General features: G+C 38.7%; 2 protein-coding genes across 2 annotated transcripts; one reads left to right on the forward strand and one right to left on the reverse strand.

The window, feature by feature from the left end:
- Positions 1-53033: 53033 nt before the first annotated feature.
- On the reverse strand, positions 53034-67723 carry GASK1B (golgi associated kinase 1B; the record flags this gene model as incomplete). The annotated part of the gene is made up of 4 exons (XM_081999065.1): positions 53034-53241; positions 53537-53763; positions 60502-60716; positions 66727-67723. 4 exons carry the CDS (start codon positions 67721-67723, stop codon positions 53034-53036), a joined length of 1647 nt encoding a protein of 548 aa, XP_081855191.1.
- A 9072-nt stretch (positions 67724-76795) lies between these two features.
- Positions 76796-88938, forward strand: TMEM144 (transmembrane protein 144; the record flags this gene model as incomplete). Its single annotated transcript, XM_081999680.1, has 11 exons — positions 76796-76934; positions 78095-78217; positions 78614-78713; positions 79246-79326; positions 81246-81327; positions 82509-82582; positions 83494-83612; positions 84940-85059; positions 85536-85633; positions 87664-87717; positions 88855-88938. 11 exons carry the CDS (start codon positions 76796-76798, stop codon positions 88936-88938), a joined length of 1074 nt encoding a protein of 357 aa, XP_081855806.1.
- Between the last annotated feature and the right edge of the window lie 55241 nt (positions 88939-144179).

Below are 144179 nucleotides of genomic sequence, written 5' to 3' on the forward strand. Positions count from 1 at the left end.
TGTGTCTTCCTGTTCTTATATATGTTCTTGGTCACTTATTTTTCAACTGCTGATTTCCAAAATCAAAAATTGATGTTAATTTTGACAACTGACTTCACTACTGTGCAGTGCCATTGGTTTCTTTCCCTCTTTGCCTCTCTGTTTTCTTGAACTCTAGTGCTTGCAGTGCCATGGGTTAGTTAAGTACTGAGGTGTTTGCTGCTTGCTTGTTCCCTCACTGGGATCCCACAGTACAACACAAATTAAAATGAATTCTAATGCATCATCAGTGTCATTTATTATTTTCCCTTCTTATATCTGCTCTTGAAGCTTTTCAGCTCTCTGCCCTGGAAGTTTCTAACTATCTGTAAATAAGGCTGGTAGCCTAGCAACATTGAGTGAATGAGTTTCCCTTGCTGAATAATGCTGGGCATAATCAAATCAGCTTGTTATGCTATCTGCAGCATTAACACTAGGAGACAATTGCGAATATTTCATGTACACTGGCATTTTGAAAAGGGAAGTTTTTTCAGCTCCTTCAAAAGCAGTCTGTACCCACAAAGTGAAGTAGAAATACTCATTTAGTAGCAAATAAACCAGCTCCAGAAGCAGGTACAATGATCAAACTGAATTAATTAACCTGATCCCTCAAGGAGACTAAAGAGAAGGCAAACACAGTATCTGAGCATTGGTACTTACCAGCCCAGATAATCGGAGAGTTTGGACCTACCTTAGGTATCTGACAGAGGGAACTGCCTTGTGCTGCAGACATGACATTCTCCCAGGCAGGAAATGAGCCGGTGTCATAAATTGAGCAAATGTCTACAAAAAATAGTCCATAGCACCATCTATAATCCTCAGGACTTTCTTGCTCTAAAGAGGAGACTTGCACTGTCAAACTGCATTTACTGCAACATATTTCAGGGGTGGAAGCAAGGCATAGCCTTCTCCCTACCCTGTCATGCTTACATGCATGTGAGGAGCTTCACCATTCTGAAGGATGCACTACCTGCTCTTTCCGTGTTATGAAGCATTAGGTTATTCAATCTAGTATGAAGACGCATGGCATAGCCCCTGCACAGTTAAACAAGTTAGAGCATGAAGAGCTTATTAATTTTAAATCAAAATTATGTCAGAATAAATTCTTCAGTTTGTAGCATGCTGTACAGACTTGCAGTCTTCTTGAAAACTGTATTTTGTGTGAGTAGAACTTTACATTTTCCAGCTGTTATGTCTCCACTTCAGAACACAGAAATCTTTGTTCTGCATTTTTTAATTGACCTTTTTAATCTAAACAAGTTTGGGCAATGAATGAATGGTTCCAGCATAATGTTATCACAAGACAGAGTTGGTGATGCCAAGCACAAAAATAGCTCTAGCTTTTTCTCCCTCATCTCACATCACTGATTAGCACAGAGATTAGTAGATAGACAGCAAGAGATCTATTTTTACTTAGATTTTAACAGGTTGTGTACATTTTTTTAATTGCCTGGGAAGATACCTAATTCTATAAGAAAAGTAACCAAGTGTTAGAACCAGAGAAACTAAACCCCATTAGGATGAGGTTCCAATAGAGAATTAATTTGGGTATTTTTGAATGCTTTACTTCTACTGATAAACAACTTCATGCAGCTTAAAATACAAAGCTTTAATTCGCATTGATATAAATATTACTGAATCAAAATAACCATTTCACTTTCTTTTCATGTTCAGTTCTGCCTAACTAGCTTATCGCTGAAACCTGGCACAGAATGTGATTTACAGCCACAGCAAGAGCTTGGTTTGGTCTTTGCCACAAGCTTAAGGCACATCTAATTCTGCTTTCCTAACTTGGTACACAGCCCAGCATGGATGGGACTGAATTGTAGGCTTGCAAGACAAACGCATTTTTTTCCTGATACCTTGTTCCAGGCTCTGGGAGCTAACACTGTCTGCTCTAAGTAATTGTATTTGCCATCCTTTTTTCTCACAAGGTGGTGAAGCTTTCTGCTCAGTAAAATCACTGCTTGCCACCCTGAGACAGAGACCTAGGAATCAGTGATGTGCATGCCCTGAGGTTGTTGCAACCTGGGAGGTAAAATCTGATCTTGCTACTTTGGATGAAATTGGAGTTTGGGAGCAATTTCACAGAAACCGTAGGAGATCTATCTGCCTCTGTCTTCCATTAGCATTGCAACCTGTTTTGCACCACAGTCTCACTCTCTCAATGATTACTCCTCTTGCTGCCAGCCTTCCCTTCCCTTTTAACTGGTGAGAGACCTCAAAGCAGAGTTACCGGGGAGGGCTGCAGCTAGGCATCTCCTGAACAAACAGGAAAGTTCTTACCCTGAGAAAACCGATAGCAAAGAGAAAAGTGTGTGTGAGGGGAGGTGCACAAAGGAAATGCCTTGAGATGTAGCTGGAGGATTAGGAATGGAAGGTGAGATACAGAGTGGGAGATGAAGGGACAGAACTGTAATGGGAGAAGAAAAAGATGTAATGAGACTTACAGAGCAATAACATGGAAAGTGACAGGATAGCAATATATTAAAATGTCTGAGTGGAAGATAATTGACAACTGGAGTTGAAAAGGAATGTAAATGCTCTGAGTGGGAAGAAAAGCAAAAGTAAGGAGCTGTGTTTTCAAAAATGTTCTGACTCTGTAAAAGTAGGAACGCCATCACACCTACACACTGTCTCTGATTTGCTTTTGAGATTCACGGGAAGAATTTCTCTTAAAATAATGTTAAATATCCCCTTAATCACCCCTTTCCCCATTTTCACTACAGAGAAGCTTTTTTTCCTGTTTCTTTGCTGCTTTCTTAATCAGTGGAGAGCCATCAGTTCTAAATGAAATACTCTTCCCTTAAATGCAGAGAGATGGACCTGCTCATAAAGAGCTAAAAGACTTGGCTGGAGAAGGAAGAAAAAAGTAGTGTGGCACCTGATCCTGTTTTTTAGGAAAACATTATTGAGCTAAAGAATGACCTAATTGAGGTTTATATTGTGGACAGACTGAATAACACTGAAATTGCAAAACTGAGACCCCTTCCCCTGTCTACCTGGCTCTATTTTGGGTGGGCAGGGTTAGCTGCTTATTTTGTTCATTAAAATATAAAATATACTGTAATACATGAAAAAATCATACACTCGAGGAAAATGAGTTTACTTAAAGGAAATGTTAAGCACATATCTGAGGCTACAGAGCCTGCCCTATATAGAGGTTTGAGACTTTTGCAGGGCTATATAAAGCTGTAACACTTTCATCTGAAGGGGGACTGAGTGTGCCAGATGAGTAATGAATGATTTGTGCTTTGCTGTCTTCTAATCCCCCCAGCCCCTCCTCATATGTGCAAACATTTATTATTTTCTGGAATGTCCTTTTGAAGCATGTTTCTCCTTTAATACTGCAGTGCCCTCCAGTGCTCAGAGAAAATGCTTTGGCTTCCATTATCAGGAATCCAAAATTCAGACACCATTTTATACCTTATCATGAGACTGAACTCTCCATGATATTTCAGATTAAATTTTTATTTGGTTTCCAAAGCATAAAGGCATTACAGCTATACCTAGCTACCTTTTCCCAGTGCCCTCGCTCACCCTGATCCAGCCAGAGGAACTACCCTCAGAAAGCTGCCTTCTGGTTAGAAACCTGCCCCAGAAGCTGCAGGACACCAGTCGGGGGGGTCTCCGAATCCACCTGTGCCACAGTGGCAAAACAAGGCTGTGGCATTGCCTGCTGAGTGAGTCTAGCTGTCTCTGTAACCTGGGGCATATGCCTGCTGCAGGGCTGTGACCCCCAGCTTGCAATGGATTTTCTTTCCCAGAGCATCTCTTTTGATGCTTGAAATACTTTCTGCAATAAACAAGCTGCCTGAGGTGAACGATAATCACCTGAGTTGTATCCCAAAAGTGGTTAAAATGCTCCCCTAACAAAAGTACTAGCAGTGGCGTATGGACTGTAATTCAAAGATTGTGTTCAGAGTAGCAAAGTTTTCCTAAAGTCTTGAGGTTGCAGGTTATTTTAATGTAAAATCCTGGTTAAGGATGAGTGAGAAAGGCATGGAGCAAGTCTGTTTCCTTTGTGAGTTAAGTTTTTGCCATTTTATATCTCTAGTGCAGAAGTTTAATAAATTCTACCTAAAACATAGCAAGTGCTTGTCTAAATACAAGTGAACCTGTGAGTCCAGAACAGCTCAAAACAAACAGCTGCTTAGATTTAAAAAGTTCAGGGTGGGATTTTCAACAGACTAAAGGAATTCAATTTCAGGCTTCCATCAAATTATAGTAAGAGCTGCTCACAAAGAAGTATATTCTGCTAAATTATGTTTAATGGGGAGAATCATTTCAGCACTCTCATCTATGTATTTTCCAGTCAAGAAAGCACCTTTTTAGTTAGAGAAGTTGCAAGGTGAACTAAGTTATGTAAATAGTCCAGAGAGCAATGTCCCTCCCACATTTTTCATTCTCTTCCAGATGTGAAGCATCTGACCGACCACCACAAAGCTGGCAACCTTCTGGTCAATCCAAACATTTGTAGACCAAATATGTAGCATTCTGGTAAGTGAGACCAGTCAGATAAGGAAAAGAGGCTTGGGAGGGGACTGTGTGCAGAGAAAGAAGTATATATAAGGACATAATTAGAAGAAAGAAGGTCAGAAATGAAATTGACTACTGGTACTCATGGGAGAGATATAGGAAGGGTAAGGGAGCCCATCAAATGCCTTGCATTTTGAAATTAGGATCTTCATTCTCCCTCTACCTTTTCGATTCACAATAGCATTTGGTAATATTATGACCAAGTAATGTAATAGCATAGCCTTTCAGGGAAAGATTTAAAAATTAGTTTTCTGTCTGTAAATGATGAACCACAGAGAATGAAAGCAAAAATGTGAAGTTGAGTATTGATAACTAGTGGTTTGGAATTGACAGACTATTATTTCCTCAGCTTTTAAGTGTGAATCTCATCCTAGGAAGAAGTACCTGTGCTTTCAAGGCCCTCTGCAGCAGACTTGCTAACTACACTAGCAGAGATCCAAATATAAAGGGGCATGTTGCTGTTCACAGCTGATTAGGAGCAGATGCTTGAGAATTGTCATGGACTGTATTTAGCTAGTAGTTATGCTAGACAGGCTCTCAAAACTTGTGCTTCATCTTTTTTTTGTTTATAAATCAAGAAAAGCTGTAGAATCTGACCTCAAACAGGAGCATCTGGATCTGCCCGCTGTCTCCAAAATATTATCCTCACCTGAAAATGTGTCCTCAGCACCTGTGCTGGGCATTTGTGCTAGGGCTGGGTATCATGATTCTGTGTACAGAGATGCCTAATTTTGACAGAATTGATGGAATTTTACAGAACATGCTCTGGCTATAGTTTTAAAGTACTGTAACTCATGTGGCTTTGCCTGCACATACTCTGTGAAGCAGCAAGGCTCCTGACCAATGTAAAGCAAAGCCTGCTCTAATCCAAACCTGCAAGGACAAGTTTAGATATACAGCACTCCAAGCCCTCGTTCAAAGTTGTTGGTGAGGCACAAATAGAAGTTGCACAGGTTTCAGTAGGAAAGGGTGCTGCCAAAATGCAATGTTTTTTCAAATGAGTGTGAATATTTTGTAGCGTATTGTATAGATAAATTCCACAGTCAGTCAGAGCTGTCCTAATGCAAGGGTACTCTCTTAGAATTTGAGATTAATTCTGAGGTTAAACTGGCAAGCTAAAGGGGGCAATAAAGCTTCAGAAGTGTACATGAAGCATGTGCAAGCCTTAGAAGTGCTTCTTAAACAGAGATTAGGCTACAACGATATTTGCGGATACAGCTTTTGATACTTAACCATCTTAAGCAAACCGTAAAAGGCAATGCATAAACTGTTAACTGTTCATTTGAAGTATACAGTCCTCTTTTCCATAAAAAAAACTTATAATTTGCAAATTAATGTAAATTAATGTGATTTGTATTTTTGCAGGTGTTATTACTCTAAAACAGCTTTGACTTACAAAAATAGAGATCCATAATATGAACAGTTAATCTCTAATTTTAAATCTACATTAACATGCTCTAGGTAAGAACAGACATTAATTGCATTAATAATGCAATGTAACAGTGCTGTGATTTAGCCCCAGCCGGCAACTAAGCACCACGCAGCTGCTCACTCACTCCACCTCCTCCAGTGGGATGGGGGAGAGAATTGGAAAAAACTTGTGGGTTGAGATAAAAACAGTTTAATAGGACAGCAAGAGAGAAGGAAACAACAATAACAATAATAATACCGACAAAGGAATGCACAAGAACAAGTGGTGTCCAATAGAGCAATTGCTCACCACCTGTTGATTGATAGCCTGTCCCCAGGCAGTGATTTCTGCCCCCCACTAACTCCAGTTTATGTACTAGGCATGACATTTTATGGTATGGAATATCCCTTTGGCCAGCCTGGATCAGCTGTCCTGGCTGTGTCCCCTCCCAGCTCCCCATGCACCCCCAGCCTGCTTGCTGGCAGGCCAGTATGAGAAGGTGGACTGTCCTTGACTACTTAGCAACAACTAAAAACATCAGCATGTTATCAACATTTTCTCATCCCAAATCCAAAACACAGCCTCACGCTAGCTTCTGTGAAGAAAACCAGCTCTATCCTGGCAGAAACCAGGACAAACGGTGATCACTGGATTTAGGACAAATTACTTCTATTCAGCAAGGCTGCTTTTATTGCTCAGTCTGCCCTAGCTGTGTTGGTCTAATATGGCAGATACCACAGTTTTCATGGCTCTGGCCCTGTTTCTTCTATGTAAAATATTGAGTGCACATCTTACTACACCATCAAAGAAAAGTTGTTTTATACCAGCATTTATTGATGACTGGCCTTTGTTGAAGAGCTATGCTGAAGTGGTAGCACACATTAGCCATAGCCCTCCAGTGTTAATGTCACAGATAGGCAGTTTGGTACAGTTATTTTTCCTTTTACAAGTTTACTTTTCAAGTACTTTATGTCCCAGAATGATCCTTGAAGGATCAGTTCTGATTTATGTATGTTATAATCGCATTTGTACATGGGCAGCATGTTGCAGACAGATTGAATATTTATGAAGTGAGCACAAGAATCTAAACCAAGATTATTTTAGTGATTCTTCAGAAAACCTGCTTGCCATAATAATCTCATTATCAATCATTTTATTAAGTAACAAAAATACTTTACACAAAGATTCTTAGCCCAAGTATTTCACACTTTTGCACTGTTGATATGGATGATGTCTATTGCTACATTTATAAAAGAGTTTTCAGATTAGATTTAACAGTTGATATAGCAAGAGTTTTATATTAAACTCAAGACTCTGGAAGGATTTAGGAATTCTAATTTTGTTTTAAAAAGTGGACTTATAACTTATGTCCATAGAATCTGGTCTTGCAGCGTAGCAGGAAAGCTGTTACTGAATTGTTACTGCTGCAGTAACTAAAATTATATTAATTGGACTAGTTTGTGAAAAGATATTCAAATGAGGTCATTTGAGGTCAGATGTGAATGAGGTCAAATTACCTAAAAATGAGGTCAGATATTTCTTTCACCTAACAAAAAACAATTTTTTGTATCATTTCACTAAATGTCTCTTCTGCATTCTTTGGAGTAGGAACCTAGGACAACAACTTGTCCAGAGGTTAAAAGTGTTCTTTTCCACATATTTGACAGTTTTTCCTCTCCAAAAATGACTGTTTATACATATCAACATGGACGAGAGGAAATGGCCTCAAGTTGCGCCAGGGGAGGTTTCGATTGGATATTAGGGAAAATTTCTTCACTGAGAGGGTGGTCAAGCATTGGAACAGGCTGCCCAGGGAGGTGATGGAGTCACCATCTCTGGAAGCGTTCAAAAAAATGTGTGGATGTAGTGCTTCAAGACATGGTTTAGGGGACACAGTGGCACTGGATTAATGGTTGGACTTGATGATCTTGAAGGTCCTTTCCAACCTTAGCGATTCTGTGATTCAGAAAAGACTTGATAGCTGCCAGATACTGAATTGACTACACAGAGAAAACTGTCAGGCATCTTCCATTCCCCCAAATCTCCTTGGTGTGACTGGGTAGCTCCTGTCCCATCAGCAGAGATGGCACCCTGCAGTCCAGAATCAGAGATGAGGCCAAATTTTCCCCACAGTTACTGCACTTATTTTTTTCTCAAGTCTACTGTGGTGCTGGGCAGCAGGGATGGAAGAGGAAAGCTCTGTGCTGCTTCACACTGCAATGGGAGGGAAATTCTTGCTTCAGTGCACAGCGACAAATGAGATGAGAATGAACAATGGGAAAAATTAACAGCAAGGGATAGAAGGAAGAGATTTGAAGTCTGTCAGGCTAAATGGAAGCCTTTGACAGAGAGAAATCAGGAGAAGGGACCAGAAAGGGGATGAGAGTTGACAGCACACCTTTTGGCCTGGGTGCTGAACATGCCTGTAGTAGAGGAGGCAGTGAGTTACGTTGGCTTTGCAAACGCTAGCCCCCAGATCAGAACTGATGTGAATACACAACTCAAATGAGTTCAGAATCACTATTTCCCTCGTTTGCCTTGAGTACTACAAAAGCTACATGCTTACATACAGATCTTAATACATCTGATTTCCCCTTGTTGACAGACTCCTGTGTCATTCCATGTACTGATGGATGCTTGACTCTGAAGCTGATAATACTTTGACAGTTGTCTATTAGCCCTTATTACAATGTTGCATTTCCCCAAAGTCAGTATAAAAGAAAATATTTCTGGAGGTTATAAACTGTTTTAAAGGATGTGTTCTTAAGTGGTGCAGAGGACAAACTAATGAATATATGTGCCATTAATAGCAATGAAGCTATCTGCTTATACTCTTAGGAAATAGAGGAAGATACTGCTATTGCGCAATTTGCAGGTTATTAATGTTCTTCAGGTGATGTATTATCTGTAGGCTAAATGCCAGCTGTACCTCAAGTTTTATGATCAAAATAACAATCATAGGTGAAGTTGAAACTTAATATTTTGTGACAAGACAGTCTCTGAAATCTCAATTTAGCTGGTAGACAGTATTTTTAGGTGTTTGCTTATTTGCATGTCCCCAAATTTGGGGATGCTCCCAGATGGCACATAATTTAGGAGGTTTTTCCAATAACTATATTAAAAAGTAAAATTAAAAAGAACCGTACATTCTCATATCCCTTTTCAGCCAACATGAAATGGTATTTCTCGTTACTGTGCTGAAACAAACCCAGACTCATTAGCAGGACCTTACAATTACCACTTTCAAAGGACCTTCCATGCTGATTCTACACCAGGCAAGCCCTTGAATTTATATAAATCATCATTTAGTTTGTCTTCCTCTGCAGTGTCAGCTGCAGAATAGTGTACTGATACCTACTCTATCTTCTGAAATAATTTGTCAACGAAGATGGACTTTTTTTTTGAAGGTTGGAAAAAACAATAAAGACACTAGATGGCAGCAAAATCTTAAAACTGAGCTGTGTCTGCAGTCTGGCCCACGTCTAATTGATGTAGGTAGCTTTCCAGCTGTGAAATGCCTCTTGGGACTTCTTCCATGGTTCAGCTGTTAAAAGACTGTCTTGCCAAAAAGCCGGTGTTTTCTCAAGCTTCTGAAATACAATTTAAAGTCGGAGCTTTGCTGGTACTGCTTTCTAGATAAAAATCAGAAATTATTATTTTTCATGATCCCACCCCTTCTCTCCCCCACATATCTATATTTAATTTTGTATTCATCATATATAATTGAGTAGGACTGAGTTCAAATGTTGTCTTTACAAAGGCTTAGATGTAAACAGATGTGGTAACCTTGGCTACTTGCCCTGTTGCAGTTTAGCAGTATTGTATTCAGTATCAGCTCACACCGCTTGGTATCATCGCACTTATTTAACACTATTTTCCCTACTGCAGCAGCTTTAGGCTTACTGAGTAAATATGTCCATTTTTTACGAGTGTCTTATCTGTCACTGCAGTTTCCCTGAAAATGATGTCTACTTCTTTATTAAAATACTCCTATTCAAGCTAACAAATACTACTTAAGCTGCTGTATTGGGAGTTAACCATGGACTTCCTACAGATTCTGGGAAGCCAGATGTTTCCTAAAGATTTGGTTTTCCTTTATTAGGAAAAAATGGATAATATAGGTTTTGTATGCCCCTTTGTAAAATGTTCTTTCACTGAACTGATTCATTAGGCAAACTTTTCAAGGGCTATTTTTGTATACATTCAGCTGTAAACTGGGGATGTGCAAGGTATAGGACTAAGCCTTTGCAGGCTTTGAGATGTTTGAAAACTCTCTATTTGCGTGCTTCATGAGGATGGATTTTGTGCATTAGTGTACAGGCAGATGTTGAAGCAGCACTGAAAGATCATGTAAACTCCATAGTTCCACAGAAAGCTTTTAAATCTGTACATAGTCACTTTAAATGTGGAACACAGATCCCCCTGCAGCCTACTGCATCACTGTACCGCTCGAGGTGTATGCAGGGAAGAGCTCAGGCCCAGATGTCAACCATGATGACAGGCAAATCCAAGGAAGTATCAATTTTTGCCAGGCTTGTGTGTCTGGATGATTTTTACTTCATCAGAGCCATATGTTGAGTGACTTCTCTCCACGTAAAAGTTGAGACCTTTTAGCTTAGTTACAAAGTCTGAAGGAAGTGCAGGCCTATGAAGGAGGAAAGAGTATACAGTAAGAGTAATGCTTGAGCCAGGAGGTTAGGTGTGAGCCCAATGGCTTGTTTTCCTGCTCTGCAGCAATATCATCCATGTCTCTGACAGCTGAGACTTCACCTTTTCATTGTTCAGCCCAATTCATGGTCAGAACCTTTTCTTCCATTCAGTTTTATTTCCCAAATTTATTTTCCAGCCTTCCAGTCACAAGACTTTTTTTCATTTTTTTTTAATCTGTTCCTTAGCACAGCTCTCTTGGGTTAAACTCCCCCTGCTTCCAGTTTTTTGAACTGCTGTTGCTCTAAAAACATGAAGCATTTCCCATCATTTTTCCTTCCTCCTCACTGGAGTCTTATTCATCTTGAAAATCTTCCCTTTGCCATAAAAAAAAGAGTATTACATGAAAAGGGGGAGGGTGTTTTAAAAGAAGTCTAGCTAAATTATTTTTTGTTCAAGTAAAATTACTGAAAACGCTAACCTCCAAAGAAACTAGGTAATGCTTCGTGTTATGGCTTTATCCTAGGCCTTGGGAATAGCTCCTACCAAGGAGCATAATGTCAAACATTTAACAAATGCCTGAACAGTTACTTTGGCTCTAAATTCAGAGGCAGTATCAATCAATGTAGCATACAACTTTTCAGCTCTTTCCTACAAGGCCATTTCTGGAATTGCTGCTGTTCTGAAAGAAATACTAGTCAGCTGCAGCAAATTAAAAAATATTTTGTCAGGCCATGCAATTAAGTGTGGTTTTTATTATCCTGTAAATATTTATAAAGCAGCAACCATTAGTATACTGTATGCTTTCTCTTATCACTGCAGCTCTGTGTTACACTGTACCAATGCAGCTTCAGGAAGCATTTTATTAGGAGGCATTGAAGTCATTGTTAGGTTTAAATATGTAACTATTTATATAAATTAAGAAATAACTCTTGACATGGCTTGTTTATTAACCATTACAAATGCACTTAGGATCTCTGAAAGGAAGACTCTTTTTTGTGTTCACTATTACCAACCACAGAAAGATGTTTACTTCTTCCCTAATCCTCTGATCTTAAAAAAAAAAAAAGGAAAAAATTTTAAAAAGACAACCTTGATTTTATCAGAAAATGTAGTGGAAGGTTGGAAACTGTTTGCCAAGTTAAGCTTGTTCCCTTAGAAGGAAATGCAGTTTTGGGAACAAATAGCATTCCAGTCTTTTCCCCAGTGGGCATTATGCCATTGTACTTGCAGACATTGTGTCATGGAAATGTGCAAGAAGGCCTGAAACAGCTAAGAAATGCATTGCCTGGTTATATATTTATTTTCTACTACTTAAAAGCTACTGTCTACTCTTATTCAACAATAGAAAAGGACAACTGAGGCTTATGTATTACGTGTTTTTCTGCTCTATTGACTTAATGAAAAGCCAAAACTTACATAATTCTGAAATAGTTAATGAATGCAAAATTTGTTCCTATTGAAATATTTTAATACGGGTAAGAGCATTTTTAAGCAAGCAATTCTGTAAGCGATCCCCATGCTGGTCAGAGTTAAACTTTTCAGTGTGAACCAGGAACACATTCAAAATTAAAACCAAAACCTTTTTGCTATAATTTTTATGAAAATATTATTCCTTAGTGAAAATTTTAAAGAGATTTTTCCTTTAGAACTCCCTGCTTTTACACCAGTTTTTAAAATACACTTGAGAAAATAGCAGATGCTCATCTTTTCTGACTTTCAAAGTAACTGTCTTATTAGTGAGGTACTCTTGTAATTAGAAGGGGTTTTAGAGTTATTAATGTTCTTAAATGAATCTTTCTTAGGAAATTACTTTTATTATAGGAAGTGTGATTTCTTCTTGGAAACCTTTGTTTTATTCCTTGATACTATCCAGTAAAAAAATGGTTTAAATCCACATGAGTGTTTTGACAACCTATTGTTTTCTTGGGTAACAGTTTTTAATAAAACACAAGCTCCTTTATAGTTCTCTTTCAGCAAGAGTCAGAAAAACATCAGTTTAAGTTAGAATTTCTTTTTTCCAACATAATGCAGATTATTTCTCAGCAGTGAACTTGTTCTTGTGCTTTCTCCAGCCTACTGCTGTTTGCTTTTTTTGGGGGGAACAAATTTCCATTTAAGTAGGATAATCCTAACTGCAGTATCCTCTCTGCCATCCTGTTGACAATGCGATATAGTTGAGATAAGACCAAGGGATGAATGAAAACCTGTACTGGTTCATAGATAACTTCCATAACGCTCAGTTGTCCGTGACACCTTCAGCATCATCATTGTTTTCCAAGACTTGAAAGCCTACATCAGGAAGAAATTACGCTCTCAAGTGCCCTTGAAACCTTAGGTTCATTCATTGGTACCGATGGGGTACTGACCACTCATAGCACAGTGGTATTTCTTTGGAGAATGAAGAGGGTAGTGTGGCGAATTGTATGCTACAGTTTGCTCCCAGGGCAGCTGTGACAATTCATCCAACAAAGGAGATTCCAATAATATGTTGGAGAACTCTGAGGCTATTTTTTTGCAGCCCCAAGAAAGGATGATCTGTGAAGTGGTTTTGACCATTAAATTCCTACAGATCACATCACATATTGCATTAAAGCTGAACTTTGTTATCTATGCATTCTGTATGGTGAATCAATAATGCAATGTATGATGACATAAATGTGCATACAGAAGTACAAAGCTTTAGCAAGTATTTGATCCTTTTCAAGCAGGACTTCCTACTGGTTATTGGAAAAGATTAAAGCACCAGCAGGAAGTCCCTGTACCTTCTCCACTCCAAAATATGCATAGAGTATTCTACTGATAAGATGCACTTTAATTTATTTCATAATTATGCTATCAACATCCCTGCACATTTTTCCTATTAACCCCCATTTAAATGTAGATACAAGCTAGCCAATTCTTTAAAGTTTTGCCAAGAGCAAAACAAGAATAGATGAAAGCTGACAAAATCCAATGGTTAAAGTTTACATTTTCAGTGCCCTGCTTTATGTGGCATTCAGAACCTTTGCATGCTGAAGGGGAAAAAGTGACACTGGTGGACACTTCAATTGTTAGTACTATTTTTGTGCTTAACTCTAGTATGAACTGCAATTATAGCAGAATTTCCTTAGAAGGGATGTGAATGATGACCATGATGTTTCCTTTTCCTTAAGCTTGATATTCTCTTCAGTATAACGGTATTTTTTGTATATGTTAAGGACACAATATTTTTAACTATTAGAGAAGTTCAGCATTTTTCCTCTGTTCAGCCCACAGACTTCAATTACATGAAAGAAATTGTGCTCTAAGTGTCACCGCAGGAGTCTTTGCTTTTTTAATAATTACTGTTTATTGGATAAGTGTTTTTACCCACAATTTCTTTTTTTATGACAAGCAATTCTCATTCCTGCTTAGTAGCTTGGTAAAGAAAAAATGTAGTTCAATTCACACTGCTCTAATTCCATACAGCAGTTTCAAGATTAAGTTCCCGGTGATAACCTGTAAAGCAGGTATGACTGCACAAGTTATTGAAGTGACAATTACTGAAAAAGTCTTGCAATGGTCATAAGAAAAATATTTTTATCTTCTTTAGCAATATTTCTTAGTCCTGAAGCCTGGCTTCTAATAGCCGAATTCAGCTGATAAATATGGATATAAAAATGATCAAAGATGTTAATCAATTTTTCGGAGGAAAAAAATGTTATGATATCTGAGTCTCCTTCAGCTTCTGTTCCCAGTAAAAAAACCTGGGTGAGAGAGCTCAAGGAACAGTCCTGCTTACTAAGGTTTTGTAACGGAATTCTTTTATTCTGGTAATTTATACATTCGCTAGCACCCACAAATTTCAAGGTGCATATTCCTTACCCAAAATGGCTTGTGTTTAGTTTAAAAAACAAATCTCACCTGAAGTTCTTATCTGTGCTAGCGAGTAGCAAATAGGAAAAACAAATGCAAGTGATTGAAAATTCCTTTGCTCTCAGAGGAAAGGAAATTAATGTAAATTGGTGAATTACCACCAAAAATACAAATTAAATTCATGTGAATAAAACAACACCCCTACTGCAGATCCAGAACACCTCTTCTGATGGCTGTTCAGAGGCTATTAATTTCTGTACTGTCTGCACATCTGAAGAGTAAAGAACAGAAGCATTTATCGAGCCACTAAACCAATCTAAATTGCCATATTTAGTTTGTAAATTGCCTTCAGTGTGTGAGGGTTTGTGACACTGCTCATTGTGGCCACCACTGAGTACAAGGTATCGTCACCACCACACCAGAATACCCTTTTTAGGAGGTCATTCTGTGTTTCCATGAGTAAATTATTACTTCCAGATTTGTCTTCCCAGTCATTGCTCACAGTCAATGAGTAAGTTGTGAGACAACATCTGTCATTCAGCGACTGAACATCAATGGTCTTGGGGTCTTGCAAAACTAAACCTTCTCTTCCTTATGTATGCCTAAAGGGGCTACATCAGCCCATGGAGCTGAGATCCGAAAGCTGTACCCTATATTAACGGTGTGCCACACCCTGGGAACTGGCTGACAGAAAAATAGTGAGTTGTTGGTGGCCATTTAAATGTATGTGTCTCTGGGGGGCAGAGTTACAGATTCAGCTCAACAAGATGCATACGTCAAATACAAAAAAAATGCTTTCTTGATCCATACATTTTTACCATTTCATTCTTGGTATAGTTTTTTCCAGAACAGGACCATGTCCAAATAGTTTGTCCCTTTTTGCAAAATCATTGCTTTTGTGAATTCATTGGACAAGAAACTTATCCATCAAAATATAAATACTCCAAAATCCAAAATTCTCCAGCCTTGTGACTTCCCATAGCTTTGGGAAAGCAGAGCAGTCAGGAAGGCCATGACAACTAATTGCCCTAGGCAGATGCTGATTTTGCTCCTGCAAATACCTCAGGTAGATCCACTGCAGTGTTCGCACAGCATCACAGTTTCCCCATCCCTCTCCTCACAGATGCCTTAGTAGGCTTTAAGGAGGAGTCTAAAGGCAACTGTAATATAATTAATAAGTATCAGTATTACCCTACTATTTACTAACAGCTTGCATGCAAGTTTGACATGTTTAAACTCCTATATAATGTAGCCCATTATCATTTGTTTTTCAGGCAGTGTTCTGACTCGACAAAGCAGTATTATGAAAGCTTCATAAGCACACTGATGGAACAATGCGTCTATTTCAAGGCAGGTGAGCTTTTAAGATAAAATTCATAAGAAGGGTTATTTTTGTTTATGAATTTTCATTACTTATCTGTCAAAATTGATTAATATTATAGATGTCCATTCTGTATTTAGTATTTCCTGGTCTTTTGCATTTTCTTCTCTGGTCAGTCCATCAGTAGTTCTTTCTATTAGTTAAATGATGAATTACATCTAATAAGGAAGATGGTTACTCAGCAACTCAGACTCCTGCTGAGCCTGACAATGGTACATGAAGGAAATTTCTTGAAGCTTTTATGTGCTAGCTGAAGGGGGAAAAAATACATATTATTTTAAATAGTCCTGTCATGAGCATCTAAAAATAACAATGAGATTTCTAAACAAAAGATGACTTTTTTCCTTTCCCAAAATGGGTAAATTCTTAAGCAGGTCTGAGGGTGGCAGTGAAGGGGACAAAGGAGTGAATAAAACTAGTTCAATTTAGTATTACATTTCTACCTTTTCTTTCACAGGTGTCTATTTCTATAGTCTGAACTGCTTTCAGAGTATTTTCCCAGTGTCTATTAAATGAACAGTGATCATTAAACAAGTAGTAATGAAATAGAAACACCAGGGCTTCAATTGTGTGTGTGCGTGCACATGTGTACTTGGCCCTGATTTTTGTATGGATGTTCGTACCAGGGCATGCATCTTGCCTTCTTTGTGTCTTGCCAGCAACACAAGAGTAGGAAATACCAAAACAGTCTTCATAAATAGGGCAGTTGTTTGTGTACCACAAATGGTCCCAATTCATTTACCAGCAGACTGGGTATGCCTCAAAAAAATCCTTGGGAGATGTACTTAGTTACAGGTTTCATAACATCATCTTCCTGATAATTTTCCAAGCAGATCTGGTGGTCTAGAACTGATATAATACCATTCTGTAGTAACACCACTTTGATCGAAGTCCTGACTAAACACAGACCTGACATTGGCTGCTTGCCTAACTTCTGCCAGCTTCCCTGACATACTGCTGAAGAATCTAACCTCCCTAGCTTCCTATGAAGATATATGATAAAGCTTCCTTCTTATCTATTTTGCAAACATTGCAGAACATAAATGTAAGATTAATTGCTCTTTCACTCTAATAATGGAAACCATGTGACTTGTCTTTTATTAAAGTTAATAGTTTTTTAATAAGTTAAGTATATTCTTATGTTCATGATCCAGAAACTGTTGTTTCTATCATCAAAATGTTAAAAATAAGTTGGATTCATTAACTGTTTTCACTGGAATGATTCCTATTGTGAAAAACTGTAATGGAAAGAATTCTACAAATGCTCAGTATCTGTATTAAAAATCAATATAATCATAGTCCCTGTATTCTAAGACTCTCTGAGTTGGGAAATTTTATTTCATAACCTATAATATCTTTTTGCTGTATTATTCAACATGGGCAATTCAAAATGGAACACATTATTGGTAATTATTAGTACAGGTAGTAATTGTCATTTTCCATTCATTAGTAAACAAATTGGTGTTCAAGAGCTAACGTTTGAGAGTTCATATAATGTGATGTTGTATTCTTCCTACATTTGCCAAATGTTCCTACTGTAGCTTCACTGATGTCTTCAGAGCAGTAGATGATTCCCTTCTCTACTGTGCAGTCAGGCAGCTGAGAAACATTTTGATTAAAGACACCAGTGGCCACAAAGCAAAACATCTTTATTTGCCAATTTTTGTTTCTTCAGCTGAGAGATAAGATAGTATATTACTGCCGTTACATAAATCTCAATCTCAACCAAGATGTATCAAGTCATTTATGGAATCTTGGGAAATAAAAACATGTATTTTATTGTCATATCAAGATAAATTACCTGTAGATTACACTAGTATGCTTTGATTACTTCAGAGGCCACCTTGTCATTTTCTCTTATTTTCACATTGCTCTTGAAAGAATGCCTTAAACTTTTATTTTTAAACAGTTTTATAAAAATAATTTCTACTATCTATATCTTTTGAATGGTGTTTTGTGTTGGCTCTATACTGTCAACAACTAGAGAGCTTCCACATAAATCATAAATATGAGTAGCAATTATTATTTATTCGTTGGTGAAAAGTGAGTTCACTCTTTTCTGGAAAGCATCTCTGTCTTCCAGTCAAAGGTTGCACTTGGACTGGTGGTGGACATGTTCACAGTCCAAGACAGCTTATTCTGAGACACTGCCTTGTGAAAATATTTATTTTGGAATCAATATATGAATTTTAAAATCACCTTTAGATACCAAAAGCTACTAAACATTGAGAGAGAGTAAAGTTCACTGCATACTTTATAGGTAGACTGAAGATATTGAAGAAGTAAGTGTCTGTGGTGGCTGCTGACACTTTCGAACCATGCCTGAAGAAGCATAGTATTATTTGCTTTTAAAGTTTCAACATACATACTTGACCTCTGTAGTTTGCTTGTAGGATTTGTGTTGGAATGAGTAGATAGTTTAGGGAAATGAAACAGCCTGCAGTAAATGCTCAGATTCACTCAGACACATGCCTGGGAGAGCTGGTACCTTAGTCCTTCCTTGTGATCTGTGCTGTGCCTACATTCTTCAGCCTTTAAATAGGGTGCTAACATTATATTTGTGGGGGCAATCTCTACCACCAGTTGACTGGTTTGGGATTTCTTTGGTAGAAGTTTTGCATAGCATATAAACTGCTGAGCCTGGATAAATGCATCCAGGTAATACCCGTACCTTGAACTTTCCACGCCTGGAAAAAAAAAAAGGACTGCTAGCAATGTTTGAAGCCTACTCTGTAGGCCATACTCCCAGAATTGTTATAATGAAACACACCAGTATCACTATTAGGCCAGAATTTGTTATAATTAACTTTTCCAAATGTTTCCCTCTTTGTCCATCATTTCCTTAACAGACCTATAGATCAAAGGTAAGTGGTCAATGTGTTTTTTAGAAGCCAGTTTCAAGCAAGGAGTTCTCATTTTAGTACTATCTCAGTAAGTCAGTACTATTTCAGGATAAATAGACTGTTACAAGGTAGAGTTATTGTTTGTGAATCCTACAACAGGTCATGGCTTAAGCAAAAATTTCATGGCTTCATCCTTCTGCTCAATTATGGGACGAGTGAATGAAATGCAGTTCTTTTAGAAAGAGATGATTTCTGTAATGCTCATTGACTGGATTGATGAAAGAAACAGGAAGAATGAAATTCTCATTTTTAGACAAGTTTGGTTTCTCAAAGTGATTTGAGAACATAGCAATGTCATTTATGGACACTATTGTGGAACCCCTGTAGTGCTGACAGTAGTCTGACTAGATATACTATCTGATGCCTTGCAGAAGGGCCAGACTTTTTTTCACAGGCCAGGTTACATCCTCCAGAATGGCTCAAAGCAAAAACAAGAATTGAAGACTTCCTGTACCCTCAGTATCCCTCATCAAAGCTTGCTGAATGCCCAACTCTTTCTGGCAGCCTCAACAGGCTTTCGAGCAGGTCTTCATGGAACAACTTGTGTTTGCACCTTGGTTTCATTGGAGAGCATTGATTTAATTCCTTGCTGCCTGATGACACTGGTGTCAGTGCCTTAGAAATTGCTGCTACTTAGTGTGACAGTGTGATGCTACAGCAAAATGTCTGGTGTCACTCATACAGTTTGCAGCACTGCAGGCTATAGTAAGACAGAACCGGATTTCAGGAAGAGCTAATGTTTTAAGAGCTTAAGAATTTCAGTCTGGCTTAGTAGTTTCTGCTTCTCTTCAGTAAGCACAGCTAGCTCCTGGGAAGGATGGCCACAAGAACTGATAAGATAAAAAGGGCCCATAAGTACCCCTTGAACTGGAATAAAGAGGGAGTTTTTGCATAGCTACCTTTATTTCAGGTCAAGATGGTCACAAAAACTCTTCTCTAAGTAGCACACAAACTAAGCACTGTAATAACCAACTTTTCAATCTGTATGTTTTCTATAAGCTCAGGTATATATTTCATGTTGTTGGTAAATTTGTTTTCTGCTTTATAAAACTAAAAGGTAGAAGCAGATGACAGCACATTACCAATGTCAGAAAGACTCCTCTGTCAATTCTGTAGTATTGTATCATTATTATCCCTCCCTCTTGTTTAAAATTTTTCTATCAAGTAATTGAGCACCTTAAAAAAAAGATCTGAAAGCCACAAACACAAGGCGCCACTGTAGATTTTTGTATGGATCAATGCAGAGGTAGTGACCCTGAATTTTGAAAATGTACATCTACTGAATGAAAAGGCATTATATGTGTGTTTGAGAGATCTGAGAATGCTCATTTTTTTTCCATCTTCAATGATTTATGAAACTTCTTACTCATAACAGATGTGCCCAGCCACACACAGGAAAAGTTTGACTTGTCAAAAGCATTTGTATTTTGAACTTTTCTAATGCTCGATACTTTTGCATACAGAATGTGGCCTCTGTATGAAGAGTTGCTCATATTTTTCTTTTAAATACAGTTTTGACTGGAGTTGTCAACACTACAAACCATTATACATTTTGGTAGAACACAAGAACAGCAAAAGAATTACTGGATTTGATGCAGACATTTCAAAGAAAAAAAACTCTATTTGGAGAGGGGACTCAGGGGTGAAGTTACAAGTATTACATTGTTTTCTGTTTTGCCCTGCTGACCCAGTTGCAGCCTTCACCCTTTGACATTTACCAAATGGTTGCTAAACTAACCAAATATCTAAAAGGCTTCCAACTGGGACATCTTCAGAAGATCACCACTGATACAAATGATAAAGATACATTTGGGGAACATCACTCAAAGTTGAACTTATTCACTGACTGGAACTTCAAAAATATCAAATCAGGGAACTAATGTTTCTGGCTTGTTATGTTTGCTCAGCTGAAGAGCCCTGTATTTCATATACTTAATTTAACCCTTAAATTGAGGAATTAGCTAGGTTTGTAATTGTATGTTTGTATCTGCAAAAGTCTTACAAACCAGGAGAGTGTAAGAAATACAAAGCTCTGTGCATTTACACATCAAGGAGGACTGGCATGGAACTGGCCTAAGGCATCCCTCTAGCAAGTTTACTCAGCATGACTGTAAGTGTTTTTCAGTCCTAAAACATTACCTGCAATAAGGGTGGCAGGGTCAGAGAAGTATATATATTTTATATGATGTCATCTTTTCAGAATTATTCAATATAGTTGCATAGCTGATTGGTCTCTTTCTATTGAGTACTTATCCCAAACCAGACCTCAGCCAGCATAGTTAGCCACACTCATAGCTAGCAATTATTGTCAAATGCTGCAAATTTCTTTTCTGTGTTTTTCCTCAAATCAGCTGTTTCAAGGTCGACATACAAAGAGCCAAAAACTGATGTACATGTTAACTAAATGTTCAAACAGAAGTAAATCTTGAAGGTGAAGTCACAAAAGCCTTAGTCTTGTGTTAAGGACCAGCAGCAACACATAGCAGCGATTAGACCAGTCCTGTACTGCACAAGTCCTGAACCGCAGGGCATTTTACCCAGGCAGAAATCCTTCCAGCTATCATAGAGTCCTTGCAATTGCACATGGATGTACAGACCATTAGAAAAGAATCTCCCATGCTCAGCATCTTGCTTGGGGGAGAACAGGAGGTCCATAGGCAGATCTATAAAGTTACATTAGCAAGGATTTGGGGAAGCAGTGACAGAAAGCAACAGGTAACATGTCACAGACATAATCCCCAGAAGGTACAGGACCCCAAATTATTGTTCGTTTTGAGAGAAGAACACTGAGTTATTCTTTTTAATGAATTCCAGAGTGAAACCTGACTTACTGATGCGATACCTCCATTTTTATGGATGGCAAAATGAACTGTAGGCCACACAGTTTGTGCAAGGTTTGCTTGGGCAAGTTGGGAAAGCAAAAACCTATATGAGACCTTCAGGCTTTTCCCATAAGATCAACTGAGAGTTAAAGGCAATGATCCCTGTGCGTGTTGTTCTACAAATTTTAGAATAGCCCTGGTTTTCTTTTTTTAAACAAGCTGTCTTGCGAAGCCTTTAGTTGTTTACTACTGAGATACGGTTTCAGTGCAGGGTAATCACATGAATTTCCAAGGAGATCTCCAACAACATTGGCAGTAACTACCTGTGTTAGAAATGTTAAATGAATGTCTTTTTGCTCTGTTGCTTTTGTCCCAAGAACTGTTCCAAGTCTGTAAGATCGATTAGCAGAGGATTGTGCCTCCTGTCTTCACAGAAAAGTATTTTTAAACATCTTTTTTCTAGAGGTTACATTTCCTAATGTGCCAAAAATTCTATTTCCAGCCACAGGGCAGCGCTTCCTTTGTCAGTCAAGTGTTAACTAAAATCTACTAATGAAGTAAGACAATAGAAGTGCAGCACCATTTTATTGCTATCCAACTCCCATTGACAGAGTTACATCTATTGCTTCAGGACATTTCACTCAAGCCTGGGGGCCCAATGGCACAGGTTTACTAGAGACCCTCAAGAGTTCCAGGCCGACTTGCACACTGTGCATATAAATATAATACAGCCTAGGGGGCTATTTTAGACTGGGTATTGGAGCAAGTCATAAAGAATTAAACTGAAACTGAGCCAGTGTGTCATGAACATGAATACAGTGCTGTGTCTGACATGAAGCATAACCATTGCAGAAGTTCGTACACATTAGTTTTCTGTGTTTATTGCAGCTTAGTGTATAGTCCCATGACACAAGAAGGGAAAAATGCATACCATGACTACATCAGACTTTCATTTAAACATCAGTTGACTATCATAAAGAAATTAATGTTGGAGGAATGGCATTTTAGAGCATGAACAAGTCACTGGCATAGAAGGTGAGTATCTAAGAATCCTGCTCAGAGAACTTTTAGAAATAAAGATATGCTAGAAGCAACAAGAAGAAAGGAACATAAAAATGCAAAAGAGATTCTACTAAAAATTTTCATGGCAGTGACTGAACCAAAGTTCTAAGAAAAAGATACTGTGGACTATAATGGTATGGTTAAGGTAGTAGGTAGGGGATTTTTCAATACACAACAAAAGATTTTCATACTAATTCTAACAGTGAACATAAACTGAATATTGTCCACCATTTTTACGTGGCATTATAGTACCCTATCTCTTATACCATTTATTCTTTAGACACAGGGTCCCTGACAACCAAACGAAGGCAACAAAAGCAGACTAGAAACACATTTCTTCTCTCTCTGCCTCCTTGGCAGATAATAAAAATAGATCCAAGAATTTAGCACCATTCAGACAAATATTAAACTAATTAAAAAAAAACAACAATGAGACAATCTGATGGGCACATTCATAGGAATAGGAACATTGAAGTGAGATCAGTGGACAGATAATGTTTGTCTTAGATCTGTATTTTGAAGGTGAATCTTGGATACAAGTTTGAAAACTTTCATTTTCACCCAGCACAGATCTGAAAGTGACATTAATATTAAATTGCACAACATATTTCAGGTGTTTATTTATTTAGTCTATGTTAGAACTGTCTCTTCTAGCCTTCTTTTGTGATACATCCTTATGTGACTATCGGGGCGAAAGGTCCACTCCTTATCTTTACCTCTGTCAAAGACAGCTGCTTTTAACCTTCATGAGTGGACATGTATGTGCTGACAAATCCTACACCAAATTGTCCACCACTTAAATACTGAACCTGTGACATTATGAAAATGACTACAGTTAATTCAATGAAATTATTTCTAATTTATATGAGCCAGAGACAAGAATTCAGTGTCTTGATTTCATTGTCTCTTTCCTGACTTGATATATCTTTAATTACAGAAACCCAAACAAAATGAAAGTAATCCTATGTCCTAGTTGTCATAGAAGCCTCGATCCTCCTTGTCTAGGTGGAAGTGATCTTAAAAATCATCACGGTATAGTAAACCAAGCAATGTAGCACATGTAGGAAATGAAATGCACGAACAAGAACATAGAAAAGAAAGTAAGTTTTATTTAGCCAGTTTTCTGCAGCTGGGCATTGCACTTTGCAAGATGGAGAGAGAGAAGGATGAGAAACAGTGAGTTTATGTTAACTCCCAGGCTCACTTGAACAGATGTAACTCTAAAACTGTCTTGCTGAATTCAGTACAGATTCAACAGATATTAGGCAAATATCCCTACTTCTCCCTCCATCTTCATTTTCTTACAGTTGTGATACTCTAAAGTGTGCTTTGTGCACAGATCATTCCTTTCACATGCTGCAAGCAGTGCAATGCTTCTATAAATATTATTCTTGTGATTTTAGCCTGATAAAGGCCAATGGAGAGTGACATCCAATCTCCCTCTGAAAGCATCATAAATTTTTATCTCATACACTCAATTCTGTTCCTTCCAATCAAAATCTAGAAGAGAAAAGGTTTTTCTCAGCTTGAAATTGGCACTCCCTAGTCATTCCTTAAAAATGGCATCATTTTGCTTTTTTTCCTGCAGGTTAGCCTGAGGTTACGTCAGGATGATAACAGAAATGGCTAAGCGTCTTTTATAAAGCAAATAAGAAAAATAGGAAGCATACGGCAAGAGTCGATCTAAATAAGAAACCACTAATAAGTGCATATAAAGTCACTGGCTCCTCACTTGACCTGCTCTAAAAATATTTACTAACATTAAAAGCTATTTCCACTTTTGTAAAGGGACGGTTCAGGGTAACAAAAATAACTTGCTATTCATAGCAGCAGAGCCAGGGAAGTAGCTACTTTGTTTAGTTACATGCTGAACTGAGTGGGGGAGAAACTCCTTCTCACAAAATAGAGAAGGGGTACTAAATCCCCTAATATTTTGGATAACCCTGTTAGCTCTATTTTCCCCCATCCCTCCAGTCTGTCTTTACAGGCAGGTATAGACTTTGAGGTAACAGGTGGTTCTTCTCACTTTCTCCTGGGACTTCTCTGCCTGGAGCTGTTCCTACTGCAGCCAGGGCTGTCTGGCAGGCAGAATCCCATTTCTAGCATCTACCATTCAGCCCAACACCAGATCCTTCAGTTCAACCCAAGTGTTATATCTTCAGAATGGTCATATCTGAAGTGCAAGGTATTTTGGATATCTGAAACTGAACAAAGGTAACTTACGTGTCAACCTTAACTTGGGCTTTAAGCATAAGAGCCAGCTTTGAGATGAGATTTAGAATCCATGTTAGCTGATGGCGATTGAAGCTTTTGGTGTCCATTAGGTCTTCCGAGCTCAGATTTTGCTTTTGCACAGTAATAAACATTTTGTTTAAGAAAAGCTTATTGTCTTCATGCTCCCCATTTCTATGTTTGATTAAAATTTCCAACTTCTTTCTCACCAAAAAAATGAGAGTTCAAAATGAGAGTTGAATCTTTCCTGCCAATTCAGAGTACTTAGTCTGGTCCTGCAGCCAGCAGAGTAAACCACCAGACACGCTGCTATACTTCAGTATAGACTGTTCTGCCTCTAAGAAAGGTTGTAATACAGTGAGAGGTCAGTAAACAGACACAACTGGAAGACTTTATAACCTTTCTCAATCAAATGCAAGATTTGATAGTTTAATGCAGTTGAATTTCAAAATGCCTTTTACAGCATTTGATAGCACATGATTTACTTGAAAGATTATCCTTTGTCCAATGTTTACAGCAGGAAATTTAAAAAGAGGTATTTAGAAAATGGAATTCTAATTTGCAGTCAGCTGGTGAATTCAGCAAATACTAGTCTTTTCCATGAAAAGACTAATCCAGAATTAGAAGGGAAATAGACATACTGACCTCACAGTGTCTCATTTCTATGTATGCTAGAAGACTGCAGCAAGCTCTTAGTTAAGAGCTTTGAAAAACCACTGCTAAACACAAATGCTTCTATTGTAATACTCCAGCTATTTTAATTACAGCAAACTAACAAAGCTTTTGTGTTTTCTATGCAACCACCCAGTTCATAGTTTGAGAAGACCACATTTCAGTTCTGGAAAAGATCGCTTGATATCAGGATTTTTGAAATTGTTCTGAAGTTATGAAGATTCCTTGTGATTTCTGCACATTTACAAAGTTTATTATGAAATCCTGTATCTTCATAGTTGTAAGGAGTTAACAGTATTTGAGCACTTGCTCTTAAAAAATTATAAATCACTCTTAATATAGTCTCAAATGCATCTTTGTAATAATTAGCATATAATGTTTCCTTCTGGGTGTGGATATGAAGCTGAGCCAGCTTTCCACTTTTTTTAGGTTTTAATGTCCAGTTATGACTGAACTCATAACCTATATTTAGCGTTCTAATTTAAGAAGTCAGATTTTTGAAACATTGAAAAATACAGAAACTTTTAAATTCAAGGGAACAAATGAAAGAAGGATCAGTGGGAGCTGTAGAGTGCTTAGAGAAAAGGAGAGAGAAGCCATGTAGTTAGGTGTCTGAAAAGAATTTAGAAGACTAATTTAAGCCCCTTTATTTTTTTGAGTTTATTTTAGGCCCCTCCACTTTTAAAAAAGTTTGTCTTCATAATCATGATAAAAAAAAATCATCCACAATATTTTCCAAATATCGAGTCTTACAGCAAGAATCTATTTCATAAAGTAAATTCTATTTTAAGATTTTTTTTTTCCCAAACTGCTTTCAATGTTGATGAGTAATATTTACTGCTTTTTTAAACTTCTTGTTGTTGTCTTAAATGAGTTTTTGCAATACATTTCCACTAGCCATTGTACTTCTAAGGCAATGGACTTTAAACTGCTTAAAGAACCACCACAGACAGTTATGAAAACCTACCTAGCAAGAAGATGAACTAGATTGAGGTACTTTTGCATGTAGTATGGTAAACCATGAGCAAATAGATTGCAGCTCTGTTTTACATGGTAATTTTTCTCTTAATGAGTAGGATTTATTTTAGGTATGTGTTATTCAGAACCTAGAGACTTATAAATCCAAATATCTTAAAACTGTAGTGACAGAAAAAAACATTGAGATATCTTTCCTCTATAGAGAGTAAATAAAAACCACATTTCTAACTCTGCAGCTTCCTAATATCGCAAGGGACTTTTTCTTCATTAGCACTGCCATTAATTTTCCAGCAGCTGTAGTAGGATAGGTAAAATGCTCATTTCTCTTCAAAACCTCTTCACTGCTAGGGAAGCATTCTCAGATGGCCACTTTTTTGAACCTCTAGTAAATGATTAGTCATGACAAGTAGCCCTTTAATCAGAAGCAAATTTTAACAATGACACCACTTAGCTCTTGTGTGTCACTTCTCTCCTTTCACCTCTTCCTGCAGCTACTAGTATTCCCATAGTTTTCTTCAGCATACGCAAGAGACGCGTCATTATTTTCTGTTCTTTAGTCCCCAGTAGTCTTTGGGAAAGGCTCTCATTTGCATTGCATGGGTATAAAACAAATCATCAGCAGACAGGCAGGTGTATCATCAGCAGCCACCTACATCTACAGGTTGAAATTTATACTCCTATATGAATTGTGCAATGGTTTAAGGCCTAAAGAGTATTCTTTTGACCATTCTTACTGACAAGGAAAAGTTTGTATTCTAACTTCTCAGACCTTTCAAGGAATCACAGAAAAATTCTTTCATTAGATGAATTTGAAGTTGCTACAATGATTTTTTCTTCAATCCAAGAGACATGTGCAACAAATAAATGAATGAACTTATAGAAAAAAAGTGAAATTTTCCTGTTTCTTTTAAGGCTGTTCCTTCAATATAAGATAGATAATTCATATCAGAAAGAGTGAAAAAATATCCATCAGCCATAGACCACACATGCAAAATCTGAAACACAGATTCTGAGCTGGTACACAGAAATACAGCATATGTTTATCAAACTAAGTCTTATAATGATAATCCCTTAAAAACTTCTTTGGAAGACAGCTACATTTTCCAACCAGCTGTTCTAAGAAATTCGAGAGAGTTACTATAATTTCAGAAGTTTTTCAAAATATATTCTGTTTAAAAACTGCCTTACTGATCCATAAAATTTACCCACCTAATGTAATCCCACAACTTCACTTGCCTGTACTTGATCCTTACGGAAAAAGCATAGAAACCAGTTATATCTCAACAAACTTGGTATACCGTTCTGTTTTCCAAATGCCAGTGATTTACAGGCTTCTTGAGTGAGAGTCAACATCCAGACCACAGTTTCCCAAAGAGCCCAACCTACATGAGTGCATCTAACCCTTCAGCTGCCTGTGTTTACTAACTGGGCACAGAAGAGGGTAAGATAGAGGACAATGAAAGGGAAGGGGAGTGCAGTAAAGGACTACTTTACAGTGAGACAGAGCTGAAGCTGGCAGGAGCTGCTGGAGAGACACAGGAGCACTTCACTGATGTGAGAACCGGGAGATATGTAAAGTCTTGTTAGGCTTTAGCCTTTGGCATCTTGACTTCACAGCTGGCGTATCTCCTGCACACGTGGGGTGGGTGGCAACCAGAAAGGAACTACCAAAGGCCGCTGAATCAAGGGCTGCTATAAACTCACAAACAGCAGGATTTAGGGCTCCCTGCTGAGGTGCACAAAGGCCAGATGGAAGCATGAGGAAGCAAAATCCTAAAGAAATAGGATGCAGCCTCTAGTTAATCACCAACCCCTCATGTTACATTTTATCACCGGATTCTGACCCACTACTTGTCGTTTTCAGGGCTGTGGCATCTTCTAAGACAGTCTTATTTTCAGCCCTGTAAACCTTTAAAAATGTTGTCCTTTCCAGTGTCACAAGTAAGCCCAGTCAGTGAATAATAGCACTGTTGTATCTGAGTCAACTGATCTAATTGTTGCTCCTGTCTTAGCAGGGATTTCAGACATGAAGTCTTACACAAAGCATCACCTTTTTAGTATGAGAAAACATGGTGCTAAAATTTCACATGATGTTTTCAGCTCAGGCTGAAATGTTGCTGTTTTAAGATTGGTCACATATCTGCAATTCACTTAACTCTTGTGTGTTCCTGTCCTCCTCATCCTAATCACTGTTTTTATAATTTACGTTGCTGTTTTCCCTCAGAATTAAAACACATCCAACTCTATGGTCAGTACATCTATGTGATGTCTCTACAACTAGCTTTTCTTTTAGATGTGCACATACCTTGAAGTAATCCTGAAACATGAAATAATTGACAAACATTGATGTGTAAAATCCCCTATGTTCTTATTATACAATCATAGCAGTAAGAGATGAAATATGTACATAGTTCATCCATTGTCTCAGTGACAGATTTAGATCCGCTTTAGGAGAATTTAGGGTTTGCTGTTTGCTCACATAACCCGCAGCAGTTGCAGAAATGGTGCCCATAGCTTCAGCAGCATCTGTAGTCCCTCCTGGCTCTGTGCCTGACCGTGATCTTGTTCAGGAAGAAAAATAGTGCCTATTTTTCCCTCCTCTGCTGTACAATCTAGAAGTAAGATCTCATACTGCAATATGAACTCAATGTCCACCAAATGGAATTGCTGCCCTCTGTGCTTCTCTACCCAAATTCTTGCTCTAAACACAAGTTTCCCGCCTGGGGATCCTGTGCTGGAAGAAGATGGGGGGTGGTGTTGGGCAGGTGTGCCACAGGGATGCCACCCGCCTCCACCCTGACACGCATGTCATGGGACCCGAGAGCTGGGTCCGAGCTCGCTGCTCTGGTGGAGCCCAGAAATAATGTGAATTAGCTCCCAGGCACAGGCTTGGCACTCGGCGGAGCCCGTGCTGGCTCCTGCCTCAGCGCTGGTTGGGCAGTGGCAGGACCTGGGACCTGGGACTGGTTTCTATCACGTGCCAAGCTAATGTGGTAGGTGTGCCGCGCTACGAGAGACACTGACTTTCACTGTTGGGTATGTTCTGTTATTATTTACTCCACAACCACCACTGGTCCCTTCCTATTGTTCCTAATTACATCCTTATGAACATGCAGGTTCACCATCCCACAGAGTTCATAGGCTATGACCACTTACCCCATCCTCACTATGCTGCTCTAGGCTTTTTTTTTTCTTTTTTCTTTCTCTTTCTTCACACCCTACCCCTCCACTTAGCTTTTCTGCTTTTTCCTGAAACCTTTCCAGTTTATCAATGTCTTCCCTCTGCTGATGTAAGCACCTCAGAAAAGATTTGCAACTATCTTTTCTAGCAGCCATAGTGTTCTGCAAACTCAGTTTGACTCTGGTGTTCTCCCTCATATTTACACTTTTTTCTTCACTTCTCATTAACATAATTCTTTTCTCTCTATATATATAGATAAGAACTATTATTATCCTATATAGATAATAAACTCCTCTCTCCTCCAGATATTTGACTTCAAAAATTCATAACTTTTACAAATACATCAGCATACTTTTTTCCACATATTAACAATATTTTCTGTTGATGCTTGTTAGTCTTAGATTCTTTGTGCATTTTCCTTCTTCATTGCTGTTTTCATTGCTTTCAATAATTATTTACATTTTAATTAATTAGTTTTAATTTATATCTTATTTTAGATCAATGATTACAAAATCCATTACATTTGAGAATTACCGAATAGAAACATCTGGGAAGAATATAAAGAACATAAAAATTAGCTCCTCATTTGTCTTACAATTTCAAAAGGGGAAAACTGAGGAAGGAATTCTTAAAACAAGGACTTTAAGAACAGGAATACCTGTCACTTTAAATGTATTATCTCTGGATTTGTTCTTGAGATGTTTAAAATTAGTAAAAAATTCCCAAAAGATTAAACAATACAATTATCAGTCTTTTCCTATGCCCTAGTAGCAACTAATGAGCTGTTTTTTCAGATAGTCAGAACTCTTATTCTAAACCCGTAGCAGAAAATGGAGGTGAATGTTCCAGGTGAGCAGCTAGAAAGGGAACGAAATTCACAAAAAGATACTTTTTTTTCCTTGGGAGCAGCACTGCTCCATGTATCAGCAGTAGGAAATAAGGAATTGAGTAGAATGAGTATCGTAGAGATATTTATTGTTTCCCATGGTCCAAAAGGACACTCAAATATGGAGAACCGATATTGAGACATCCCACCTACTCAGCACTGCACCATTTATACTACAAAAATTATTCTATGCTGAAGTGAGCACATTGTGAACAACTGTAAGTCACTGGAGGCTTTAATAAGTGTTGACACATTTATTTTAATTAGAAAACAATGAATAACCTGGCTATCCCAGCAGAATTTTTCATGCCTTGCATCTATCCATAGAGGTGGAAAAGTTAAAATATAACATTTGATCTTTTCTGTGTGGGAAATTTTTTTCTGTATACGTGATGATATGACTTTATGTCAAAAATTAAAGCAAGAAAACCATGTGGCTTGTGGCTTTAACTGCCATATTTTGTTTTGGCTTACCCTATGTCTTTTTAAGAGGAGTTTTAGTATGCACAGCTGTGCACCTTGGCTCCAGTGGTAATTATACTAGTATAACAAACGCTCTCTTGCAGGCAAAACCTTGGTTTTCCTAGATCTGGTGCATGGGGAACAGCTATGGCTTCAGGAACATCCTGAAACAGCCACCACAATAAATCTTGCATAAACAGCATTTTAAACTATCTGCTGGGACATACTAAATTACCACTTGAACGACGCATTGTGATCATTCCAATCAAACCAAAATAAAGTAATTGAGTGAATAGCATTGGTGTGATGGCCTTCCAATTTTGCAGTTGTACAATTCTTACAGGCACCAAAAGATTTGTGCCTGCTTGGATGAGCAATGAAAAAGAAGAAACCGTTCTCTCCATTTTCTCTGGCAAATAAATGCCTCTGTGTTACTCTTGCTATGCATTTGATATACATCCTTTGCCTTATCCAGGCTTTTCAATGTATTATACATATTTCACTAAACCAGCCACTGCTCTACTGCTTTTAAAGTTTCAGCATAAAGAAAACGTTAATCATCAGTCTTAACTTTCCTGTATTTTTTTCTTCCCTGTGAGCAATTCATTACAGTATGTCTGATTATTAGGAACAAGGAACAAACATTTCCCCTCTGTTGAAGAACAGGAAACAATGTTTGGAGAACAATCAAGTCAATTCTCCATGGAAAAAAAAATGTAGCAACAGGGGAGAGGCTTGACCTTTTTCCAATTAAAAAAAAAAAAAAAGGAAATCCATTTTCATCTGAAGATGAAGAAATCAGCTTATGTGTTCACCCAATCTGACCTCTTTTCTGAAGATGTATTTCATTGTAAAGTATATTTAAATATCAAGTATAACCATGAAAGGCACCAAAACACTAGGAGTTTTAGACGAAGTCTTTTGCTTTCATCTTGTGAAATTCTTCTTTGAATCTGCCTGCCATTGTAAATTACGTTTTCAGCTGAACATGAAAAAATGCACAAGATACAAAGAGCGGCCGTTGGAGCACACACGAGCACGCACTGCCACCTGCTCACAGCTGTAGTTTACGGGGGGAGTTAGCCTGGGAAATAACATCAGCAAAGGCAAAGCGACTGCTCTGACCACAGTCCAGCTGGCGTCTTATAAACATCAACAGTTCTCTTCTCCAGTTGGAGTTTTTAATTTTGCTCTGTTTTTTTTCCAGTGTTTATTAAAGATCGGGCCGGGGTGGGGCGGGGAAGGTAAGACAAATATCTATGGCGGTGGCACACACACTGATTCCCATAATATGACACAGTTTGAAGTCATACAGGTATGTATGCCCCTTCTCACCTGTCTCATCCAACTGCATTTCATACTCCAGATTTCTGTTTTGTTGCATAGTTCTTCCCTTTGGACTAATAATTAATTCCTCAGTGTGGGGCAGTATGTAATTTTGTTGCCACAGCAGCTAAGGAGTCACAATATGGTTCCCCGTTTGGCCCAAAGGGAGGAAGTAATTGATGCCAATTTTTAACTGATGAACAATACTTCCCTGTGTGTCAGCTCAGACATGTGGTTTGTGCATCTGGGAGCTAAACACAAGGTTTAAATGTTCCCACTCACACCCCACACAGCAGAAATTTGATGGAAATTCTTCCCCTCGCTGTGCTGTACAACAGCTGCACTGACCGTCTCAATACTGCCATTAAAATCCCTGGGCCGGGGCTCCCTCTCTGGCCCCACAACAAGTGCCACGAGAACACCGACGTCTCAATACATCACATTTCAGAAGAAAATGCAAATTTACCAGTCATACGGAGCAACGATGTTGCCAGAGCTTACTGTTTCAGTATTAGTTTTGCCCTTTTGGGTGGTGTTTCCCAGCTTGCTGACCATCAACGGAATCTCAGGGAAGTGAGACTTTTTTTTCCTCTCTTTTTAAAGTGTACTTCTAGATATTTTGGCTAGGAAAAAAAAAAGGCATTTTTGATTTGATTTCATTTGAAAAAATGAAACATACACAGTTGTTGGGGCACAGGAAACAGGAGACTGCAGGAAAGAAGATAATGTTTATTTGTCATATTTCTGAATTCATTATTTTTCATCTGAACTCATTTCCAGGGACGAAGTCATGGTTTTTAGACACCTGAGTCCAGCATTACTGAAATAGCAAATGCTCCTTGCAATCCCTCTGCATGTTTAAAGCTGACACATTTCCACCACCGAACTCCCAGCCTTCATGCTCGCTTGACAGGAGCAGCATCGCCATTCTGACCTTACCGTGTCCAAAACCAAGACATGAAGAAAGGGCAGCAAGAAGATCAGAACTGCTTACTCTAAGGGGAGAAAGACACGTTGCAAAGGCAAATGCAATGAGTGGTGCCTGCCAGGCACAAATTCCTACTCAGAGCTCACAGGAGGATGAGGAAACAATGTTCTTTAGAAGGCTGCACACTTCAAAATTTCTGTGAACTGATAACCCGTGAAACTCATTGCCATTAGACTCTAAGAGCTTAAAACACATCAAGAAAAAGATTAGATGCATATGGGCAAATTCAAACGCTGACATGCACAAGGACACAAAGAAGCTGGGAAGAATGTGACCTGGCGAGCAGGAGGGTATGAAGCAGAACCTGCAGTATATAAAGGTTATGGGTTTTTTCCCCCAGAAAATAATGCTCCATTGGTTCTTGCCAAAGCAGCCAGCCGCCATCTGACATCAGGCTGAGAGCTTCACGATTAATATGTGTAGAATAACCTTTCTGGCACATTTCTTTAAAATTACTGGTCACACTGTAGCTGTGTTTCAGATTTTCCTCTCTCTAGAACCAGATAGTCTGTCAAATGCATTCAGCAAATAATATGTTTACTGAATTTCATTATGTATTAGGAAGCTATTATTCAAAGGAATGTTTTCAATGGTTCATTCAGCTCTGGTCAAGGCTCTGCTATATGGGCTGCTGTTGACTGAATTTGCAAATCCTCCTACATATGCAGCAAAATACCAAGGCATCACAAGAACAAGTTAACTTTATAAATCTCAATCACCTTTTCCCTTTGCTTGAAACAATGCTGCTATTGTCTTATTTGCAAAATTCCTCTTGGGATATAATGGTCTTTAATCACAACAAATCACTGTAATACCACAGAGATCTTAACTTTTACAGTGTGTTTGCAAAATTTAGCAATTAAGCTTGCAAGGTACTTATCAAAATGTTTTTCATCTCAGAAATCTGTTGTCTGGGGGCTGCTTTATAAAACATAAGGAGCAAATTCTGTCAGTAGTTGTCTCACATTGAGTACAGAGCAAAAGACTGGTAACTATGTCTTAGAGATATAGCTATACATTTACCATAAACTTTGGGAATATTCTAGCAAGTTATAATTAGTATTCATTAATCACAAAGATGGATTAATTTCTCTTTTTCGCATTCCATCCAAGTTTTAATGCATATTATGGACTGCATTCCACACACTTTGTGGGTCTTTTCTATTTTAACTCCTTCCATTTTTTCAGTTAGTGTTAAAAAAGAAAACACAAGTTGGCAATTGTACACTCCTTCACAGCTCTGTGGTCATACTGAAAAAATTACAGATAACTCAAAAAGTTAACTTCCATTTCCACTGGCGCTGGAAAAGTGTTTCTAAATTAGCCTTACAGAAAAAAATCACTGTCATTCTGTTTTATCCTGTGAATATTTACTGCTGGGTGTGCAACCCCTTCCATCCGGTAGAATACTGAATCCACTGACCCAAGCTTTTTTTTTTGCAACACTGGGCCCTGTTCTTTCTGTACCTCCTGCTAAGTGTCAAATATATTTTGCCTTTTTGTAGAGTACAAAATTAGTGCTATGTACGGGCCTGTAAAAGGGACAACCCTCAGTCAAAACAACAGCAAAATGCTGGTGACACCATTTCAAGTCTGGCAATGAGCCTAACACCACGGGCTAGTCAGAGCCTGTGGATTTTGGCACCAACACGTGATGGAATTTCTCATAGGAATATGCCATAAAAGTTCTTGAAAGCGCAGACAATGTTTGCATTTGGTGTGTTAGGGAATTGAAGACTCCTAGTAAGATCCAGAAAGAAAGCTGCTACGGTCACAACCTTTGCTAGTACTATTCCGAAAGCGTGTTTCAGGACTCCAGGCATGATCTGAGAGCTTGTACAGAGCTCTTAGCTGTGGGTGGAAGACAGAAGGCTGTATCCTACAGAAGCTGCACAGAATTGCAAAGATGAATTTGACAGCAAAGTTGCAGGGCTGAGTGGCAAGCCAGCTACTGATGTCCACAGTGTCAAAGGAGCTGTCTGCGAGGATTTGAGGAAAAAGATTAAAATCTCCATTGAACTTTAGCTGCTGGCAAGAAATCCATTAGATGGTATCAGGCAGAGGCCAGTCAAAACAAACTGGAGACTTGGTATTTCAACCCAGTTTAAGAAATACAGACAATGAGGAACTGTGTGCAACAATGATGAACTTTCAAATTCTTTTTATAGTTTGTCTTGAATTTTACCCAGAAGCACACTATCTTGGTGTGAAAAGTGGCATGCAAAAGTAAAAAATTCATACATTTCTGCATTTTCAAAGAACATGAAAGGATACTGAATTAATATATATTTGGTGCAAATTCCTAATCAAGAATGGCCCATCTCTATAAGGATTAAACATACATTATGATTAGTAAACATGTATTATGATTAGTAAACATGTATTATGATTTTCCTTAGCCTGCTGCTTGATTCCTTCAGACATCTAGTATATTTAAATCATTATGCTCTTTACTATTTACTCAGTGTCATGAGTGAAAATCCTTCTATAGCAAGAGCATGACTTCACCTTGGAAGTCTTTTAATTACAGCTTTTTCCAGTATTTTTCTAGCTTTTCCTGGTGTTCCTCAGTTTAGCTTTACTTCAGTCCCACATCCCAGCCCTGTAGTGCCAGGGCATGGGAGGAAAACCACTTTCTACAGGGCGGCTGGAGAGGAAGTGGTGATGGAGACAATAAGGCTCAACTAAAAGGCTAGGAGGGAAAACACAGCTTTGCCTTAAAAAAAATTGCACATCCAATTTGCTTTAAAGGAATTGCATCTCCAATCCATAGGCAGCCATGACTGCAAAACACCAGCTGCTGTACCTCCTCTTGCCCCAATGCACACACCCTTCAGCTTCCCCTCCGCTTCTCCCCAATGAGCCTTAGCACCCCTCCATTTCACTGTCATCTCCCAACAGAAACTTACATATTTTCATGTTCTCCCTCCCTAAACTACCTTCCACCAGAGAAAATTTGACCTTGCCTGAGCTATACTGTACATATGCTGCATTGTATATATGCTGTGCCTGGCCTTGCACTTGCCTTGTGAGTATGTGGACTTGCCTGGTGGTGACCACACTGTTGGCTGAACCTGGTTTCAGTGGACCTGCTCCATCCCTCCCGGCTAGGGACGGGGGGCCAGCTCTCTCGCCCCTAGGGTCAGCCTCAGCTGCCAGCTTGCCTCTGCTCCCGCAGGCCCCTGAGATAAATGGCTGGGGACAATCTAGTCCTCCTGTGTTCCTCTGCACCGCTCTCCCCGTTCTTAGGAAAGCAATTCTTTCTCTATGGCTAGTGCTGGGGACCTGCCTTTCAATGCGAGGCATTCAGCCGAGTTGTGCTGAGATATTCTTAATCTTGCTCTTATCTTTTCTGCTTGGTTCCAGTTCTGAGCTAACTCTATGACAAGCAACCCAGCCTAGATAAACAATCCCATACCTTATCCTCACCCTAAAAGAGACACTTGTTTCCCAGTTCCTGTGTGGCTGGATAGCTACACAGATGGTGTGAACATCCTTCTGCATTAAGATTTTTGCTCTGGCATTGTTTGTCTCACAACTGAACGCTCACTGTCCCACGATGTCTCCTTCATTTTACACCAAATTGTTCAGCAGATTTACAAAGCCTTGCATTCAGTGTCTCCTTCACTTTCCAGAAGAGCAAGAGGTTCAGGAGAAGATTTACTGATCGCTTTGCCAAATTGAGCACAAGTTTTCAAGGAGATGCTTTATGGTATTCATTTTCCAGTGGCTGACTTGACTCACCATGCTTCATTAAGACAGCCTTGTGTACTAAGCAAGCCTCAGAAATGGAAAATTGTGTCTTACGGTAATTTAGACACCAGCACTGCCCCCCCCCCCAAGATTAATTCCTATAGGATATGTGCTGGCACAGTTCCAAGCAGCTGGGCTTACACAAAGCAGCCTTTTATTCTTTAATAGATTCTGGTGAAGTTTTATCCCTATCAATAAAAATTGCCTGTATTATCTGAAAATAGAAGCAATTGATCTTTCCCTGACCTGATCTGGAGGAAACATAAAAAAGCTCATTTTGTTAGGAAACCTAATTAATTTACACTCTCAAAGGTCATCACAAAAACTTTGTTGAAAAGTATTTGGGAAAGCAAAGGAGGCCTCAAAAATGCTGTTACTTGCCATCCATCGCGTGGCTGTCACCCAATACTGATTCCCAGAGAGTACAGTGAAAGTTTTCTATGTGCAACAATTGCACAATAGTATGCAAAACAGACACAGGATTTCCTAATATTCTCCAGTTCCATGCTGGAGAACTACTAAAAACAATTATTTGCGTGGTTTTCTGGGATGCGAGGCTAGGTTCGCAGCATCAACACATTGCTTTTGCAAATGTTAAAACAGAAGCATGGCTGCTGTGTGCCCTAAATAGAGATGTTCATCCTGCATGAGAGTTTTATTCTACACTGAAGATTATTTTTAGAAACAATCTCCCTGCGTTGAATAGTCAGAAGACATTTAAGGATTTATTTAATTTTCATTTAATGTTTTTGTCCTGTTTTTTGTTTTCACTGAGGTCAGCTTGAAAGTGTTTATGAAGCTAGCTTGGAAAGCTCAAACAGTGAGTTCTGCATGGCTGAAGTATAGAAAAATAAACAAAACTCACCCTACTACTATAGGTTATTTCTCTGTCCTTTTTGATTTTTTCCCTGTTTTTTTTTGTTGTTGTGGGTCTTCTTTCCCTTTCCTCTTTTCTTTTCTTTTCTTTTCTTTTCTTTTCTTTTCTTTTCTTTTCTTTTCTTTTCTTTTCTTTTCTTTTCTTTTCTTTTCTTTTCTTTTCTTTTCTTTTCTTTTCTTTTCTTTTCTCTTCTCTTCTCTTCTCTTCTCTTCTTTTCTCTTCTTTTCTCTTCTTTTCTTTTTTCTTTTCTTTTCTTTTCTTTTCTTTTCTTTTCTTTTCTTTTCTTTTCTTTTCTTTTCTTTTCTTTTCTTTTCTTTTCTTTTCTTTTCTTTTCTTTTCTTTTCTTTTCTTTTCTTTTCTTTTCTTTTCTTTTCTTTTCTTTTCTCTTCTTTTCTCTTCTTTTCTCTTCTTTTCTCTTCTTTTCTCTTCTTTTCTCTTCTTTTCTCTTCTTTTCTTTTTTCTTTTCTTTTCTTTTCTTTTCTTTTCTTTTCTCTTTTCTTTTCTTTTCTCTTCTTTTCTTTTCTTTTCTTTTCTTTTCTTTTCTTTTCTTTTCTTTTCTTTTCTTTTCTTTTCTTTTCTTTTCTTTTCTTTTCTTTTCTTTTCTTTTCTTTTCTTTTCTTTTCTTTTCTTTTCTTTTCTTTTCTTTTTTCTTTTCTTCTCTTTTCTTCCCTTTTCTTTTCTTTTCTTTTCTTTTCTTTTCTTTTCTTTTCTTTTCTTTTCTTTTCTTTTCTTTTCTTTTCTTTTCTTTTCTTTTCTTTTCTTTTCTTTTCTTCTAAAGCAATCTTCAAAGTATTGCTCTATTTTGGATTTTACCCCTCTCTTTTGAGCAATTAATTTTGAAGTATGTCTATCAAACAACTGACTATTAAGGACATCACTAATTTTATCCTCAAGATTATATGTATTTCAAACCCCTACCAGCTCTCTCTTTGTTTGTTGAAAATGTGATCAAATCAGGATTAAGGAATTGAGAAGAAGGGGCTAAGGAAACATTTGATCAGAATGTAGAAAGAATATATATGATGTATGGCCCCCTTTAATGTACTAAGAATCTTGATATTTGAGCAAAGCAATTTACAGAAATAAATGATAACTTTTAAGAACCTGTTTGATAACTTGGAAAAAATAGACAAGTTTTCAGGCACAGAACTCCAGTCAATCATAATTCAGTGGTGCTTTGCAATTTTTAATGTATTTGTTCTTCTCACAGGTCAGTACATCAGGCAAGAGTCACCATTTTACCAGCTGTGAATCTAAGTATATAGACAAATAATTAAAGGTATTGCCATCCAAATGACAGAAATAAGAATTAGGCACTTAAATACAGTTACAAATCTGTGCTTTAGCTATTTGCATAGAGACATACACGGCACCTGAAGTGGAAGAGAGATCCGAACACTTGTACATGAACTGAACACCCATTCCCACAATCCCACAATACAATCAGGTCTTTCTGCCAATGTTTTGTATAAACATGCAATTATCTTTTTTAACTACTTGCATCCTACTTTTGGACAGAAACAAAATGCTATGGAATAGTAATTGTGTAAAAACTGAAACTAGACTTCAGGCAAGCTCTACATGCAAAGTCAATCCTAATTTGAATGCTTCCAAGTTAAGGAGTGATTCCAAAACTCAAATAAAAAACATCTGACTACATGTAATTTTTACAGTGCTCTGGTTTTTCAGTCCATCATATTTCATAAATGTACTTCAACGTACTGAAATGTTTTGGATGTGTGAGAAATTTTATACATTTGAAGTTCTGAACTGTATCAAAGCTCCAGGAAACAGGCCTATTTAAAAGGAGATACTTCTGTGTAGCTGTAGATAAACCATCTGACAGACAAAATGCCTACAACTCTGATGTTGGGCCTTAACACTGGTATTTCTAACTCCTGAAACGCACTTTTGTCTGCTCTCAGAGCTACAATAAAAAATAATCACTGTAAGAAAGCAGCTGCCCGAAGAGATATAGAAGAAACTCACAGAAAAGCAGGAGATGAAAGGGAAATTGTTAACAAGAGCCAGTGGAAGCACACAGGACTTCATTAATAGCCTTCTGGTCCCTTGGGGGCTTTGCTTCGCAACCCAACACCCCCACCCAAGAAAACCAGCTGGCAAGTGCCACCGATTCCAGAACTTGGCTCCAAATCAGAACGGCCTAATTAAAGAGTAATGATCTTTGTCAAGAACTAATAACTTCTTCACATCTCTCAGAGAATGAATCAAAACCTTTTCATATTTTTTCAAGTAAATTAAAGCTGTCTAATTGGATTGGAGCTTCAGGAATTGCAGGTATTCACCTGCACATCCTGTGATAATAGTTTTAAAGCTGATTTGAAGCTGTGTTGTCATACATGGGGCCATTGTCAGCACCCACGGATTGGCTTTCAAAGCTGTTATCAGATCCTACGTCAGCCATACCTCATAGAATTTTAGGAAATAGTTTGCAATAGTAATATGAGGTTTGTGTGAAATTTTGTAATTAGAGTTTTAAAAAAATATATCACCCTCACAAAGTGAGAAGTCAAAGGGAATCCAACAGTTTCAGTGTGCCATGCTTTTACTAAAATATACCTAAAACGGTAAGTAGTTAATGCCCATTTTAAGAACTGTTTGATTGCATCGTTTTGTAACTTTATTTGATGCACACCTTAGACTATGTCTTCAATGAAAGCAAAATCAAGAAAACTACAAATGAGCCCAGAAAAAGGTATTATGAGGCAGCAGTGTCAGAGTCAATGCTCACTTCTGCCCTTTGCTACGTTTTTTTCTGTTGTGCCAGGCAGAAATAACTCTCATCTTATGATTAAAAGAAGTTCTGCTCTCAGGATTCATTGCAATGCTTACACACCCATTGTCAGTGTAGATTTTGTAAAAAACAGGAAGACAGCTTTTTTTGGAAATGGAACTTTTTAGATCCATTTTGACCACCCTGAAAAATGTTAAATGTTCCGTTTCCCAACATCTGTGTGTTGTAAGAAAACTCACCCACAGAAAGCTGAGCTTTATCCAGGATAAGTGCATAGTTTCTAAATCTGTTTCATTATCTGTTTCATTCGTTCATCTTTATCATTATTATATTTAGACTCAGTTTGCTGCATTATTTTAAACTTCTTTGGTTTTTTGCTTTGATTGTCTATTTGAGCAAATCTCTTAATGATGGTACTCTACGTTGGAAATCAGAGATCTAACACACCATGCTGGGAAGCACAGATTAGCATGACTCTCGAGTGAGCATGTATCATCTTATCACGAGCCTGAGCCAACGGTTACCATATTCCCTGGGACTGATGCCATTAAGTCTTCAGGGAATGTTCTACCAGAGTTAAAATGAGGAATGACCTTTAGATAAAATGGCAGCATCCAAACAGTTTAGACATCCTGTTTTAGCTGGAAATATATTCTGAGCTGAAATTATTTTAGGATCTTTTTTTTTTTTTTCCTGACACGAGTATTCTGCTATATTTGATCCATATTACTTTGTACCTCAAAACTGCAGCATTATGTAAAATGTAGCATGTACAGTTTAGCAGCTTTCAAGCTGATTATGAAATCTGAACAAGTAGAGAGCTTTCCTCGGAGAAAAATTCATGATATTACATATTTGTATTAATTCATAGGTGCATGATTTGCCAGAAAGCACTAATGTCCTGCCTCATGATCACATTAGCAATTTCTAATCTATCATATCCTTCTACACAGATGGCTGTTAGATTGGTTTAAATGAAAAACAACTTTGAATTGTATTTGCAAAAATGTGTGAATACTTGGATTCTTCGTTAAATGAAAAGTATTGTTAATGTCACACGAACTTCATGTGTGAATAAGAGTCTAAAGTGTTCATTTGCTTATGTTCTCGCAAAACCCTTAGAGAGCATTCACAGGATGTCTCCGCAGGGTAGATTTTGTATCTGGGATTAATGGAAAGATGTGTCACATCATGTCCAGTCTAGCAATTCACCATTATCTACTGTGCTTCTGAAAAGTTATTACTTATTTTAGCAAGTATAGAATATATTTTGGGACCATTAAACATGCTGAAGAACCTTATGCTAAAACTGTAAAGAATTCTCTACTAGAAAACCACCAGCGTAAACGAGAATCCAAAGCCCATTAGGAACATATGAAGAGCTAATGTCGATTATTCAAAGTTTCCATTTTTGTGAAATCATGCTCAGGGGTGTATTTAAACATTGTTAGTATTTAGGGAGGAGCTGGGTACACCGAGAGAACCGAGATACAACCTCACATTACCTAATCTTCCACTACCTATCTTCTTTCCAAATTATATTGCCAGCCCCTTCTTTCCCACTTTCCCATTTTCCACTTCTAACGAGTGACTCATTTGAGAGACGTGCCACAAGACGCAGCACACTGACTGGGCAATCTCCTAACTTAGCCAGAAGGAAGTGCTGAAAGCTGGATGTCTACATGTGTGCTGGAGGTAATCACCTATTTCCATTGAGAATTAACAGCTGCAAGCTTGGCCAAAATGGTCCTTTTCCAAAGGATCCTAATGGTTAGAGCACCCTTGTGAATTGAAAAGTACCTGGAATGAAATCCTCCACAGTTAAATAGTATTTGAGTGTAGGTAACCCAACCCTCTGCAGAGGAAAGAACCAGTGCAATTGTGAAGGAACCATTACAATGGATATTTCTGAATTGCTTCTGTTGAACTCATTCCAACTGGCACTCAGAAAATTCACTAGAAAACTTTGCAGGTCAGAGCGGATCTCTGAAATGCAGAGGAATCAAGCTCTGGTCTCTACTATGTGCATCATCCCTACGAAAAAAAGACATACTAGTTCCATGGGGCTTTAAGCACAACTCAGTATGAAGACCAAAGGCTTAGGTTTACAGAAATTTCTGTAATTTTTTCTCCCCTTAAAAATATCAAAGTCACATAATACATGCTTCACTTCAGTCCAGAATGCTTGAATGGACCTTGGCGATATCCCTCTGTAAAGAGAGAAAGGGGAAACCAAGATTGGGAATAAGATATGTAATTGCAGAAACTTCCCTGGAACTGGAGGTTCAGGTTGGAGCCTTACAGGACACAGCCTTTGCTCCCATTAATGCCAGTACAGACTTTGTTATGGACTTGAAACATATGCAAGAGTGGGGCAAAATCTAGCAAAACTAACCGTAAGCTGTGTTGCAACACAATCCTATTGTGGCTGCGAGACCTGAGGCTGCTCGAGTGGCCCCCAGGGATGGACTCTCAGGGAGAGGAGATTAGAGCTGGCTATGTGAGAAAGTGTGGCCTCCCTTTATCCGGATCCCACAGTGAAAGTCATCCAAAGTGCAGGACTTTTCCAGGCTTTTGTCATCATATAGTGGCAGGTAGCTTATAAAAACTTTCGTTGGAGGAAATTCTCTTGGTTTTATTAAACATTCATCTAGTCCTTATAAAGTAGAATAGCCATGGCATTGAGCTCCACAAGTTGTTTTTGCAAAACTGAATTAATATCAGATCACATTTTCAGATCTGCAGTTACAAAGTACGCTTTTCGCTGATGATTTGCAGTCCCTCCTTCCAAGGCAGTTTTTGGCAGGGCTTCTCCCCCACCAAAGAGGAAAAATGATTTCTTTTTCCTTGCTAATTACACTATTACCTATACTTAAAATCAGGGAAAGCAAATAAGCTGAAAATTTGACCCTAAACTATATGTGGGAGGCAGGGTGCCAAGAAATACTGAAACACATGTAAGTTCTGTTTTCTTAGCAGGAAAGGCAGCAATTGTGAAAGCTCGAGGATATCTACACTGGGTGGTAAAGCTGACGGCAGAAAATCAAAGAAATCTTAGCGCTAAGGTAACAGTGTAACAAAAAATACACGTCAGCTCTCACGGCCATGCAGATTATCGCTCAGATAAGACTGTGATAGAGGGTAAGAATTCTTTCCCAGTATGGTGTTGACTCTGCTTAAGCTTTAATCTGTTGTTCTTCGCCTTTCGGATCTCTTGCTTCAGAACACAAACACTAAGTTGACAAAAGCTGTGTTTGCACATTATAGCTACTTGCAAACTAGCGTTTCAAGTTCAAGTTTAGTCATACGAGCACGCAAAGCAGAATGAAGTGGAAAGCTGTGATTTTAGCGGGGATTTAATCTCTTTTGTTCTTTGACCTTTTGTGGCTCTCAGAACACATCGACGCTCCTGTCGCATGAGTTGCCTTACTGGCTGAGTTCATGCTGATACAGCCAGGCAAGCGTTCAAGTGCAACCAGAAGTGTAGGTTTTGATGGTATTTGGCACTCTTTCTGGCAGCAAGCACTATACCCCAGTGGGGTATAAATCCTGTGGATCAGCCCAGGTGCAATCCCAAGCACAGCAACTCTTGCAGCTGGGCAGAAGGAGCCGCGTAGGTACCTCGGTGAGGAAGCAGCTTGAGAAAGCAGCTGCTCAGGTAGCTGGCAGTGCCCTGAGCCTGGGGCAACCACCTTCTCTGTGGAGGGCCAGAAAAAGGCAGAGCAGCGCTTGAACAGAGCTATTAAATCCCACAATACAACTTTTTCAAGTCTGATTATTAAGAAAACAACACACTGCATTTTCAGTGTATGTAATGGGAATTTTTTATGTCCCCTTCCCTTTTATGCTACAAAGCCTTTTCAACTAACAGCCCTGTAATGGAAGTCTCCCAGTTAAAAGTGCAACAGGAACTGAATGACTACAGAGGGAACCCACAGCAGAAAAGGAACCCACAGCAGGAGGAATGAGCTGGCTGAGGCCCTCCACAACAGTGATCAGTCCAGATGGAGCCAGCGGTAATTTGTGGTTTACCTAGGTGACAACAGGTCTCTCATTCTCTGACACCAGACTCTTAAAAAAAAACACCAACCAAACAGGCTTCTGGGATTTCTCATCACAATCCATCTCTCACCTGTGCTCGCCTCTCAAAAATTCAGCCAGATACACTCTTATAATGATACACATGACATAAATTAAGATAATCTCTCCAGGCATTTATGTATCCAAGCTGCAACTGCAATTCTGGAGAGTAGCAATGATATCTGCTATATCAGGACTATTATATGGAAGAAAAAGATCTGGTAAGAAAAAACGTGTTACTTTTGTATTTGAAATCTGAGAGACAATTGGTACCAATGCTTCACATTGTTGGAGATCACCACAAATGGGTATTTACCATCTGCAAGACAGACTTGCATCTTGTAGGGATCAGGTGCAAAATAAAAACTGCAGGTGTAGTGTTGGGAGTTTTTTAAGTGGTTCAGCCCCAAAGGGAGGAAAGATTTAGCCTATTACATGGAAAGAATCAGCAAGATTTAGGAGTATCCTGGGTATTCAAACTGAGAGAGCTGCCTAAGTTCAGTAACCTTCATATTGTAGGCCAGTGACAGCCCTGATGGCAGAATTGTCCAAGTGATCATGAAAAAAGGTAGCAGAATGAGTGAATGGGAGTTTGGGGAGAGAGCTGCTACAGTCATGCGGGCCTGGGCATCCAATCTAAGACAAAGAGCCTCAGATGCTTTCCTCACACAGTGAGTTTTTTAATCCATGTCTTATCATATTTGACATGACAAAACATGACAAATTCAGCATGATGCTTTTATAAGGCAGCTCTAGCTTCTGTTTTGGTATCACTAGTTTACTGCAACTATGCCACAGCTGCCTTCAGGGTATGCTTCAGTCAGTTCTCTTTTCAACTTTGTGACTGCCTATTTCTTTTTCAGGAGACCTGAGGTCAGAAAAAAAATCAGGTGACCAGAAAAGACCCTGTCTTAGGTATGTGATATATCCACATATCTCTGAATATTAAGATGTATGACCTGCAGTTGTTTCAGAATTCCCAGAGCACAGCAGCTTGCTGGACTGCCAGCTTTTACCATCTGTCAGACATAGTTCTCACACTTCATAAAGCTGGCTTTCACACTGGTGCTATTTTCCTGTAACAGTTAATAAATTCCATCCAAATCTCAAAGTGTTTCGCATAGCTCGCTGAAGAATACCTCTGATAAGGCGTGCTTGCGCAGCTTAACAGACCTCCATGGAATGCCATGCCAGTTTTTCCATTGAAGGGAATACAGATAATGTTCCTGAACAGTGAATGCTGAAAGCAAATTATTAAATAAGAAGAAAATGTACTGAAGAAGGCTAAAAAGGAAGTAACTACTGGAAATGAACTACTTTTTAGAGAAAGCCACTTATTTCGAGATCTGGTTCAGTTAAATAATGGCATTGGTATAGCCTGTGCCACATACAGATAGAACAGTGCATCACAGTGGGGAAAAAATATTTCTGTATTTTGTGCGCGTTTCATCTTTTCCAAATTAACAAAATCCATGGAACCGCTTTTGGAAAACCTTCCTTGGGTATTAGAAGGTTGCCATCTGCTTGCTTTCTTTTCTTTCATCAAAGACAAAGCAGACTCACAACACCCAAGCATCTCCATCCTTGCAAACAAAGATAATTTTATATATTCTTATAAATAGGGAACAGGCCTGAACAGCTTACAACATTGTAGCTGGTTGAATAGCCTTCTAATATAAGAATACATGGAATTCCATTCTGAATCACACCAGTGGGCCACCTAGCCCAGCAGTACATCTTAGACTGTGGCAATGTGAGGCAAGAACGTGAGCCTGGGACAGTATCTGTGGCCCCTTTCCCCTATATTCCCCAGCATCCAGAACTGTTGTATTAGGAATGTGAAAGTAGAAAAGCTTGCCTAAGTCTTAGAAAGTCCATATATAAACTTGCTGTCCTTGAATTTGTCTAATCCCCTTTGAATCTCCTGATGCTATTAGTTTCCACAGTCCCTCATGGCAGCAAGTTCCAGATGCTCAATACCTGCTGTGTTGTGTGAAGAACTTTCTTTTATCTGCTTAAAAGAGATACTAGTTTTGCTGGGTGCTCCACACCTCTGGTTGCAGGATTTGCTGAATAATACTTTCTCCATTCACCTCATCCATCATCTTGATGATTTTGTAAACCTAAATTACCAGTCCCTCCAGCTTTCTCATCTTCAAACTGCAGAGATGTCTCCTTACAAGACAGCTGTGTCAGCACCTTGATCACTTCAGTTGCTTTTCTCTCCACTGACTCTAACTTCAGCTCATAATTCTTGAGATATGGAGATGAGGCTGCACACACAGCCCAAGATTTAAAGCTTCTCCAAGGTTTTAAAGAGTGACAAAGTAAAGCCTTTACATTAAGCCATACTGAAGCTCATCTGCCAGGTTTGATCCACTCAGTTTCACGAGGTTCTTCTAGAGTTCTTCACTCTTACTCTGTTACATGAATGTGCAAAAGAGCTTAGTAACATTTGCATCCTTGGAAATTTCAACTATGTCAGCGATGAAGATGATAAATAAAACCAGTTCCAGCACTGATCATTGGAGGACCCCCTTGCTTGACTCCCTCCCATTCTAAGAAGCTCAACCTTTTGCTTGCCATCTTTTAATCAGATTTCAATCCACAAATAAAGCATTCTTCATATACCATGTAAAACTATTTTTTAAATAATGTAGTTTTGAATCACAGTTTATATATTTCGTGACACATAAAAGGAGATACTGCTGCACTGCTTATTTTATTTTTTATTTCAAACACCTGTATTTGGCTAGGTGAGGGCTTTCCACAGAAATAAAGGTGGAATAGGCTGATACTCTTCAAAGAAAACTTGTAGATCCTGCTTGGAGCCCACAGGTAGCTGTTTAGAGAACTTGCATGCCAAGTTCTATACCTGAGCTATATCTCAGGCAACTCTCCTCATTTGTTTGTCACTCTCCAAAGGTCTCCTTTTGACCTTAGGGTTCAGTTCTCCAACCTCTGACAATATGGATTAACCTAACTGACTCAAGCTGTTTTATCTGGAAATGGGATAATTCAGTGGAATTGTAATGAATTTACACAAAGGTATCTGAAAGAATTTAGCCTGAAGTATGCAGTAATGTGCAAAAATAAATGTTTTTAATAAAACAAATCAAATTACTTTGTGTGGGAAAGAGAATGTTTAAAAATGTTTCAACATCTTTGTGTTTCCCATTAGTCTCTCTTGGATCATGGAAAAAATGTAAACTTCAGAGACCAAAAGTTCTTAGGCTACTTTAACTCTGTGTGAGTCTCTGTTCCACATAGATGTCAGTCTTTCTCCTATTCCTGTACTTGCTCATGGTCTATTATAAAGTTTACCAGTCACTGACCAATACTTCTGGCATCATATATGGGCATGGCCTTTTCTGCTCAGTGTTTGTGTAAGTCGGCATTGTCAGAATGGGTGAAGGAGACAGTAAATACTAATGCTGCAGTAACCAGAAGCTCCACAGCTAAAGGGAATCGGCTTAGTAAGAAAGAGTTACAAGTCTCGTGAGTAAACAGCTTGAAAATCATTCCACAGGAAGAACTTCATAAGCTGGCTTGGATTGTTTCTCTGAAGAAGCAGTTTCAAGGCCATAGTTCTTTCTAAAATTATTCTAATGATCCACATATTACATTACTATGTATTACAGTTTTGTTATTGCAACTTAGAGATCAGAAATGAAAATCCGATGAAGGGTATTATTTTGGTTTGTATATTCCTGGACATTACATGACAACAGCAGCAGAGATTCAAACAATTCATTACTTTTGATAATACTTTTACTGTTACTAATAAAAGGACAAATAAATTGACTTTTAAAATGCACAAATTCCAAAAGAAAATGGAAATTCAATATCTAATAGAAAACTCAGTAAAAACATCTGAATTAATATCACTCTGTTGTCTGGAAGTTTAGCTTAAATATGAACATATTGCTGGTTTTTTCTACAATTGTAAGTAGAAAACTTTTAAGATTGTATAAATGTGTTAGCAAGGGGAGTTAATCCTTTGAGAACAAAAGCTTCATCCATAATAATGTTTTGTTTAAACTTCAACTGGTGTATACCCAAAATCAGACTTACACTCACAAATACAATTCTACATGTAAACAGCAAATTGTATAAACAACTCTTTATTAGCCAAACTGACCATTTTTTTAAGAAATAAGCTAAACATACATAAACATGTATGTTTGTGTTCACATACACACACATGCATGACCGTGTTCCCGGAATTGCTACTGGAAGCTTGTCCCTTAATGTACCCTAAATCTGTATCTGCTCTTTTCAAACCATGGAATTTATTTTTCTTTAATATACTGCATTATAGAATACACATGCAAAAAAAGGAAGGAAACTGCTCTTACAATGCTCCACAAAAGTTTTCATGTCCTCAGCTTCTGAAACATTTAAGATTATTAGCTTGCTGGCAGGCTCCTGAGGAATTTTAAATCTATGCCTGTGCTACTTATTTTAGGCTCTCTCTTCCAGTGTTATGAAATCAGCAAACTCTCTTGACTTTCTTAGTAATTCCATTTCATGTGGTTCTGGCTTTCAGGCAGATTCAAGAATGACATAATCGTCTTTTCCCTCCCACAGGTTTTGGACTGTTGCCGTGGTTACACCCTTCCGAGTAATGTGCAACATGAATCTCTGTCTGATCCCATATGCCCATAAATGGAAGACAGCCCAGCAAAGATGACTAAAACACAGTTTCTTGGCTTTCTGTCGATCACTGCCATAGGTAGAGTATGGCTTCTTCAGGTTTTTTCCTATCAGTTAACATTACTTAGGCTTCAGTGCAGGAATGCCAGTCCAACATCACACAGTTTTAAAAGGAAGTGGACTGATTTCCCAAGAAACTTTACTCCTGTAAAGTTTAGGAAGAGCAGATATCTTGAATATCTTGAGCAGCAAATAAACAAGCTCTGCAAAGTGCTTCTTTTGTATTTTTTACCGGAGCATTTACACAAATGCACTCAAAAAGTACAGAATTCTTCACTTCTGTAAAAAAATCTAGAACTTGGCTAGTAGGTACTCATAAGCATTATCGCAATCATACTTTGTATAATTAACAATACTGGATTCAAGTACCAAGCTCTGCAGCAACTGGATAAACATTACGGAGAAAAGGCACTTTCCCGAGTTTGTTATCAAATTGAGAGAATTAGAAGCAATTTACAGTCCAGTCCCACTGCCCAACCTCACAAAGCCTCTCCTGACTTCCCTGAAGACTCCGAGGGTGTTTGTATATGTAAGAAATATGGCATGTTAACACAGCATAGAAAGCAAGGCCTCGAGGTATGCATAGTGCAATGCATTATGTTGTAAGGTGACAACGGGATGCAAAACACCTTGTCCTAGACCCAGATTCAGCGTTTCAGAGAAAGAAATATTCCTTTGCCCTTGGAAAGTGTAATGTGTGCAGCAATGGCACAGCTCAGTCCACCTTGGCCATTCGTTCTGGACTCACTGGTCCCTGCAGCAGTTCTGAGAAGACAGTGCCTTTATGCACCTGTCTGGTCCATACTGGATAGCACAGCGAAATACACCTATCCTTCCCCTTGTACTTTCTACCTAAGTCTAAATATTGTTTCACCCTGCAGATTAGCTCAAATGAAAACTTGATCTGTATGCCTCTGCCACCAAAAATATCCAGTAAAAAAACACCATTCATTTCCTAAGGCCATTCATTTGCAGGATTTGTCTCCAGGAGATCTGCTCTTTACAGTTATGCTTTTCATGCTTGGTCAAATTTCTAAGTACTGCACAGCATCATGGCTACTTGGATGTCTTAAGCTTAGGACTACTGAGAGGCATTGCTCCAGGTCAGCTTCAGGGCAATTACTTACTAGTAGGCAATTACGTTGCTGCTTGAAGAGCTAGCACTGAACTGCCAGGCAAATAAAATAGCATGTATCATGCTCAAGGAAGCACTCGTCCATGTCAAGAAGAAATGGAGAAGAATGTGTCAAGTTATCACCACAAAAATAAATGACCTAACCTGAAAAGATTAAAGAATCCTGACCTGATTTCTTTCTCCTCTTGGGCAATGAGTCAATTCTGGAAAAAACAACAACTGGGCAATGTGAGGCAATAACTTGGCATCAGGATGTGCAGCCTAAAGATAGAAGTGGAGAAGCTAGAAGACACAGTTGTCACAGGACTTATTTTCATGATCAGGTTCACTCCTGTATCTCCACTTGGCTCTCTTCTAAGTTCAGTGCTGCTGAGAGTCATGCCTTTCGCTCCCAGCAGTGTGTGATAATCCATTTGAACAGGTATCTTGTAGGAAGAAAACTGTGAGATAAGCTAGAAAATGAGACAAATTGATCGTGACAGTCACCAAAGAGTGGAATTTACTGCAACAGGAACGCCATGTGAAATGGATCCAGAGGATTATTTCTTTCTCTAGGCTCTGTTCACAGTGCAAGCTACAGCAATATTTTTGTTTCTGTAATAGAAATTACCTGGCTAATAAGTTACAACATTTTAAGAAAGGGATAATATGAAAAACCTACAAAATTCTACTTTGGTGCTATTAAAAAGTCCAAGGCACTCTAAAACATGTCCTCTTAAGGCAACAGGTTCTAGGAAGTTTTTACAATTCTATCTGCCCTTTGCTGACAGAACAAAATAAAAGATTATTTAGATGACCACGCTCTTAAAACTTTACTGAGTATCTTTAACTCTGCCTATAACGAGATCTATTTCTTCTAGTAACGCAATTATTGTTAATAGCTGTTCTAATACTAAGAAAAAAATCCACCCTGTTTTAGCTGCAGTGGAACTGTAGTTATTTAAAACATTAAATTCACCCATCCACATTAGCATTGACATGAAACATTTTAGTTTCTCATGACAAAAAATGCCATTGCACAAGCACTTTCAAAAATATTTTAAAATCTAATACCCCCTATATTTTTTTACTATACATAAAAACAAGAGTAGCTATGAAATTATTCAACTTCTGCCGTTATCTCATGGCAAGAAGATACTTCTCTAAAAAGATGGTTAGAGTCTTTCTAAACAGATAGGCAGAAGGTGTATGTCATCATAGACTATATTGGTTGATATTGTATTTCTAGAACAGAAGGCGGCTAAGAATCCAAAGTGCTTACCCAGCCTTCTCTAACAACCTTACCTGTGGGAATACTTGGGGCAAGTCATCAGCTAGAATCATCACCCCACAGTGGTCAATCTTAATGGAAAACCAGAGCCTGAATTGCTGGCTAAAGCTGAGCATGCAGCACAAAAATTTCCTCTGACGAGTTTAACAACAATCATGTCCTCAGTAGGTCTGCTTTTTGACAATATTCTAAAAAAAAAATTGTCAAGAATGTTGCAAAAACAAAACATTTGTACACTCATTTAGCAGCATATTCACACAAAGCTAAAGCTGAATTTCTTTTTTAAAAATACTGGTAATAAAGGACGATTCTGTGAGTATCACCCAGTTAATCAATAGACAGAAAATATCAGATCACCTGCCCATACATCAAAACAACCTGTACTGAAAATAGTACATTGTAACAAGTGACTTATGATGAATTGTACTCCATACTGCCAGGTAAAAACTGTATTTGTCAAATGAATTATTATCTTCAAAGCCATTTTCTCCTCATTCTGTTTTTTACATTTCCCTCATGTCCAGTGCAAACACCCCTGAATTTAAGAGAGCTGAATTTAGTCCTCAGATTTCATAAGATACAACAATAAGCCTTTGGAAATGTTGGCATTTCAGCATTCATAATCAAAAGACAAATTCCTGTATGAGATATGTTTCAGCAGGTAGATGCGATGGCAGTTTTCATCAATGTATTAAGTGCTTACAAATCTCTGTTCCCATTTAAATTTGCAATAAAACTTTAACTGACTTGAATGAGGGAAGTAAGAGTAATCCAGCCTAATGTACTGAAAATCCTGTTGCTAATTTTCAAACAGTTTAACAGAAGGAGTGTTCATGGTACCTGCATATTACTGCATTATTTATTGTACCATTTGGTTATTTTTCATTTCATTTCACTGGTGACATAGAATTGACTGTGTTGAGTTGCAGCTGACATTTAAATGATGCTTTTAAACCATGTAAGATTTCTTACTTAAAAATAAACTTGAAAGTTTGGCAAAAAAAACCCTAAATAAGCCCATGAATTAAATGAATTATACTATTAGCTTTTGCCTTATACAAATTTTTTTAAAGACTATCTCTCAATTAGAAACAAAACTGCTTCATTCATTCATGGGCAATACTTTGGCTCCATGTGCATTTATATATGTAAGAAGAATTTTGGACCTCCTTTCTATTACATCAATAAGCTTTTCAATTCCTTTTCTGCCTCCTTGGCTCTCCCAGTATATTTTGTCAAGGAACAAAGACTGTAGCAACTTCTCACGTAAACGCTGGCTCCTCAGCACTGAAACTGCAGATTCAGGGAATCTGGAAAAGCACAAAGAAATTCATCAGCTTTGCCATCACTCTGAATTGCAATATTTATTTTGCGGTTTAGCAATCAATTCTATGAATATAGGCTGCAACTCCGCAAAGGAAGTCCGTGCATGCCTAGTCATATGCATATTGTTATCTTTTACAGCAGTGGGATTACTCGCACATTTTTAGACACATTCGGTACATGTCTTGGGCTGATGATATCTATTCCAGTAACTTAGTGTCTCATGCTCAAACTGGGAAGGAATTATCAATGTTTTTACAGAATTAATAACTTAAAACTTACTCATTGATTCCTTGTAATATTTTGAAGTCAAGATTGTCCTCATTTCTGTCAAAGAAACCTTTATTGTCTATAAAGGCCAAGTGCCTTCGGTCATGCCTTCTCTGAACTATGTGTGTCAGGTCAACAGCTTCCTGATCACTACATTTCAGCTTCAGTCCTTGCTGCACGCAGGAATCCTCCTTGAGGGGTTTGAATCCACAGCAGTTTCTGTCTAGTCGATTATAGATCTAAAACAAAGTACAGCAGAGTGCCAAGTGAAAACAATATCAAAGTATTTGGGACAAAGTGTCACTGTAAGATATCGCTCACCAACACAGCCAACAGGAAAGCCAGCTCAGGACAAGAATAATTAAAGTCAGCAGTGAAATGGTGTTGAAGACCTGGTCCCCGTACTTCATATACTGTTAGAAGCAATTCCCTAGACTGCGTATTTTCTCCATTTTATAGCCATGATTTGTTATGTCAGTAGAAATTCTTTGAAAATAATGGAACAATACCACTGCGTAACTGGAATAACAAGACGGTGAATACAATTCCATTTTTTTCAGAAGGCTGCAGGTTTTTTACATTTTCTCTGCTGGAGAACAACAGAAATAGGACAGCCTGACACACACAGAGGGTCTCCATTTTGTGGGACCTATTAGACTAATAGTACACAAAATAATTGAAAAGATTAGCAAGGGGCACAGAAAAGCATCAGAAGCTACAAAATGTGAGAATTAAGAGTGCATTTATAACCGCAGAGCAGCCTCCCTGAGTTGCACTGTGGTTTATATTTTAATGACATGATGGTCTAGGCTATTTCTTCCCATGGGAACCCTTGCTTATTCATCACACAGCACTTAGCTGGAAGGAATACATCTGGTCTAACTTCAGCGGTGTAAATGTTAGGCAACTCTTCTTAGTTGTTTACATTTCCTTTCATAAACAATGACAAGAACAAGGCACCCCCAGAGCTAAGGATGCCATTTTAGGACAACCGTCTTAACATGGGAAGGCTAAATCACTCACTGGAAGTGCTTCTACCCCTGTTGACTAGATGAGAGTAAATACAGAACATTTCCAAGGCCCTGAGTGCACAAATAAGGCCTTAATTGCCCTAAGCAGCCTCACCTGGGACCACTACACACACCCACACCCCCCCACACCCCCCCCCCCCCCCCCCCCCCCCCGCTCTGCCCATGGGCTCAGGAGCTCTATTTAAGCTCAGGCCTGGCACCTCACCCTTCTTCTAAGTCCTTATGAGTGGGGTGTATCTGATGCTCATCCTGCTATCTGATGGTCCTGGATTCCTGCATGGAGCTCTTGCTCACTGGCCTCAGAGCTGGCTTGATGCTTTGTCTGTGCCTGATGCTCACTGGGGCCTGTGGTCTTCACCACCCTTCCTGCTGGGCTGCCTCTGCTGCTGCTGGCCCTGCCTGTCCTGCCTGCTGCGGGGCTGCCCTTGGCTCCAGCTCCCCTCTACAGGGAGCAGCCCTGCTCCTGCTGCTAGGTGCTTACAGAGTGAAGTCTGATATGGTGCATCTAAGGCTTAATGAGTAGCTTATCAAAGGTAAATAATTTTTCTGTCTGTGTTTATTGTATGCTGCTAACTCTTCAAACTCTTCTAAACATAAAAGCATTAATGGCCACATAAGCCTTCTGAAATTACAATTTTATTTTTGTGACATCCCAGTGAAATGAACTGTTAGGATTCTTCTCCTGATGTGGAACTATGTGTATTGAAAAGGCCTCCTAATTTTGTTCATCAAATGAAAGTCTGAGAATTGTGTTGGTTTTTCTTAAGTATGTAATACTGTTGCCACTCATCTTGGTGGCAGTGTTAATTTTCAACTGTGAAAATCTTGAGGAAAAGAATAGATTTCTTTCATGAGCAGCATTCAGCATCTGCAGTCACTAGAGCTCCTCTTCCTTGCAGTGTTCTAGCTCGTGGGATCTCTCATTCAAGCTATCCAAAGGTTTTGCCAAAAAAATGAAGCAGAGCCCTTCCAGACAGACTCCTTTAATGTATAGCTCTAATTCAGCTGCACTATACTTCATTACATAGAGTAAATAGGTGAGGAGATCATGCTCTTACAAACAGCCTCTTCATAATATCTGCATTATTCCAGCGTTAAGACAGAACAATGGGATACTCTGGAGTTAATGCTGCAACCTTAATAATTTAGCATTGTTTTTTGTCATATATTTATGTATGAGAGGTCCAAACCCCCAAAATTAAAGAAGCCATTTTACATTTAATGGCCTTATTTTACTTGAGTTCTTGCAGAGGCAATTGAAGGTCAGTTGTAAGCATTTTTCAGCCTGCTCCTATGTTTTATAGCATTTGAAACCAGAGATTAGGAACATCTATTATGGGCAGCAAACCCATTCTTTAGAGGGGAAGTATGTTTAATGGAGGATATGTTTCACCATTATTCTTCATTTCTGAATGACTCATGCAGCACATATTCCCTTCTTGGCATTTTTTGTTTTAGAGTCTTCATGTTCTACTGCCAATAAACTTTAAAGTTAAGTCTGAGAGCACCCAGACAAGATTTTAATCTTTAAGAATTTTAAGACCCACTTTCACTCATTTTCTGGTATGCACGTTCTTGTCTGGTAGGCAACTGGCGGTATAAATCACTCTGATTCCAGCTACTATTATAAGAGCAACTTATTTCTTTATTTCATGTACAGTCCAATCCTGTTGTATCTTAACGGACTGCTCCTTCTGGATAACAGGAGTTCTACTATGAAGATTAAAAACTAATCTTAGAAGACCTTAATATTAGAAATGAAGACAGAACTCATGAGAATTTTTAAACTCTTCAACATGAAGACAATGGCATGAAAACATTAACTCTGACACAATCTGTACTATTCCTATAGGGGTGATACTATGTTTAGCATCAGAATAATCCACATGACTTTATACTAGTTTCTAAGAACTAGTTGCTCATAGTGGGGCTAAAGATGGAGTCATTAGACAGGAGACAATCTATTTTTAGAGAAGAATTGAATGTCCTGTTGTCCTGGTTTCAGCTAGGGTAGAGTTAATTTTCTTCATAGAAGCTAGCGTGAGGCTATGTTTTGGATCTGGGATGAAAAAATGTTGATAAGGTGCTGATGTTTTGAGTTGTTGCTAAGTACTCAAGGACAGTCCAGCTTCTCATGCTGGCCTGCAGCGAGCAGGCTGGGGGTGCACGGGAAGCTGGGAGGGGACACAGCTGGGACAGCTGACCCAGGCTGGCCAAAGAGATATTCCATACCATATAGCGTCATGCTCAGTATATAAAGCTGGGACAAAGAAGAAGGAAGGGGTGGAGGGACGTTCGGAGTTATGGCGTCTGTCTTCCCAAGAAACCATTACGCGTGACGGAGCCCTGCTTCCCTGGAGATGGCTGAACACCTGCCTGCCCATGGGGAGTGGTGAACAAATTCCTTGGTTTGCTTTGCTTGCGTGCACGGCTTTTGCTTTACTTATTAAACTGTCTTTATCTCAAACCATGAGTTTCCTCACTTTTACTCTTCCGATTCTCTCCCCTGTGCCACCGTGGGGGAGTGAGCGAGCGGCTGCGTGGTGTGTAGTTGCTGGCTGGGGCTAAACCACGACAGTCCTTTTTGGCGCCCAACGTGGGGCTCGAAGGGTTTGAGATAATGACAAGTTTGATTGGAATGTGCTAGATGATAGAATTTATCGCTGTTATTGCTGCTTAGCCATTAATTGTCAGGCCCCTGTGCTTGCCATGGGTTTGCCTTCCCTGCATATATTAGAGTCCAGTGCTCGTTAGTGGCTGCTTTTTGCTTTCGCTGCTGCTGTACTGCTGATCGTCTGACTCTGCTGTGCCTGGGAAGATTCTGATAACAGCAATGGCCTTGCACCTGGGCTGGCAGATGGCCGGGGTATTGCTGGGTTTTCTCCTGTGCTGCTGTACTGAATAGGCTGGAACTCCACTGTGAACTCGAGTCGAAGGGACTGTGACCTGTGGGTGAGTCCATGTGGGAGCAGGACACCCCGAAGCGTCTGTGGCTGTGCATAAGCCCATGACAGAAGCAGGTATATCTCGAAGCATCTGTGGCCATGGTTATGTCTGTGCCGCAGCAGGTATACCTCTGATGGGATTGTGGCACAAGGATAAGTCCACGCTGGAGAAGGTACATCTCGAAGCGTCTGTGGCTGTGGATAAGTCTATGTTGCAGCAGGTGCACCTTGAAGCATTATTGGTTGTGCATGAGGTCATGCTTGGAGCACCTCAAAGTGTGTGGCCATGGAGAAGCCCTGGAGGAACTGGAACTATGGGTAAGGCCACGTTGGAGCAGATTTATCTCTGGAGGTAGTGTGGCCTGTGGAGACGGCCGTTTTGGAGCAGGTGCACCTCGAAGTGACTGCAACTGTGGATAAGTCTATGCCACAGCAGATATACCCCTGGAGAGACTGTGGCTCACGGAAGGGACTGCAGTCTGTGGATAAGTCCAAGCTGGAGCAGGGGCAAGGGGAGGAGTTCATTGCAATGTTACACCCTATGGTCCAGTACAAAGGGCCCAGGGGTGGAGATTGTAATGGAAGTACCTTTAAACTGTTGTAACCCATGATTTGAGTTGCATGTTATAGGAACTACTATAGCAGGAACCACCTGAATCAATGGAGGACAAGCCTTACAAGAAGCAGTGCCAGTGCAGCGGTGACCTGACCTGAGCTGGTACCCAGTAACTCCACGCAACACCCCACCTCGCCTGTCCTGAGTGACCACCATAAGGGATGGAGCCCAAAGTCATGGACTAAATGAACTCAGCAGACTTTTCAGGGACATTTTGGAGGGAAGTCTATAGACTAAGGGGATGATAATCTGTGTATTATATTAAAGGATGGGAAGGGGGGGGGTGGTTAATGAGGTTATATTGGATAGTGTGGTACCTGAGCATAACGTAAATGGTATGGAATAAGGGGTGGATAATGTCCTGGTTTCAGCTAGGGTAGAGTTAATTTTCTTCATAGAAGCTAGCGTGAGGCTATGTTTTGGATCTGGGATGAAAAAATGTTGATAAGGTGCTGATGTTTTGAGTTGTTGCTAAGTACTCAAGGACAGTCCAGCTTCTCATGCTGGCCTGCAGCGAGCAGGCTGGGGGTGCACGGGAAGCTGGGAGGGGACACAGCTGGGACAGCTGACCCAGGCTGGCCAAAGAGATATTCCATACCATATAGCGTCATGCTCAGTATATAAAGCTGGGACAAAGAAGAAGGAAGGGGTGGAGGGACGTTCGGAGTTATGGCGTCTGTCTTCCCAAGAAACCATTACGCGTGACGGAGCCCTGCTTCCCTGGAGATGGCTGAACACCTGCCTGCCCATGGGGAGTGGTGAACAAATTCCTTGGTTTGCTTTGCTTGTGTGCACGGCTTTTGCTTTACTTATTAAACTGTCTTTATCTCAAACCATGAGTTTCCTCACTTTTACTCTTCCGATTCTCTCCCCTGTGCCACCGTGGGGGAGTGAGCGAGCGGCTGCGTGGTGTGTAGTTGCTGGCTGGGGCTAAACCACGACACCTGTTTAACATAAAAAGTCTTCAAAAATGTGACTCAAAAAAATTGGAAACATCTATTCACCCTAGAACAATGGATTTTTGGAGAAGGACAGGGATAGGCTATGCATAAGCCAAGTCATGTTTTTTATATGTCAAGAAATGTAACTCTATAGAAAGCTGAATTATATGAACAACCAAACACAGTCCATAAAACTAGTGCTTGCTGCAGTTTTAAATAAACTGGTAAGTGCTGCAGGAGACTGTCACCCAGACCTGTTTGGCAAAGACAATTGGAAGTAGTTCTGTATCTCAGGAAGCCATAAAATTAGCTTCCAGTCAGGTGGTGCAGCTCAGCCCTTAATAATGCAGGGTGTATATTAATACTCTACTACATAACTGCTGTAACTATAGCTGCACATTATGATACCACTGGGCAGAGCCCTAGTTTGGTATTATTTGGTGAGCTAATGATTATGTGCAATACATAATTGAGGAACAGCAGACATATCATTCATCAGTTGCTGCTCTGTATGTCCAGAGAAGGGCAATGCAGCTGGTGAGGGGTCTGGAGCACAAGTCTTATGAGGAGCAGCTGAGGGAACGGGAGTTGTTCAGTCTGGAGAAGAGGAGGCTGAGGGGAGACCTTATCGCTCTCTACAACTACCTGAAAGGGGGTTGTGGTGAGGTGGGTGTTGGACTCTTCTCCCAACTAACTAGTGATAGAATGAGAGGAAATGGTCTCAAGTTGCACCAGGGGAGGTTTAGACTAGATATTAGGAAAAATTTCTTTACCGAGAGAGTGGTCAAGCATTGGAACAGGCTGCCCAGGGAGGTGGTGGAGTCACCATCACTGGAAGTGTTCAAAAAACGTGTGGATGTGGTGCTTTGGGACATGGTTTAGGGGGCACGATGGTGTTGGGTTAATGGTTGGACTTGATGATCCTAAAGGTCTTTTCCAACTTTAATGATTCTGTGATTCTATTTTCCTTATTAAATCACTGGCTAGGTTTTTAAAAAGAAGGAAAATTAGCAACTACAACTGTTACCTTGATCCAGATTTCAGCTGACCAAAACTACTTAAATCACCCCTAGGAGCTGGGGAGGTGCTGGAAGGACCACACAGTTAAGTGTTTTACAGTTGTGAACATAATGAAGAGCTATGTTTGGAAAAATAAGGAGTCAAGAAACAGTATGCCTCCTTGAAGGTGAGGTAAAACAAGATGTCTCAAGACAAAAGCCTTTGCTTCCTCTTTTAGAAAATGAGTTTAAGTTCCTGATCCCTTTCCTTGATAAGTTGTGTTTTGGATATTTTAATCATAAGAAATAATGAGAAACAAGTTCAAACTGTGCAAATATGTGTCTTCTCCATTTAAAAAGAAATTAACAAAAATTACATTTCTAGGAGCTCCATGTGTGTGCACATGACTTTTGATGCAGATAGTTGCATTCAGTAAATACTTTACCTGCAGAAGAAAATCAAAGAGTGCCATCTTGGACCATTCATGATGATGGATTTCGGTACAGCCCCACTCAGCTTTGGGAACTTTACCATTCTGCCAGCATTTCTGCTTCAACAGGTGCTGATATTGCCCCCAGGTTAATCTCACTGAAGAATGGGTTGTATTATCTGTTGGACTCAGTGAGGAATCCCAGAGAATAACAGGACAGGCTTGACCATCTGAAGGAAAAACAGATCATTAGTATACTGCAATACTCTCAGACTGATTTGATCATTCTTTAGAGATTGCCTAAGCATCAATAATTATACCATTTTACAGATGTGGCAGGAAAAATAGCCAGGGACTAATAACTTGACATCCTTTGGTTAATGTGGTCTTATTCCACATATAAAACCATCCCCCCAAGGAATGGAAGAAGCACAGACATTATAAATGTCTTCAGTGTACAGAAGGCTTTCTCTGTCTGAAGCAAGAGATTAATGTACAAAATCATCTACTAAACCAGACTATTAAAAAGTTTATAGGTAGATTAAGAGCCTACAATGCCACTGTGAATCAACAACGTAATTTCCTTCCAATTCCAGGGAGCTGATGATGATTTACAAGAGCTGAAAACTTATGTTCAAGTATTTTTTCTGCATAATGGGCATAGAAACACTACAAATCCTATACTCAAAGTGGATTTATTTTGTTATCTTTAGTATTTTAGGCCTATAATGTATGACTTCACAGCTCTGAAATTATATATGAGGATACTAGAGAGTGTGAGCTTAGCATGAATAAACACCTTGACAAATATTTTCTTTACCCAGATATAACATGAGACCTGGTCTGGATAGCAGCTATTTTGGACACAATTCTTTAACTCTTCTGTGTAAAGAGCATTCTGCTCTTCCCTGAAACTAAGTCCAGGGCCTTAGCTTTGGTGAATTCAAGAATTCAAAGTTAATTTGGGGAATCCTCGCCATTTCCCCATCTCTCTTGCTCTGGCTCCATCATTTACATTGTGGATGACTTTCGCCAAGTCAGGTCAACTATTGGCAAAACCTCTTTTCCAAGCCAGACAGGGAAAGGTTACATAAGTATTGGGAATTGTCACAAAAAAGGACAGCTTTCTTCAGGACCAAGTCTGATCTAATATTTTTATGTTCCCAACAACAGCTTATGTAACCATTCATGAATTCCTCCACAAACCAAATACATAAATGGTCTTTGAACAAAACAAACATCTCCTGTCTACCCAGAAGGGACATGATAAACAATAGTAATATAAATACTTGAAAAATATGAATAATATCTTGCCAGTTTCCTTTAAGATACAAAAACATTTTAAAAAGACCAAGGCTAAATACAGGAAATGTTTGCATTTCAGAGGAAATGGGAGCTGAAAAGATGAGCCAAAATAAAATCTTTCAACTCCATAATATAAATTGAATTACAGGAACATAAAAGAGCAGCTTGAGTAAAGAGCACTGACTCAAATTTTTGACACATGTAGGAAAAACATGATGATGATGAATTAAAGCAGATAAGGGGTCTGATTCATAGCTCCATGAATTGGCATGACTCCACTGAAATCAGTGGAGCTCTTCTGATTCAAGCCTTGTGAGGATGGGGCTGAAGTTAACTGAAGAGTGAAAAGTAAGTCCTGGCTAAAAATCAGAGCATCCAGTTTGACACAGCTAAAACTGAGGAGACTGAGCACACTTCAGAATAAGACCAGCGTGTTCTGCATGTGCTTTTTTCCTAATCAGCTTTATATATTAACACAAAGGGCTACTGCTTTTCTGTTGCTGCAGCTGCATTGCACTGAATCTGGCCCAAAGCTAATTGACCTGATTTTCTATTCATCTGCTTAAAATTCTTTTCATCTATTTCATTTAGATACTTGACTACCTAAAGATGACCTGCAAAATTGTATGGGAAAGATTTTTCCAACTCGTGTTAGAACCAGCTTCCTAGTAATTCATATAGATTTTTAAACATCACAGTATTTCTTGAAATTTCTTAGGCCCTGAGGAGCTGCTGGCTCAGGATATCCTAAATTGAATAATCTAACACAGGTGAAACCACAGGCTGCTGAGACTAGACTACTTCAAGGTACTCAAATTGCTTCATATGCAGTTAGGTAATGTATCACCACATGGCTTCTTCAACATGGGCATCATCTTAGATATCTACACAACACATCCTTCAAAAATAGTCTGTATGCTTCTTATCCACAGAGATGCTCTTGCAAATGTTACTCTTCCACCCTGTGCTCTAACTTGTATCTACAGCATTTTTTCTAGCTTCCTCTAAAGAAAATATTTTGAAACATGCCCATGAGAGCATTACTAAAAAGAGCAAATCTTGAGGTAGTTAAAGCCCTTTCTCAAACTCCTCATCGTTCACTGTAAAGCAGTACAGCTTACAGCTGCCACACTTGAAAGAAACAGTATAGTTGTCAATGTATTAGTAGGAGCAGGTAATTTTGTGTAGAAAGATGAGAGGGACTGACATAGAGCATTACTTGAATTTTAGAGCTTAAGATTAAGTTCTGAGGGGAAAATATAAGGGACAGAAACAAAAAGCAGAGAGAAGTTAGGCCACTTATTTTTCTTTCTTCCCTCTGCACCTTATTTGCAACGTTTCTGTCCTGGGCTCAATGGATGTCAGAATTAAGGAATGCATGAAATGTGCATCAGTTGCTCTCTAGACTATGGACTGCATTATTGCTTATGCATGAACTTTTCTACCCAACAAAATATTGCAAATATGCCCTCTGGTACCCCTCTGAGCAGTACAACACTATGGTGTAAATTGTTTGGGTTGACAGAAAACAGGACAGTTAAATTGAAGCATTTTAGAGCATTCTGAATGTGTAAGGCAGTGTTAGGTTTTTCTTATTCTTTGCCCTGACATTAGTGACTCATAATATCTTTGCCTGCTTTTTCATAACTTTTGGTGGGATAGCGAGGGCAGGCTGATAGCGTAGGGTATAACACGGAAAAACCTATGGCTCCATTTTTGATTGTGTAGAGGCCAGTAAAGCAAAATGACAAGTACAACTAGTGGAGCTATCTATCACATGTCATTAATTTGCACTAAACCAACCATGAAAGGTCTTACTCAAAAGGAAGAGTTTCTTGCATGTTTTGGGGGGGGGGGTGGAAAAAGTGGTTCTGGGCAAATAGTGGGTTCAATCTTTAGCTAAAAAAGCCCTACTGAATTGAGTACACCTGTGCTTATTCTTCTCAGCATGGGATAAAACACATTTAACCAAACTTATGATATCAGAAAACCGGGGGGAAGAGGGGTGGTTGTGAGCATGCAGTAGTTCAGGCCCTCAGCCAGTGGCACTACAAAACTGCATAGCAATAGCTGTGTATTTTGTACCAAAAGCTGAGCAAAGAGCTCAGCCTTGCTGCTACAATCCAAGGAGCCAGAGTCCTACCCCTACAGCTGCAACACAAGAGGAAGCCTGCTTCAGCCCATGTTACGCCAGTGGTAGCTCAAGCCCTAACAAACATTGGTGTCATCCTACCCTGTAAATGCTAGAGCTAGAGGCAATACGTGCAGGCATTTTACATAGCTTTTGTGCAAATTCATTAAGGTAGGGTTGTGACACCAAGCAAGGTCACTTATATCCTGAGGAACAGGAGAGACATAACAATAATGAAGATTCTCAGTCTTGTGGTATTAATGTGTCCATCCCGAAATTCAGACACACAAGGGTCAGCTGCTGTTTTCTCCACAATAGACACAGTTTTATGATTATTTCTTGTTTTTTCACAGGCTTATCCTTCTTTGTTTATAGGTGTTTTGGAGCTCTCAACATTTTTCATGCCTTGTAGGTAGCAATGGGACTAATGAATGACTGTTTGCTTATGCCCAGAATCACGCTATTTTAGCCTGTAACACTGAACTCCAAAGGGCTTTGCCCACCTGTACCCCCCAGGCTTTTTATGTTCAGCCAATTCATTGCAAAAATATGAGGGAAAGAGTTATCAAACCATAAACCACAAAAAAAATCACAGTTAACACTTAAAAGACCTACTAGGGAAGGCAAGGGCAGCAGACAGAGGACTTGCATACAGTATTTTGCTAGACTTTAGAAAAAAAAAATCAGTGGGGATTTGTGGGAATAGGGGAAACAGAACCTGTACAGGGACTTACTAAGTGGTTCTTTGAAACTGCTTTTGACAAAATGAATGACAGTTTTGAAAAGCCCATTTTTTAAGATTTTAATGCTACATCAAACATGTCTTGTTAGATCACATCACAAGTGAGGCAAGCTAAAGGGATGTGTCGTGGAGAGAGATATGTCAGCCCAGAAATTGTGTACATTTGTACACACAAGCACAGTCTCTAATCCTGCATTGCTTTCTTTCCGATATGAATAACTATGATTCACACAAGCTGCCCTGTAAAAAAACTTTATAGTACCCATCTAATCTTAACTTAAATGTATATGGGTCATAGAAATGAGCTCACTAATCGTTCATATTATTTTTAGGAACATATTTTTGCTCATTTTCTCAACCCAGATGTTTCCCAGATTATACCAAACACAAGCATGTGAATAGTAATGAGCTCAAGGAGTTATTAGGCATCTGAGCTCCAGCATATTTCCAGGCTAAAGAAATGGAGAGAGACGAAGTACAGTAACTGTTCCAAATGCTCTATTCACCCTTTAGCTGGGAAAAAAAAAATTGAGACCAAAATAATATTATTTCTCTTCTCATCACCTAGCAACACTCTTCTTGCTATAGGAACATAGCCAGTTAGGAGGAATAGAAAATTAAAAGAGGACAGAATGACATTCGCTGTCCCAGACAGTCCAAAACATACTGTAAGGTGACAGACACTGAGCAACACAATGCACAATTAGCCTAATAGCAGTTTTCAGAGGCTTGCAGTCTGTCATCTCTGCAGCCACACTGTGCAGAGTTCCTCCAACCAAACTACCTTAATGACTTATGACAGCTCTATAGCAATAAATCTTCCTCCTAAAAATAAACTAGGCATAATGTATCTTCCATGCTCTGAAAGTATGAATAATATTCAGAAGCCTCTGAACTGTTGTTCCTCAAGATTCATTCACATTGTTGTACAGGCTGCCAAAAGGAAGGTTTACAAAGCAGGAAGAAATTGGAGAACACTGGGTCCTCTTCCTGCTGTCAGACTTTAGAAAGTCATTCTTGCATTACTTTTTTTCAAGAAATGCAGACTGATATGAAAATATTTTGTATAAGCTAATTTCAGTAGGAAGAAAGGAACAGCAAAAACACAGCTAGCCACTTTAGCAATGATTCATTAAAATGCAACGTAGTCCTTTCAGATGGTGATTTGTGACTCTATAAAAATAGCAGTTAGGCTGAAGACCTATTTAACAAGATAGCAATGTTAGAAGTAGTCTTACTTCTAACTCATATTACATGTCTGAAATCGATCTTTAATTTCACTAAGGAATAAAAAGCAATTTCTTAATTGAAAACTTTATACCAGTCATGTAATGGGCATACTGAGATATTTACTGTATCTATTTCTTTGTCAGCATAATATGTAGATGTGTGTAATGAACCTCAAAATGTACTGCAGGATTCACTGAAATGTAGGTTTGGGGTTTTTTTAATTACCAGGGGAGAGGGAAGCACTTTTTAAAAATTTTTTGGTTCCCAGAGGTATTAGTACCATGAAAGTAGCATCAAACTTCTGCAGCAAGTTTCCCTACCTCTCGGGAGTAGGTTATTTGACTAAATACAAACCACCTTTCCTACCGTATGTTTGAGGTGAATTCTGGTACTCATTTTCAACAATGTTTTATTAAAGTCAGATCTGAAAGATGAGGAAAACATTAAAAAAACCCAGAAATATCTGTTGAATCACAGGGTGTTCTGGAATTTCTTTCACCGGTTTCACTTTAGGCGGTCTGTACAACGTCATGCAATCTACGGATGACTCCCTCTTTTTTTTTCTCATTCCAAACTCTTGTGGAAGAGAAATTGTTACTGCCCTCAGCAGCTCAATGGTATTTGATCTAAACTTTGGGGTACTGCATCCTTCGAACACGATAATTGCGCTGCAGAAATTGCACGCAGATACCAGCTTTACTTCCCTGTAATGATGGGGTTAGTTCTCAGGCTTGAAGGAGTTAAAGGTGGCTGCTGCCCTGTGGTTAACATGGGAGGGAGAAGGAAACCTCAGCACCCCACCTGCAAGCTGAAAGCCATAGGAACGTGTTACCTTGGAAGAACTCCGATCTCCTGCTTACAGAAGGTAAGCTCCTGTTCAGCCCCAGGATCCTGTCCAAATGGAAGGCAAACACCTCGCTCATGTCGAGGGGTCTTTTGACAATGCCACACTGCCCCTGGTTACAAGCAGTTCCTGTGGTGCTGGGACCCCTTGCAAATACTACCAGGACTGCCTTGTGAGAAGGGACTTCTTGGATGCTCTCTATCCGAGAATCTGCCAGCATGCGCATGTGTACGATGTCATCTTTGCTCAGCCAAGAGGGAGAGCTCTCGCTGTAAATCCTGATATTGCTTTCCTCAGGCTGGGGCTGTGCCTTTATGCCTCCAGAAATCCTCCCAGGTCTCTGGTGACCCCTCTCCCCGACTGCCATTTCTTTATGTCTGTATTCGTCCAGCTGGTGCTTTCTTGCCTCTGGAGCTATTGCTGTTCCCATCGTGCCCACAGCATGCCTGGCCCTCCCCAGCTGTTGGGCAAAGGCCTCTTCCTGGCCCATAAAAGCGGCTTTTGGAAAGTGCTGCCCATAGGACAAAGGGATTGCATGTTTCTTCCTGCGCTTTGGCCTCACCGTGCCTCTGATATTGGCAGGCTTTCTGCGTTTGGACCGCAGGGTGATATAAACTACATTGGGTGGCAGCAAGGTCCCATTGCCACCACGCTGAGGTTCCTGGAAATTGGGTGGTGACAGGGTGCCATCCAGTGGGATGCCCAGAAAAGGAGTCTGGGCTGCATCTTGGAGACTTCTGGAATTGATCTTTTGGTGTCCTCCTTTGTGCTGGGGTAAAACATGACCCACTTGACTGACGAGGAATCCCAGGTAGATCACACACGCAGTGCCCACTAGCAGATTCCTCCTTGTCCTTGGGCGCCTGCAAGTCCAGAGCCTTAGCACCCGTGGGGGGCACGGGCAGCAAATAAACAAGTTTTTGATTTTACTTGGCTGATCAAAGGTGGTCATTTCTCTAGTGAATTCACATGATGAAAAGAGCATAAAGTATTCTGTACATTCCAGCCAGGATGATGATGCATGGTTTCCTTTCCCCAATTTCTGTTTCTCCTTTTCCAAATAGCTTCCAGCATGGGTGATGGGCAGAGGCTACTGATATGCCTGGGAATGTGTTTAGCACTAAGGATGCTGACACTTCACCTTCTCAAGCCGTTAAATTCTTGTCAGCCACCACAGGGGAAGTGATTGGCTTCAGAGAATGAATGGAGCCAGCTACGTAAGCAAGTTTACTGACTTGTAGTCTAAAATATCTGAAGTATCTCCTTTGCAAACTGAAAAAAGAGTAGTAGCATTTCATTTCATTATTCACATATGGCATCTGTGGTTCTGTATTTTTAAGAGATAGAAGTTCCAGATGCAACAGTGTTTGTCTAGAAATTTGTCAGGATACATCTTTCACTTTCTCACAGTATAAATTAAACACCAAAATCATGAAATACAGGCTCAATTTGCAATCTCAGCTAGCTGTATTCCAGCATTAGAAGAAAAGCTTGTCAAACCCAGATTATCATCTTTTTTTTTATGAGACAAAGTTTTCACTAAACCTCATGTTATGGAAGTACTGTAAATTATACAATTTTAAGCACCAGTAACTACCAGTTAAATATGCACAAATTCACTAATAGAAAAATGTATTAGCAATGCCAAATTTCCCTAGTTGAATATGAATGCATTCACATTCATAAACACACATTAAAGATGAAAGATGGTTAATTCTCTTCCGTCTTGTGAAGCCATAAATAGGATCTGGCTATACTTTTTCAAATAAAATGACAGTGGCTTATGTATCCTTTCAAAGAAACAAATATGGAATAAGTGCACATTGTATATATATGGCTGTAAAAATATGAAATTTCTTACCTATTCAGCTTGACACATCCTTCGTTCTGGTAAACTCCTTAGGTTAACAGAAGTAACTTAGTAAAAGCTGACGTTCTCAAAGTATTCTAGCACATATTTCAGTTTTAAGGATGGTTCACATTTAGGTATTTCACTGCAAGCTAAATACTGTTTGGAAGCTAAATGTACTGAGAGGTGCTTTGCATATGCACTGCTATAAACTTACATGAATTTCATGTTATTAAAAAAAAAAAAACCCACAAAACCAAAAAAAAACCACCCAGCAACTTCTATTTTAAATTCTGTAATGAAAAGTCCTGTGAAGTATGTGCCTTCCAAAAGTGCATTCCTTCCATTTCTAACTCCTGAGGGCCCTCTAGTGCACTGCATGCAAAATGTACTGAAGAAATTCCCATTTTCCACTTTTTGTTTTTTTGTAATTTAAAATGCCTCCCCACCACCACCCTACACCCCCGAGTTTTAGAACTTTTGGGAATTGTATGTTCTTGTGATGAGAAATGAAAAACAGACAGTGGCTTTTAAAATTATATTAACATGCTATTAAACAGCTCAGGAGTGTCTCCTATTTGTGCTTTCCAAAATGAGGCATAGCATAGTCATTATACAGATGGAAAAGTTGAGGCAGGGAGAAGTTAAGGGCTTGTGAAGCACTAAGCAGTGAGACACTGGCACAGCTCCGACTTCTCAATCCTTGCCTAAGTACAAAATAATGAAAGGTATATGTTCCCTGTAATTCAAGCTAATGGAGATATTCTCTTATCCATAATTAATACTAAGGGGAATAAACAGTTAAGGTATTGGTTTATGTTTCAGATGGGTCCAATGTGAATTTATAAGACTTTGAGTGGATTTTTTCACTGAGCATCACTTTACTTTTTGTCTAAATGTGTACTATTGAGTTAAGATTTCAGCATTCATGTCTGTTACCAGGAAAAGAGCCTTCATATCACCTGTTTTTTCCAAATTTGAGTTCTTGGAGGAATACAGATTGTAGAAAACTCTGTTTGGGATATGTCCCTTCAATCGAACTTGAAATAAAGAAAGAGAAAAAAACTTAAGTGAGCACAAAGAAGATTAATTCAAAAAGCTCCATACAAGTGTATCAATAAAGTCAGTAAAGATGTGGCTACTGCTGCTTAACATTTTTTGTACTTTAAAGAAGTTGCTAGAGATGGACATTATTAGATCAGCCTTAGATGCTTGAGGGTCCCTCTGAAAGATGAAGGGTCATCAGCAAGAGGTACCAGCTTTGCAGCTCATTTGACCAATACACACCGTACAGTAAGAACGGCCTCCTATATCCTATTTAATACCAGTGCAAAGTGAGTGTAAAATATCAGTGAAGTTATATGGCTACAACCGGTGTAAATAAGGGTAACTGGATGTTGCAGCCTGAGAGCAGAATTTCACCCATAGCACATATTCACACGTACACATGAAGAAATTTTTTAAAATGTCTAAGACAGGCTCCCCCCTTTAAGGATAAATAATAATAAAAAAAATTACACCTCCTGGTTTCTGTTTTGACTTACTGCTGATTTTGACAGAAAATAATTCAGCACAAAGCTTTTATTCCACTATATTTCTTCCAAGTGTCTTTGAATTATTTTTTTGGATTTTAATTTATATTGCTAATGGCATAGAGTTGCTTGAGTTGGAAATGTATCACACTGCAACAGCTGTTTTCAAATGCCCAGTTCTTGCACGTAGACAGCACCATGACGGGTCCACTGCAATCAAAGAGTGCCAAAACACAGTCCATTCCTGTTACTAACAGCTTTCCTTTGCTATGACATTTCTCTTAAATTAAAATTTTTGGAACCTATATAATTTTCCTACTGCAACTCTTTAATTATCTGGAGGAAATTATAAAAGGATATGGAGAATTTTTCTTCACTCATTTCCTATGTATTCTTGAAATCAAAATGTGGTGTACCCACTGATATACAGTGTTGACTACTGAGGTTTTCTGAGCCTTTTGAAATGCGATGATAGCAATAATATTTCCTCTATTTTTCACGTTCAGAAAGAACTCATTCTTTAAATGTTGCACCATTATGGAATGGGTAGTAGTAGGAATTCAACTAACTAGCATTCAATCTCTTGTTAATTTAGTAGATGCTTGCCTCTAATTTTGGATCTTTAGAAGATAACACATCAAGAGACATTCTTTTTTTTCAGATTTTATGGTGTACAGCTCCAGTGCCCTACTAGATTTCAAAAAATAATCAAGGCTGGAATGGTTATGGACTTGTCTGGAAAACAAACGTTTCTTTGTGTTTCAGGAAAGACAAAAAATGTTTGTTGTTCAGGTGGGTAGTAGTCATCTTTCTGGAATCATTACTAAACTAAAGCTGCAGCAGGGCACTAAAGGGCATTACTGAGCTGAAAGGATACTTCCTCTGTGGTCATTAAATATTCAAGACCAATTTTTTGAAAGAATAGACTGAACAATGCTAGTTGTCTGACCAAATTCTGACCTAGGTTATTGTACTTTGCCTACCTATATTTAGCCTGTAATGTCAGATAGAGTCTGTATTTATTCCTTGCTCTAAACTATATCTGTGGTATTGCCATGTGTATCCATTAAACTTCTCATGTAATTTCTTTAAATACCCATATTTCATAGCCAGTGTCACCCCTTCCTAAGTTTAGGAACACAGGAATATCAAAACCAATACTGGAGAATAGCAATGAATGGAAGATGGGAATTTAAGAAGTATTTTCTAGTCCTTGACATCGCTAGGTATAGTTTGAAAATGTAAACAAATAGCTGAATTGCAGATTGGCAATTATTTTCGTTTTTTGTTTAACCTCTGAAATTCATCTCTACCTGTACCTGCATTTGTAGAAGAAACCTGAACAACTTGTGTTTGCTGGAAGGACTGTCACCCAGGGTGCTGCTGATGCTGCTGGACAAGTTACAGACTCTGAAGCAGCTGACGACCAGCACTGCTACTAGCCTTCCTAGTAGACTTGGCCTCTGGCCAACATGCAGGAGACGGGTGGACTGAGCCAACGACCACCAGTCACAAGCTCCTGCGTCTTGACTCATGGGCTGGCAACCTCAAAGAACACCATCCAGTTACTTAAATGCTCTGCTCCATTTTCAAATCTCTGAAGATGGGAAGATGACAGTAACCCATTTTTTAGGAAATAACAAAAATTCATTAATTCACCAGAAAGTTCTCAAAGCTTCCTGTTCGCAGGGTTTACACATAAATCATCCTCCCCTATGCAATCTCCTACAGCCTTCCACCTTTGCATCCTTCTTAACCCTGCCAAGTTTCTACCTTCTCATCTGAATTATTATTCAAACTCCTTTTTTACAACTTCTTTCATAGGTGATCTTCCTTCTTTAACCTAGATTAAGTACAGCCTTTTGGGACAGTGAGTACTGCACCTGGAGAACTAAAGAAAAACACAGAGAACACCATTTGTAACAACACAGTGAAGAATATTATTATTAATACAAAAAAACTACCTAGCAGCCAGTATGTTTCTCTCCAAAATCCCAGACTGGCTGTCAATTTTTCCAACTATCAGTTCTGTGTTTTAAAGCAATACATCTCCTATTTCTTTATCTAACCCTCCTTCTTGGTCCACTCAAGTAATTTCAGTTTTAAGAGACATGGGATTTAAAGATGCTTATTTTTTTAGTTTTCCAAGATGTCTCCCCACTGTAGTTATGACTGCAGAAGTTGCTGTGATTCAGCAAAGAACAAAATATTGTCTCTGCTGGTTTGTAGAGCATTTTGCAACAAAAGACGCTGTTTAGGTGGACGCTTGTTATATTCATAGAAGGCTCTGAAATTTGAAATACGAATGTTGCCATTTTCCATTTTAGTAAACACTGTGCATTCATGGACTTCCTTTTCCATATACTTTTCATCTCCAACAATTTATGATTTCAATAAAACCAAATAGCACAAATGAATGGATCAGAATCTGTTCATATTTGAGGTGTTTCATTTGTACTGTCAGTGTCACTTCAACTACTGTGTTAATGAGAAAAACAATGCTCCAAAAACAGCACAGTTTGAATAAATAGCGAGGAATAGATGAGTACCAGTTCAAGTAAGACAGAGTCGGTAATTAGAAAGTGATTTCTGATGACTCCTCTGAGACCCATTCTTCCAAATGAAACCAGAGGTAGGATTTTTGGTCAAAACATTTTAACATCAAGAGTCTTCTGAAGCCAAAACTCAATGGATCCTCTTTATCCCTGGACACTTGAAAGAATGTAGTTTCAGGCTTGGTTCCTTATTGTGTGTGCTCTTGCTTTCTATGTGCAGGCAGTTCAATGTAAAAGATTAACACTTTTCTTAACATTTTCTTTTTTTCTTAATAATGTAACATGTAGACTCGCATTGCCTTTAGAATAAAAAGCACTTTTTTTCCAGTCTACATTTGTGATTATTGCATGAGATGTTGTTTCTCTTGGATGCACTATAGCTAAACTGCTTCCATAGAGACGTTCTGCAGTTCATCCCTCTAGATGTCACACGGACAGACATTTATGTGAAAATGATTGATAAATGGTGCACTCCTAGCTTTACCAAGTCCATGGCACTGAGACCTTACTCTCCAGAGAAAAAAACAACTAAGTTCTTATTATGGATAATGCAGATTTGATTTGCAAAATATGAAGCATTACTTTAGAAGGCTTGTGCTGTGTTTGTAAGAAGATCCATTTGGGCTGCCATCTGTACACCAGGATGACAGAGAGAAATGTTTGCTTCGTGACTAAACGTGCTGACTAATAGTCTGTGCTTTCGTTGGTCTGGGTCAAATCCTTACAGGGAAATCTGCAAAAATCTCTTCTCAACATCATGCAAAAGATTTTTTTTTTTTTTTCCTACTCAGCTTTGGTTGTCAAACACCACGGGGGCTTCCCAGAGAAAAAGGTGGTAATCTTCGTGCTTAGGGGAAAAAACAAACCTGCCGTGTGCTGGCTGCCCTGACCTGGTGGCGAGCTTGCCCTGCCTTGCTGTGCACTGCAGGGTCAGGGGCCGCTGCACAGCCTCGAAATGTAGCTGCCTTCCCCAAAATGCCTGCCACGCTCAGCAGGTACCTGCGGCCCCCCCAGCCCCACGACAGCTCCCAGCAGGCAGGGAGGCCTCAGGCCCGAGAGAGGAGCCGCACCGAGGCTGCCCTTGCCCCTCTCGTAGCAGTCCTGCCTTCAAACCACGCATGTGGCCCTGGGCACACGCTGCCAAAACCAGGCGCCTGTTCTTCCATGGGTAGGACGGCAACAGCAGCAGCCGGTGAAATGCGCAGGTGCACTTCCACTGAAAATTAAGTAACTGTCTCATCAGCGCCATTTAAAACGGGGAGGCGGTAACAGTTCTTTCTGAATGCCTAAATTTAAGACTTCTCTTAGCCTCTCTGCGCCGGCAGCCGGCACCCCAGGAGAGCCCCGCCGAGCCGCCGCCATGCCGCGGCCATGCCGCGGCCTCGCCGCAGTCTGCGGCCCCGGCTGCGGGCAAAGGCCGGCGGGCGGAGCGCACGGGCCCGCCTCCACCCCGCTCCCGGACGGGGCAGCGGAGGGGGCGGGGCAGGCCGCGGCGAAAGGCGGTGCCGCGGACGGCGCAGGCCCGGGCGGGAGGCCGGAGTGGCGGGGTAGGCCTGTTTGTGAGCGCGGAGGCGGCGGGCGCGGCTGCGGCTGGCGCCGAGGTGCGCGGGCAGGGGCGGCGCGGCGAGGGCCGAGGCTCCACGGAGGGCCCAGGCGAGGGATCAACCGGTGTGGGCCCGTCCCCGGCCGCCTCTCGCTCCTCCGGCTGCGGGAGGGAGCGACATAAAACATGCCGCGGCGTTCAGCCACGGGCAGGGCGCTACGGAAAGGAAGGTGTCCGGCTGGAGGGAGGGATCTTAAGTTTCCTCTCAGGGTGCGTTGCCGAGCAGCGCTGGCCTGCCCGACCGGGGCTAGGTCTGCCCCGTCTGCGGGCAGTGTCCCGCTTGCAGCGTGGGCCTGCCCTGCGGAAGGCCGGGCGCGTTGGCGTCGCTCGGAGAAGCAACACCTGCCTACGGCGAGAGCTCAGTGGCCTGTGTGCCCTTGTTGTGTGATACCGCGTACTGAAAATACTGCCCGAAGAACGTCTTTCGAAAGCGTTCATGTTAGGGAAGAAACGTTTCTCTGGCAGCCAGTCAGGGGTCATGGTGTCACCTGAGGACGTTACTCCTACCTGTCATCCTAAAATGAGGATGAAAATATCCACCCTTAATGGCAAATAGATGATAGGAGAAATATGCAAGTAAACAATCAATGTGATGTAAAACCTCTAAAAATGCGTGTTCAATTAGCACAGTTTCTTTCTGATCTTGACAACAGTGTGGATCTACCTTGAGATGGAAGCTCTGAAGGGCAGGCTTCTTGATTTCATGCCTGCCTGTGGAGACTGTAGCGATGTGTTGCTGTTGCATTAAGCGAGCATCACAATTCGTTGTGTCTCTGTGTCAAGGAAGAAAATGGTGGCATATTTCTGAGGAAACAGTGAAAATACAGAGCACAACCTTCCAGTGAGCTAAACCAGTGAAGTTAGTAGTTTAAGGGCAATGAGTGACAACAAAATCCCACTGTCAAAATTCCTCATCAGCTTGGGAACCCCAACGTGCCCTTCAGTAAGGGCTGCTTAGTGGAAAAAAAACCTTCAATAACAGCAACAATTTCAGTTGTCTCTGCTTCAGTTTCAGATACAACTACTACATTCTGATATCTCAGCAGCTGCAGCAAGTGCTTCTGGTTTGGCATTTGGTAGCTCTAAACCTTTGGAGGCACATATGCTGCAAGTCAGTCTGGCGTATGTAGGATTTTAGAGAAGAGAAGGGGCTTTTGGTGAACTCCAAAATGCAAAGTATGTGCAAAAAATTATAGTCTTTTAATGCTGTGTGCACGTTCATTGTTTGCTCTTGACATTGGATCACACAACTGTAGAATAATTTTGCTTGGAAGGGACCTCTGGAGGTCACCTTGTTCAACTCCCTGCTTAAAGCAGTGCATCATCAAATTTAGAGCAGATAGCTCCAGGTCTTGTCTGGTTGACCTTTCTCTTGAAAGCATTAAAATGGAGTTGAAAACTGGGTCTGAAATTTAGCCAAATTTAGGTACTAAGTGCCTCAAACCTTGGAAAGTAACAGAGTTTTTAACACTCTGAATGAAGCATACTCTTCCTTGCTAAAATTGGAAGTTGTGTTTCCGTTCTATTTTTGGTGTCATGATTCTGGTTCTCATGGTTCTGATTTTTGGAAGATAAAAAGCAAGCAGAAAAGTATATTGCCCTGCAGCACACAGATTTTTCTCTTAGGAGATACAAAACTGAAATATTTTTAAAGTAACATTCCTCTATACATTAAAAAAAATCAAAAAGGCTGATAAACCACTTTAAATTTGAAAGGTTCTTAGTATTTTACCTGCACAATGACTTACTTACTTGAGTCCTACATTTGTAGAGGTACAGTGTAATCAGCTTTATTTCTATGCCCTTAACCACATCAAATTCTTCCTGTGCAAAAGCAAGCTCTTGTGCCTTACATGTCCAGTAAATGAATTAGATTTATTCACTCAGTGAGTTGAGTTTGATGTAATGAAGAAGCTGATGCAAGCCTTTATGTATCTTAATCCATTCTTCTGGTGTCACAGTGTTTCTTAGTTTGTAAAGTCAGTCTTTGAAGAAGTTCCTGACTTCTAGGCAGCGGAGCTGCAAATTCCTATAGCTTCTTCTACCAATTAAGATTTTGTCTAACCCCTACTTTTTTATACACCCCAGAGTAACCCCATTTTGGCTACAGGAATAAGGAATATTCTGGTAGAGCATTTTCCTAAAGCATCAGGGCTTCACATAGGTCTCACAGATTCAAGTCTTCATAACGTTTGAGTGCATCTCTACATTCACGTTGTTGTATGTTTTTCAGACATGCTTTTCTGTGAAGCTGATTATTAAACACACAATAGTGATTTTTTTGTGCGTCTCTCCCTAAGTTACTTTATTCATGTTTTATGGCAGCTTTTCATGGGATTCTACAGTATACTTTGCAGTTCTTTCCAGCTTTTGAGAGATTGATAAGTAGAGTCTTTTAAGTTTCAGGTTTCTGAACTGGGTTTAATACTCCACATGTTTAATTCCACTCTTTGATTTCAGAATCTGTCAGGACCTGCACCAAAACAACTCTGAAAAAAGAGGCACCTTGAGAACAAAAATGAACATCGGGAAAGCTTACAATACCTTTAACATCAGCAATGGAACGGATCTAGCTATTGGCTTTACCTCTTCCACAGTAGCTGTCCTTCTATTTGGAACAAACTTTGTGCCTGTGAAGAAATTTGATACTGGTGATGGTAAACTTATTTATATTTTTTTGTTGGTTTGGGGTTTCTTTTGCTAGTAGGAATAATGCTTTACCAGCAACTATGAAAATTTCTGTACCTGGAGTTATAAATATCACAGCCTTGGTCTATGGAGCATGTTTTAATTCCGTGCTGTTGTTAGGGTATAAAGCAATAATGTATTGGTTCAGGATGTGGCGGATCTTTAGAAGAGCCTTCTTATGTGTTGCTGTGCACTTTAACAGTGATGATGTTCATTTCATGAGCATTTCACAATGGCAAGGATTCTCAAATACATACAGTGTTATTTATACTGTAAAAGTTGTTGGGCTGTGGAGTATTGCCTTTCAATTGTGGACCAAATGCAACATAAATAAAAAATTGAAATTTTAATACTTTTATCTGGTGACTCAGTAGGAGGAAGCAATCGCTTCTATTTCTTACCTGGAGTTTTATCACTTTACTGTGCTATGTTCATGTTGTATTTGCACGTTTATACGGAGCATAGTCAAATACCAGATCCCTAGATGAATAAATCTGCCATTGTGTTATTGCAATAATAGTATCTGCAGTGCAGGCTGGATATAATCTCTCTCTCTTCTTTGTGCCAAATACAGCCCTAACAAGACAAGGCTAGTTTAGAGAAAAAGACTTAGCTCAGCTTGCATAAAGTTAAGTGATCTGCCAAGTTGACCCTTAGAGAGTCTGCAAAGGTAGAAGAGATCTGACCAAAGTTTATATCGTTCTCAATAACTTGGATTAGTGAAAAAGTCTGGTCCCTGAGCTTTGAAGGAGTTTTGTCCTGTGCAGTCATCAGTGTCAGCTGCTACTAGGGTGGTAGGAGAAGTTTGCGGTTGAATATCCTCTTTGTCAGAAGCCTGTCAAAATTTTCATGTGTTTGAGAATCGGGGCTTGTGTAAGCTTTGCCCAGCAAAGTGTCTTTTGCAGCTGTGTACAGAGAATACACAGTAGGAAAAGGCTGACAGACTTCTAACACCCCACCCTAAAGTACATCCTTTGAATGTATTGTAACATGGTTACCTGAAATTCATAAAGGAGGTGGCTACCTTTCAGGTTTTTTCTGTACTATTTTATCTATAACAGTATATTAAGAGATTCACACATGCAGTATTCTACAAGTTCTCTATTGTGTGCATTTGTTTTTTCCATAGGCATGTTTTTCCAATGGATTCTCTGTGCCTCCATATGGATAGTTTCTTTGGTGGTCAATTTAATCCAGAATTGCCCCCGGTTTTGGCCTCTGGCTATGGTTGGGGGTTTTGTGTGGGCTACAGGTAAGAATAAAGAGATTTTATTTCTTGAAACACAAAGTAATCCTAACTCTTTATAAAAAAAAAAGTGATAAAAACTTTTCTATATCTAAGGTAGTAGTTACTTGTCTTTTTTAGTCTCAGTCTTTATGGAGCATTACCCTTATAGCAAATATTATTTTATTATGCTTATTTTATAAGCAGCAAATTCACACCAAAAGTGACTTTAAAAATGGTATTGAGGAAAAATCTGTGTTTATTGTATTTATTTTTACAAAACACTGTTGCCTACCAACTTGTAGTTGCCTAAATTTATTTGCCTTCTGAACAGTCACAGAATCTAAAGCAAAAATATACAAGTCCAGTTTTTAACTTCGTTTTTAATTTTTTTTAATTTTCATTTTGGTTTTTGTATTTCAGGCAACGTCACAGTTGTCCCTATTGTTAAAACTATTGGCTTAGCTCTTGGTCTGTTGATATGGGCTTCTTTTAATTTGCTGACAGGTTGGGCAAGTTCAAGGTGAGTATGTTTCAGTCTTGTCATACACAATTAATGTTGCCAATCATTAATAAATGCAGTGAAAACACTATCACCAATAAAGAGGATTTATCATATATATAAGATCTTTTTCCCTGCAAAGTACTCAGGTTAATTATTTAATCTTTTTGTTTTCCTCTGTCTCAGGAGGAAGAAGGATGCCCCATGATGTTCATTAACATAATTGAGTGAATAAATAATGTATTTGTTAATGTAAAACTAGTACACTGTCTGTATTTTTTCTTCTACAGCATGGGCTGATAAAATAGTATAAATTAATTTCAATTTTTAAATACCCAGATTTAAAAAAAATCAATGTAAATTAAATTAGTTTAAAGATTATTTTTGTAAAGTAGATGTAGCTTTTTGCAAGTCAACTGAAGCACCGATCCAATATTGCAAATATAAACTTAAGCAGAACTATTTGCATGAGTAAAGATTCCCAAGACTGGGTTATAATTTTAGTATATGTATGCAGTGAGTGCAACGAAGTGAAACCGGTTAAACATTCCAGGTTTGGTTGGTTTGGAATTGACCCAGAAGAAGTATCAAGACCAATCTTAAATTATATTGGAGCTGGACTTTCACTAATAAGGTAAAAATTTATTCTTATAATAAATTTCTGTAACGTAAAATATCATGTATTTAATAACCACAGGGACAATTTAACTAGAGGGCAAATGCAGATTTTCTGCAGACTTACTGCAGAATTTATGAGTCGTCCAGTTGTAAGTGTTGCAATTCAGAATAGAAACATACATGGTGTCCAGTACAGTCATGAAACTGTTACTCATAAACACAGAAGTATATTTTTATGCTGGTAGGCATGTTCAAGGCAAAGCAGTGATGCACTGATTGTCCCCCTAGCCAGATTATTCAAATGGTTCACTTTCCTTAAAGTTTGTGAGAGAGGAAAAACTGACAAGAATGATCTTGGTGAGAAAACCTCTGTGAGATTTCCAATCTGGCTTCACTCAGGGTACAAATTCTGCCTCGTGGCTGTAGAATATGCCACAGGACCCCTTCCCAGATTCTTCAGGGTCCATGAAAAGCCAGAGGCTTTGCATTATCTCTTGTCCTTAATAGCTCCCTGTCTTGTACCTCTTAAGCCACACTTAAAACTCACAAACAGTGGCTTCATTTGCGATCTTCAGAAGGACTTACACTCTTATCTTTTGTTTATTATTTGTGTGAGTGCGCATCTTGGTCCAAAGACAGAGGAAAGAGGATCTTTGTTACGCAGCAGTGTCCTTGCTTTCCAGCTGGGTGGCCAGGAAGGTCTTTTTAAGAACATGACGTTCGCCCTAAATCCGAGGAGCAGTAGGCTTGCCATAAGCATGCTCAGCAGCAGATGCATGTAATGCCTTTAGGAAAAGAAGGGTGTGAGAATATGGAGCCATTCTTGATTGCAAGGAGAGAGCTGCTGCATTAGATTCATGAATTTTGCTTCCACTCTTCCTCTTTCCTAAGAGTCTGCAGCTTTTTACCCATTACCATTACATGTAGCACGTGACTTTGTGAGGTACTTGCAAAATAGTAACAGTACTGCTGTTCCTGACTGATTAATTCATTCGGCTCACCACCTGCTTCCTGCCTCTTTCTGAGATATGATGGAGAAGTGATCAACAGGGAAAAAGATTATGCCCAAACGTGTTTTCCTGGCCAGCTTCACAAAGCCAGTGTATGTTGCTCTGCAGAGCTCAGAAGCATTTCATTTTAGCCTCCTATATTGAACCTGTATACATTTGTCTAGTCCCTCTGGAGGAAGCTGACATCCTTTTATATCTATCCTTATTCCTTCAGAAGGAGATGAATCACTCTTCAAATGGAGACATTCTGTTTACAGTTATGAGAAGGAATTCCCAAATCATTAAAATACCTTTCATTAAAAATATATATATATATGTATATCTCCTGCCAGTTCAGATTTACAGGTATTTACCTGATTTCCTGGAGCTGGGGGTATAAGTAGTAATGTTACCCTTTCTTCTTCATTTTATTCACTTAGTGCACTGGAGCACCACTGAGCAATACCTCTTCTCCTTCCACATACACATGAGGCCCTGCAGGAGCAGAATTCCCCCACTCGCATTTCATAGAAGACTAACATTTTTCCTTGAGCACAGAGCCCATTCTGTGCAGGTTTGAGCTGTTCCATATAGAATTTTCATGCAGATACCCTGTTGTATGTGTAGTTTAGTACAAAAGGGCACTGTTAACTAAAGCAACTGTTGCTAGCGTGTGGTTGTAACTACACACTGTAAAAAAAGAGACATTTCAATAGAAGAGAGATCTAGAAAGTGATACAAAGACTAATTTATTTACTTACTTTCACTTAAGTTGTTTGTTAAGACTGTTAGAAGCAATTGCGTTTTTAAAATATATTGAAGTGACTCTATGGCAATAATGAGAATAAAGTAATATGCCTTCAAATATAACTTTTGTCTCTGGATAGTAAATGTTACATCCTTACGAGCTGACATGGTATTTATTGGTGTCTTTTTCTCTTCTGAGTGCTGTCATATTTCTTTTTATAAAAACTGAAGTCCAGAGTTCTTCAGCTTCATTAGAAAGTACACCTTTACTGAGAGAAAGTGTAAGTACTCTACAGTTGTTACTTTACAGCAGTGAAAGTGCATACCCATTTAAAAACAAAAAATTTGCTTAATGTTAACCAGATTTGCTAGGTTTTGTGGTAGGCTACATAAAACTGCATAAATATGCATTGATTGTATTTAATTTGTGGATCCAGTTGAATGTGAGCGACAGAAAAGGTTTTCCCACGTGTTCTTTCTCTATTGTCAGCCTTAAATGGCTTAGAAGTCCGTTTTCATTATGACAGAGGTTATATAAAAGACAAAGTGTATTACTTTCCTGTCTGAGAAGAGGAAGAAATTTTCATTAAAACTTAAGTATCAAACTAGGAGGGTGCTTAGATGAAAAGGAACAGGGTGTATAACTCTTATCCACCAGATTTTTGCGACATTACAGAGTCAGAAGACTGTCAAGAGTTGCTGATTCTCAGCATCAGCTGTGGCACAGGTTGGAGGCCAAGGAGGGGTACCAGATTGGCTGTTGCTCCTTCAGGAGCCCAAAGAATGCAACAAAAGTTGGAGAACAGTAAGCTCCTACAACTATTGTGCCTTATTCTTGTAGGTCAGTGATGCATCATCTCAGTTGCTACCTGAACAGAGATCCCTGCAGAGTTTTGTAGCTGTGCTCAATGCTCACTAGAGGTTCCAATCTACCAGAGAAAATCGCAGAAGACAGTCTGGTTGCAGGATTAGAGTAAAGGGGTGTTGCAGTTTGTTTATGCTGCAGACAGGAGTGTTAATTTCCCTGTTTGCAAATAGTCCTAATATTCTGATAGTAACACCAGAGTTACCAATATAAGTCAAAAACACATCATCAGTAAAGGCTATAGATTAAGTCATTCATCAAATTTAATGAAGGCTGAGTTTTGAAAGTCAGATCTACCTGCATGCAGATTTAAAAAAAAATGCTAGTGAGTGCTCTGTTATGTAGTAAACCCAAAGTCCGTATCCAAACTCGTAAACTTTGAGGTAGGTAGATCCAATTATTATTTTTTTATTTAAAGAAAATATATATTTTCCTTTCTTCAGAGTATTTCTGTAAATTCCTATTGTTTCTCCTTCCATTTTCATTTTGTTTTCCTAGACCAAAACTGTTCTGTGTAATACAATGTTTTAGATTTAAAAAAAGAAAAACAACTAAAGAAACAAACAACCCTGAGTGAAAACTCATGTTTTTCTGCAGTCTATTAATGTTTCTGAAGATGCCTCTGATGATTCATGGGTGAACAGATTTTCTCCAGCAAAAAAAAGACTCATGTAAGTTATTAACAGTTCTTTTATTGGTGCAGGCCAAGTAGCTGGAGAAAGTAGTTGAACACAGACAAAGAGCAGAATTTGTGTCCTGTGACTTTCCTAGCACAGTCATGCACTAACAGATCTTGAAGTACTAGACTAGTGTGCATATCTATATATGAATAGCTGCTCAATTTATTAGATTTTTCCCTTCACACTGTTAAGTGTGCTTTACCTTATCAAGTATCAGTTACTACTACAAAACAACAGCATTTGCAAAGTAAATAGCAATAGCAACTAAGTAATTACAGAGCTGGTTTTTATCACCTGGTTGATTAGCCTCCAGCATGGAAGGAGCCTATACTAATAACATGCTTCCAGGTGTGGTTTTCAAGTGAATACATCTGGAGAAGGCAAGGCAGTATGCTAAGGAGACAGCAGAAGTGCTCCAAAGTGGAAGCAGCAGCTAGTAAGGGGCCGGTGTGGGGAGAGGAGACAGCCAAGAGCACAGCAGTCTGGAGGTGGAGGAGGAGACGATGGAGGCAATGAACCTGGGAGTAGTTATTAAGAATGTATAGACTGCAACAGTGAAGCTGACAGTGGGAGCATTTTAACTATGTTTTTTGTTGGTTTTCTCCTAGCTCTGCTTTTAGGGGATCCTAGTTCATTGATTTTCTTGTCATTAATCTAGAATGAGGGTCTTTGGGCAGGAATTGTCTGTGTTACTTGGCCACAAGGTATAGGTAAACTAGGTTACTACATTGAACCACTTCTACACTAGAAAATAAAAATGTGCTAAAATGTATTATTTTTGTACTGTTGCTAGCAATTTTCATATGATACAGAGTCTTTAACTGCAATACTGGACTTAAGTGTATTGTCTACTTCCCTAATTAATGCTACGATATTTTCTCTGATTTTTGTTCTTTTTAAAGAGGATGTAGCCTGGCTGTAGTAGCTGGAATACTCTATGGTTCCAGTTTTGTACCAGTACTTTACATCAAGGACCATGGAAGAAGAAATGAAACTATATACACAGGAGCAAGTCAATTTGGTAAAGGCTAATAGGTCACTTCCATTTTATTGCATCAGTATATTGTGGTCTGCTTTCATAAAGGCATAGAGTGAAATTCTTGATACGCCTGGATATATACCATGATAATTTATCCATTCTGCACTGTTACATGTTGTTGTAATCATAGTATTAGTAATCCCTTTTTCCCAGAGGTGAATTACAGCATTAAAAGAACAATGAGAAACAGCCCAGAGGATACCACACTGAACTTACAGTATTTAATGCCTTCTGAAACATAGCTAGCATTCCCAAAATACAAAGCTCATATGCCTGGAACATGAGGTAGACAAGGACACAAGCTGTATCAACTGACTAATTAGTACATCAGTAAAGGAAGAGAAGTGTGATGATAATTGATGAGCAGAAGAGATATATAACAACATAAGTAGTTAAAACTTTGTCGTTTTTTAAATGGAAACCTTTTAACATAAGCCTAATCGCCAGTTTCAAACATTTCCTCAGAAACATTTTCCTTAAGATTTAGTGTATAGTCTATCAGGTGATACCAGCAGCAGCTTAAGAGCAAACTATTGCTGAGGCAGTGTAATGTTGCCATTAAGAAATAGTTTGTCATATCACATAAAATTTCTCTTGAATACTACAACTTCTATATTCCCCAGCTAGATAAAACAGATGTTACTATTATTGTAGCTGCCTTTCCTGTTGAGGATTTATGACTCCAAGGAGATAGAGATCACCTTGCTACATGCTTCTGCTTTACCATATTGGAAGTATTCGCTTTAGCTCATACCAAGTCCATAAAGGATTTGTTATTGTTAATGGTTATAGTGATCAAAACTGTGATATGTTCTTCAAGATTAAAAAAAGGACAAAACTGAGCCGTGTTTAGCTTACACAGTACATAGAGTTGTCTTGCCCTTAAATGTACAGAAAAGAAACAAGGCTTTATAGAGGAATACAAATGTAGCTGGTCAAGAGAGGATGTAGTTATGTAAAATCCCCACCACTGTTTTGTAGCCTCACCTGAGGTTTTTCTTAAGTTTTTAATAAATTCTGTAGTTTGACTAACAGAGTTTGAAAATAACAACTCACAGAAATGCATAAAAGCTTGTGACAAATGCTATGTCAACGCAGCAGTTAATTCATGTTTAATATATGTGTGATTGACCAAATCCATCCACAGTCAGCCTGGCAGCTGTATTCATCACAATCACAATTGAATTTGAGTTGTTAGCAGTAGCACCTTATGTGTTTTTGGCTGTGTGAATGCTATCAGTGAAATAAATTGAGTTAAAATTAATAACTGATGTTTTAAACTGATACAATTTTGTCATTTCTTTTTCAGATTTAGATTATGTTTTTGCACACTTCAGTGGAATATTTCTTACAAGTACCATCTACTTTTTGATCTACTGTGTAGTCAGGAAAAATAGACCTAATGTTTATCCCCAAGCTATATTGCCAGGTATGACTGGTTTTTAAATTAGCAATTAATTTCAGTTACTTCTTCTGGCTGTTTTGCAGTGATTAGTTCAAGCTATGTAGTTCGCCTTTTAAGTCTCTTCATTTGACTTTTTATCTTTTTTGAAAGATCGGTCCTATTAGGTTAATTAATTAAGGCTAGGAGACAATGACAAATTTTGTTCTAATTTGAAATTAAAACAAAATGATACTGCATGCGGTGGATTTTGAAAAACTGACTCTGCCAGAAGAAAGAGCACATTGCCCAGAAAATTGTGAACTTTAATTTGCTACTTCAGCTGGAGTAGCTGATTTTATCCCTTGAGCTTTGGTTTAGATTATGAGAGCCAGCTTGTTGAAGTAGTTAACATACTGAAATGCATACATACAGTTTCTGTATTATGCTGTAAATATAAATGTTCCACAAATTGCTGTCCATACCTTGCTGTGCATGTTTTTGATTGGGATATATTTTTCTAGGGTTTGTTTCTGGTGTGCTTTGGGCAATAGCCAATTGCTGCTGGTTCATAGCCAATCACTATCTCAGTGCTGTGGTCAGCTTTCCAATAATTACTGCAGTAAGTATATAAAAAATAAAATCTGTGACTAGAATTAAAAGTGAAGGGTTTCCCCCCCATGTTTGTGGAATTAAGTTGAAATTATGATGTGTTGAAATTATAATGTGTCTAGAGCATTTTAATCAAGAGTATACATTGCCTCCTCTTCTACTTGTTTGTGCTAGCCTTTGTTTTTTTAGTAACATACATGACTCTGACAAGCACCATCATGGTGAATGCCAAGCATAAAATAATAAAGGAACTGAAAGTGTGAGTCTTTAGGTTATGTAAAAGCCAAAGTGCTGTAACCAGAACTATATCAATATTAAATAGAAAACTGAAATGATTAAAAGAAGTGTTTTATGCTTTCATCCCAGTGAGTACATTTTGTTCTGGGTGTTTTCATTTGTGATTTTTATGCTCTAGCAGTCCTTTTGCTTAGTTAAATCAGATATTTTTTCTTTTTACAGTTCTTGAACACACACGGATTATGTATTGCTGAAAATAATGTTCTTATGCAAATGAGGCGAAAAATAGGTTGCCCTGTTTTGTCTGTTCTATTCCTATTTTTATGATACTGTACCTTTAAAACACTGTTAATTTCCAGAAGCTGCATAAATTCCATCACTAGGTAAAAATAAACTTTGCCTTTACTCTCTTGCCAGTCTACTAGATGGTGCTGCAAAGGTGGATAACTTCTGGCAAATGAAAGTTCATAAATATCAAAAACAAAGTTTTGCTGAACAGCTGTATTTTGGAAGCAAACTAACGAAACAACGTTAATAAGGATTAAGCTTTGCCTCAAGATGCAGTAAATCAGAATAAACTCTGCAGTATGCAATGAAAAAAAAGACTTGGGATCATTCTAATTAGAAATTGAAGGATTAATGGAAAGCAGCTTTAGTAACTCTGTTATCAGTATGCCTAAAGGGCAAGGATATAAAATGACAAAATGAAAATTTTAAGGACAGCACTGATGAGAAACTGCCTGTCTGGACCACAGGTTTGCAACTGCTGCTTTACCTCATCCTAGAGAGAATTTCAGGCAGTGATGCATCACATCCCATTAACAATTTGTTACATTTATAAAATGCATTCTTCTTGCAGCATACATTATCTAGAAGGTGAAATAACATCTTATCTATTATTCAAATAATAGTTGGCAATTTCACTAGGAAACAGCACCTACAAATACATTCAGCATGAGACACTATTTCCTGCTGACCTAAATCTGTATTCTACCAGTGGTACTGAAGATGGAGAGAAGATCACTGTCCAAACATCTGTCAAGTGTTTCTGAGAGCAGCTCTAATGGGAAGCATTAACAGAGCCAATTTTTGCTTCATATTCAGTTCATATTTTCTCAGCAGTCATGAAAATTCAGATCATTGCTCCCACAGGGGAAAAACTGTATTATCAGGAGTGCCTGGAAATTGTCGTTGTGTGTTACTGTTTGCTGTTAACTAAGAAATCTGTATGACAACATCACAGATAATCAGTAGTTTTCCTGACCTGTCTAGCAGGCTGGCTTTGCTTTGTCCAGATGCCTGCTGTACAGGAAATACATTTATGTTCCTGTCTCTTGATATCATACTGACCAATAAAATCAAACATTGTCTGATTAGTTAGTCATGCTAATACAGGAAATGTTAGGAATGTCCATGGTAGCTGCCAATAAACGTGAATAGTCCTCCGAAATGTGGTAACGTTGTGGACTGAAGTTTGGACTGAAGTGAGGCATATTATTTGAAGCCTATTAAAAGAACGAATAATAGCCAGTGCAGTTTCCACAGTGTAATGTAGAAAGAAATTGTGCCTTCTCTCAAAAATACAGTCTCTGGCCTCTTTAGCCCTTCTGGAAGATTTTATTGTGTCTTACTTTGTAAAGATTTCAGTGATGTTAATGCTTTTGCCATGAATGCCGTAATTATATAGAATGGAAAGACCTAAGCTTGTAACCCAGACAAAATTCATCCACGCTGAGAACAATAATGAGAAGGCAGCACATTTTAATAAAATGCTGTAATGTACAATTGAATCTTATTCTTTAGGGTCCTGGCCTTGTTGCTGCAATGTGGGGAGTCCTTGTATTTAAAGAAATCAAGGTAATCGTATTAGGTCACTTACCTAGTCTCTCTTGCTTGTGTCTAGCTCTAGGAATAGCATGACTTAGTATATAGCTCGCGCTCTTGGATTTCTCCTCCTTACAAGTATTGCATTATGAAGCTGAAAGTCATCTCATGCACTACTAAGTTTTCCAAGACAGGTGAAGAACTGTGAACAATTTTGACAGGGATGAAGATTTGAATTTCATAGCTGTGTGAGCAGCAGTGGGGGTAAATGAAGACAGTGGCAAGGCCAGGAGGCAGGATGCCAAGCAGAGCCTCAAAACTATCTTTATTTGAGCCAGTTCTTTCAGTGGGGGCAGGGGAATGAGCAGTTGTCCTAATAATCACATAAGTAGATTAGATTTTTAGGGTCAGATTCACCAAAGGACCAAAAAATGAGACAAGAGGTTAGTTGGTCTTGCTAATTACAGTATAATGGAGATTCCTAAACTGGTATGACAGTGATTGCCTAGAAGAGGCTAATTTACACTAATGCATGTTAACATATATGGCAGAAATTATTTTTCTAGTGGAATTTGAAGCACTGAGCACTAGCACGTTCCCTTAGCTAATCTGTCCAGGATCCTGGATTAGGTACCTAATTTCTCATCAGAGATCATCTTCCCCAGTATTTTTGGTGACTGTGTAAAATGCGTTGGGCATCCTTGGATTAGGAATTAGAAGTTCTCCTTTATCTTTCCCACTGCAGATTAATGTTGCAGCACTCTAGAAGACTATCATCTTCATTATCCAAATCTTTATGACTCACCAAACCTCTCATCATTTTCATGCATTTTAGAATAGTCTCTGCCTAAGTGCTTACTGCTTAAAACTAATCTGAAAATAGACAAAGGCCTTGAAAAATACTTTTTAAAATTGTGGAATTAATTTTGTGAATGTTTTACTAAATATATGGCATCATAGATTCCTTGTATTAAACTGTTTTGAACAACAAATACGTTACAAACATTATATGAAATGAAATGGTATAAGATGTACAATTTCATGTAAAAAATTTACTAATTTTGTTATAAAATTAAACACTAGTTCTTTATTTTACCTTTTTTTTTTTTGTGAAGTGATACCTATTATGACAACACTATATTTTTTCTTTTTCTCTCCATTTTTATCCAGGGACTGAAAAACTATGTGTTGCTCTCAGTAGCGTTTTGCATCATTTTGGCTGGATCACTCTCCACGGCTTTTTCTAAAGTTTGAAAGGATGTTCTGGACCAGTAGATGGTGCTACTGTGTAATATAATCAGAAAGACAATATTGGTATATCGCAATACGTAGTAATTTTCAAAATGTATGTCCAGCTTTTACGCTAACTTGTGTCAGGCAAGTGAAAAAGAAAACCTTTGCTAAATGTTCCTATTTGGCATGAAAGAAAATCTGGAAATGTTTGTTTCTGCATTTCTTGGAACAGTAAGAATATCAAAGGATTTTATTCAATGGAGCTAAATGATTTTATAGTTACTAATTACTTTTTTTCTGGTTCAGGTACTAAACTTCATGTCATCATAAATTGTAGTTCACTGTTGTGATGGTGGATAAATGGATTTTAATTCTTAGTCTGTAATATTGTATGTATTTGCAAGCTGATTTTGTTTTATTACAACACTCTGTCTTACTGACTTGGATGTAACATATGTCTTGGAATATTCTTTATGGAACTGATACGCATGAAGTTGTGCAGCATTTTTTTACTTCAAAGCATTATGCTTTAAAGTCACCAGTTTACATAAAAACTTTATCCAATCTTTCCTTTCTTTGAAGGAAATAGAGAGAAAAAAAAGGTGCTGTAAAATAAATTACTTGTGTTTACTGCTAAACGGTTTGTTTAGTTGCAAGAACATTATGTAGAAATCATCACCAGGATGCAAACAGTTGGGAAAGTTTGGGGCTTTTTATTTCAGTTGTATGGGACTTTGCAAGTAAACATTACATTTCTGTAACGTGTTACAGTATGAGCTAAGTATGTGGTTCAAAGTTTGTTTCCAAATAACTTTAGGTATTTTCTGAATACTTTCTTTTCTTTACTATGTAGTGTATTCAAATCTTAAAAATTACGTATGGCAGTATTTATTACATTGACGTATCATGTTAAAACTATCCAATCATTGTTCTACCCCAAGCAAGGTCATCTATATGTAAATCACTTCTGACAGTTACTGTCTAACTTGTTTCTTTAAAAAAAATAAAAGAAGTAGGTTTCACAACATTTTTGGGCAAACTAACCAGTTTCTAACTACCTGTCCTGCTAGAAAACCTTAACATCCAAAGGAGGTTCCCTATGAGGAATGTTAGGTCCATAGTGCCATGATCACCACTGACGTGGAGAACTGTTCATTAACTTACAGCAACTGACCTTTATATGTGCAAAGCATGTTGTCTGAACCTCCCCTTAGTCTTTGCTTCAGTATATTAGACAACTCCAGCTCCTGCAGTCTTTCCTTGTTTGTAATGTGCTCATCATTTTTCTCACTCTTTCCTGAACTGTGAGTGGACTAGATCTGTCTAGGAAAACTAGACATGGCAGTCAGATTACAGTCTTACAAAAACCAAGAGAAGCAGTAGAATTTTTTTTTTTCAAGCAATTTGGAAGCTCTGTTCATGGTTGCACATCGTAGGATGACACTTTTTGCCATGGCAGCTGGATATTGTGAACGTGTTCAGATTGCAATCATAATTTCTCCCTTCCCCTCTTCTTTGTCTACTCTTTACCAGATTTGGTCTTAGAACTTAGCCAGTTTTTTCCCTGTCCCATATTGTTTATTTCTACCCGAGAGTCAGAACTTGGTGTCTAACAGGTTCCCTGCCCTGCCCCCCAGCCTTAAGGCGTTTCTCTAATTTTGCTCTGTATGTTAACCCTGTCTTCCAACAAGTTAGCAATATTTCCCAGCCCAATGTCATCTGCAAATTTAATAGACATACTCTCTAATTACTGTAAATAATTTATGAAAGTGCCATATGATAGTGGCCTTTACTTTTTGGCATCTTATTACTTTTCACTCAGACAGGGAACAATTGATTACTCTTCTAAGTACAATTTCCCTCTGTCTTACAGTGGTTTTATTTAGACTGCATTCTCTCAGCTTTTATGTAACATCTGATCCAGTTGCTCAAGTCAAGATACATGATGTGTACCACCCTAATGCCTGATGCTGGAAAGAAAACAGGTCAGTTTTCTTTCTAATACCCAGGTCAGGCATGATATCTTCTTGACAGATCCTTGGCTATTATTTACCTAGCCATTATTTTATTGACTCAGACAAGGAAATGTCAGGTATGGGCCCAATGTTTTTGAAATAACTTGAATTAAATTGGACATTTATAATTTCCCTGGATTTGTTTCCCTTCTTAAAGATCACAAGAACTTCTATATTCCTGGAATATACCCCATGCCAGAAAATTGCTGATAAAGAATTAGCAAAACCAAAACGCAGTGTTCTCGGGCTCCTCTACTTTATAGATACGCTTTAATACGTCAGTTCTTTCTCAGTCAGTATTAGTTCTTATTCCTATGTCAGTGTTCACAGTTGTGTTAACACTGACTGTAGTCTGTTTGAGTACAACGGAAGGACCAAGGGTGCTGTGCACTTTGGTTTCTCCATTCTCCTGGAGAAACTGGTGGCTCATGGCTTAGACAGGTGCAGTCTTCGCTGGGTAAAGAACTGGCTGGATGGCCGAGCCCAGAGAGTTGGGGTGAATGGCGTTAAATCCAGCTGGCGGCCGGTCACAAGCGGTGTTCCCCAGGGCTCGGTTCTGGGGCTAGTCTTGTTCAATATCTTTATCGATGACCTGGATGAGGGGATCGAGTGCTCCCTCAGTAAGTTCGCAGATGACACCAAGTTGGGTGGGAGTGTTGATCTGCTGGAGGGTAGGAGGGCTCTGCAGAGGGATCTGGACAGGCCAGATCAATGGGCAGAGGTCAACTGTATGAGGTTTAACAAGGCCAAGTGCCGGGTCCTGCACTTTGGTCACAACAACCCCATGCAACGCTACAGGCTTGGGGAGGAGTGGCTGGAGAGCTGCCCAGCAGAGAAGGACCTGGGGGTGCTGGTTGACAGCTGGCTGAACGTGAGCCGGCAGTGTGCCCAGGTGACCAAGAAGGCCAACAGCATCCTGGCCTGTATCAAATAGTGTGGCCAGCAGGAGGAGGGAAGTGATTGTGCCCCTGTACTCGGCGCTGGTGAGGCCACACCTTGAATCCTGTGTTCAGTTTTGGGCCCCTCACTACAAGAAGGATGTTGAGGTGCTGGCCAAAGAAGGGCAACGAAGCTAGTGAGAGATCTGGAGCACAAGTCTTATGAGGAGCGACTGAGGGAACTGGGGTTGTTTAGTCTGGAGAAGAGGAGGCTGAGGGGAGACCTCATCGCTCTCTACAACTACCTGAAAGGGGGATGTGGCGAGGAGGATGTTGGTCTCTTCTCCCAAGTGACTAGTGATGGGATGAGAGGAAATGGCCTCAAGTTGCACCAGGGGAGGTTTAGATTGGATATTAGGAAAAATTTCTTCACTGAGAGAGTGGTCAAGCATTAGAAGAGGCTGCCCAGGGAGGTGGTGGAGTCTCCATCTCTGGAAGTGTTCAAAAAACGTGTGGATGTGGCACCCCAGGATATGGTTTAGGGGACATGGTGGTGCTGGATTAATGGTTGGACTTGATGATCTTGACAGTCCTTTCCAACCTTAGTGATTCTGTGATTCTGTGGTTTATATGTCATTGCTGAATAGTAGCAAATAATCTCTTATTTCCACACAGTTACTGACAAAAATACTAGTCTTGTAACGCACTATTTTCCTAAAATAATTACAATGCAATACACCATTTATAAAGATAGGGTGATTACAGCACCAGTCTGCTTCAATGTACCAATGCAATTGCTCAGGAAGGATCATCTGTTTAGTTTAGTACTACCTTCCACATTTGGTTAAAGTCTGCAGGTACAGTCTACGCTATTCAATGAGGTATACTCTTCACTAGTTTGTTAAGTGAATTGCTAATGCCTCAGTCTGGAAAAACAGTTGGAAAATGTTCAACCAGAACTCTCAGGGAGGAGAATCATGTCTGCATGGGCTTGGACAGGGAACTAGCCTGTTCACACTGCTGCTTCAAGAGTAGAACTAGCTTTTAAGGAGTGTTTAAGGCCCGTATTGTACAACAGGTCTCTCAGGCCCCTGAGATCCCTAGAGCACCTTCGAGGGGGAACAGGAGCAAACAGAAACTAAGGTCAGAGAATCAAGAGATGCAGGAATGCATGACATATTTGAAAACTGAGCTAAGCATCAGAACATCAAAGATGCCTTTTTATAGCACAGCAAATCTCTGGGAGGAGAAAGGAGCAGAAGCAGATGAAGCTGTGTGAAGATGTTACAAGGTTAGGCGTATTGCAGAGCAGAAGCCGAGTATGGCATTTCCTAGTTGTCTTCCACAGCTGGGCAAGCCACAGTACTCACTGGATAGTCCACGCAGAGGGGCTGTCATGCAATCACTGGTTGGCCTGCTCCAACTCTGCTTGGTAGTCTCCATCCCCAGCTGTGCAAGGAATGAGCAAACAGGGTTGCTTAAGCCAAATTACTGTGGGACCTACTTTATCCCTAACCTTGGCCACCTGTTTCCTGTCCTATGCTACAGTGAAGTGCCACAGGCTGTGCATGCTACTGCAGTACCCTGAAGCTCTGTTTTGTTTGATGCTGTGAGTATCCTGAATGAATGCTCTTGGGTTTTTCAGATTTTTAGCCTGTAAATTTTAGTGACAGGACAAGTTGGCTACTAGTGCTGGAAATGTTGTGACAGGTAGTAAAAAAATTTCTCCTGGCTCTGCCTGGTTTTACTTGCCTCAGTTGAGATTCTGTTCTGCTCGCTGCATTTTTTTATTTGTTGTGATTTAAGATAAATCTGAAAGTGGACAAAGAGACTGAATCTGCTACATCTATCCCTTATAAGAGGACTGGCTCTGTCTCATGCTGGTTGTGCAAAAAATGAAGCTGGCTTATACCTTGGCAGTTGAGATGCATTTAGGTTTAGGTTTAAATGTTTGCTTTAACTGAAGAGCCTTTTCTAATGTGATCTTAAGTTTCTACTCTCTCTCTTACAGGATGCTCTTAATGTCTGGTATGGCCCCAGCATCCCTCCACCGGATATGATTACAGGGAACAGCTGAATCTTCCAGGGCAGGAGCACCTTTACATTTCATTGTTTCTGTACAAGGTCGTTGGCTTTCTGAAAGAAACCAAAAAAAACTGAACTCCTGACCATAGCAATTGCTATGCAAATATATGTAGTCTGATGCAGTTCTCCAGTCTATATTGCAAAGCTATCAGATGTGCAAACTTAATTGCTGATTGCTAGGGCATTAATTAATTAAAATTCTTGTTTGTGAAGGCTCAAGTATGACCTTTATTCAATGTTTTCTTAGCAGCTATCCTACTGAGTTTGTCTTGTTAACAGTAAAAAACCTCACCTCCTGCACATCTTTTCTGCGAAAAATCCCTTGTGGTAATTCATCAGGATTTATGGTTTAAATATGTATTTATTCCAAAATATTTTCTGATGACGTTTACTTGGAACATAGGATAAATATTCCACTCAGAATCTAAGATTTCGTTGTTCTTGAAGTTTCAAGTTTGAAGTAGCACTGATACTTCTTTCATGTTAAAATGCTGGATTAAGAGATATCTGTTTATAGAGCTGTTTATACAAAACAGTCTGTCAGCAACAGAGTTTAATAAGAGAAAATTCAACAGCTAATATAAATTATCATGTGTCTGTTTATAACAGCATGTTTTTATATCAGTGTAAGAACTGACTCCAAATATTTCTTTTTTCTTTTGAGGGGACTGTTAATTTTTTTGTATATTGTAACTGAAGGAAAAAACAAAAGTACAACCAAGGTGGAAGAATCACATTTCTTGGAGAAAATTAAACTTTCAAATATTTGTTTGTGCCTGTTTAATAACTTCTAAGAATATATTTGAGCTTGCTTTAAGAATTTTTCTCTGCTAACACTTAGAGGCAAACTAGTCTTTAAAATATAGGTAGACTGGGAGTTTCCAAGTAAGATTTTTGTGCGGTGTTGTGAACAGAGGAACTCAGTCTCACCCTTTTTAGATTTCCCTTACCTGTTTATTCCTTTCCCTATGTTTATTATCAATTAATATTCTGAGATTCACTGCCCTTCTTCCAGATTTTTCTTCATATTCTTAGTAAAAATTATGGTTATCTAGAGAAATAATTTTAATACATTAATTCCTATGTCTTAAAATGTGAACAGTGAAAACTGGCATTTTAAAATCCCTATATACATTTTTATGTTTTATCTATATCATACTTCTCTTTTTCAACCCATATTCACCGTTGATTAAATGCTAGTTCAACAGTCTGACCTGATCCTTGAGCTTTCTGCATCTGGCATGAAAATAAAATGACAGCCAAGATGATGCATGCTAGCAATTAGTGTAAATTTTTTTTTTTTTGACCTTGCTTTCAAATAGAAGACTGAAGTTTAATGCCGTATTGTATAATTACTGAATGACTGATGGATTCCACTTTCCTTTAGCTATATATAATGCTGATAGATAGTGACTGTGGCGGGTTGTATTTTAGCCGATACAGCTGAAATGATGGTTCTTGCATTTTTCATGCTTATCACAAAACATATTTTAAAAATCTAAAGTATATTTTCTCTTTAAAGTAAACACGGAACAGTTCTTGTACCTCTTATTGCACCAAAGGGCCTGGTTGAGAGTCTAAGCTGAGAGAGGAAATAAGACTCAAAGGAAATGGGACTTGCATTCGTCCTGCTGGTATCGGTGGTTCAGGCAGTCTGACACTACTGTTGCGTCTTCAGACTGTGTAAGTAACTCCTAATGATCTTAGGTTTTGGTATTTGTATGGGAACCAATACTCTAGGAATGAAATACATTACACATAGGTATACAGTAGTTATTTCCCATGTCCTAGCATTTTTCACGCTGTGAATCTTCTAAAAATATTTCCTGTAGAACTGGGAGACAGGCCACACTGTTCCCAAGGCCAAAGCAGGGAAGGGGTGGGAAGGGAGAGGGTCTTCACCTTCCTAGTTAATGACATGGGAGAACTGGTGGCAGTGATGTTTCTGTGCCCTTTGGTTTGCTGCAGTGAGGGAAATAACAGTGTCCCAATAGTCTGAGCTGCTCTCACTGAGCCCACAGGCAAGCCTTAAAGGACGTTGTTTATTGTTACTGTTCATGGGCCAGAGAAAAATTCATAGCCTCTAACTGATGAGTCTTTTTTTCCTTTTTATTGTTTGTGGATGGAGGCTGAGGAGGAGCTCTTGTTCAGGAGTTGCAGAGTGATAGCTGCTCCCCACCTGTATTTATGTATCTGAGCTTTGATCCTAGTCGAGGAAGAGCCCCAGGAATTCAAAGGTCATGGGCTCTTCGCAGATCCAGCTTAGGAGGAGGGCTGATCTGGTACTTAACTGGATAGTAATATTTCACGTCAAGCAACGCCTTGACTCAGCAGTTGATTTTCCAATTGATTTTGTGTGCAGTTGAAAGGTTGGAACTTGTTGTATAAAATCATATCATGGCTTGTGTTCCTTGAAGCATACTGTGCTCATCAAGTTCAAAGGAAATAGTTTAGACTGTTGGCTTGTTATGAGTCCTCCAGATGTACTTGCAGGCAGCATGCATAACCTCATCTTCAACTTCTGCTTCAGATGTTTGTGTCCAGCATTTTTAAGTGAAGTAGTTGAAATTCAGTTCATAAATCCATACAAAAGCTACTATTTCTAGCTAACTAAAGCTGTATATGGTTAAAAAATGTGCTCATTTGAGTATTTTTAGAGGTTGGCAGCATTTCATATCATGTGATGTTTGTAGTAAGAACAACAAGGTATTTTTAAAAAATAAATTAAGCAACTTGTGACTCTAGCAATGTACATCGTATTTTCTTGGCTTTCGAGGGGCTCGTCACCACAAACCTTTCTACTTGCACCATTCTAACTTTGCAGACACTGAAGTAAAATGCTTGCCTTTTTTTCTCCACTGATTACACTTATTATAGTTTAGTGCCTGACACATTCTTTTTCTTAACTTAGTAAGCAACAATCCATTCAATGAAGCAATAATGAATTTCACAAAAAGGAGGATAAGCTGAGCTATGTACAATGCATGTACAATCTTATGTTTCTGGTGATATCGAGCCATGCTATTGTTGAGCAGATCACACCTTTTGTTTGGCAATTGCCAAATAAAAGTAATTTAAATCTTGCCACATCCCCTTTGTTTAGGGAGAACAGGGGTACCGTCAAGACAGACTGATCCAACTAATAGACTTCGGCCACTGAATCAGGATTTCATTCCTCTTTCTCGTTGTGTGGGTAATATCGATTTAAGGTGCTGCCACTACCTGACTGTTTGCTACTAACAGAGACCTCGCAGCAAAACCAGTGGATAGGATTGTGAGGTTGTTTTGTGTATTTATGGGCAAAAAATCAGCTACATTAAGTTGCTTCGCTTTCTTTAACTACATTAACAAAAAGGTCGCCTGAGGAAATTCTGTGAAAGGTGAATGGCACCTCAGCCTAGCACATTAAGAAGAGTATGTCCTTGCTACTTTTCATCTGATTGTTGTGACAGAACTGCTGTTTCCTGAAACTTTTTTTTTTCTTTTTGTTTTCCTTTGGTGAGAAGATTTAGCTTTAATTTTTACCTGAAGATAAACACTGTGCAGACATCTGCAAATTTACTATGCCCTGCTAGGATTGCAAATTTATTTGCTGTTTGTCCTATTTAGCATAATTTCCTTGCCTTTATAGATAACACCTGGAGTTTACTAGAAATTCAAAACCTTGGCTGCTGTAAAAACTGTTTTGCATATTATTTATTCTTTACTGGCTATGCCTTAGACATTGCATATTAAATATTGTCTGTTGTTCATGGTTAGGGCTGTTTAGGATGTGAGGTGTAAAGTTTGGTGGTCTCTCAGTGTTAAGTCTTCATAAACTGTCAGTGTAATAACTGGAGCTGAAAACATAAGAAAATATCTGTTTACTAGGCCTCCATGAAATATGCCCTGACCAGGATTTGGAGACCTCTTATGTTTCTCTCATGAGGGAGAACCAAAACGGCATGGTTGGACTCCAGCAAATGGATTTCTGCGTAGCTAGAATGTAAAAAGAGCTGCTACATCATGAAGTCGCTTCTGAAAATTTAAAAGGAAGAAAACACTTCAGCACAATTATTCCCCTCAGTCTTACATTAATTTGTTATGTCTTTGTATCTGTTGCTAGAAGCATTAGCTTTTAGGTTAATGACAACTTGCCAGTGGAAAATTATTCAGAATATCAAATTTTAGGGCTGCCATAAAAGCAAAAGATTTCTCTTTTATCATTGCAAAGAATGTTACAGATCCAAGTAAGTGGGTTGTGTGTAGGGTCACTCTGTTTTGCACATAAAGCTGTAAATACCAAAATGTGTGTGTGTAAACATATAGGTATACACTCTAAATTGGATGCTTATAATTAAGAAGGATGTGGGAATCGTTGTAAGCAGCTGTCCGAGAATGTTAATGTAGAAAAAATGCTAGCGTGTTAGAAATTATTAAACAGTAAATGGAGAAATAACACTATGCCAAGGTACAGTTTGAGTTCACTGATCTCCAAAATACATGTATAATGGATTTTTAAAAGTCATAAAGAAACTACATAATGTTCCCTTGGAGAAACTACATAATCTTCCCTTGGACAGAAGAATTCCTTATTTAAGTAGAACAGGACTCCTCAGCCTGACTTCTAGAAACACAATAAAATAACATGCCACTACATTAATTAATAATATGAAGCACATTAATAAGGAATGATTAGTCACTATGGGTTATAATGCAAGAACAATTGAACACACGGCAAAGTTGTTATCAGTCACTACAGGTGATCTGAATGGAACCTCTGGTTCAAGCCTTTAAGCCGCCTGGTTTCCAGGAGGAGGTATCTCCTGATAGACACTTTCTAGTCACAGCCATAATCACTCAAAGACTAATATTTGCAGACTTCAGCTGTTCTGCTACATATATATATATAGAACACTTGATATTCATTTCATTAACATGGTCATATAAATCTCATGGCTAGTTTAGGTATATAAACACCTTTTCAGTGTAATTTTTTAACAACTCCAAAGAGTGTACATGTCATGGGCAGCACTGACAGGCATTGCTTAAACTAGAACTTAAACTTTATCGTTTAAAATCTGTTCACATTAATCAAGAACATTACATTAAAAGTCATAATTTTACTAAAAATTCTGAAATAATCATGCTAACACAGAACCTCACACAACCAGAAGCAGTTCCTAACAGGTGTGTGTAAGTGTACTGTGCCTACTAAAGGTTATACTGTTCGTTTCCATTGCATCTGCTGGGGCTTCCATTTTGCTGCTTATTGCACAGCAGAGAAATTTCTCCAAGGAATCCATATGTGATCTCTTAGTACAGGTGGGGAGCACTTTTGATGGGGGGTAGTGGTATTTTTTTCTGCAACTTCTGTCCAAATCTGTGACCGTGGTTTGTGTTAAATGTGATGGCAAACACAAGGAACAGTATAAGTCAAAAGGAAAAACTCCAGAAGGCAGTAAACAGGAAAACATTAGAGAGAGATGATTGAAAAAACAAGCTAGTAGAAATAACGTGATGACAAATATAAGCAGAACATTTGTGTAGAAATTCCAGTAGAAGGACAATGAGCTTTTAATTAAGGTACGGGAGACAGGCAGGAATTCAAGAAGTACGGATGACAGAGCAAACCAAGAGGAAGATGATTGTCTTTTCAGTGCACTGTAGTAATAAGATTAAAAAGCAATGAAGTTAGAATAACGGTTTCTGATTACCTCAGTTGAGGGGGCTTCCAGCAAATCACTCTGAATCTGGCATATTGAGCTGATTAGGCTTCTAATTTAGGGACTGTGTCATGTTTTAGCATGACTGGACTCGGATAACAACTCGGAATCTGTCTCTTCTAGCCTTACAGAGTGAAGTACAGGATGCTGAAACAAGCAGAGTCTCTGTACACTTCTGCTGTCTGAGAACGCTTTCAGTATTTCCCCCCACCATTGTGGTATGTCACCAGCATGATTTCTTCTCCTGATTACTCAAATAATAATTCCATTATTGCTCCTTGCAATGTTCTCAAAAACGGGACTCAGCACAAATTTCCATTGTGCTTGAGCGACTTCGTGCAGAAATCTGTAGGCACTAAGGCTGGCTAATGATGTTTGAACCCACTGGAGGAAGGACATAGCAGAAAAGCAAAATAGTGTTTCAGTCCTGTTATGACTGCTTGAATGACTATCGGAAGCAAATTTAATTTGTTTAGATAAAATGTTCTTGTATGCAACTGAAAGTATTAATTCGTAGTGTAGTAATATTTCTGCCAGTTGCATAATGGAATTCAATGCTCTGCTTATTTTCCCAGGAGAATAATCTTTCCATTTAAATTAAGTATATTTCTTGACAAACACTGCTGAACTGACCCATATATTATCAGCATATTGATAAGGTGGTATCTCATGTAGCTCCCCTAACATTATCAGAAAAAAAGTAGTTACTGGGGAGAAAATAATTCTACTGCTGGTGCTATGATCTAAACTGCCGCTTTTTTTTTTTTTAATAGAGAAGGCTGTGCATGAGGAATGTTAAAGAACTAGTCCCTTTGCCAACCTGCCTTATCTTTTAATTCAGGCTCTACTACCTTTATATAAATTATGTGCTTCTGTATCCTGCTGAAGCTGTTTGTCAGATTTTTAAATATGTAAGTCCAGGCCCGTAGTCAGTTCCTGGAAACAGCAGGTGTGTGCCTCTATACCATATTGATGCCAGCTTGAAGGGATTATCTTGTTTTCCAGAATCTTGTCTTCTGCTTTAAAATAAGATTTAAAAGCATGTCCTTCTGCTGGAGCAGTTTCACAAGAGGAGCGCTGGCCTGAGCGAGCCGTGTGACAGGCACACCGGTGGGTGAAACTGCAGCCTTCCAACGCTGTGCCCACAGAGACACTAACAAGGCAGGCTAAGATGTGCCAGTCTTGACGGGAGAGTCAGAAGGACAGAATGTATATGCCTAACTGGCTCCTGCAGGGTGAACTGGAGTGTGGGAAGAGGAAAAATGATTCCCTAAGAAAGGGCTTTGAGGATGCTCTCAAAGCAACTTGACTGACAAGAAGCAAGAGATAGGTAATTTTAAATAGTAATGGTGTGTTTTGGTCAGGAAATTATAAAATACCTCTCTCGGTAGCAGGGCTGCTTTAAACTCCTTAGTAAAATATTATTATTCTGTCGTTAAACCGGGGCAGGTGATCTGTAGCTATTCCTGTAGCTACCCCCTTACCCTCACTTTGGTACAAAGCACTGTTGTTGTAAAGAAAATCTGAACTACTCATAGGACCGCTGTCTGTTTCTGAGATGAATCATATTGGTTAATTCTGACACCTCCTTCATTATTTCCCTCTTAAATGTGGCTGGGGAAAAATTAAAGCCGATTACATGACAGTACAACCGTTGGTGTTTTGCCCAGCATACAGAAACCTGTGGAACTCGGTGAGGAGGTTACTATGGTAGAAGCTGCACCTTAAAAACAAACTTCAAGGTTTGTTAATCAGGGTTAGAGAGGAATAAAGGCTTCTGAGTGGTCTGGTGCATATGTATATAACACTTGCTTGTGGAAGCATCTTAATGTTGTCTCCGTACTCTTTACGATACCCCACTGTCTGCAGCATTCTCTAACCTCCGCAGTGCTCTGCTGCGCTAAGCTTGCTGCTCCCTTCTCGTTCTGCTTGCCTTCAAAATAGTTCAGCAGTAATGAGCTCAGGCAAGGGAAAAATACTGCTCGGGCTGTGTGGAGAAGAACCAGCCCTTTCCCTTCCTAGGAAAGCTTGCCTTCCCATGCTTTAGTCAGGTAAAATCACAGTGACGTTAGGTTAAGAAACAATTAATAACTAGTAGCTCTGGTATATTAACAGATACAACTCAAGGTTAAACTCTCTTCAAAACAATTACCAAATAACACTAACTACAAAAACCAATCTGGCCATAGCATAAATATTTATTTCTTGTAGCTACAGGTCTCGTTATCAGGATTAAGTAGCTTCACAGATTTCAGTCTCTGTTTATTTTAGGGTACTAAAAAGAAACCTGACTAAAGTAAAAGGTCAGTACAGTCTGTTAAAATTACAATTTAAGTGAGCTGCTAATGGTACAGTTTGCAATTAGGTTTACTTCTCGGTTGGGCTTTCATTCCTCCTTTGATTTTTCTATACCTCTGCATTATGCAACAGGGAGTAAATGTGGTTACCTGCTGCAACACTTATTCTATATTCTAGCTTAAAAATTTTCCTGTCAATTGCAAATAACGAAGGTTCAGAGAAAATACCTCATCACATCTTAGCCTGTGCTGAGAGTAGCCAAATGGCTTAATATGAATGATCCAAAACAGAAACATGTATTTTTACATTTTTTACATATTATTTATGTTTCCCATTTGTATTTAGCTTTCTTTTGAAATCTGTGGAGTAAGAGCTGAGGAAAAAATATAGATGTCTATATAGATTTGTGCATAAGTATAAAAATATATATATAAAGATGAACATATTCTACTACGTTAAAGGTCACAGCAGTGAAAAACTACATAACAGCATTACAGGCTCAGGACTGCCAGTTATCATGAGCCCAGATTTATAAATGATGCATCAAATGATGCATCAAATGATGCATCTAATGATGCAATGTTCTCAATAATAGAAGTAAAATCAAAGGCAAGTAAGCATTCCAGATTTGTATTCTGGGTTGCCTTATCACACTGAGGAGGAAAAATTATTCTGGCTTTCCTAGTAAGGTAGAAAACCAAACTCCTTGCCTCGGACTGTGCAGTGTCGGAAACGGGAAAACTTAAGGCACTGTGCCAAAGCAATATATGTAGGAATGTGTTTTAAAGTACTTTAGCAGAAGTAGTCATGTTTAGTCTGAAAGACTTTCTCCTTTTTAGCATTATGACAATAAGCAAGTCAAACAAGTAGAGGAGTATTTTTCACAGGTAGTTTTGCTTCTCGGTTAGGGAGTGAATTGAGGCATCGCTGTCTTGGAATGGGTTTGTGCCATCTGCAAAATACTGGGAAAGGAATACAAATGTGGAATGAAACTTGAGTTTGTACATAGCTGTAAGGGTTTTTTGCAAGAGGTATCGAAGGCACTCGTGTTAGCATGTATGGACAAATAGTAAGAACCTCTTGTAGGAAATCCCCACGGAGGCATTACGAGGAACCTGATTCCCAGCCGCCAGAGGACTCAGCCCTTGGGAAGGGGGAGTAGGATGAAGGCAGCAGGGGAAGACTCTTCTGGTAAAAGCAGAGATTTTTAATGTCTCAGTGGAAAAGAGGATTATAGTTTCCCATCCCTCCAGACCCGATGAAGCTGGAGGACTTGTGAACTCACTCATTCCTAACCTCATGATTTTGTCTCATGATTTGCCTTGCCCTGCATCTTTTGTTTGCCTATCTAACATGATGGCAGTTTGGTGCTGAGGCAGTGATTTCCATATACAAATTATAACTTCTATATTTGCTGAAGAACATAGTGGTATTTTTTTTAATACTACTAAATTTGGTAATAGGTATGTAATTTTCAAAAATCGAAAGGGAACTAAATCAGTCTTTAGAAAGGGAGTAGAAGTTTAGTATCTTAATTCCCAAAGATTCTTTAAAATAATATCCTAAGTAAACAACCCAAAGACTAGTTTTGATCTGATTCCTACTTGCTTTAACTTAGAAACAAAGTTAGAATAACAGTTTTTGGCTGGGACAGTATCATCTTGCTCTGGCTGTGTTTAGCTCAATGTCAAAAATAGCCTTTTAGAATAACTGGTGTAGAAGTGTTTATTGAAAATTAAAAAAGAACTGGCAAGCAATAAACAGAGCATGCAGGTCTTGACTGTCCATTTTAATCAACAAAGTTCTACAAATTGAAATTTCTTCAATATAAACTGCCAACACCACAAATAGCAGAATATGCAATAATAAAATAACTGGTTTATAACTGCTTTTGTGTCTTATCAGACATTTGTTGAATGCATTCTAAAAGCATTAATTTTATTTCTGATTGCTACATTACTGAAAAATAGGCCTTATGCCTGACTGTGTTAGTTATCTATTTCTAAAAATTAAAATGAGAGTACATTTACTTATGACTGATGCTAAGAAAGGTTAACAAAAGAGAAACAATCTGAGGATATCGTTATTAAAATTATCCATGATAAAGCAGAATTAAAAACTTTTAATATTTTGGGGGTTGTGTGTGTATGAATAAATGCTATTGTGTCCTATAAAGAAATTCCCAATTTTAATTACTTACTTGTCACTTACTTGTTACTTTTTGTAACAGAATATCCCTTACAGCAAAGAATCAAAATGAAGGAAGAAGTAGGGAAGAAATCCATGTGCTACCAAGATGTGCCTAAGCTGTTAAACTGCCTAAACATCAATGCAAATATAGAAAGTTGCTTTCATTATGTGTCAAAAAAAACCAATTTATAGAGCTAAGAAAATTTTTATATTTAACTTACTCCAAAATACTGCTACAACTTGGAAAGTGTCATGGTGATAGGAGAAACAATCTTACTGCAACACAGAAGATTCAAATACTATTATTACAGCAAGGCATAATAAAGGCTGTAGACAAGTAAAGTATTCCCATATTACTGTAGTTTTATAAATAATATGTATTTATTATTTTAGGTATGTAGGACTACCACTGCTGATGGATACTCTTGCTTCATGGAAGCTTTTCCTGAAGGAAATATGGCTCACCATTTATGTCCATGTACAGTCTCTTTCCTGTGTGAGCACTGATAATCACCCTCTGGAAGGTTTGTCACTGGTAAACTAAGGGTATGCAATGTGATAACTTGGTCACATTCAAGTCACACTCAGTCCAAGAGCTCACATGGCACCATTGCCAAAAAAAAATTAGCAGCATTATGTAAGGATCTGAAATATTCTCATTTTACAGGTGTTCCCAGGTGGACTTCGGTGAGCACCTGAGGGGCGATGCACAGAGACCCTTGCTGTTACTTGATACTATGTTTTCTTTCAAAAATTTTTGCTCTGAATAATGATGTTTTGCCCAATGAAGGTGAAATGTCCCTCAGTTAACTCTGTCATTGTCCTTAACAGAGAAAAATCCTACAGATGCCAACGTTGATTCAGACCTGTTAAGATAATCACAATGACTATAGACAAAAAGCAGAATAAAACGTTAATCTATAGAGGGATGGGACTATAGATTCTCATCCTGTGATATAAGGGATCTAGGCTCAAGGAGGCCAGAAAGGGATCTTTCATTTCCTTAAGATGCCACAAAAATAGGGTTAGATTGTTCTCAGGAGTGCAAAATAGTCAAGTAGCACAACACACAGGAATAGATGCTCTGAGAGTATGAAGACTGAACAATATAACATGAGGCACTTTTTAAGTAAATCTTCTTGACAAGCCTTAGTGGGGAAAAGAAAAGCCTGTTGCTATCAAGAAAAGTTAATTGCCATTGACTGGCCTTAGAGTCTAGGAGTGTCCAGCCCACTCTGTGGAGTTGGAAAGATATTTATCCATACTGTCTGGAAAGAACTGAATGTATCTGAAGCTTTCGACTGGTTTTCCTGGTAGGAAATGTAAGAAAAAAAACATAAGGCAAGAAAAAAAAAAAAAAAGAAAAAAACCCAAACCTCCTGATTTTTTAAACAGAACTTATGTGTAACCTGAGCCTTCTTACTCCAGCTACAGGAGGTGTCGTGCTTGCAGGCTTTCGTCCTGCTGCGGGACTTCAACCACCATGACATCTGCTGGAAAAGTAGCACAGCGAGCTGTAGGCAATCCAGGAGATTCCTGGAGTGCATGGAGGATAAATTCCTATGCCAGGTAACAGACAGCCCTACCAGAGGGGATGCACACTGGACCTCTTGGTCACCAACGCATTTGAGCTAACTGGTGCCATCAAGGTTGGAGGCAACCTGGGCTGCAGTGATCATGCACTGGTGGAGCTTGCAGTCCGGAGGGATATGGGGCAGGCGAAGAGTAAAGTCAGGAGCCCAAATTTTAGAAAAGCAAACTTCCAGCTCTTCAGGGAGTCAGTCAATAGGACGCCCTGGGAAACTGCCCCCAGGAACAAGGGAGCAGAACAGAGCTGGCAGATCTTTAGGGACGCTTTCCATAGAGTGCAAGAGCTCTCGATCCCCAGGTGTAAGAAAACAGGAAAGGAAGGCAAGAGGCCAGCATGGCTGAGTGGAGACCTGCTGGGCAAACTAAAGGGCAAGAAGGAAATGCACAGGCAGTGGAAACAGGGACAGGTATCCTGGGATGAGTACAGGGACACTGCCTGGCTGTATAGGGGTGGGGTCAGGAGGGCCAAGGCGTGGCTAGAGCTGAACTTGGCAAGGGATACAAAGAATAATAGGTATGTCAGCCAGAAAAGGATGGTCAAAGAAAGGGTACCCACCTTGATGAGCAAAACTGGCAGACTGGTAACAATGGATGAGGAGAAGGCTGAGGCACTCAATGACTTCTTTGCCTCAGTCTTCATTGGCAGTCTTCACTTCTCTTCCTACATCTCTTCAGTAAATGGACTGCAAGATGGGGACTGGAGGAGCAAAGTCCCTCCCACTGTCAGAGAAGATCAGGTTCGTGACCACCTGAGGAACCTGAACATGCACAATTCTATGGGACCAGATGAGATGCATCCGAGTCCTGAAGGAAGTGGCTGATGTAGTTGCCAAGCCACTCTCCATGGTATTTGAAAAGTCCTGGCAGTCAGGTGAAGTCCCTGGAGACTGGAAAAAGGGAAACATTGCACCCATCTTTAAAAAACGTAGCAAGGAGGACCCTGGGAACCACCAACCTGTCAGCCTCTCCTCTGTGCCTGGGAAGATCATAGAATAGATCCTCCTAGAAGCTATGCTAAGGCACATGGAGGACAGGGAGGTGATTCGAGACAGTCAGCATGGCTTCACCAAGGGCAAGTCCTGCCTGACCAAACTAGTGGCCTTCTATGATGGAGTGGCCACATCAGTGGACAAGGGAAGAGCTATGGATGTCATCTATCTGGACTTCTGTAAGGCCTTTGACATGGTCCCCCACAACATCCTTCTCTCTACATGGGAGAGAGATGGTTGTAATGGGTGGACTGTTTGGTGGATGAGGAATCGGTTGGATGGTTGCATCCAGTGGGTAGTGGTCAATGGCTCAAATTCCAGATGGGGGTCAGTAATGAGTGGTGTCCCTCAGGGGTCTGTACTGGGACCTGTACTCTTTAATATCTTCATCAATGACATAGTGGGATCAAGAGCACCCTCAGTAAGTTTGCAGGTAACACCAAGCTGCATGGTGTGGTTGAAACACCTGAGGGATGGGATGCCATCTGTAGGGACCTGGACAAGCTCGAGTAATGGGCCTCATGAGGTTCAACAAGGCCAAGTGCAAGGTCCTGCACCTGGGTCGGGGCAACCCCCAGTAGCAGTACAGGCTGGAGGATGAAGGGATTGAGAGCAGCCCTGCCAAGAAGGATTTGGGGGTACACGTGGATGAAAAGCTGGACATGAGCTGGCAATGTGTGCTCATAGCCCAGAAGGCCAACTGTATCCTGGGCTGCATCCAAAGAAGCGTGGCCAGCAGGTTGAGAGATGTGATTCTGCCCTTCTACACAGCTCTGGTGAGACCCCACCTGGAGTCCTGCACCCAGTTCTGGAGCCCTCAGCACAGCAAATACATGGACCTGTTGGAGCGGATCCAGAGGAGGCCACAAAAATGATCAGAGGGATGGAACACCTCTCCTGTGAGGACAGGCTGAGAGTGTTGGGGTTGTTCAGCCTGGAGAAGAGAAGGCTCTGGGGACACCTTACTGCAGCCTTCCAGTACTTAAAGGGGGCTTATAAGAAAGATGGGGACAGACTTTATAGCAGGGCCTGTTGCAACAGGACAAGGGGTAATGGTTTTAAACTAAAAGGGTGCAGATTTAGACTAGATAGAAGGAAGAAGTTTTTTACAATGAGGGCGGTGAAACCCTGGCCCAGGTTGCCCAGAGAGATGGTAGATGCCCCATCCCTGGAAACATTCCAGGTCAGGCTGGACGAGGCTCTGAGCAACCTGATCTAGTTGAAGATGTCCCTGCTCACTGCAGGGCGGTTGGACTAGATGACTTTAAAACATCTCTTCCAACCCAAAGATTCTATGATTCTATGAAACAAATAGAAAAGTAATTTATATCACTGCTATTGGTTAACTAAGAAACAGAAGCAGATCAAAACTAACACATGAAAGAGAACACTGTTCACACTTTTCATTTAGAAGAGAGGTGCACCTGCAAACTAATCTTGTCTGATGAGTGTAATTAGTATTATACATTGTTAATTAACTGTAATGAGGGTGCTGGCAGTATAAACTGAGAGACTCGCAACAGATATGACATTTGAATTTCTAAGGAGTTTGATATTTGTTAATGATCCTAAAATACCCTAAAAAGCAGATTTCATTCCACCCCTATTTGGGACAGAATTTTATGAATTGTAGATGTAGATACACATGAGGTATCTAAAAGGATTTAAACGATTAAATTCCTGTTAGGTGTTAGAAGAGAGTAGGTGCTGAAATCAACAGAAGGGTCTAACATGCTTTGGTACTTCAGAAAATCTTAGAAGAATCTGCGTAGAGATGAGTAAGTGCTTAAATACCTTTAAAAATTAGCTCTTTCCTGCCTCTCAGTTCCTAAATCTATTTTGCAAGTGGGATTTCTGATGAAAATATGGTGCATCTCAATTTTGGCAAGCAAGTTCGGAAGCTGTCTCACTGAAAAGGTGATATAAGTTAGATTCCGAACGATCAAACCTGTCTTTGATTGCCGTGTATGCAATTTCATTGTCTTCTGCATGCACCAAACTGAAGTATATACTCGCCATGATTTAACTTGCCAGGCAATATACGTTCTATGAACTGAAATAGCACAACATCATTTATAAGTAGTTATGGTTCCATTTTTTACATATAACACTGCTGTTCTCTTATATTTAAGATGAAATAATTCAGACCAGTTCCAGAACATTTTTTCTGTTTAGATAAAACTTATTTTTAAACAAGCTTTTCTGCTTTGAAATCATCTTGATTTTCAGAGGGCTGGGAGACTGACAAAACTTCTGATGATAAAATACCCCCTTAAAAAGCTGCTTTTTATTTTTACCTATTCAGTAATTGATACCAAATAAGATAGATAGTACTTCTTAGGAGATTGAAAATCTTAAAAAAGTGGATTTTTATTTTAGTATGTCATCACTACATAAATAGCAATACAATGTAATGTAATAGCCATGTTAGAGAATCTACTGTCTACTCAAAGAAAAAAAATGGCAAAGTAACTAAAAGCTCTTTCAGACTAAAACTTACATTTACCTTTGAATTTGGATATTAAATTCCTGGTACTAGTCAGTAACATTTTGTGGTTTAATGTCTCAGAGTAAGTTTTCTAGTTTCCAACTGTTTTGTTTTCTTTCTTGTACTCAGTGTGCTATGTAAACCTGAATTGAAATTATCTTCAATATTGATTTTTTTTCCTTACTGTAATAGATTTTCTTCATTCTTAAATCCAAAGAAAAAACAGGAAATAGTCATGTAGAGAAAAGACAGGATAGTTACAAATACTAGTTACTATGCCTATTTTATAATCAACACTTCAAAAGGAAAAAAAACCAATTTATCTCTTGACTCTTGTCTGCCTCTTCTGATGAGTAGCCGATAAATATTGGCAGCCAGGTCAATTCTACTTGAATTTTCCTGCTCACATAAATGCTTGACAGTAAGAAACAACAAGAGCAGAGACTCCTGTGGTTAATTGTGCTCTTATAAATTTTATTTTTTTTTAAAAAGTACTCAGATATTAAAGGACAAGATCTGTCATTGCAGTATATTTTTTTTTTCCTGAGGCAAATAAGTGCTGAAGATGCTCCACGTTAAAAGCTAGAACTCTGCTGGCTATTAATGGAAAACATAGAATTACTGGGTTTTTCTTTGCAAAGGTTATTTTTCTCTCCCTGAAGTTAGCTAAAAAGAGGGGACAAGGCATTTTTATTGTATATAATATATATATATGCACAGTGTTCAGAAGGCATCAGTAAACCTTGATATTGCAAGTAGTATTAACTCATGTTCAATCAATTTTCAGTTTACTAGATGGAAAAGAGAAAGGTAGGTGAAAATACTATCAATATTGGAATACAAATCTATCACATCATAAGATTTTGGAATGGGTCATGAGATACAAGTTATATTGTTGGCATTATACGTCATGTCCTCTGAGCAGAATTGCTTTGAGCATTCTCCATGAAATACCATCGCTTGTGAAAAGTACACCCACCTTCTGCCAGAGCTGCTGTACAAACCTCTGTTATTCCCACCTCGACCTGTCCCAGCACTGCAACCAGAGACTCAGGAAGGGGCCGATTGGCGCTCAATTGTCACGTTGTTATCCCTGAAAGTAAATAACGTAATTTTCTGGTTGAACAGTATTTGAATTCACAGACACATACATGGGCAGTATTTATCATTAAAAAGTAGAGGATTACATGATGCTGTCATGTGCCTGAGCATGTTGTAGAAATGAAGAGGCATGTCTGTGTGCACAGATAAATGATCACAGGTGAAATATTAATTTTACTCACACAAGTAATATCAATTATTAAAATGGAAACCATGTAAGATTTTCTTTTTTGTGACATAACAGCTACCTTTGTTATACTGTGCCTGACTTTTTAGAAACTACGGTGAAAGTTGAAGCCTCACATCCTGTATACAGGCTCATACCCTCAGTCTCTGAATGATAAAATGGGATTTCTAAGCAAACCAGGGTAGATAGATAATAGGAGCATAACTGCACTGAAGGAAACAGGGCTGCATTTTGGACAATGCTATTGTCCAGATCTCACTATTAGCTCAAGCAATTGACAATGCCAATATTTATATCATTTAAATGATAGTTCTCATGCTAAGCCAGTAAACATGTGCTAAGAAGGCTGAAATTTCAGGTGTAAACTACCTGTCAATCTAAATATTCTGTTTTCCTTTAACTGATTTACAGGCATCCTTTGAAGAACAAATGATTGGAAGAAAATGCATTCCTGGGTAAAAAATTAGCTAAAAATCAAAATGCCATCAGGAGAAGAGTGTCTTAACTTCTAAGCTTTGACACATTCTTTCTCATTCACAAACATCATTTCAAGAAGATAATATGTTAAGCTGCTGGCTTTTGCTCCTAAACTTTTTCAAGTCCTAGATTCCCAGGTGTATTCGTCTGCAGGATTTTCCAATTCAATACCTTTCAAATTATTTAGTTCCATTAAAACATGAATTTTCAATTATGTGTAAATTACAAGTGCTCTTCACTTCAGTAGATTCTCATTAACGGAACATGAGCAATTACCAGAACAACTGCATTCTTGTTGAGAGTCTCCTTTAAACATCTGTATTTCTGATTTTCACCTCCATTCATCTTCACCCTAACTTTTGGTATATCATGAGCTAATCTGTTTGTTTGTTTTCGTTTCTAGGCATGGAATTTGGATTAAGATAATTTAAGAAAATGTAGGAGAGTTTAGGACAACAAAAAATGCAACGGAAAAGTGTGTTGTGGGGTATTTAACTTAGCTGCAAATAGGGCTTGTAAAGTAGTGTTGTTTGTTGATCTTCTAACTGAATATTTAATAGGAAAGCATTGCAAAATCATCTGCTGAGGGTAAAGCATTTTAAATCTGAAATCTCATAATGCAAGTCCTGACAAAGGGGAGGGTGTGTGAAATAATTCTTCTTTTTCTTCTTCTTCTCCTCATCAGGGAAGAGAAGTTTCCTGGGGAAATTTAAACTGTTGCAGGTACAGAGGCCAAGACAACTGGGGATGCAATCTTTGAGAAGAGATGACTTTCCTCTACTCTCATGGTTTGAATCAATTAATGGAAGGGATATAAAATGAAGTGTTATAAAAGGGCTGTGTTTCAGAAACTCCTTTCCCTCACTGTCTTTGAAAGACCTCAGAAAGATCTTCCCTTTTAGGTGACACTCCCTTAGGTTTTTACTTTACTTGAGTCAATACATTATTTTCTCATTTACACAGTACATGAAGTTCAATTTTCAGGGTACTGTAGAAGATTTCTTTGTATACACATTTAAAATTAAAAAGTTGTTTACTGCTCTGTGCTTTTCAGATATTTCTCACATTAAAAATTCTTTTAGTGCAAAATATGCAAATATTTGTGCCTTTATGATAAAGGAATAGAGGTTGTTACCCTTAATATTATTTGCCTTGAATAATTTATCTAATTATTATTACAAAGGGAGCTACAGTATGTCTCACTTATTTCTTCTTAAAAGACTGTTTGAATTGTCCACTGTGATGTAGAATAGCTGTGCTATAAGACTTCAAAAAGGTGTACAAAATTGCGTAGATGCATTCAAACTTCTCCTGAGTTATTGCTAATAAGGGACAATCGATCTTCTGGATTTAAAATCAAACTTCTTAGCTAATCCCTCTTACATGTAATTAATAAAATCAAAACACTAAATCTGAACAACTGCCTCAAAAGTCCACTTTCTCTTGAAGTATAAAACCTGGACCTATCTGTAGTGCTTCATGATGGCGTGAGTGATACTACCACAAATGAAAACGTTTCACCTGAAATTGGTGTGTATCAATTACATGGTACTGACTGAATTCAGTGTTACCAATAAGGAACAGTAGAGTCATTCATGACAGAGTATTAAGACCAAAAAAAAAAAAGGGTTGGTACTCCAGTATTTCAAAGTGGATGCATACAAAACAGCATAGCAAACTTACTATTACACTTTTTGTTCAAAAGGATTAGCGATTAATGGTAAAAGTGGTCAAATTCCAAGCAAAAGAAAAGGGAAAACAAGTTACTGATGTTGAATACACTTTTACAAGAATCCTTTTTTTGCTGATGGCTGAGCATCATGTTTTTAAAAATAACAAGGGCACGCTGAGGAATATTCAGTGATTTTGTTGTTGCTGTTTGTCACCAAAACTACCAATAAAAAGTAAATAAGACATCATCTGCACTATAAAAGAAAACAAAAAATTAAAGCGTCTTCTTTGTGCACTTTTTAGTCTGATTCATGATCTAATATAATTTTTGTAGATTTACCACCCACCACCCACCACCCCCATTAAGGTAAACTGTTACAACTCCTCTGAGGTCAATGGAATTCACAACAGAACTCTAATATTTTACAGTAATGCAAATCTACCTCAAAGATTAATATTGTTAGATATATACAAAGTAATTATTATTACTACTTTAAATCTTTAAGATTAATATTCGACAGTATTTGAGAAACAAAGTAAACCAAATTATTTTCTATAACATTTTTTATTTCTATTTTTATTACACTGAAATGGTGCCATCAAACTTCAGTGACACATACAGAGTTACCAAAATAAAAAGGATTTTTTAAAGCACTCTGAGTTCTTTTCCATAGTTCAGTCTCTGCCAAATAAAAATAAAATATGCTATATTCAAATGGGAAGAAGCTGTTTGCTTTAAGTAATGATTTAAGACCCAGTAATCTAAGTGAGTAATCTGGGTCTTAAGTAATCAGTGATAAGTAATGAGTCTTAAAACTTAGTAACCTGAGTTGTAATTAATGACTTCAGATTTCATCCAGCTATCTCTTTATCATGGGATCTATACTGCAAGCACCGACTCGCCGCCAAGATCCTGCACTCACTGAAGTCAGCAGCAACGTCATTATTTTCATGAAAGATGTAAAACGTTGTCTGTGACTCACAGTCTCTCTATATATCTTCAGTCTTTGGTAAAAAGCTAAAAGTGAGACCAGTCTTCCAAACATACGACAGTCAATACCTATTTTGTTGATGATTTTATTTGTAACTCCTACCAGATTTTGACTAGATTTAAGACTGGGAGACTCAGGTGTTAATTTATGAACTGGTGAGTTTACCAGTTCATCAGCGAAACGGTGCGAGGTAACTTTCGCATCCGTCCGTTGCAGGGCTTGTCTGGGGCCAGGTTCTGCTCAGAAAGCGTTGCAGGATACTTTCTGTCTTTGGCGAAAGCTCGTAACCAGATAGGTGAAACATCTGGGCTGAGAAGCAAGGTGACCGTTCAGTATCATTCAGAGCTGTTGTGGTGCTTCAACCTGTGCACCCTGACCTACCATCAAAATACCAGACCAGATACCTCACCTGTGGGCTAGCAAGACAGAAGTGACACAGAAAACCAAGAGTTTTATTGCCTTTATGCAATTTTGTACTTTAAAAATGTTTATTTTGAAGGGATAAATAATTCCAAAATACTTTGCCCAGCTTTTTCATTAAAAGGGGGAATGTCAGGGGGAAGTATTACTTAAACCCAACACGAACAATAAATTCCTGGCACATCACATCCTTTTCTAACATGACATAAAATAATGCTTGATTGCTGTGGCTTAAATTGTATAAAGGTTTACTTTGCCAAAGTTATTTATGTAGCTAGATATTATTATTGCCTTTGGCATTGAATTTAAAAAATAATTCACTAATATCATCACTGTGTAGTCCTTAGATGAATATACTCTTAAGGTCTTCTAGCTGCACAAGCTTTAAGCATTCTACCATCTCAATGAGTCAGTCTCTCTAAACTGCACTTTATTTAGCCATTTATTTCAGAAAGGTATTCCAGGAATTTCTAAGACAGTAATTAAAAGTAAATTTTCAGGTTCATTATTTCTTTCAGCCTCCAGTGTGTATCTACCAGCAAAGTCCACAGCCAATATATGTATTTTTTCCTAACATACTGGAGCTAAAACATTACTTATGTACAAATTTTGGAATGCAAACAACAATCTCAGTAACATCAAACAAGCAGAAACCACTAACCAGAAAAAACCCCAGGTGTTGGAGATCAGAAGCTCAGTATGCTTCATAGTTCAATATTATTTTTACATAGTATTTGGAACAGATTTTCGCACTGTTTTTTTTTTTTCCCCTGGGTTTTTTTTGAACACAGTGTGGTCAGAATTTTTGTAGGCTCTGGCCCCTATGTTTAAGAGCGAATGATGGTTGGTTTCACCATTGCTCTGTGGTTACCACAGTGGCATAACTGTTTTGCTGTGGTGCGCTAGGGAAATGAGTGACTTGCTCTCAGTAAATCCCAATGATCCACCTTTTATTCTTTTATGTGTCAACATCATATCTTTCCTTTGGTTATTTGAAAGTTGTTTGAAATTCAGTTGAAGAAATTAATATTTCATGAGCATTTAAATTGAATTGTGCAAAGGGATACAGGAAGCAAGAGCCCCAAAAATGCATTTCAGACAATATCTTTGGGTTATTTTTTAGGCACACGAGGGAAATTCACAACTCAGAATTATTATGGGTTCCTATGCAACAATTGTGCGGTTTTTGTTTATTATGCAAAGTCCTCTTTATGTACATCTCAAAGATGTAATAATACATCTCAAAGATGAACTCCTATTCCAGCACTGCTTATTTCCTTCCTCTCTTTTTTAATCATTTTTTCCCAGGCCTTTGTTTTCTACAGTATCAGTTTTAAATTTTTACCCTCTCAAGTTCAGAACTGTCATAAAGCTCTAGATATCTCCACCCGTTCTCACCTAGAAGTTCAAGGCAGTGTGCCAACAGCATGCTGGTTGTCCACTCAAACAAGAAGAGCTCAAATGAACCATGTGTTAAATCTCATTGACTGGATTTACGTATGGCACTATATAGGTCTCTAATCAACAAAACAATCTGATTTTAAATTGCAGTCATCAAAAAACAAAGAAGCAGTCACATTTTTTAGCCGTATACCACCTCTCTTCTGCTTTTTGCCGTTAGTGTTGCTTACGGTACAATAGTTAGATAATTTCTGATATGAAAAGCAATAGGTGTGTGGAGAAAAGATTTCTGAATGAAATCTTCATATTTCTTTAGAAAAAATCTCTGAAACTAGCAATTTCCATAGCATACTGAGACTTCAGGATCATTCATATCTTTTTTCCTTCTTTCTTCTGGCTTGCTTTTTTACAATCAAAAAGCAAATGCTGGCACAGGTACTTTTCCTAATCACTGCAACCTACATTAGTTTAACACTTCTCCTTTACTGACAAGTTATTACAGCAGCCTTAGACTACTGTGGGGTGCAAAACATTGTGGTCCTTGTCCAATTGAATTATGCCACCAGAAGTCCTTAAAATTGACAAGTTGGACCAGCAAAACTGCATTTCTCTCAGTAGAGCTCACAGAACCCACTTACCACATTGGTACAGTGTGATGTCATTAATACACCTTCATTTATACCAAGAGGGTTATGCTACTACAACACCCAACTATGCTTGAGTGGTAAAGCGCTACTAAAATTGAAAACACTTAAGAATCCAAATGCAGAGTATTTCTCACCCTTAAAAAGCCCTATGCAGACAGAACAATATGCTCCATCATGAGCACCTTAAGCAAGAGGCATGTTTCCCCGTTTCTTTTCTCTATTTGTTATCCTCAGCTTAGTTTACAGAATTTTTATTTGTGGTAGTTCCCTACTAATGTTATTGTTATTGTTGTTTATATTCATGGTCATATTTAACCAATGACAAATTTGTTTCTCTAAAGGAGATTTCTGTCGAAGAGATTGTATCAACAAGTAGCTTCTTTTTGTTCATGTTTTGAAACATGAAGAAGTTTTGAACACGTTGGCTTTGAAAAACTCTTAGTCTACTAAAGATAATGTTGCAGACTGTCAAATCACGATCTGGTTACTCAAAGCAAGTTAATTAATCTTCAAATGCGTGTCTAGTCGCACATCCTATGCGTTTCAGCACAGCTCAAGCATTAAGTACATTAGTCGTTAATTTTCAGTAAGAGGTGAAATGAACAACGTGTGAGATTTGAGGAGTAGGAATTTTAATCAAGGGTATCATTTGAGATCTGCAAGGCTGAACCTCCAGATGACTGGCTTTGTTCCAGATCAGCGTGGCTGAACGCTGGTATCGTTACTCGGCAGCTGCTCTGTATCTGATGTGAATGAGTTACTGGTCACAGTGCATGTCGAGCTGGCAAGTCTCTGCATCGCGATTACCACCGAGTGCCACAGATCAGCAACTTCCTTGGGCAATTCGGTCCCCAGATCAAACTAAGGGCCGAGGGGTGAGACACAGAGGCCGGACAATGTGTGCTGCCTTTCCCTAGGATGCCTTTCCTCTTTCGGAGATAATAACTTAGAAAATTTTTTTTAAATTCACACAAAATTTTTCAGGAAATTTTGAAAACTCTTAAGTTTAGATATGTCTATTCAGTTCGCTTTAACAAAGTACATTCAATTTGATGTCCATTACCAATATATCCATTTACTTAATCAATTTGCTTTAAATAGGGACATTTCTACTAATGCTTGCTTTTGCTGCCTCATGATCTTTTTACTATTTTAAAGAGATACTATCAGTTTATTATTTTTAAAAGAACCACTTTCTAAGCTCTGGGTTTGGCTAGACCAACTATTAAAAAGCACGTGACTGTTTTAAAAAGTCAGTTACAAAGTACTTTCTTTCCCTTTACTGTCTTTTTTTAAGCATAGCAATTTTCTCTTACACTTTTAACTAAATAACAGGAATTTTTGATTTTCAGCCTGATGACCTCCTTTATAAAAAGTCAGTTTTCAGCTACTCCATATTTTAGTGAAATAACTTCGTAACATTTTCCATAGCAACACGCTATGATGTAATGGCCTTTGGACTATGATCACGGCAAGAGACTATGAGTGAGAAAAACCTCACAAGCAAAGTAAAGCAATAGCTCAGCACGTTGTCTTTGTACAAATATAGTCTATTACAAAATGTTTCTATGTGAAAGTTTACCTTTAATAAGCACTGTGCTACGAATGTCTGACATTGGTGGTAGAAGATGTGCTCATTCTGAGAGCCATTAAATTATTTAAATTGACCATTTCTTAACACAGCTGTTCCTTTCACATATGAGAGAAAGGAACTCTCTCCATTGCCAACTGCAAAAGAGTTAACTAGATTCTCATCCACCTGTAGGGCCAATTAGGCTATTAGTTATAAATAAGGCACCCGACAAACACAAGATTTCTTCCCTCTCAAGACTTCTATTTACTGACTAATGCTGCATTTAAGAAGGTTGTTATTCACAACTACCCATTGAAACAGGCTGTTTAGTTTCAGCTTCTGGAGATTTCGCAAGCCATCTGACGATTGGTAGGTATTATTTAGAAGATAACATGAGTAATTTGGGTTATATTGTACTATCCCTTTTGCTTAGTTGGAAGACTGAGGTATTTCAGTTGTAATGTCATGTCTAAAATTCTGCTAGGAACTTCCTATATTTTACACACGTATTGCAAAGAACCTGAAAACTGTCTGATGCACACCTACAATAAACAAAAAAGTATCGAATCCCATGATTGACTTCCTACTGTTGCTTCACGAAGAAATTAGATCTTTCCACTTAAGCTGGAAAAGGAGCTACTATTACATAGGTATAATGTTTCCCTAAAAACAAAAACAAAGATGAAAATAAACAAACACAAACCCTTTATCTTTTAGCAAAAGAGAATTCAGCTAGTAATTATTAATTATAAATCCACTCTAAATCTTGAAGCTCCTGATTCTGCTGAATTTAAAGGGACTATCCTCAGAAAGATATAATGGAAGAAAAACTCAACGAGGACAGTCTTTGAGAAGGATGAATTCAACAGAAGTCATCAAAAAGTTTTCAGTGTCGGTTTGTGCTGCTTGTATAAAGCGATGTACTTGTCATGCAACATATTTTTTTTTCAGAAAAAAAAATGTGGCAATCACAATTTTAAAGAAACAGGGAAGACTGATCCTATATGACAGCTAACAGACATAACCAATGTGTTACTTGTCACAATATTTTTTTTTAATGTAGAGCCTTCGTTTAATTTCTTTGCCTTCTGTCTAATCACATATTTTGGGTCATAAGTAGTAGAAAATCTGTATTTTAAAAACTAACAGCTTTTGTGAATAGTGAGATCAAATTATGAAATAATTTGAGCAGATGCACAAGATCATATACATAAATCTTGGACATTACTTGGAAACTCTTTTTGAAGTGGGTTATTTAACTGCGTGTGGAAGGATTTCTTCCACCTTGTTCTAAAATATCTGGTTCTCTTCCCCAGAGGAGCAAGTATGAGCTTGACAAGATAATGGTATAATTTAATTAGTTATTGATTTGAGTGATTACATAGTATGGTCACTTGGTAACATTCCTTCTTGGAAGGAATTCAACCTGCTTGATAATCAGTGTTCTCTATGATTGCTTGAAAATCTCTTCTGTGAAAGTGTTCATCTTTCCAAAGTTGAATTGGAGATGAGTCACAAAGCACCCAAATCTTCCTTCACTGCTATCGGAGTGCGATACATCAGGTGTAATTGGCTTTTTTTTTTTTTTTTAATCTGAATCTTCTTGTGGGACAGGAATCAAATCTCTAGGATCTAGAAGGAAGTCAGGCAGGATCAGTGTGGAAAGAAGTTTAAAGTTGACTCTGAGAAGGTGACCTCTAAAGTTACGTAGGTATTTTTACTGCAGCAGTAAGTAAGTACTCTGTAAGTGGGATCCATTAAGTATGCAAAGCACAAAGGTGCTCAACATCTGTCGGAATTAGACCTTAGTTTTATGATCTGCTCTTTTGATTTTTAAACAAAAGTGTAAAAATAAAAAGCTGGATACATCTAGAGCAGAGAATTATGACATCAAAAGCCAAGGTGATCCATGTTGGCAACTCATGGGGGTCACATAAGAATTTTTTTTTTCTAGGAGTTGGATGTTAAATTTTTATTGTGTATTTTAATTGCGTATTTATTAACTTTACAGTAACATCCCACAGACCTCAGCTGGAAGCTGTTCTAGCATTTTGTGGCTCTGTTCAGGAAATGCTTGATAGTACTGAAGTTAGGCTCAGTTGAAGGAAATAACTAGTTGTTACAAAGTTTTGATTCGGGATAAAAGGCTGATTTTGGCCTCGAAAAGATACAGTGTTGATCCCTTCTCTTACAAGTACAGTTTTTATGAATCTCTTTAGTTGCTGTAGTACAATACAGGATAACTTAGAGAACAGCCAATTGCTGTGTTTAACCTGAGAGACCACCTAGTTTCAGCTACGCAGTCTTGCTAAAATGAAAGGGGACAAGTAAAACATTAGGAGTTCTGCATAAAATTAATAGTTACTAAAGAAAATTTTGAACAAATGTGCAAAAGTGAAAGTTATATTTGCATATTTATAAAACCATTTATCTCCCATGTGTTGGATTAGTCTATTAAACTACATAAAGACAACTGAGTCTTAGCAGTTGGAGTTAAACATCTTCCAGGGTTTTTAAGCAGTTACAGTAGCAATACTGGTACCAACACAACCAGCATGTGAACACTGGCTGTGCGGGTAACCACAGGCTTCCTCTTCCATTGTTTAGTTTTAGCACACAGGTCTGTTCTTCAGCAATGTCGGTGTTAGCCAGACAATCAGTCAACTATTTCCTTTGCAAAAGCATTTTCATTTTGTTCCTCCTCCTGTTATCAAATGAGTAAACAAGTTTATCTTGTTTATATAGAACAAAGGTGCATTCTGTTCTGTTTGTTACCAAGACAAATATGGTACAGAAGAATCCTTCGAAGCATCCCCTCTTTGGGTGAAAGCCCAGGAAAATGAGAACTGATCCTCAAGAGCTCTGGTCGGATCTCAGCTCTCTGTGGTACTTAGAAGCCACGTTACCATTCTGCCCAACAGCTGCTACTCTAAGACCATATTTTGAATGACTAAGAGGACAAAACATCCCTACTTCCACCCCTGCAAACTGGCTGGAACGTTGGCTTGGACTAAGCTGTTGCTATGCTGTGAGGAAATTGTAGGTCAATGTCAGATACTAATTCTGGAATCCATATATTTAAGGCAACATTTTAACCTATGTATTTATACATGTATATAAAATCTGACATCAAGAAGTTCTTTTTATTCTTTCTAAACTCTTGATAACACTTCAGACAGAAGACTATAGTAGTACTATCCAAACAAAAGCACCAAACTTTTTTTTTATATTATACTTTTTGCATTCTTGGATCATAACAAACGTTAATATGAATCTAAGGGTTCTTAGCCAAAAGCAATCTGATAACATCCTGCTGTCTTACAGAGCTATTTATATACCTTCTCCTTCTGATGCCAAATGTTTTAATACAGACTTTCATTAAGATTAGCAAATGCAAAGTGTACAGTCTCATTCCCTTCCCACCAAATCATGACATAAAGATTTAGTTCCATAGGCAACACAAAGAATACACACTTGATCTATGGTGTGCTATAGATAAAGGGAGTGGGAAAAGTAAATAATTTGTATTAATACCTGCCTTTGTAACACTGTACATAAAGATCATTATTTAAGAATTCTGCATTGCTCAGGGCATATTAAATATGATAGCTTGTGTTAATCACTGATCGCAGCCTTTCTAATCAGTCTCAAGTGATTAAAATTGCTCCTTCTAGAAGTATACACAGGAGAGAGTACTTCCAGTTTCCAAGGATGCACTCCAGACCATAGGCTTTATACAAGTGTTTCTCAAAAGGCCACCTTGCCTTTTTTCAAGATAAGTGCAGTAAATATTCAGTTGCTAACAAAATATTACTTGGGGCATGCTCCTGCTCTGTGCTAGGTCGTGTCTAGACGAAGGCTGCATTACCCTTAACGTCACCGAACACTGCGCTCTCCTCATGGTGCAGTTAGTAAAAGGGTGTCTCTTCCTGCAAGGAAAAAAAAAAGAGAAAGAAGAATCACTGAGTTCTTTTCTGCTCCCAGAATTTTATGCTCAGCTTTGGCACAGAAATAAATCAGAAGCGTACTCTTCACAGCGTCCAGTGGGTATTCTAAAGTACTTGTGGAACCTTGGAGGACTGCTGGAGATCTCGGTGATATGGATAGATCCACACCAGAGCTAGGCTGCTGGGACCTGTGTTTGACCTAATGCTGGAACTGATCCAGTGCTATTTGCACCACTCTTGAATTGCAAGTGGATGCCATAAGGGCATTTTAAAGCATTTTACAAGATAATTTCCACAGAAAAGATACCTTCCTTGTTGCCAAAAAGCACCAATGAAGTAGGGTGTTAGACTCTGGAAGAGTATTAAATGCCTCGGTCTTCTCTTGGTTGTTCTCATCTGTTTCCAGAGATGAGCAACTTAGCAGTTGTTAAGATATCATAAAGTCTTATTCTTGCTGCAGAGCTAGATTATTGATTGTTTTCATGTTCTCAGGACTAGAGAAGACTGTTATTTAGGAATTTTCTGAGAAAATACTGGAGATGTGAAAACATGAAAGTAAAAGAAAAAAAACAAAACAGTGTTTACCTAGCAAAAGTATGTTGAGGGTTAATTAACCAACAAATGTATTACTTTAAATCTTTCTTCTGACACGTTTGAGTTAGCCTCTTCTGCTTCAAGAGAACATGGATGCCACTGTTTGTTATCACAGAGGAGAGGGTATGGGAACCACCGTAGTAGAGGGCAAGAGGGAAAACAAACACCAAGCTGGTGCATGTCTTAGGGTATATTCCAATATTCCTCTACCAAATGGGTCATTTTAGCATTCAGTGTCTCCCCGAGGTGTGTTTAAAAATTTCCTTAATGTCTATCATATGGCTACTTATAGATCTGCTCCTCTGAGGGAAGAACAACGTGCTCTACTATAGCGTGAGTGTGTTAGGAGCAGCAGACCAAAGAAATGAGCCTTCCCTTGGAACAGAAATTAACAATGTTTGGTACATCTTTCATTCCCAAAGGAGATAATTCTGTCTTCGAAACTCCTGAAATTGGATCTCTCATTCTCTCACCGTTATGATTTCTTCAGTGCTTTGCATGAAGGATTTATTTCTTTCATTTTCTGGAAGCCTTGGTTGGCATGTACTTTTCCTGGAATGTTTGGGTTTTACCTGTCTTTCTCTGTATTTGTTTGTAACATCCTTTGGCATTGCTGAGATTGAAACCTGAGTGCTCACATAAATGCAGATGAGTACAGTTTCAAAATAGATCACCCATCAAATTGTAAAGTGATAAATATGCAAATTAATTTAAATAATTCAGCATAAAACATCCCCCTGTTTTAAATAAACCGAAGCTCGTGCAGAATTAAGTCTGCTGCAAGAAGCAGTGCTGATGTTGCCTTGTAAATCTCTTCCATTTGGTTGTGGGTTTGGAGGTGTTTTGTGGGTTTCTTTTTTTAATAATTTAGGGTTGCCGTTTTCATACTGTAAAGTAAATTCCTGATGTCTTTTCTCCCACTCTTGGCAATGGAGAAGCATGGTTTATTTCCATACTTTTTACATCTAAACAGCAGAATCTGTAGTTATAATCACAACTCTGTATGTGTCAGCAATGTGTGAACAATTTTAACTGTCAATGTAAAATATAAGGGAATTCAAGAACATATATGTTATAAAATGCACTAAGAGCAATAAAATAAGTATAGTCATCCAGATTCTTAGTATAAATCAGCATAACTTCATTATTTGCAACAGTGTGGTCCAGCTCACCTCATAGCATGAGATCGAAACTGTGGGTTGAGAGTAAACTTCAGCTCCTGTTGAGTTTTCCAGAATGTGTTTTCTAATGTGAGAAGAGAGTAAGACTGCTTTAAACAGATGTTGATATGTCCCCTTTAATGAAAGGAAAGCCCAATATTGTCTTACACTGAGATTTTTAGGTGATATTATGCCTAAATAAATAAAGGATGGGTGGGGGCAGGAGGAAGGCATCTGAATTATAGGAAATTCTGTCTTCTGCAAGGTTTTGTTACTGCTTTTTAATTTGATGAAAAATGTAAAATAGAATGTGCTAGACCTTGATTCCCAAATTCTGTGAATGTCAACAAAAAATTATGCAGCATTAATTTGGACTCAAGGGTTTGGCTGCAGAGAATAAATTATTTTTTGCAAACACAACAGTAAAATGTAAATCTTCTGAAGGAGGCCTTGCAATACCTAGAAACTAACTTGATGTTTGTTTTTTCTGGGACTATATAACTTTACTGTTGGCAAGCGAATTTTAATTTTTGGTAGATAAATAATTGACCACTAGTCAGATTCACGCAGGAGAGAAATTACAAATTTTATTTTCCTTTCTTTGATCTGAAGGCTGGCTCAAGGCTGCTCTTATCCCATACCAGTTCAGCTCATTTGATGACTGTCTTCAGCAAGCCCCTTCTGAAGCTGAGGACAGCTACAATTCAGTGATATGGTCACATCAAAAGGTCTCCAAAATCCAGAACTGGAAGACCACAGCACAGCACTGACTGTGCTGACTGCCTGCTTCCTGTGATTATAACTTCCTTCTAAACTGTGGGAAACCCCAACAAACAGAATCAGAATCACAGAAACATTAAGGTTGGAAAAGACCTTTAAGATCATCAAGTCCAACCACCAACCCAACACCGCCATGCTCACTAAACCATGCCCCAAAGTGCCATGTCCACATGTCTTTTGAACACTTCCAGAGATGGTGACTCCACCACCTCCCTGGGCAGCCTGTTCCAATGTTTGACCCCTCTCTCAGTAAAGAAATTTTTCCTAATATCCAATCAAAACCTTCCCTGGCGCAACTTGAGGCCATTTCCTCTCATCCTATCACTAGTTACTTGGGACAAGAGACCAACACCCACCTCACCACAACCCCCTTTCAGGTAGTTGTAGAGTGCAATGTTTTCCATCTGCCAGTATACAGGTAAATAATTAATCATGGGAGAGAAAAAAAAGTTCTGATCTGAAATATATGTTGTGGAGAAATGCTTTTCACTCTATGGACCATTTCCAAGGCATCTGTGAAAGGTAACTGCTTAATAGTAGGTTTAAATTTGCTGCAAATGATTTACATTTTCACTACTTAGTATTTCACAAATCAAAAACTGTTGAACACTTCCATGGAGAGATTTTGTGATGCAGGGAAGGGGCAATCTGCAGCAAATGTCTTGGTCCTCGATCAAAGCATATCTGTTTTGATATGTTTTATCTAGGATATGTGGATATCACTCTGCAGCACATCACTGTTGCTGGCATGTGATTTGGGATGTAGATACACCAATAGATGCACTGTTTTGAAGAACTATGGCAGAAGATTTTTAAAAATTATCCTAAAAGTTTGAGAATATTGCAGATGTTCATCTCCTGAGAAATAAGGAAAGAAAAAAAAAAGAATAAAGCAATGAGCAATATATTTTTCTTTAGATTATTTTTTATTTATTCTCTCCCTTCTAAGCAGAAGCAAACAATTTATTCTCTAGAGCTCTGAAAGGTTAGTCACTTGCAAGAAAATAAGGATGTGAAGAATAGCTAAGTAAAAAGAGCTAAAAATGTCAAATGCCTGGGGATAAAGCAAAATAACAAAGCAAATACTTCTGTGTTTTTCAAATTGCTGGGTGTTGTGTCTTTGTGCAGACAAGTAAGCATATTAGTTTAAATCATGCATTACCTTTTGCATAAGGGAAGTTATCACTGGATGCAAAGAAAAAAGTCAATTCAGAAGTGGTGAAAGACTATGACTAATAATCAGCTTATTAGTGAGCCACTACAGTACAACAAAGAGTGAGCTCTGTGCTGTTGGAAAGCACACTCACATCCATGCCCAGCAACGAGCAAGCACCGGCTAAACTCTTTTTAGAGTTGCCAAGCCATGAGAATAAGTTCTGCATGAGAGGACACTCAGCAGGTTAATGGTAGTGTGTATTCAGAAGTTATTATACCACCCCATTCCTAACCATCTTACTGGGCTGGGAAAAGTAATTAGATCATTAGTGGCAGAAATCTGTTTTCAAAAAATACCGCTTCTCCCCATGGTGGCCTTGTCTGGCTCTTTCCCGACACATTAAAAGGAGTGATTTTCAAAACTTGCTCAGAAATCCCTAGGGTGGATTTGCATCTGGACATCGCAAGTGTATCAGCCGGAGACATTCAGGATGTAATATTTCACATATAACTTAGGGCCGGGGGGGAATGAAGATCTTTTCAAGGTTTGTAATAAAATTCCTGAGACCTAGTCTTAAATTTATCTTTTCTGTAGATTAATGTAGTTGCTTGAGCTTTTCCTAGTGCTGGAGACAGAAAATCAGTATGTATTTCACACATTTTGGATATAGGGCCCAAGACCAGTTAGTGTTCCTGCAATCCAAGCCAATCCCAAGACAGGCAGAAAGAGAATGCTTTTTGGCTGCAGGCCACTACGTGGCTGACAATGAAGCCATTTGAACAGAAAGAGGTTTTTTTTTCATGTAGTACGCTTTGTGATGGAAACCAGATTTATTGCTTAAATAACCTGACCCTTTTCACAGTTGAGCCCAATTTGCTTGATTTTGTGAAGGATTGTACATCCTCAGGCAGCATGTACTGTTGATACAGTAAATGATCTGTCCGACATTTTAGATCCTACAGATCCTGCCCCTGTATCGGAGCAACATTTAATTAAAATGCATACATTCTGTATAATGTAACAACAGAACTGAGGCCAATCCTGGCTCCCAAGGAAATTATCTACACTAACCAAAAGTTATTTTCCCTCTACACTGTGTAACTGTTTCTTTCATTAAACTTATTAAAACCATTTTAGGCTTTGATGTTCTGCAGCGTTTTGGCTGGTGTTTTCATCAGACGTTATTCATCCTCCTAAGGAATATGTTCTTCTTTCAGAGCAAATACTGACACTGCTTAGTAATTGATTCCTGTTTCAAATTAAGTGCATTTAAAATATATCAAATTAACAGACCTGGAAACTATAGTCTTCTACGCACTTTATCCACGGGACACTGTAGCACTGTCAGCTTTTCTTTATTACCCTCAGCGAGCACCTGTTAAGTGAGATGGTGGTTTGTTCGTTATGTTCGTGTGTGTGTGTGTGTGTATATATATATATATATATATATATATAAAAAAAAGTCCTTCTTGCATCTTCCTTATCTGGAATCTCGGCCAGCGTCCTCTCTTTTTACCATCAGTTTTAATGACGTCTTGCTATGAATATCCTTATACTTATTCTGGCTGTGAAAGTTTATCAGGCAACTCAGGTTTTGTACAGGTAAGAAACTAATCCTGGAGGATGGTCCCTTTCATTCTTCTGTGGGCAAGCACAATGGAGAGGACAGTAGGGAACTGATTTCAAATAAGTTGGTAAAGAAATTTGATGTTCTTTTGGGAGGCAATGGTTCTACAATGAGATCAAGAGATTTTTGGAAGCAGTATGAATACAGTTCCTAGGATTACTTCAATGACAAGAACCAGCTTGGGGCTCATTGAAAAAGCCATCCCCCGGAATTTTAAGACCACCTTATGAAGAACATCAAAATGGTCTTCATTTTAAAACCAACAAATACTACTTTTTGTTTTGGAGATATGCATAACGTTTCTAGATTTTATTGTTGTTGTGAGAATGATGTTAAAAATGTCCACATACAAACACAAAGAAATTATTCATTTCTTCAGACCAAAGGACACAATTTTCTTGGTGGCAGAACTTAAATGTGCTGCAGAGGTTTATGACTGCCGAAAAAATTGGATTCAGGTTGCCAAAGACCAAACTGCACGTCTAAGCGAACGTCATACAGCGATCTTAAGGTTAGATACCACATTTTCCTTTTCTAAGCCAAACCCATGTTTGTTCATTGTCTCTTTTACAACGACCGATAAGTGATAGTTAAAATCAGCAGCTACATATTATACCCATTTTTTTAGAGCATCAGACACTTGTCAGATATGGTGTGTGGAATAGGTTTCACAACAGACTTCATTTCTCTTTCAAGCGCTGTTAGTAATAAAGCAGCTTTGTAGGTTTAGACTGGCATTTGCCTCTTTTCACATGCAACAATGTCATATTATCACTTCCAGACATGTAACAAGTACATCTTGACTATAATTAGTTTTCTCATCTCTGCCATTTCTAACAGATAGAGGGTTCCACAACCTTTTCTCCATCATGGTTAGAAACTTTCTCCTTACATCCATTCCAGACTTGCACATGTTCACCATATGCTCATTTATTCTCAGACCAGTACTGTTTTATAGCTCTTTCCCTTCTTTAGTTTTTAACCCGGTATATGTATCTATGGCGATTGAGTTTGTTCCCCTTCAGTCTTCACTTTTTCAATGCTAAATTATCCCAACTTCTTTTCTGTCCTGTTGTAAGAACAGACTCTCTCTGTCTTCTACTAACTGTCCTAATAGCCCTTCCTTGCTTGCACTTATATTGCTTTAAAAATTATTGCACATAAAAGCAGATAGAGTTTCAGGTTAACACTTTTAGTTTTGCGTTTACAGCGTAAGTGAACGTTTGGTGGGGTGTGCAAGCTGGGAAGTGGACAGCAAAGGACTAGCAGTCCTAAACTGGACTCTTTAATCTGAACAAGGTGTCAGATCTGAGAGAAACTGAGGAGGGGACAGAGCAGCTCTCTAGAAGCCGAGAAGGGAACAAAACAGGCTAGTAATCCTTCAGGTACTTTGCTTTCCTAAGGCTGTGGAGCTTCTGCTAAACTGCGATCATGGAAAGAAGCTGCCCTAGTGGGGCTCAGTCTGAGAAGGAAGGTAGCTAAGCGACCTGAAACAGAGCTTGAGAATTGAATCAAGGTCACTTTCTGGCTTGAGGTTTTTCCAAGGCTGAGCTACGACCCCAGAAAAGATGAACCTCTTACAGTGTCTGGAGTGAACGTGTGACTCCTGTAAGAGTCTCTTGCTTGACAAGAGTCTCTTGACTCAGACACAGGAGACATATGTGAAGGGACGACATGGCTATGCAAAATACCTTTTTGATGTTTAAGCATACTTTTAAAAATTTAACTACACATCTTGGGGCATATCTGGTGGGGAAGAGAACTCAAACTGAATGTGAACAGTTATTTGGTCTTGTTTGTTACTAAGTCAAAATGTGCTGTAAATATTTTTCCTCAAGAATAACTCCTAAAAGAATCAAAACATGTTCAATTGATTCTAGTCTTAGGCTACAGTGTCACACACAAATTTTAACTCAGGCTGTTAGCATCTACTCTCTTGCTGTAACTTGCACAAAAAGCAATAATCTTCACAAATTTGTCTTAAGGATCTTGTGGGCCCTGTTGAACTCTGCTATATAATGTGCCAAAGATGCATTTCTGAGGAATGTCTGATGTAACTACTCCATGTTGCTTTGTGATGGGGGAAGACATCTTTGGAAGGACAAGCATTACCTAAAATACAAAATGGTATTTTCTCATCCTTGGGTGAAAAAGAAACTCTTGAAGGATTATGTATATTGATCATTGAGAAATCTACCCTTTAATTATTGGTATGTGATAAACTTGATCATGTTGTAGACTTAGCCTGTTCAGTAGCTGTTTATATTTCTGTCATCTATTTTGATTTATATTTCTATTACAAAAATGTTACAGAGAATTTATAGTAGAAGTGCCTAGTTTTCTTCATTGTCACACCTGCTGCTTGTAAACTGAATGTTTTGACTACTTCAGGGAAGATCTAGAGTCCCAACAGACACAAACCCCAGTTTTGTGTATTTGTGTTTGTTTTCAGGATAGCCTTGATAGGAGATGGCTTTCATGTAACTCTTGAAATGAAAACCAGCACCTAAATAACAAAAGCTGGCTGTAAAGTAGCTGGTTATACTGACTTAAATTCAGAACTAATGGCTTTCCATTTACAAAAGTTATACTGAGTAAGACTTGGTCTTGCAAACTGTCACAGCTGGGCCTTCATCTTGACTTAGCTTTTCTAAGTTGCTCTGTGGGAGTTTTTCTCCATGGAGCAAAAAGAATTGTGAGCTGTAAGAAAATTACGGAGACAAAGTCTCAGTCCGCACAAGAAGATAACAAATGGATAGAAATTAGGGAAAATAGCAGGAGATAAACCTATTAGTGGCTAATCCTTCACTCCTTTCTCCCCTCTAACCACACCCTCCCACCCTTGCCAGAAGGTTTTCCTGGCACCACAATTAAAGGCGCAACTTACACTTCTTCAAATGCATTCTAGATAGATATGGTATGAACGTAGTTACTCACAGTCTGGGAGCTTTAAGAACATATTACAGCAGTGTTAATGCCTCTGTATGCCAGAAAAAAAAAGCCAGACTGAGTGAAAGTGGAGCTCAGAAGTTGTGTTGGCTGAATTCTGGCAGCTGTTGGACCTGCCTACGAGCCATGCGGGCATCTGTGCGATGCCAGCTCTTCCCCTCTTGACAGCAGTGGATGCAGAACACATGGGAGGTGTTTGAACATCCCTATGCCAGACAGTCTCGTTTCCCGCAGCTCCAATTGCTGTAGAAGTTTAAAAAAAAAAAAAAAAAAATCTGTTAAAGTCCGTTCATGTTGCGTGTCTCTGTGGAGTAGGCATCAGGCATATTTTCTGATGCTTAACTTTTAAGACAGCATTGGCCGCTGGTTCTTCCCTACCCACACTGCTGTCTGTGATCTGGGAACTCTAACAGCCCTCCAACATTTTGACCTTTTCCACTTTTCATTTCTGAAGAACTAACAACAAATACTTCTTTTCTCATCTAAATAATTATTTTCCAAGAATGTGTCTTCTTTTTTCCAAAGAAAATAAACTGTCTTCTTACTTTATAAACCTGTCATCATTCTAACTGTTCTTCTTCTGGGCTCTCCATCTGTCCTTTTCGTTAAGAATGCATTTCAAAGTGGATGTCATCTTGGCCCAGTGAGATCCTACCAGTATCAACTAGAGCAAAAGAATAACCCCATTCTCATATGCTTATTAATACATGCCAGAGTGTTATGTTGAGATTTGCCTCTTTTTTTTATTTTCCAGCAACTTATCTGCTTTGGATTTTTTGGTTCCCTATAACAGCAAAATTATTTTCTGCCCTGTGGCTCGTAGTCAGTTATCTCCCCCGCTTCATCTGTGGTGCTGTCTCCTGAAGTGTAGCTTTTAGTCTCTGTTGACTTCCACCTTTTATTTCAGGACTGTCTGTCCGAGATACCAGTACCATGTTATCACCTTCTTTAAAGCTACTACAAAACTCTTGCCTGTTTGCTCTCTAAATGCGCATCTCTCATTATTCAAGTACTAAATAATGGTAGACATATGAACCACCCTCCTCCCCATCTAAGGGAGGGACATCCTTGGGACATCTAGGGGCAAATCGCATTTGCTTTCCTTTAGGACGAGACATATACAGTAACTTTGTCCAAATCTTTCTACTTGATCATACAATTCTCCATGACATTCTTGTAAAGTCTTGCCACAAACAGAGTGTAGCTACAGTTGCATTGATCATAATGAGTTTGAGATGGATCTTTTCACTTGGCCCCCTTCCATGGCAGGAAGGAGGAGGTATGAGACGTGATTAAGACATAAAAGATACAGAAACAGAAATAAATTCTGGTAACAGTTAACCAGAGGAATAGTGGGGGGGTAGGCTTTCAATATTAATTTAAGCTTTGTCTTAGAAGCTGGTTTTCTGGTGTGTGTGTTGTGGGGTTTTTTTAAGAGTTAGGATATGTCATACCTCAAGTAATGAAGTTTCTTTCATGGAAGAAAATCAGATTATTATGCATAACATATTCTTTATGCAGTTGTGGTGGTAGTTCAATATTAAATATCTCCTGTTTTCTTCCGGATTTGCTAATAGAGTCTGTGAATAATGATAACACATAAGGACATGCTTGTGGCAGGGAGGTTGCAACAAGCAATGCTTTCTTGTCCTGTGTATCGGAATCACTTTTCCAGGAATTTCTCTTAGGCAGTTCAGTTGTCTTCTGGTTAGAGATAGAAAAAGAAATTCTACCGTGCTTTACTGAGACCTCTTACCTGAACAGATTCTTACTACTTTGGGGATATTAGTAACTGAAGAGACCTTACTGACTTTATATTGGATCCATCAGATGTGCATTGAAAGCTGTTTTGTTCTGATCCCTAAATAGTCAACATAAACAATATTCACTGCAGTGGTGAAGAGGGTTAGGGTCACCATCTGCAAGTCTCCCGTTTATGTAAAATCCTTATTATTTTTCCATGGGAATTTGTAACAAATCAGCTGTACATTTTGAGATCCTAGCTGAAGGAAAAATGTTGTGCTTTTATGTATTCTATCTTTCTGGCATGATTGTGACTGAAATTAAAAAGTTCAGACTTATATTTGACCCAAGAGGAACATGATTAATTTCATCGAATGACAAAACTACAGTTACTTGATTAATTCAAAATACTCATTCTCAACTGCTTAAAATCCTTCAAATAAAAAAGTAACAAATTTTTTACCTAATCCAGCTTTTTTTAAAAGGAAAAAAGGAAAGCTCAAATACTTTAAACTTCACCTCCATTTCTGCTTAAATGAAAATTTAATGAGATTTCCTTCTTTCTGGAAATTATATTTCTTCCCTCAGTGGAACTAACAAGCAAGAATTGAAACATTATTAGTTCATCTTGTTTGTTAATCATCAGTCATCAATGAGTTTGTTTTTTTTTTTCTCAAGCTACTTAATTCTAAGTTTCGCACTCAATATGATGAATCTGATACTTAAGTAAATCCAGGCAATTTAATGTTATCTTTATCAATTTTGTGTGGTTGGTGATTTAATAACTAAAACAACCTCGTCAGACTTCTTGCACTTAATGTCCTGGCTTAAACTTTCCATTCTTTTAATGGATTAAGAGGACAGCATGTTTTCTTGTGCTTTGTCAAACATCTTCTCAAACCAACACAACTAAATTTTCAAGAATCTTAAGCTATGAAAGGGCTGACATCTGCTTTGTTTCAAAAGCATTTTATGGGGTTTTAGCACAGAGGACAGTTTCCTGGAAAAATGAATATGCAAGTTTTAGCCTGCTTTACTGTGGGAATGTTAAGGTCTAGTTTGAGCTACAATTAGTGGGGACAGTTTTCTATTACCTTTGACAGGGATTTGATCTTGTTGCCCCAGACCTCCTCATTTTTTCCCCCAGAGAGAAGGGCTCTGACTGTATCTATGGCATTAATGTCCAGCTACTGTGAATGATGTTCAGAATTTTACTGCACCTCTAACATATCACATAGTTCACTTTTTTAAGACTGAAAATTTAGTTCTTGTATCCATTGTGTATCCTGTGTCATGAAATAAAACAAGGAATTTCCTTCGACTGGAAAACAAGTAGCTTTTTTATTGTGATTAATTGGTGGCAATGGAGTTGCTACACAGTGTTATGTGTTGTTAAATAATACAGTGTTGTTATTACAGGTATTAGCGTAGTTTCTCCAAAAAGAAGCATGCTGCATAATTCCATTTGCATAGCTCCCTTTCATTCTTGAAGTGGAGGAAATATGATGCTATTTATGATTACTTCAGAAATTATGCAAGGATCTGAAAGAGATCACTGCAAAAAGCATCTCCAAAAGGATTTGCTATTCCTAGCAAATCACACTCTGTCCAGCATGTTTTGACACGCCATTAGGTAAATGGCCAAATCAGCATATTGTATGAAAATTAAAATCTTCTGAAGCAATTGCTCAACAAGTGGTATGGCTCAAGACAGCTTGATCCCTAGCTGTATAGGAATGCAGGGATCTTTACAGTAAAACTACTAAAATAGCAAATACTTGAAGACTATATTGATGGTTACGGTACAAAATCAGTTGGGCAAGCATATGTCATTGTTAAAAGCGACCCGGCAATTTCTACAGCAACAAGGAGAGTCAGCTCCTCCAGTAGAGCGACGCCATCCTTCTCACCAGGCGCAGTGCCAAATGACTCGCTAATTTATTACGGACTTCTAACTGGCCTTATAACCTCGTTGTATGCCCAGATTAATCTACGTGTTTTAGCTATTTGCTTGAGGTGTCTTTTCTATTTCAAATGTGACGTCCCCAAATTAACACCCAAAGACTAATCCCAGTCCTAGGTAAAGGTGCAGATTTACTGGAAATCTATCTTAACTTTCTGTGGGGCATCATGTTACTTTCATTAGGTGCCGCAGATCATCTAATTACTCTCAAATTAAAAATAATGGAAGAAAAATTGTAGAACGACTAGTCTTGGAGAAGTTTTGTTCAAATCTCTCTCTTCAGCTTTTCTTCCTTTTACGACAACATACACAGAGCTCTTAGATTTGACGTGTTTGTCCTCTCGTTTCTAATTTTTTTTTTTTCCCCCCAATAATTATTTAGGCTCCTTTTGTTCTCAGTGGGAAATAATCTAAATTGCTTTCCTTCCAGCTTGGGTTTCCACTTCTGCTCAACTGAAAATTATGCAAAGCAATTCTATATCTTATAAGAAATGCGTTCTGTGTTTCATATGCCACGTATTCTCCTTAACAAGAAAATACTATGCTGCTGTATGCTGCATGGAAATGCCCACTAGACTCATCTGTATCTATTTTCTCATGTCATTCAATAAAGGTTGTAACGAATTTTTTCCATAGATCTCAGACTAATGTGAAGATCACAAATCTGAATACAATTGTGCTGGATTTTTTTTCCATGCAAGCCAATTGCTTCCACATTGTGCGGGAAGAGCTCCCAAACAATTTCTGAAGAGGGGAAAAAAAAACCCCCCTGCATCTTAAACATCATGTGTTGTGCAAGGAATAATCTTAAGGAAAATACACTCAAGCTTCCTTGTGCTTATGAGGTTGCACAAGTTGCTGTGTTCTTTAGAAAAGGCCAACCTGTTTCTCTGAGTGCAGCTGGTTTGCTCTCTGGCTTGGCATAAGGGAAATAAAATCATCATCCTACTTCATTTTTATTTTCTTTGGGACTGAAATCCATTTGTCCTTTACATGTATATCACAAGAATATGAAGTTTTCTCCTTTGTTCAGTTCTAATCTGTCCTAAACCGGAGACTGTATCAGCTCAGATATTTTGTGGTCCCTAAAGGTTATCTAGCTCAGCCATCCTGCAACTGCAGCTGTTTTCTACTAAGGGGCATCTAGTCCTCTGCTTTTGCTCGCTGTCTTGATTTTTATCATGAATCTTTTAAGTGTTGAGTGAAAAGTGTGAAATGCAAAGTGAGAATGACTTAAGAATACAGAAACTGGAAGTGAAACAATAAAAAAATCAAGCTACATTTTAAAATCAGTTTGCTACTTTTTTTTTTTTTAATGTGTGGTTTCTGAATACTTGAACTCTCAGGAGTGGAAGGAACAAAGGGTATTAAAACTATAAAACTGAACTGGTGTTCAGTCTGTGATGTGCCATATCTAACCAATAATTAAAAGGCAGAATACTGAAAAGTTGAGTGGAGGAGAATCCTAGTAAATTACTAAAAACAAAGAAAAAGCAGCTGAGAAATAAGATGTCCCAAGTTTCTTATCCTAAACTTATAATTGTCTCTGGTTTTCTTTCACAACTCCATTGCATCAAGGTGGGGGTCATTTAAAAAAAAAAAAAAAAAGAAAAAAAAAAAGTAACAACAAAGCCATAAAGTTCAAGCTAAGCACTCTCACCAGGACTTTTTCTTTATTTAGACATGTGTCCTGAACATACATTTCCTTCTGTTCCTGGACATCACTGTGGTTTTGTAACCCTGCTGCTGTACATCCTAAGGATCGCTGCTGACAGTATCGTGAGCACAACATTTCCCACTGCTACCACCTTATGGGCACTCAGGGTTTATAAATCTGTTATACATGCACATGTCAAGATCGAAGCAAATCAATGATTCATTGCTAGGCTTTGAGGACAATTTAATAATTTTCTTAATTTCTGAAAGTTATGTGATCAACTTCCGAGGGATTCAAAAAATAATCATTCCTCACTCACAAGGGAAAAAAAACCTAAAGGAACACGAAATATCTGTATATATTTCCTGCATCATTTCCCATATCAGTTCTGATCATTGGAGACAGGTCAGTCACCAGGAGTCTCCTCTCCCAGCTGCGAGCCCCCAGACTCCCTTCTCTTTCCACAGCTGCGTCTCCGTCTCTTGCCTGGTTTTACAGACGTCTGCTGCGAAAATTATGCCTCACTCTTTCATTCCCTCCCTAAGCGCTTGAGACTAACACCTTCCCAAGTATCTCGAAGCTTGAGAGCCTTGAAATGATAAGCCTTGAAATCCGGAATTGGCAAGCGTCCTCTTTGTCCTGTTTCCAAGGAAATACTGTGATTTTCTGAAGTCAGAGTAGCCCGGACAGGTTTCCCTAACACCAGCCGTTCTGCTGTTCACATATTTCCTTCTGACAAATGCCAGAGCCCCGGTGGCCTTTCTCCTTCCCTGGTCTGAAAGAGATGGGACAACAAATGGTTGACTTGATATGCATTAATAAATAATATAGTCAATAATCTAACAGCTTAATATCCTCAACCAGAATTGATAAACTGCACACAGGTGTTCTTTTTAACTGGCAACTCCTGCATGTTAACTTTTCAGTCGCTTTTTTTTAAAATAGTATTCTGTTATCTCGAGGGGGGAAAAAAAAGGATGTAATTTGATTTTATTCCCTGTTTAACTTGATTCTACAGTGAATTATCTTAGACGAGACAAGCAGCAGTTCTAAGTCCCGGCAAAAGAAAATGGGAAAAGATATTAAAATCATGTCTACAGCCTTTTAATGGGTAGATATGAATGTGCTAATCACTCTAGTTCCAAAACCATCAAAGCAAAGGCACATCAAGTAGCGAGGTTCATAAGGCCTAGATAAAAATCCCTTTCAAATATTCTGCTAGTCCTTGTATGTAAATTTGCATTCTTAAACAGCCTTAGATATGCACAGGGAAAATAGATTCAGCTCTGGGTTATTATCATGAAATATTGTGGCACATCTATTAATACAAAGTAAGTTCGATATCTGTTTATCTACAGTCAGTACCTGAATAAGTCAATTTTAACACAACACTTAAAAGTGTTAGCAGCAGGGGTTAGTAGGTGTGGAGGGACTTGGTTTGTTTTTCTTTACATCTTTTGCAAATTTTGCACTTTGCAAAAGGGGTACTTTTGCAACGTAGAGGTGAATACTAGACTTCAAAAAGAAAAAAAAAAAAAACCCCACATCCTTTATTCCCATATATTCACCCAGGAAAGCACGTTTGGAAAATCTTTCTTGGAATTTTATGCAATAGATTATTTATGGTCATGATTATATTTGAATATTCAGGTTACATGTGAAAAAATATATAAAAGAGATCCTTCTGCAACCACCACCTTAAGTTTTCAAATTAGCTTTATTTTGGGGCTTCACAAAGATGCTGGCTGACCTGATTTGATCAGAATTCCTCCCAAGACTAAACTTGCAATGCTCTGGTAATTGTAGAAATGCATCTGCCTTGCAGTAATATGAAGAAACTTTCCTTGTAACTAAGTGCTACTTAAAAAATGAAGTCATATGCGCCTGAGATACATGTTAAAGAAAGCCTGAGAATACTAAATTCGTCCACTTATCACAAGTGCCTTTGAAGAACTGTGATGTAATAAGGAGCTGACAGCTTAGTTCTGAGCTTATTTTTGCTGTTGCCAAGAGACTGTCTTTTGTTCTGCTGTAAATATTCCTCTCCTCTTCATTTTGTAGTCAGAGGCAAAATGGTGTGTCTTGTCTTCCAGGTGGAATAGTATTTTCCTACAGTGAATAGAAAAGCTCCCAAACTTCACGTTTACAGTCTTATTAGCACATGCCTGTTTTAACACCGTCCGTAACAACACAGCTGGTTCGGGCAGAGCCACGAGGGCAGCTTCCCCTTCGCTTTCAGATTTTGATGAAATTTCTTGAGAACACTCTTGGGGAATTTTTTTTTTTTTTTTTAATTCATAAGTAGGGAATGCCAGAAGCAAATTAACTTCAGTCAGTCTCTGTTCACGATCTCAAAACCTCATGAATGTCGGTAGGAATATCCTCAAGGAAAAGAAAGAATCATGCTCTGTAGTTGAAGACCAGCTTTAAAAAAATCTTTACTGTTTTTTTTACACTGTTCTAGATATTGTGCTATTGTATACCTTCTGACAATGATAAAAAGTAGCCTGTAGCTCTTACTGTTTGAACGTGACTATAGCCAAGTAGCTACTGCTCCTGCATTCCTTTCTATAATGCTATTTGAATATGCATACCATTTCCCTCTATTAACTACTTCATTATATATTGTCGTGCTATATAAGCAATCCAGAGGCGAAACTGTTAAGCAGTCATGTCCAAAAGATAGACTGCCCAAAATCTCCATGTCCCCTTAAGCCTCTAGCCTTATGTCTTGTATAGGTTTTTTTATTACTATTCGTTTTCTTTTAAAATACTGCTCTAATACTACAGATCAAAAGAAAACCGAGAAAGCAAGCCCTGAAAAAATTAACTGTTTAATTAGTATTTACAATCTGTTACAGATTTCTCACATTCAGCACCGTCGATCTGGAAGGGAGCTTATTGGTTATCTGACCAAGATTCCTGATGGTGCAGATAACTGTACCATAAAATCTATCCCAGTTTTTGTCTTAAAACCACTTCGGCTGCCGTATTTGTACTTACTTGTATGTTCTAGAAACTCCTTGCGGTGATGGTTTGGTACCTTCCAAAGAGTAACACTGTGTTATTTCTATTTAAACCTTTTCATACCGGTTGTTAACCATGTCCTCGCCTACTAGTGGGCTCTGCTAGCTGAAACAGGTCTTGCCCACCTTCCCAGTCTCTCATGAGGACTTCCACCTCCTGCACCTTCACCAAGTATTTTCAGAAAGCAACCCCAGTGACTTTCTGCCTTCTGTTTATACGGCTAATAAATAGGCTGCTTTTGTCTTTTTCTCTCAAGGCAGATTTTCTATTCTTCTGATCATCCTTGTAGTTTTTCTGTGCAGCTGAATCTGAATACCTTGGAACGGCACTCGTTGCACAAGAGGAGCTCTGAACAGCACCATCTATAAGACTATTAATATTTTCCTGCTACACTAGGAAAAGGAGGAAGAAAAAAAGCATAAGAAGAAAAACTATATATTTTTTTTTCTCAAGGCTGCACTTTCCATTATTAATAGGAATACTGTGTTCCTCTCTTACTTTTAAATGGTCAAAGTGTACACAAACTAAAATCAGCTGCAATGATACCATTGAGTTCACCAGGTTAAACATATTTTTAAAATTCTCTAAAGCCACACAGTTAAAGGTTGGGAATAAAAATACTTTTTCTTCATTTACCCAAATCCGAATTATTCTGCATTTAAATTTACTGACCGAAGAACTTCATTGTATTGTTTTTTGATAGAATGACCTTCATTTCAGCCAAATTCAACATGATTTCAGTAGCTGTAGCCCATAGCATGCCTGAAATTGGCCACAGGTTTCTTTTGTGTTTCTGTAAGCAAATTGGTCAAAGTAACTTGTTTATATGTTCTGAAACTGTTGATAGAAAAGACAGCGGAGCTCTGAAGTTGATGGGAGCGGCTCTGTGACTTTTTTCCTACAAAGGCTTGATACAAAATAAGCTGGCAGTAGTATGTAAAAAAAAAAAAAAAAAAATCTAGTGAGGTTAATGCTGTTTTCTGCCAGAAAAGCCTTTCATAAAAGCAGCAGAGAACTTCAGAGTTTCATACGGCAGAGGAAACAGCAACTAGTAATTTGTTCAGTGTTGAATTTGGAGTTTATTTTCTTTTAAAACTCTAAGCTAAAGTTGCTTTTAGGAACTTCCAGATATTCTTCATTTTATTTATTGTCGTCTTCATCCTGAAATCATGTCACCTTTTAACATGCAGCTTTTATCCACCTATAAATCGACTAGTCGCCTCACATAACCCTGGGGATACAAAGCTATTTTGGTTTCTGTACCAGAGGTAGCGCTGTGTAACACAACACAGTGTCTCTAAAACTAAAAAAAAAGATTATCTATGAATTGTTACTCCCTCAAAGGGGCATTTTCTTTTCGACTGACTAATTACTGGCCAAGTGGGTGACCATGAGTAAATCACCAGTGTTTGCTGCATGTCTTTCGTAACCGGCATTTGTCAGCCAGGTGTCACTTAGCAAGGTGTTCAACACCTCCCCGCTGGAGATCTTAGCAGGCGCCCAAGCCATGGCAGTGAAAAGAGGGCATGGCGTCCTTGTTGCTGAAGGCAGGGCCAGCGGGATGTTTTTGGCAGAAAATGTAGAGTAGAGCTTGAAAGAAGGAGGTAGAGCTTAACGGAAAGTGGAGAATTATTCCAAGCATGAAATGCTGTGAGTAAAGACATGAATTCTGGGATGTAGGGAGATAGAGGAGTAATAAGCGAAGGGACTAAGCAGGCAGCAAGAGGTAGCTACGATAGGTACATCTATATATGATAGATATAAGGTACAGACAATCATTTAGGGAATTCCAGGTTTGGAGAAAACAGATGAAACTGCAACGAGTGAGGATTTTAGCAAAAGGTTTGGGAAGAGAGGATTGCTCTAACACCAACAAAGATGTTATAACGCAGTGTCATTTTGAAAGAAAAACTGGTAGGGAAGGCGAGACTAATGGAAAATTTCTCGATGTGAGTCGTAGGGACAGCAAAGAGTGGAAGAGTAACCGGACTTGCTTTGTCGCTTCAGGGGAAGGATATGGCGACTTACCTTAGTAAGAACAGGTGGAGTGACAAAGACAAGAAGCATTACCAGGGAAGACGACAGCAGAGATTAATTCTGCGTAAGAAGTCACAGGCATTCTGGGGAGATGGCAACGCACCTCAGACGTTAATCTGGAAAAGCAAGTAGTGTTAGTAGGGAACAATTTCAAGGCACAAATGAGGTCAAAATGGCAGCGGCAAAGCTGGGGCCCCGTGCGCAGGAGGGAACATGCCTTCAGCCCTGCGGGGTGTGAGGACCAAGTCTGGGGGCGCAGGTCCCCGACGAGGGGCAGAGAGAGGGTCCTGAAGCTGCCTGGGGCAGGGGGGCAGAGCCCGGGAACGTGCCTTTGCTGGCCCGGGCGGGGGCACTGGCAGCTTTGTTTTCCATATGATATACCAGCCCCTCCACGGAGGGTAAAAGGAAACTGGGGGAAAAAAAATTAGAAAAAAATATTAGAAAGGCAGGGGCATGAAAGCAAGGGAGCAAGGGGAAGGGAACAGAGGAGAATATGTAGGCACTGGGGAAAATCTGGAGGAAGGTTACGGAAAGGAGAAAAATGGATTAGAATAAGGAACGGGGGGAAGATAGGAAGAAACAACAGGTTTCAGTGGTAAAGTGTACTATTTCTATAAAGACTGAGAGCTGTGAGAGAGGTAAGAAGAACACTCTGTGCTCTGGTGTTTGGGAGTGAGACAGAGCAGAATAAAGGGAAAATGAATCACTCTTGAAAAACAAATATTCTACTCAAAGCATAGAATTATAATAAATGGTTTAATTAAACGTTGCTCATGCAAGACATGCACAAGTCTTCCTTATCTATAAACCATTTTTTTAACTAATTATTAACTTTTGCCTGTTAGATTCTGAGAGGTAATATTAAAAAGGGAATAGGAGACAAGTTTTATCTACGATGTCAGTGCCAATGCTCTGTTCAAAGCTGAGTTGCTGACATTAGAAACTGCAAGCTGGCCAAATGGCAGCTATGCCCTGTCTTTTTGCTTTCTCTGTCCCCTTTCCCCATCCTTTTTAAGGTTAGCAACTGCACAGCAAGTAGATGCAGCAGAAGGATTTGTTTACAGAGGCCACACATTCATACCAGCTCGTTAGTTTTAACTCCTCCCGAGAACACTCACTAGGTGCTGCAGAAGGTCAATGTCTTCTAAGAATAGTTCAATACTGTCCTGGGCCCTGGGCTAATTGTTCTGTACCCTTAGAGATCCAACAAACAGCAAGAAAGTTTGTTAGGGAGTGCTTTTTATTTTACCTTGGGAACTAGGGTGAATTTTGGAGTGAATATTGATTTCTACATGCATAAATCCCACTTATAAAATTCCGTATTTCAGGGACACAAAAAAAGGACAGATTCTAAACCCACTGATTCTTTCTGCACTGGTGTTACCCCATATTTCAAATCGTTGTGCTAAAAAGCAGCTGCTGAGGTACACTTTTTTTTAATGCTAAGCTTTCCCATCTTTTCAACGGGGTCAAGAGAAAAGGAAGAGAAAATTAAATAGTTGTCTTCAAAGCCCGCCTTGCATAGAGCCAATATGTGACCTGAAACCTACTTTGGGGGAGTTGATGAATAAAAATAACATCAGTTGCTAAGTATCTATTTTTTTTATAGTAAAGGTTATTGAATTATATAAGGAAATATATGCAAATAAATAATATAATGCTAGCATTTGGTATGTAGGCAAATGGTGCAATATGTGTGTATTCGTAACATTGTTTTATGACCTGAAATAATAGTCTTATGCACAGCCACGTATATTGGAGCATATGCCTAACTAGAAGCATGTGAACAGCTCTATAATATTTGAAAAATTCAGGTCCTAAGGAACCAAATAAACGTTAGAATATACATTATGCAAAAATATTTTCAGATATATGTTTGTTGCAACTCTACAACTTTGTTAGCAGAGACATACTGCTAAATGCAGGCAGGCTACATCCAGAGGCTGAAAGAAAGTGAATAATGGAGGCGAAAAATGTTTTATCTTTATGTCCCAGCCGTAATATAGCAATCAGTGAGGTTATAATATAGTTCTTCAAAATATGATTATACCTTTTCTCTAGAGTCAGCTAAATTCGTTCAGATGAATCTTTGATTCTAAGGATGCCTTTAATGTACGTGAATAATTTTGGCTGAGCTCCTTGGTATTCTGTTCACTCCTGCACCAAAATAAAGCATAAATCATAGCTATCTGCATACATCAGAAGTCTTCATCACCTACAACCACCATCTCTTTCTATTACAAAATGAAACAAACAAAAGTGGTAAATTTTATTCAAATTATTATCAGCACACCTGACAGGGACAGTAGCACGAATCTTGCACTAAGATTTCTTGTTTTACATCACAGACTCACACAGACATCTGACCACCATTATAATCAACTACCGTAACGGAGGCTCTTTGTCATTTTAGGGCATAAGCAAACCCTTTGTTGGTTACAAGGTGAAAGATTTTTGCCTTTCTCTGCCCCAGGATCATGAACTGCCTGGTACCAGCTTTAGAGTGCTGCAGATTCTTGTGTGATACATAAGAAATTGGCAAAAAATCTTCGTTTTTTTTTCTTCCTTTGGATGTAAGAACAAAGGAGAAGGGGAAATAAGGTTTGAAAATTTAAAGTTTTTTAAGGCTTACTGTAGATAGAAAAACGTCCTTGCCTGTACATGGCTGGTGTGGTAAAGAGAGACATCACTGAAAACAAAGATGAGTCCGACTCAGCTAAAGACTCTCAAGGTGCTACTGCATTTGTGTAGGCAAGAAGGAAAACAGAAAACAAGTCTCTTATCGACAGAGGAAATACTATGGAAAGAGAAAGATGGAACAAGCTGCAAAAATAAGGTGTCTATGTAAGCTAATCCTATGAAGTATGCTGTTACTAATTGAGAAAGGGATTTCATTGTTTTAAGGGAAGTTTGCACTAATTAAGAGATGTTAATAGGCACTGGAAATGATGGTGTGTGCCCCGAAGGAAAGAAAGAGAAGACTTATGAGCAACGTTAAATGAGGCTTATGAGTGCAAGAAACTTCTAGCAGGTAGCTAGAAATTCAAGGAAAAATGGAAGGGACAGGTTTATTTTCTTGTCTGATTTCAGTCCCTTGACTTAGGCAGAAAAAGCTCAGAGACATTAAACAGAATTTCTTGGATGAGCAAGTGGAAGGAGCTTTACTGTTCCCAGCCAAACTTCATGTTAATTATAAGAAAAGTTTTGGGGACTGAAAATCTATGAATGGTTTAGTGGAAAGGTTATGATGGAAAGAAAAAAATACTCATTCAAGAAGAGTTTTGAAAGTGTGACTGTTCCAATCATTGAACTTTGTTGTTGTTGTTGTTCTCTTTGCTTTTAATGCTATATTAACACATTCTATAGCAATGTGGGCTCTGTATAAACTTCATATGCTACTCCAGGAGAATTATTTATGGGAATATCTGAAATGAAAATTCCTGTGTAACTCAATGACCTTCATCTCCTTTGCCTTTATAAAAGTGAAATTATTTCATAAATAGAATATACTTTAGAATCTGGCAAAACCAAGGACAGGGCTAACTTGTAGATGGGTAGTTCAAACCAGAATTATTCCTCTTCATCTGTAATGATAACAAGCTTTGATCATAGAGTGTCTGTAGGTAAACTTGCCCATGCTTGAGTTGGGATATAGGAAATCAATCATCTTTCCTTCTCTCCTTTTGAAGCCATGTTTAGGCACTGGGTTATTAGCCCTTTCTCACTACCGATGTCTCATACACTACTAAGCTATGTCAACTGCAAATAAAATTAATTGAACCGTCTAATAAGAATACACATATTGTTGCCTTATGAGTAACTAATTTGGGTTGATTGTGACCATTCTGTCAACAGGCCAAGATGCTGTCTTCTGGAAAGGTAGTCATCATTGCCATTCACCAGTGAAGTATGGGG

This window comes from Phaethon aethereus, assembly GCF_964289735.1.
Source record: "Phaethon aethereus genome assembly, chromosome: 4".
NCBI lineage: Eukaryota > Metazoa > Chordata > Aves > Phaethontiformes > Phaethontidae > Phaethon > Phaethon aethereus.